General features: G+C 39.6%; 3 long non-coding RNA genes across 4 annotated transcripts; 1 reads left to right on the plus strand and 2 right to left on the minus strand.

The window, feature by feature from the left end:
- The first annotated feature begins 20,793 nt into the window (after positions 1–20,793).
- On the plus strand, positions 20,794–21,572 carry LOC131218276 (uncharacterized). Its single transcript, XR_009157599.1, has 3 exons — positions 20,794–20,899; positions 20,993–21,064; positions 21,145–21,572. It is a non-coding gene; the product is annotated as an uncharacterized LOC131218276 (long non-coding RNA).
- Positions 21,573–26,709: 5,137 nt separating this feature from the next.
- Positions 26,710–91,702, minus strand: LOC131218277 (uncharacterized). Of its 2 annotated transcripts, XR_009157600.1 has the most exons (6): positions 91,067–91,100; positions 86,521–86,547; positions 84,492–84,573; positions 31,832–31,882; positions 28,338–28,400; positions 26,710–26,767 (listed from the first exon to the last, which is right to left on the minus strand). It is a non-coding gene; the product is annotated as an uncharacterized LOC131218277 (long non-coding RNA). The 2 variants fall into 2 exon arrangements; XR_009157601.1 differs by lacking the exons at positions 26,710–26,767; positions 28,338–28,400; positions 31,832–31,882; positions 91,067–91,100 and adding exons at positions 70,066–70,106; positions 91,671–91,702.
- On the minus strand, positions 39,541–67,511 carry LOC131218884 (uncharacterized). The gene is made up of 3 exons (XR_009157891.1): positions 67,440–67,511; positions 63,097–63,147; positions 39,541–39,591 (listed from the first exon to the last, which is right to left on the minus strand). It is a non-coding gene; the product is annotated as an uncharacterized LOC131218884 (long non-coding RNA).
- Positions 91,703–144,179: the final 52,477 nt, after the last annotated feature.

A 144,179-nucleotide genomic window follows, 5' to 3' on the forward strand; every position in this document is an offset into this window, starting at 1 on the left:
GAGCAGTTGGAGAGGTAAAGGGAGGAGGAGCATAGGCGTAGGGAGGAGGAGCAGAAGCGTAGGGAGAAAGAGAAGCAGAGGCGGAGAGAGGAGTAGAGGCGACGGGAGAAGCAGGAGAGGAGGAGCGAGGAGATGCGGGTGGAGCATGAGTGACGGATGTAGGAGATGTTTCAGGCTCTTACTGTACGCTTTGCCACCTATGCCCCTCCACCTCCGCCTTCATCTTCATGAATTTTTTTTTATGATTTATTTTATATACGAATGTTAAACTTATATGTATTTGTGTGTGGATGAATGTGAGTTGTATATATGTGGATGTGGATAGGATTGTTTGTGTATGGATGGATCTGGTTTGTGTTTGGATGGATATAGTTTGTGTTTGGATGGATGTGAATGTAAATATGATAAAAATGTATTGTAACAGGTGTATTTACAGGTGTATATCAGGAATTATTTCCTGAATTTTGAAAATAAATGAAAGCAGGATGAAAGAGATTATTACCGATGAAAATTTCATTGGTAATAGTAAGTCAAAAACTTATACTGATGAAATATTTCATAGGTACATATTAATACTAAAATTTATATTAACGATCTATATATGAGATATACTGATGAATTATTTCGTCGGTAATAGCGGGCCTTTACTGACGCACGCAGTCATCGGTAATGTCGTTAATCCACTATTTTACTGATGAAGATATTCGTCGGTATAAGCTGTGTTTAACGACGAATATATTATTTTTTCCTACCAAAAGTAACATGTTTTGCCGACGATTTTAGTCGTCGATATTTGTTTTATCATTGTCGACGAAGTCATATTTCATCAATAAAGGCCTTTAGCCACGGTCTTATTGTGACGATCTTTCCGACGACAGATTTCGTCGATAATAATCATTACCGATGAAAAAAGATAAAATAATGACGAATTATGTTGTCGGTAAAAGAGAAATTTCCTATAGTGACTTCTACAAAGAACCCTCCGTGATGAAAGGTTTTCTTGATTACTGGTCCCCTACCACCAACTCTTTCCATCTTCCAGCAGGAGAGATGAGCGTCACGCTCTAGGACCTCCATTGAACTGCTGGTCTCCTGTTAATAGGAAAGTTCTATAATGAATTCGTTCCAACCAACGAGGAGTTGGCGTTCACTTCTTCGCTTGAACGAAGGGCTTCGATTTCGAAAACCACAATAAAGCTTTTCAAGGAAATGTCAAAATTTCCAACTATCCATAAGATCTCCCCTCTGCAGTGGCTTACACACTTCATCAGGGCTTTCAAGTAATTTTCAAGTTCATAAATCAACTGTTTTCTTACTTGTGCTTTTTCTTACCTATCACTTTTGTTCCTCTTGCAGATTTCGTGGCTGTCACTCTTCAAAGTTGATAAGCCTTCATACCAATATCAAAGAGCGAGCAGAATACAATCTTATGGGGAGCTCACGGCCTTCTTGGTTTACTGGTTAAGTGTGGTGGTGCTTCCCAGTTCGAAATGGGCAGACGCTATTCACCCTACGGTCTTCGTTGTTGTCGGCGCCATGACATAAGGCCACAAGCATTCTCTTGCACCCCCAGTCTTATGTTCTATTTATAGAGCTCTTTGAAAAATAGCCACTCATGTAAAAAGTCCTGCCGTTGGGGCTTCTTCGACATATACTCCATGGCATTATATCACTGGCTAGGTGGGAGTTTACTTTCCTTGGACTTTTGAAGCTCCAGAGAAGGCATACGTTCATCCCTCGCATCTTCCACTCTGATTTTTTCAGAAGAGACCTATGGTAAAAAGGTCGTACAATTGGGTAGTTAACAAGATTTTGCCTACTGACAAAATTTACTTCTTTCAGTTCCACCTCTATCACTATATAGAAGACACTGATATGGTAGATACTGGAGCACTCTCCCTAAGAGAAAGGGCATTTTTCATCTCCATTCGATCTTGTAGCTTGCCACTATGGGAAGGGACAAAGTTTTAGAGAGAGCCCTACTATCCTAGTCGCTTTGCTTGTCAGTTCGGCTTTGACCAGGCCATTTCAAAAGATTGCGGATTAGTCAACAGAAAAATGTGTTGCTATGGCACTGGCCCATATAATTGGGCCATGATACGGAAACAATTGCTAGGTGGCCATGTCGATTCTACCTTCATTATCCCTGGCTGTAATCGCATAGTCCAGACTTCATATGGCTAAACACGATGGTGGGTTCATCAGTCATATTTGGTCAATAAATGCTTGTTAGTAACTGAACCCATTTGGATTTGTGCACCCAAGCTGAAAGGTTGGAAGCTTGAATATGGAATTAGTTATATACTGGAGAAGAGTCGCCACCCTTTCACGGTCAGATTTGCAGACAAATATCCTTAGAAGAGCCAATCCATGAAAGGAAGGCTACCAATACCTTGGAAGGTTAGATCGCACATGGAGTTATTATGGAGTTCAAAAAAGTTCCTCGCAACTTCACTAACAGGGTTATTGATGATGTTGAAAGAACATCTTCCCCTATTCCAGCAGATATTGCTGCAGTTCGAGATGAACTAGCTCCTTCTACACAATCTACTCCTCCTAGCTCATCCTCTCCTATGACCAGGTCTCGGACGTGCTTACAAGCTTTGCCATCTACTCATCAAGAAAGGCCTGCCCCCTCAACTTCTCCAATGCCATCTAGCACAGGTAGCCGCTTAGAGAATGATACCGTTTCTCCTTCAAAAGGAAAACAGATAATACTTGAAGAGGTAGACGAAGAGTTGGAGGAAAAAACTTCGTCCTCATTATCTGGTAGCGATTATTTCTTGGAATCTGATATGAAAGGAGAGAATGAAGGGACTGATGAAGATGATGCTTATGAAGAGGGCGAGGTGAATATAGACGATGATGAGGATGAAACTGCTGTTGAAGGCACTTCTACTGGTAGAGAACTTCCTTCCTCAGCCCCTGAAGATATGAATACTAATTATCATGCCCCAAACTCGGAAATCGAGCTCACAAAATTCTTGATCACCGAATTCGGTGCCAACAGCCTCCGTAAAACCCCATTCTCGGCTCCCAGCGCCCATTCGCCAGGTCCTGATCCTGGGATGCTACGAGGAGGATTTTTCAACATCAGTTTAATTTGTAATAAGCATAGCCAAAGGCATAACCCACAAACAACAACCAAAAACTCCATCACATTTCCACTATGATCAAAAACTTTATAAGTACAATGAGCATAAAAGGAAATACAATGATAATGAACAAAAAACTCCAAGATGATCTGCAAAGCGCTCCTGCCTCAGCGCTGCTGTGCTCCAACGTCACCTGCATGCAACGGTCATGCATAAGCTTATGGAAAGCTTAGAGGGTGGTGTAAGTGTATGCACAAGGTAGTAGTTATGCGGTATCAGAGTAATGCGGAATATGCTGATGAATCCATGAATGTTAGTAGCCGTACCAAGGCTATACGGTGCAAGGCATGAATGATGTCGGTCATACCAAGGCCATGCGATGCGAGATGCAAGCTCAAGCATACGAATTCTCATCTAAGTCCACATTTCAATATAGCTTAACTCTGGAATATCACCGGGGTCTAGTACACTCCAATCCAGATTGCCACCCCATCGCGCGTAATAAGGTGAGTGGAAAAGACCTCACTATCCGCCTGCCAATATCGGGCTCGGCTCGTCGATAGCAGACCCATTCCTCCAGCTGGTCAGACTCAGCGTAGCTTTGCTCCCTCCTCTCGGGCGAGTAAGGCCGCACCCCCTTCTAACCGACCACGACACAGTGAAAAGCGCAACCGTCTGGTAATCGGCATTTGGTGCTCATGCACCCACTCGGTCTAGACGTTGGAGCAACCTCCTGATACAATAAGGGTTTAGGGACTTTCACCTAGGGATATCTATAGCTCTCCATGTAGAACAAGATTTTTGGTATCCAATCCTGCTAACCACGATACGCCTGTGGAGGCTACGGCCCTGATGTCACTAGGGCATACAGTACTATATCACACAATGCGAATGCATGAATCACACTATCCAGTTATGCAGCAGTCCTACGCGTATCATGCGTTCATGTAGGGCAGCATCGCCTATCCGGGAGCCCATAAACAATCTGCCTGAAGGCATATGTTATGATTAGTCACTTCTCATATCAAGCATACATATGATGCATATGATCATGAATTATGGAACTATACTAAACATGCTATAAAGTAATGCACTATCCTTATGACGCAGATGGCCTAGACGGCCTACACACAACAAGTACGTGCCAAACAATGGGCCCTAGGGAGAGTTGTAATGTGGATATTTAACCAACATTATACTTGCAATGTGGACGTCAAACCATCATTGCTCCCAAGGCATAGTCCGTCGTAAACATCATCACATAAACTATGTTGGGATCACACATTGCAATGGACCTTAGGTACACCCCATTGGGCCTTAAATCCATCAAATGGGCCATATCATATAGGCCTTATATTCATCAAGTGGGCCACATCAATGGGCCGCACCAGTGGGCCTTATGTACATTGCAATGGGCCATAACCCATGGGCCTTATATATATATATATATATATATATATATATATATATATATATATATATATATATATATATATATATATATCAAAGTAGGCCTCAACCACGGGCCACAAATATATTAGGATGGCCTCAACTAATGGCCTTATACAAATCTCCAAAATGGTTGGACGGTTTGGATGAAACTCATGCATCATGATAGGGGGGTCCGCATGAAGGCCCACTACCCAGAATATTATATATAATATAATATATAATTTATATATAGTATATATAATATTATATATAATATAATATTATATATATACACACACACACTCACACACACGCCCACACTCACACGCACACGCACACACCCATCGTCCTCTGGACGGTGGGGATAGAACACAAATCATAGTGGGCTCCACCGCCCACCTGGACGATGGGAGTAAAACACCTACATCACTGTGGGCTCCACTTGGGGCCCACCATAATGTTTACATACCATCTAATCCGTTGTTAAGGTCCCACGGACCCAAATGAATAGGAAGAACAAATCTCAGCTGGATCCAAAACTTCCATGGCCCAGTAAAGGGTTCCAAGGGTAGACGTTTAATCCTACTATTTTCTATGATGTGAGCCACCAGAGCACTAGACTAAGCTGATTTTTGGAGTGGGCCCACTTCAGGGAGTGGCCCACCCAATGAACGGTATGGATTTCCAATACACATCATGATGGGGCCCACGGCAGGGACCGTGGGTTGTTGCGGTCCGCCTGTTCGCCCGTCCGCTGTGTCCAGGCGGCATCTACTGCCTTCTAACATAGCAGCAGCGCCTGCTGCTACTAATTTTTTTTTAAATCGCGTTTTCTTGTGGTTTTTTGGGTGTGCGGCCCGCATCATGTAAATCCATCCCAGCCATCGGTCTTTACTGCTCAAGACAGATCCAACGAGTCCAATATTCAATATATTTTTGGCACATCAAAACTTCAGGGTAGATTTTAATGGTAGACACACTGTTTGCTATGCTATGGTCCGCCAAAACCTCGGATTGGCTCCATTTTTTGGCTCAACGCCTAAAATGGTCTGGGAAAAAGATTGGACAGCTTGGATTAACAACATTCATCAAGGTGGGGCCTGAACAAGTGGTCCACCCAAAAAGCTTGTGAATCAAGCTAATATTTTTATTTCCCTTACACGTCCAGCGTCCCTAGACGCTGGACAGTGTAGCATAGCACGTCCTTTAAGGTGGGCCCTATTTAGGTGGGCCACCAAATGATGGATGGTTGGGTCACAACATATATGAAAAGTGGGCCCCACCTACAAATGGCTTGGATCAAATACATGCTTCATGATGGGGTCTATTCAAGTGGGCCACACAACCATATCATGGTCTCATAAAAGAAAATGAAATAGAGAGGGAAAGAGAGGGATAGAGAGTGGGACACACGTGATGGAGGGACCCCGACACTATGGGCCCTCCCTTGCGCTAAATCATACATCAAGTGGGTCCCATTACACATGGGCCCATTAAATCAAAATCCAACTGTGGAATCCCTTCTCCACTAAAATAGACGGTCTAGATGACCCTAGGTATACAAGAAAATAAACATCATAATGGGGTCCATGGAGAATGGCCCCATCATGGAATGATCATAATGATCAAAGTGCATCATCGGCCATATCTTAAGGTCCCAAGTGAGATCCAAACCATTGGTCGATTGGCCTCACTTGGCCCATCTTTAAAAATATTAAAATTACTCTATCAAAGCACCCACTGCTTGATCTTCTTGCTCCCTTGGCTTCCTTAGTTCCTTAGCTTCGATTCCAACGGAGGAGCTGAGGTTTGGATGGTTAAGATGGGAGATGAGATGGTGGGAAGGTGGGCCACACTTGTTGCTTGGGAATGCTTGGAAAGGCTTAGACGTATGGTGTTTTCTCTCTTGCTTGGGAATGAGTTTGAAAATGAGAGATAGAGACTTGTAAAGGGAGAGAGAGTGATGGGTGATGGAGTGATTGATGTAGTGAGTGATGGGTGTGCAAGAGATTTTTGACTTTTGGAGGTTTTTGGTGTAAGAAAGGTATGAGCTTGTAAGAACTTTTTGACTCTTGTGGTTGCTTGGGAATAGGTGAAAGGTGATGTATACTTGACATGATGAGATTAATGGGTTGATTGATTGATGTGACATCTCGTAGAGATTCTCTCGAAATTCGCATGCGCGACGTTTTTCTCGCACCGAACGCTGGCCCACATCTCCTAACCAAGGTATCGCCTTGGCGCACGAGTCGCGGCATCGAACCGCGGCGACAGTGCGGTCGCTATGGTATAAATCCTGGGTCAAATCGACTCGGGTTGACGGCGTGCATCTCAGGGTCGCGCTCAAACATCGGATAAGGGTCGAAGGTTGCCGGAATTCGATCGGGAAGACCGCGAAAGTCTATGAAACGGTATGGTCTAGGATACGGGGCTTACACTAATATCCAACATGAAGCACATGTTCCTGCAATGACTCTAACAACAATGGAAGATGAAGCGGAACCATTAGACTATGGGGAATATGGATATTCTACAGGTAAGATATTTTCTGAAATCATTCAATCTTCATTTAGAATTATATTTATTATCGTTATCTTCTCATTGTTATTTTCTTTGTCATTATTTTAGTTATGGGTAACAAAGCAAGTGACATTCTTGCCAAAGATGTTCCTCCAGTAACACAGCCAGTTCCTTCAGAAACTCCTTTGGCTCCCTTAGTCATGCCAAGGGTAGTGGCTTGCGAGATCATTTTTCCAACAGAACTGACAAACTTAGCCACTCCTGCAACTATTGATTCTAGCACTGAGGCTAGATCACCCTCATTTGCTGATATGCTGGGAGCTGGCCCTTCTTCTGTTAAGGAAAGTCGACTCCCTGCTGTTCATGGTGTTGTAGAAAGTATGTCTATTATTTGTTCTGTTGGTATTTCCATATCCCTTACCCTTATTATCAATATTATAATTTCTCCTTTTTTTAAAAAAAAAAATCTTACCGGAACTCTTCCTCGCAGCTGTACCACTAACTCCAATTTTGTAGCCACTGTTTCTAACCTATTATCTTTCAAGAAGGTTCCTGCACATAAGTTGATTTTGTTGCGGAATTTTGTATCAGCAATTGTTCACATATTTAAGGATCCCGATCAATGGTTAGATTTAGATGTTGCTATTGAAATCTTAGACAACACTGCAAAGATGGCAAAGATTAATATTTCTATCCTATGTGGTTCTCTTCTCAAGTTTCGTGATTCAATAACTTCTTTGAAATCGACAGAAAATATCACCATAGCTCTGGAGATATTAGAATATGGAAGGCAGCTAGCTTCTTCCAAAGAAAAGGTTTCCCTTATCACTTCTATCATTTCTAAATTCAACCAAGAGCAGTCAACTCTTCAGGAACAGTTAAAAGCATGTACTGAAAACAGGCTAATCATTCAAAATCAAATTGCTCTCTTGAAGGAGCAAACCTTGCAATGGGAATTGAAAGATCATGGAGAAGAGTCAACTATGAAGGAGATCCAGGAGCAGGTGTGAATCAGTATTCAAGCTGCCGATTCTGAATGATCTGAATTAATCAAGAATGAAGAGATAGTTACATCTTTAGAGAAAGAGTTAGCCGACATTCCAGATCAAACAAAGATTATTCTTGAAGCAAGATCACAACATATCACAACTCAAGTTCGGTTGAAGGAAGATTTGCAGAAATGTTTGGGAGCATTGGGGGTTACAGATGAACTATGAAAAATTTATTTTGTTCATCCCCTTTTTTATCATATGTAACTTCTTTTTGACTTTCAGCACATATTAATGAAGGCATCGTGACATTTTGAGATAATTTGTATCCTCATATGTTTTCCAAATCATAATTTATTTCAAGTATGTTTATTTATGCGATTGTTTAACATGATATTTAATGGAGACCTGAGATAAAAACAACAGTCTATCATAATTGTCAGTGTGGGGTTTCCTATATGATTTTTGTTTTGGTAGGCGGAACTAAGTTTCAATTTAGTTAGATAGCCACACAGTTTAAGCTCTTGAGTAGAGGAGTAACACAGTGTTTTAGACTTATGCATAGTTGAAATTGGGTCTCACGTGAATGATCTCTGTAACTCTTATGAGTTCGATGAACTTATCACAGCCGGGGAGTTCACAAACTACGATCCATCAGAGGGGCCCAGTGAAGCTACCGGGGCCATGAACTCGGTGGGGTTTACGCACAGGGTTGGCTGCAGTAACTCTCTAGAGTTCACTAGGTGCACAAGGCTACCTTAGGGTACCAAATCCAAGGCTGTATCTCCATCAATGAGAGGGTATTTTTATAGAAGTCTTGTCCTCGTGAGTTACTATTGAAATCAAGCCAGGAATCTAGGGGGTCTTACGCATGGTTTGCCTATCTATGGACAATGGCCAAAGAGCGCACACTACAGCTCACTTTTTCTTTGTCTACAAGGTCAGACCCATTCACGAGAGGGCGGTTTCATCCTTCCCCATGACACTGTCGGAAAACTATACAGACAACATTGGTCTCACGCGTGACTAGCCGTTGATGACTTTTTAGCCTCTCAGGACTTTTAGTCACTGGCTCTGTCCGCTGCCCGCATGGGTATGCATGTGATGTGGCTTATATAGTCTTTTTAGGGCCACTGGCTCCACACTACTACCCAAATAAAATATAGATCTTATGCATAGTTGGCCGTATAGGGCTTGGCTAGGCTGCCTTAAATGATAAGCTGCCATCGCTGCCGATAATGTCTTGACGATATTCATGTCATGTTCATAATAATATATCGGCTTGTTGATGATAATAATTCCAGCAAGGCTTGTGTGATAACGACAATGATAGTTGCTTTCTAATTCATCATCAACACCTGGCAGTAATTTTGACAATAATCATTGTTATATAGTTTTGATATGCTTGAAATTCATCCTTTATTCATTTATACGAAGAAGAATACATGACTTCACTTATTCTTGCCCCTTTTTGATATAGAAGTATTATCCTGATAATCTTCTGGATCAAAACTGCAATTATCTTCAGGGACGATACTTTTTTGATGAAGCAAGCATTGACTAGTATATTGATACCCCGTCCATCTTGATCCACAATTCTGTACGCTCCATTGGAATATACTTCCGTTAGTATGTATGGCCCATCCCATTTGGACTCAAACTTGCCCCCTGTCTTGTGGGTAACCACTATCGGTCTTTTCAACATCTGTACCAAGTCACCTTTTTTGAAAGATCGATACTTGACCCTTTTATCAAAAGCGGCCGATATTCTTGCTTGGTATAACTGTAACTGTTGCTGAGTTGCCAGTCATTTTTCATCAAGTAGGTCCAGTTCTTCCACTTTTATTTTTACATTTTCATTATCTGTAATTGACTGATTCACTGCCACTCTGAGTGACGTAACTTGTGTTTTAATTGGGATGACAGCTTCTATGCCATAAACCAGTGAATATGGTGTTACTCTTGTTGCCATTCGGTGGGTAGTTCTGTAAGCCCACAATACTTCTTGTAAATTTTCATCCCAATCATGCTTATTTTCAGTCAATGTCTTCTTCAGTATCTTCACAATCGTCTTGTTAAATGCCTCTGTTAATCTATTGGCCAGTGGATAGTAAGGTGTTGAAAACGAGTAGTGAATACTGAACTTCTGACACAACTTTTCCATGCCTCTATTCTTAAAAGGGGTACCATTGTCGGTAACGATTTTCTTCGAGATGATGTGGCGATATATTATTGCATGCTGGATGAAATTGACGACATCCTTTTCTTTAACATTGCACAATGCGATCGCTTCTATCTACTTAGAGAAATAGTCTGTTGCCACCATGATGTATTGCTTTCCTTTGGATGAAGGTGGATTTATAGGACCGATAACATCGAGCCCCTAAGTAGAGAAAGGCCAAGAAGTAACTGTCTGATGGAGATCTTTAGGGGGCAAATGTATGACATCTCCATGAATTTGACACTCGTGGCATCACTTGACATAATCTATTGCACTTTGAACATTGTAGGCCAGTAATACCCTATTTGATGTACTCGGTGGAACAAATTTCGGCCAGCTTGATGTGCTCCGCACTCCCCAGAGTGAGCTTCTCGTAACATTTGATTTGCTTCTTATTTATCCAAACAATACAGCAGCATTTTATTATAAGATTTTTTGTACAACACTTCGTTACATATGATGAACCTGCTCGCTCTCTGCTTGATTTGCTGTCTTTGTGTTGGATCTTCTGGCAATATATCGTATTTGAGGTAATCTACGAAAGGCTGACGCTAATCATCAGATATCACTTCCAAACATGACATAAGGTGTGCTTCAACAACTTCATTGATAACTTCTGAAGAGGGTAAGAACCTTCTCTCCTTTATGGTTACCTGAAGGGGACAGGACAGGGCTGCTGCCAGGCTAGCTAAAGCATCTGCCCTCACATTTTTACATCGTGGTACATGTTTGATTTTGACATGACAGAATTGCTCCAGTAACTGCTATGCTCTTCGACAATACAGCAAGAGCTCTTGTTTTCTTATTTCAAACTCAGTCGTCAGTTGATTTATAATCAACTTAGAACCTCCAAAAATTTACAGTGTTTTTATCTTCATTTTCTAAGTTATTTCCATTCCAATGATGAGAGCTTTATATTCGACTTCATTATTTCTGCATGCAGTACCCAACGTGAAGGAATAAGGTAACAAGTCACCCTGAGGAGTAATGAATATTACTCCTGTGCCCGCTCTTGATACTCAAGAAGCGCTATCAAAATACATTTGCCACGGGTTTTACAACTCAATCAACATAACTTGCTCATCGAGAAAATCATCACAGATGGTTTCACTTTCTATTATGGGATGCACTACTAAGAAATCTGCCACTGCTTGACCCTTAACTACTTTTTCCGGCTCATAGGTTATCGTATACTCTGAAAGTAACAACATCCATTTGGCCAATCTTCCCGATAACATCGACCTTGTCATTAGGAACTTTATCGGATCTGCCCTTGAGATTAAAATTATTTTATGGGAGAGGCAATAATGTCTCAACTTCTGTACTGCAAATATCAGTGTCAAGCATTCTTTCTCGATCGGGGAATAATTGCGTTCTGCGCCTATCAGAGTTTTGCTCAGATAATAAAGTGTTGTTTCTTTCCCACATTCATTCACCTATGCTAATAAGGCTCCTAATGAATTCTCAGCTGCAGAGATGTATAAGATAAGCAGCTTACCCTTCATAAGGGGCTGCTAATACTGGAGGCTGTTTCAGCAATTCTTTTATTAAATCAAACACATTTTGACAGGCTTTGTCCCATACGAACTTTGTTCCTTTCTTTATCAAATGAGAAAATGACTGACATCTCCTTGCCAGATTTGAAATAAAATGGTGAAGATATGCCAGTTTTCCTTGCAGGCTTTTCAATTCTTTCAACATTCTTGAAGGCGACATATCTTGGATGTCTTTGACTTTCCCTAGATCGATCTCGATTCCCCTATGCCTAATGACAAAATCGAGGAATTTTCCTGATGATACTCCAAAAACACATTTAGCTGGATTCATCTTCAATTGTTTTTTTCTAAGTTGGTGGAAAACTGAAGTCAGATGCTCGTGATGTTCTTCATGATTACTTGATCTAACCACCAAATCATATATATAACATTCAACACGCTTATGCATCATGTCTTGAAAGATATTTTGCATTGTCCTCTGGTATGTTGCTCCAGCGTTCTTGAGACTGAATGACATGACCTTATAGCAATATATTCCTAACAAAGTTCTGCACGTTGTTGACTCTTCGTCTCTAGGAGCCATTCTAATTTGATTGTAGCTGGCATAGCCATCCATGAAGGACATGACAACATAGTGTGTTGTACTGTCAATTAACAAGTCGGTTATTGGCAAGGGAAAGTCATCTTTTGGGTAAGCTTCATTCAGATCTTTGAAGTTAACGCATACCCTGATATGTCCGTTTTTCTTCTTTACCGGGACGACGTTCGATATCCACCTAGGATACACTACCAAAAAATCGAGCAAAGGCTATGAAAGTTGAAAGCATTTAGTTATGGATTTAATCCGTAGTAAATTTAGCTATGGATTTAATCTGTAGCTAAATCCTAGCTGATCTGTAGCTAACACGTAACTCCTTTCCTAAACGGTATTAAACATAGATGGTGCTTATGGGGCTCCATGGGGTCATCTAAGCCGCCCATTAATTTTGATATATAATTTTAGTAGGTGAGCTCAAAAATTATATAAATTAAATGTCTAAGTGCACCACACCATAAGAAATAAAAAAAATTAAATATCTACTGTTAATATGTTGTGTGGTTTCCTTACAGATTCGATCTGACTCATTTTTTGCATCAGCATTTAAAATAATAATTTAAAATTAATGGACAGAGTGGATATATAAAATACATATCCAGTGGGCCCCACGGTCCTAAAACTCAACTCCAAAGGAGCCGTCCGTCACGCTAACCTTCAGAAATAGGGTAAACGGCATTGCGTACTGAGCAATTCACTCTTATCATACTGAGTAAACTCAATTGGGCCCACCATGAATGCAATTGTCTTATCCACTCCATCCATCCATTTTTTCAGATCATTTTAGTGGTTGATACCAAAATTGAGGTATATCTAAAACTTAAGTGGATACATACCATCGAAAACCGTGGGAATAATGATTTCCACCGTTGAAACATTTCTATGGGCCGCAGTGATGTTCATTTGTCATCCAACCTGTTCATAATATCACAAAGACATGGAAGAAGTGAAAGAACAAATATCATATTGATCTAAAACTTCTATGGCCCCCACGAAATTTTCAATGGTAGATGTTGAATTCACACTGTTTCCAGTGGTGTGGTCCATTTGAGCTTTGGATATGCTTCATTTTTAGGCTAAAGACCTAAAATTATCTTCTAAAATGTATGGACGGAGTGGATAAAATTCACGGATGACTGTGGGACCCACAGAGTTTAGTCAGTACGCTAAGTGTACTGAGTTACTCAGTACACAATCCGTTTACAAAACGCCCTCCCCAAACCAAAAGCTTTCCGTCTGCCATTTTCTCCCGCACGCAGGCAGATGAAAACCCATCTCTCCATCTCTCTCTCCATCTCTCTCTCACACTCAGCCTCTCTCTTTCCCTTGCCCTCTCTCGATCTCCCGCTCTCCCTCACCCTCTCTCCCTGTCTATTGGCCGCATTCCCCTATCTCTATTGTCAAAATCTCCTTTCATCGCAAGAAGTAGAAGAAGAAGGAGAAGGAGAAGAAAAAAAGGACGGTAAGTTTCTCTCTCTCTCTCTCTATTTTTGAAATCTGTGGTGATTTTTTTTACACACGCACACACACCCTCACACTCTCACGCCACACGCACACACACCCTACACACGCACGCCGTGGGATTTCACCACTGTGGTGATTGAATGCCCACCATTAAAGCTGAATACAGACCATTGCTGCAATGAGAGGGCTTGTATTGAGGGGATTTTTAGGTATGACCCGTCTGATGGGTTGATGGTTACTGTTGAGGGTCAATGCGAACTGTATTGGCCTGTCTAGTATGGTTCATATTGGCCAATGTGAAACCGTATAAACCTAATACAATGCCAGAAATGCATTGCAAATAGGATGCCCTGAAAACTAATTTTTAAACACTAGTGTAAATCTCAAGTGACCCATATGACATGAAACAATGTTAATTGAATGCCCACCATTATAATTAAACTTGGCTGCCTTGAAAGTTTTAGATCAAATTGATATTTGTTTTTTCCCTTCATCAAGTCCTTATGACCTAATCAACAAGTCGGATGTCAACCAAACATTACAGTGGGCTGGAGGTTTTTAATGGTGGACATTCAATTACTATTTCCCTATGGTGTGGTCCAAAACACCTACAAGATGGTCTACCTCACAGGGCACTAACCAGTAGCCGCCATGTGGCTATACCTGTGCCATCTAAAGCCTTGCCAGATATAAAATACATTATATAAAAAAATGATGAAGAGAGGGTTTTAGGGCATCCCTTTAGTGTAGCTGGAGAACTTATTGGCTGCTGCATCATCTTAACTCACTTTCTTGTAACTCAGGCTGAAAGTCCTGACATTAGGTTGGGCTCGGGCAAGATGTATTGGGTTTGGTCTCAAGCTTGGGTATATAAACACCAACCCGATAAAACTTGGGTCTGGCTCAGGTTGAGGTATCAGGTTGCCCAAACCTGATTGATATATAAATTATAATTGAGTGCAGATTGTCTTTCTTGAAGGCACATGAAATTCTGATGTCTCAATATTGATATTCTTAATAGGAAGAATTTTTATTTTTATTTTTTTGATAATTCTCAACTCTAAATATTTTTGCTATCTGGATTTCTTCCTTGTATCCCCAGCTATATAAAATGATCTGGCTTCAGGCGTGCTGTAATTATATTGAATCCCTCCGTCTCCCAATTACTTGTAATGGCGATCTATAAATATATGAGCCCTTCCTGACCTCATAGGGTCTCATTGGTCCATGCCATTTTAGATGACTTGAGCTAACAAAGTATGTCAGATTTCTCTCTCCCAAATAAATTGCATGCTACACAACATACTTCTAAAGGAGTAGTTGTCCTATATTTTTCCTTGTTTGTTTAGAAAAAATGAAGCTTTTTTACTGTAAATAAATGAATATAAAATTAATAAAATCATAAGTATAAAAAATAAGATGGGTATTGAAATATAACAGATTAATTTAATAACAATAATATTAGCATGTATCCACCTGACCAATCTTACCCAACTTTCAGCCCTACTTTGACTTTTTTACATTTTACAGAAGTAAAAGGCATCCAAACGGCCCCTACAGAGTTATAAACCTTTTAAATGAAAATCTTCAAAAGAAATCTCTCTTAGTGTCTATAACTGCAGATGATTTATTTTTTGTTCGCACTGGATGGTAAGACTATTGGCCTGTTATAATGAGTCTTGATAGAAAAAAGAAAAAGAAAATAAGGGTGTGATGATGCAAGAGAAAGGAAGAAGAGAGAAAATTGGAACATGCCTAGGTACCCCGCCTGGGTACCTTAGGTTTCTTTTACTAGCTTGGGGGTAAACATTTTTGGCTTTTATTCGAAAAATCAGGCTGTTTCAACTCCTAGTCTGGCCACTCATAAAATTATACCTAAAAATTCTAAATATACATCGTATGGTCTACTTTAGTCTCGGAATAATACAATTTTTGGGTAGTTTTTTTCATCATGATGAGTCAATACTATATGAATGGATTGGATGCATAGGAAAAAGTGGTAATTCACCATTAAAACTTAATGTGGGTTGAAGAAATTTTGGATAGAGCTGATATTTGTGTGTTTTCTTCATCCTAGGTTTTTGTAAGCATTCCATTGCCCTTGTGTGGTGAAGTCTTTAACTGGTACGATCCATCATTTAGCTTGATATATTAGAATTGCATGCGAGACTTTTCATCTATGCAAGTGGTTTAAGATTTTACTTATAAATTACATAATTAATTTATTATAAAAATACAATGATTGCAAACTCCTTAATACATTGTATTTGGTAGATAATATCTGTATGGGTCCAATCATCTGATAACACGTCCTTCATTTCCAACTTTTGAGGAGGATGGTGCATTAGGTTAATTTTCAACTTTAATTTTTGGTAAGGTGCAAGTTGAAAATGGACCTGTTGGTTAATCGAGATTTAACTGTAATGAATAGGGAGTGAATGACACTAAGTTTCCCAGACCCACGTTTTATTTCTGAAATTAGAAGTTTTTCAAAGTTTGCATAAGAAAACCTTCCTGGTAGAGAATTCATTCCTTGTCCATGCACCACTTGCAAATGTGCACGTTTTCCGGTTTCTTATGATGATATGGAAATACATCTAATGAAAAATGGATTCAACCCAAGCTATAGGGTTTGGAACATGCATGGGGAGCATGTATGACCTAAGTGTACTGTACGTGAATCAAGTTCCCTACAATACCATTGTGTCTCGAACTTAAATGAGGTTCATAACACGATCGTTCAAGAACTTGGTGGTAATAACCTAGATGAAGTTGTACAGGATGAGCCCAATGTGACCACTATAGTTGAAGGCGTCTTTAGAGAAAATGAAACTAATGAGTTTGAAGCAAATCTATGAGATGCAATGGCTGAGCTATACCCTGGGGCCTAAGATTTCACCGTGCTGACTTTCATTGTACAGCTTTTCAAATTAAAGGTGAATCATGGATGGAGTGAAAAAAGCTTTATAGATCTCCTTCAACTACTAAAGATGGTGTTACCTTCCGGTAACAAGGCCTCAACTAATACCTACCAAGCGAAGAAGATCATTATAAAGTTGGGTCTTAATTATGTGAAAATCCATACTTGTCTAAATGTCTGCATCTTATACTGGAGAGAGAACGAGATGAAAACCATTTGTCCAAATTGTAAAACTTCTAGGTACAAGACTGAAGTGGATTCTGAGAAAAAACAATCTACAATACCTAGGAAGGTGTTAAGGTATTTTTCATTAACACCAAGGCTACAAAGAATGTTCAGTGTGCCATGGTTGGCGAAAGGTCTTGGCACTCAACCAGGAAATTTTAACATGAAAATATGGAGCATCCGGCTCATTCTATTACATGGAAGAATCTTGATGACAAGTATACAGATTTTTCAACTGAGCCTCGCAATGTTCGATTGGGTTTGGCTACAAATGGGTTTAACTCATTCAACACTTTCAGTATGTCGCTAGTTCATGGCCCGTTATGTGTGCGACGTACAACCTTCCACCAAAGCTTTGCATGAAACCTCAGTTTACTATGTTGACTTGCTCATTGAGGGACCGCGACAATCGGGAAAGGATATTGACGTTTATTTGGAGCCATTGATTGATGAACTGCAAAAGTTATGGCGATAAGGGGTCATGACATTTGATGCATACCATGAAAATAAATTCAACATGCGTGCCATTCTACTTTGGACAATCCATGACTTTCCAGCATATGGTAACGTTTCTGGTTGTAGGACAAAGGGTAAGTATGGTTGTCCTGTATGTGGTCCTAACACAAATTCTTTGTGACTCCAATATGAAAAGAAACATGTTTATATGGGCCATAGACGATGGTTGCCAATGTCAGAACAGGCTAGGAAGGACACAAGTGCTGGCACGTTCAACAAGAAGGTAGAGATACGATGTCAACCGATCCATCTGGATGGGATTGAGGTCAAAAGATAAACCGCGAACTTGAATATGTAGTGGGGGAAGATTGGGAAGAGTAATATAAGGGGTATTGATAGAGGCCGACAAGAGCTAGAAGATGATGTTGAATCACCGTGGTTCTTCAAATGGTCTATATTATTTGATCTGGAGCATTGGAAAGCTATTCCTGTGCGTCACAACCTTGATGTCATGCATGTTGAGAAAAATATATGTGAAATCCTTGTTGCCTTGATGTTGAACACGCCTGGTAAAACCAAAGATGATGCTAATGCACACAGGAACCTGAAATAATTAGGAATTAAGAAGCGTCTATGGCTGAAAAAGAACAATGGCAAGGTGATTCAAAAATAAGGTCCTTTCTGTCTAAGAAAAGAAGAGAAAAAACGTTTCATCCAGACTTTGCATGAGCTGCGTATTCTGATCGGTTTTAGTGCGAATTGGAGGACCATTGTAAAGGAAGATTGCATGGATTTAAAGGGAATGAAGTCTCATCTTACCATGTATTGATGCAACATCTGCTCCCAATTCTCATCCAGCATGCATTCAGGGATAGAAAGGTCATTCATCCTATAATTACAAGCTTTTACACCTTCTTTAATGCCTTGTGCTCGACAACCGTAGACCTTCAAACACTCCTTAGTCTCTAGAGGGGCATGCCTAGGACGTTACGTCAGCTTGAGACTATATGCCCGCCATCGATATTTGTCATTATGATGCATTTGTCAATCCATTTGGCTTATGAGGCTCGCATATGTAGTCCTGTATACTATCGATGGATGTATCCATTCGAAAGGTATGCTGTGAGCTTAATAAGAATAAATTGGCTTAACATCTACATTTACATGTATATATAATGTATCATTAACTTTGTCAGGTTCATGAAGACATTCATGGCCTATGTCTGTAATAAGACATGACCTGAGGGTTGTATTGCAGAGCAGTACATCTAAGGGGAGATAGTTATAGTCTGCAACCAATATAAAGGAAAACAGAAAACAAGCTTATTGGAAAAGTTGGAAAAACAGTTTAACAGAGTCATTCTAGGACTACGTAAGTTGGAAGATATTGTTGATGATGACCCTAATGATGACGATGTTGGTACAGTAGGTTCGGGTCAAAGTGTTCTCCTAGCGGGTATCAAATACGAACAAGCTCGTAGATGGGTACTGAAGAGTCATCCCAGCTACGTCGAGTAGGAAGGGTATGTACAATAAGCTCATATATATATGTATATATATATATATATATATTCCTTACTTTATGTAATTTCAATATAACAATGTTATTGAATATCGTACAGGAAGCATAAAGATTTCTTGCAGCGATGCTATAAGAGGACCAACAGGGTGCCTAGCGAGGATGAATTCATATCTTGGTTGAGGAGACAACCAGAGTTCATTGAATCTGACGATATTGAATTTAAAGATATTGTGAGAGGACCTCTAGCTTTTTGTATGCAATACAATAAATATTGTATTAATGGTTTCCTCTTTGTCACTAAGGACTATGAGGAGAATAAAACGAACCAAAACAGTGGGGTTAGGATAGAGGGTATGATAACCTTTCGATCAAGTGCTAAGGATATCAATACAATGGATGAAAATCAACCTTACTACGGAGTCATTCGTAGAATTATCCAATTGGAGTACTGAACAGGGTACAAGCCCATCCTATTTAAGTGTGATAGGGTGAAAGTGAGACATCATGGTGTTTCTTTTAATGAAGCGAATTTGAGATTAGTAAATTTGTCTAGTCTTTACAGTTCAGACAAAGTCGGTGACGAGCCCTTCATTCTTGCAGAGCATTCCACGCAAATTTTCTACTATAGAGATCTAAAAAATCCTGACTGGCATGTGGTCTTGGAGGTTCCCAAAAATTTTTTTATCGAAGAAGAGACGTGCGTTCCATCGGAACGATTAAAGGCTGTAAGTAATACCGATGCAGGACCTGATCTCACCTCATTAGTAATGATTAATGAGTTGATAGTCAATGAATCTGAAGATGTTAGTGTTGTGGTCGAGAAAATAAAGAAAAGAAAACGATCGAAGAGAATCTACTGATTTGTTTGTATTTTCTAAGCATGTAATAGAATGATATTTATTGGAGAAAATCTAATCAAGGTTTGGATAATATAGTGACTTTTTTGTACTTTATCTGTGATCTAAATTATTTCTTAACCATTAACTTTTTTTTTCCTTATCTTTTCATATTAGGGAAGAAATAGGCACATCGATTCACAACCAGAGGTATTGGGTGCGCAGGTGCTTTGGAGTACAGATTCAAGCAACACCCAAGGTAATAAGATACTTCTCCTTAATTATATATGTAAATTTCCTTCTCCTTATATATTGGTAGTAATCAATGATGTGTATATATAACTGTTATTCTTTTTATGTAATTATGTCAGCTTCTTCTTCATCTAAAAAAGAGGCATTACTAGGGGGGTCTCTTTACTTGTGCCACCTGATAGGAAAAAAATTCTAAAGATGAATGAATTCGGCAATCGAATGAGGACTGTTCCGATTACAGAGACTTTGCATCGCATGTCTGTGTCCTCACCCATTCTCATATCCCGATCATATACCTGGACTTTCGCCAGGTGCCTCATGAACAAATTCATATAGTCACAGAAAGATTGTCACAATTTTATGAGTTTGAGGGTCAAAGTTGGGCTGCAAGTCTTGATTACATTACGAAACGCATCAATGAAGCGTGGAGGAATTACAAGAGAAGATTGACTGCAAAATATATTACAAACAAGGATCCTATTGCTGTGAGAGATGGTCCTACCCCCCCAAGTGTCCCTATGGAGGATTGGAGGGTCTTCGTGGATCAACACATCACCGAGGAATTCAAGAGGGTAAGCGTAAGGAATAAAGTCAATCGGGCTAAGCTAAAAGGACCTGCGTGTCTTGGGAGGCACAACATAGTTGTTACTCGCCATAAAATGGTATGTATTTAAAAATAGATATTATAGTTTAAAATTGAATTTAAATTTTAATTATCATTCATCTAAATCTATTAATGATGTGTATTTGAATGATATGTAATATGCCAAAGGCGATGGAGAAGAATCTTACCTCTGATGTCGAGATAGGTAGATGTGAAGTCTTCTTAAGAGCCCATACAAGAAAGGACAAAGTTGTCCAGTATCCTAACCTTGCTGTAAGTGCATCCCTCGTACCACTAACTAATACCCTTATGAAAAGCCTATGTATAACTTTAAATTATATTGTATTCATTTGTATTTTTTCACAGGAAAAACTAGATGAGCTCTATAGTAGCAATCCTGCTTCTAGGATGACCGGCATGGATGAAGCCCTTACAGAGGTACTAATAAAATTTAAAAATTACTTAAGTTTTATAGTAATTATGAATATCACAATAACTTGATTTACAATATTTTACAGTTGGTTGGTTCTGACAATAGAGGGTGAATGCGGGGTCTAGGTTGCTCAATAAGCAAGGTAGGACTGAAGAAGTCAGCCCCTGCTCGTTCAAAGGTAGAGAATGTGACAAAAGAAAAAGAGAGTGTAACTCAAGAGTTATCTCAGGTGAAGAAAAAATTGGATGGTATGACTCAAGATATATTTGAGATGAAGAAAACATTGGTGTATATGCAGAAAGAGAGACAGTATACTCAAAATCTCTCATTACCAATAGTCGCTAAATCTACTCAGGCATCGTCGGTATGCAAGTATAAATTTTTTACTGTATTGAGCTTACAATTATATTATAAACGTTAACAATACCAATGCCATTTTATGTGTAAATGTAGCTGGATATTATATATATCAGTAAGAGATGCGACTTGCTTGGTTTTGGAAAACGTGGTGTAGTTGCTCGTGGTGAAGTACACAAAGTTAATCCAAATGCAATTGTCCATTGCGAGCCATTGGAGGATGGAGCTTTTGTTGCTGTCCTGACTGAGGTTATACAACCTCATGCTCCTTTGTGGAAAGAAGATGAGTTCACATATACACTTGGAGAGGCCGGTCCAGGATCATTTGTGCAATGGGGGAAAGAGGCTTTGAGAATTCAATAATTTGAACAAATTTAGTACTGTATAATTGAACATGTGTTGTGTGCATTTTAAATTAATTTTGAACTTGTTGTGTGCATTTTGAACTAATTTTGAACTAATTTAGCACTTGTTTTTTTTTTTTTAAATATTGAATGAATTTTATACTTTATATTTGAACGTATTTATAGTCATAGGCTCCATTTGTTCATCACATTAGTATTTATGAAAACATTTTTTTAAAAAAAATCAAATGAAGCCTAAGCCCTTTTTTAACTCCACCAATGCAACTCCTTACATTGCCGGTCCCAAGCCCGAGTAAAGGAGGGAGAAGGGCTTTAGAATGAATCGTCAACTATGGAGGAGATCCTCTGGTTTTATGGTTTTACTTGTACATTCCTGTATTGATTACACAAGCATGATGGTATGCGCATTCTTTCAGGTGGATGTTGCATATGGGAGGGTTGGAGCCGCATATTTTAGATTCAAGCATCTGGTACGTCTCTTGTCAAGAATGCACATGTATAGTTCATCAAATAATACATTATGTGATATCGTGTACATGATATCTATGTTATAATTTTCCTCATGCATTTTTCTTAAAATTCATGTTTATGCATGATTCTCATGCATTGACATGGATTTGGGCCAAAAAAGATTGAAATAGAAAATTTGAGAAAACAGGAGAAATTTTCTTTTATAAGGTAAGTATTTGGGGCCAAGTAGTTATATATTTGCTGCATTAAATTTGCTCGAAATTAATGGAGTAGACACGGATGTGCGTCGGAGCTATCCGGATGAGTGGGGGTCCCTAGAAGGTGGGAACCGCTGTTATTACCATGATGAAGCTGTCCATTTCCTATTGACAGCATTGGAGGGGCCTGACCATTTAGACAAGCCGTGTTTATGTATTTGCTCAAAATTAATGGAGTAGACCTAGATGTGCGTCAGAGCAATTCGGATGAGCGGGGGTCCTTGGAAGGTGGGAACCACTGTTATGACCATGATGAAGCTGTCCATTTCCTATGGACAGCATTGGAAGGTCTTGGCCATTTGTGCCGGATGGCCGTGTTTATATCTGTATTTACAGGGACCATACCCTTAACCTAAACCATACCTTAAACCTATAACCTAAACCTATTCGCAATTACCTAAACTTATAACCTATAACCTAAACCTAAACCTATTCTCAATTCCCTAAACCTATAGCTTATAACCTAAACCTAAGCCTTAACCTAAACCAAAACCTAAACCTATAACCTTAACCTATAACCATAAACTAAACCAAAACCTATAACCTAAAACCTTAACCTATAACCTAAACCTCAACCTTAACCAAAACTTAAACCTTAACTTAAACCTATAACCTTAACCTAAAACCTAAAACCTAAAACCTAAACCTAAACCTAAAACCGAAATGTATTCTCAAAACCCTAAACCTAAACCTACATCTAATCCTAATCTCAACTCTCTAACCTAAACCTAAACCTAAACTTGAAAACCCAAACCTAAACCCGATCCCGAACCTAAACCCGATTTCCTAAACCTAAACCTTAACCTATTCTAAATTCCCTAAACTTATATCTTATAACCTAAACCTAAACCTAAACCTTAACCTAAACCTAAACCTAAACCTATAACCTTAACTTAAACCAAAACCTATGACCTAAAATCTAAACCTATAACCTAAACCTAAACCAAAACCTAAACCTAAATCTATAACCTTAACCTAAAACATAAAACCTAAGCCTAAACCAAAAACCTAAATGTATTCACAAATCCCTAAACTTAAACCTACATCTAATCCAAATCTCAACTCTCTAACCTAAACCTAAACCTAAAACTAAACTTGAAAACTAAAAACTAAACCCGAACCCGATTTCCTAAACCTAAAACTTAACCTATTCTCAATTCCCTGAACCTATTACTTATAACCTAAACCTAAACCTTAACCTTAACCTAAACCTAAACCTTAACCGATACCTATAACCTTAGCCTAAACTAAAACCTATGACCTAAAACCTTAACCTATAACCTAAACCTAAACATTAACCTATACCTATAACCTTAACCTAAACCAAAACCTATGACATAAAATCTTAACCTATAACCTAAACCTAAACCTAAACCTAAACCTTAACCTATACCTATAACCTTAACCTAAACCAAAACTTATGACCTAAAACCTTAACCAATAACCTAAACCTAAACCTAAACCTACACCTTAACCTATACTTATAACCTTAACCTAAACCAAAACCTATGACCTAAAACCGAAACCTAAACCTAAACCTTAACCTAAACCTATAACCTTAACATAAAACCTAAAACCTAAACCTAAGCCTAAAACCTAAATGTATTCTCAAATCCCTAAACATAAACCTACACCTAATCCTAATCTCAACTCCCTAACCTAAACCTAAACCTAAACTTGAAAACCCAAACATAAACCCGATCCCGAACTCAAACCTGATTTCCTAAACCTAAACCTTAACCTATTCACAATTCCCTAAACCTATAGCTTATAACCTAAACCTAAACCTTAAGCTAAACCTAAAACCTAACCTATACCTATAACCTTAACCTAAACCAAAACCTATGACCTAAAACCTTAACCTATAACCTAAACCAAAACCTAAACTTAAACCACAACCTTAACCTTAACCTAAACCAAAACCATAACTTAAAACCTAAAACCTAAACCTAAACATAAAACCTAAATGTATTCTCAAATCCTTAAACCTAAACCTACACCTAATCCTAATCTCAACTCCCCAACCTAAACCTAAACCTAAACTTGAAAACGCAAACATAAACCCGATCCTAAACCCGAACCCGATTTTCTAAACCTAAACCTTAACCTATTCTCAATTCCCTAAACCTATTGCTTACAACCTAAACCTAAACCTAAACCTATACCTATAACCTTAACTAAAACCAAAACCTATGACCTAAAACCTTAACATATAACCTAAACCTAAACCTAAACTTAAACCTAACCCTTAACCTAAACTTATAACCTCAACCTAAAACCTAAAACCTAAACCTAAACCTAAAACTTAAATGTATTCTCAAATCCTTAAACCTAAACCTACACCTAATCCTAATCTCAACTCCCTAACCTAAACCTATACCAAAACTTGAAAACCCAAACATAAACACGATCCCGAACCTGAACCTGATTTCCTAAACCTAAACCTTAACCTATTCTCAATTCCAGAAACCTATATCTTATACCCTAAACCAAAACCTTAACCTTAACCTAAACCTAAACCTAAACCTATAACCTTAACCTAAACCAAAACCTATGACCTAAAAGATTAACATATAACCTAAACCTTAACCTTAACCTAAACCTAAACCTAAACCTTAACGTAAATCTAAAACCTTAACTTAAAACCTAAAACCTAAACCTAAACCTAAAACCTAAATGTATTCTCAAATCCTTAAACCTAAACCTACATCTACTCCTAATCTCAACTCTCTAACCTAAACCTAAAACTAAAATTCAAAACCCAAACCTAAACCCGATCCTGAACCCGAACCCGATTTCCTAAACCTAAACCTTAACCTATTCTCAATTCCCTAAACCTATAGCTTATAACCTAAACATAAACCTTAACCTAGACCTAAACCTAAACCTAAACCTTAACCTATACTTATAACCTTAACCTAAAACAAAACCTATGACCTAAAACCTTAACCTATAACCTAAACCTAAAGCTCAACCTATACCAAAAACCTTAACCTATAATCTAAACCTAAACCTAAACTTAAACCTTAACCAATACCTATAACCTTAACCTAAACCAAAACCTATGCCCTAAAATCTTAACCTATGACCTAAACCTCAACCATAACCTAAACCTTAACCTTAACCTTAACCTAAACCCAAACCTATAACCTTAACTTAAAACCTAAAACATAAACCTAAGCCTAAAACCTAAATGTATTCTCAAATCCTTAAACCTAAACCTACATCTAATCCTAATCTCAACTCTCTAACCTAAACCTAAACCTAAACTTGAAAACTTAAACATAAACCCGATCCCGAACCCGAACCCGATTTCCAAAACCTAAACCTTAACCTATTCTTAATTCCCTAAACCTATAGCTTATAACCTAACCCTAAACCTTAACCTAAACCTAAACTTAAACCTAAACCTTAAACAATACCTATAACCTTAACCTAAACTAAAACCTATGACCTAAAACCTTAACCTATGACCTAAACCTCAACCTCAATCTTAACTTAAACCTAAACCTAAACCTAAACCTAAACCTTAACCTAAAACTATAACCTCAACTTAAAACCTAAAACCTAAACCTAACCCTAAAACCTAAATGTATTCTCAAACCCCTAAACATAAACCTACACCTAATCCTAATCTCAAATCCCTAACCTAAACCTAAACCTAAACATGAAAACCCAAACGTAAACCCGATTGTGAACCCGAATCCGATTTCCTAAACTTAAACTTTAACCTTTTCTCAATTCCCTAAACCTATATCTTATAACCTATACCTAAACCTAAACCTTAACCTAAACCTAAACCTAAACATATAACCTTAACCTAAACCAAAACCGATGACCTATAACCATAACCTATACCCTAAACCTAAACCTAAACCTTAACCTAAAATGTAAAACCTAAACCTAAACCTAAAACCTAAATGTATTCTCAAATCCCTAAGCCTAAACCTACATCTAATCCTAATCTCAACTCTCTAACCAAAACCTAAACCTAAAATTAAAAACCCAAACCTAAACCCGATCCCGAACCCGATTTTCTAAACTTAAACCTTAACCTATTCTCAATTCCCTAAACCTATAGCTTATAACCTAAACTAAAAGCTTAACCTAAACCTAAACGTAAACCTTAACCTATACCTATAACCTTAACCTAAACCAAAACCTATGACCTAAAACCTTAACCTAAAACCTAAACCTAAACCTTAACCTATACCAATAACCTTAACCTAAACAAAAACCTATAACCTAAAACCTTAACCTAAACCTAAACCTAAACCTAAACCTAAACCTTAACGTATACCTATAACCTTAAACTAAACCAAAGCCTATGACCTAAAACCTTAACCTATGACCTAAACCTAAACCTAAACCTAAACCTTAACCTATACCTATAACCTTAACCTAATAAAAAACCTATGACCTAAAACTTTAACCTATAACCTAAACCTCAACCTTAACCTAAACTTAAACCTATAACCTTAACTAAAAACCAAAAACCTAAATCTAAACCTAAAACTAAAATGTATTCTCAAATCCGTAAACATAAACCTACACCTAATCCTCATCTCAACTCCCAAACCTAAACCTAAACCTAAACTTGAAAACCCAAACATAAAGCCGATCCCGAACTCGAACCTGATTTCTTAAACCTAAACCTTAAACTATTCTCAATTCCCTAAACCTATAGCTTATAACCTAAACCTAAACCTTAACCTTTATAACCTTAACCTAAACAAAAACCTATGACCTAAAACCTTAACCTATAACCTAAACCTAAACCTAAACCTAAACCTCGACCTTAACCTTAACCTAAACCTAAATCTTAACCTACAACCTAAAACCTAAACCTTAACCTAAAACCTAAATGTACTCTCAAATCCTTAAACCTAAACCTACACCTAATCCTAATCTCAACTCCCCAACCTAAACCTAAACCTAAACTTGAAAACCCAAACATAAACCTGATCCCGACCCCGAACCCAATTTTCCAAACCTAAACCTTAACCTATTCTCAATTCCCTAAACCTATACCTTATACCCTAAACCTAAACCTAAACCTTAACTTAAACCTAAACCTAAACCTATAACCTTAACCTAAACCAAAGCCTATGACCTAAAACATTAACCCATAACCTAAACCTAAACTTAAACCTAAACCTAAACCTAAACCTTGACCTATACATATAACCTTAACCTAAACCAAAACCTATGACCTAAAACCTTAACCTATAGCCTAAACCTAAACTTAAACCTAAACCTTAACCTATAACCCAAAACCTAAACCTAAACTAAAACCTAAAAGTATTCTCAATTTTCTAAACCTAATCCTAATTTCATCTCCCTAACCTAAACCTATACCTAAACTTGAAAACCCAAACATAAACCCGATCCGGAAGCCGAACCTAATTTCCTAAACCTAAACCTCAACCTATTCTCAGTTCCCTAAACCCATATCTGATAACCTAAACCTTAACCTAAACCTAAACCTAAACATATAACCTTAACATAAACCAAAACCTATGACCTAAAACCTTAACCTATAACCTAAACCTAAACCTTAACCTAAACCTAAACCTAAACCTTAACCTAAATTTATAACCTTAACCTAAAACCTAAACCTAAACCTAAAACCTAAATATATGGTCAATTCCCTAAACCTAAACCCACATTTAATCGTAATGTCAACTCTCTAACCTAAACCTAAACCTAAACTTGAAAACCCAAACCTAAACCCGATCCCCAACCCGAACCCGATTTCCTAAACCTAAATCTTAACCAATTCTCAATTCCCAAAACCTATAGCTTATAACCTAAACCTTAACCTAAACCTAAACCTAAACCTTAACCTATACCTAAAACCTTAACCTAAACCTAAACCTATGACCTAAAACCTTAACCTATAACCTAAACCTACACCTAAGCCTAAACCTTAACCTATACCTATAACCTTAACCTAAACCAAAGCCTATGACCTAAAACCTTAACCTATAACCTAAACCTAAACCTAAACCTAAACCTAAACCTTAACCTATACCTATAACCTTGACCTAAACCAAAACCTATGACCTAAAACCATAACTTATAACCTAAACCTCAACCATAACCTAAACCTAAACCTAAACCTAAACCTAAACCTTAACCTAAACCTTAACCTAAACCTATAACCTTAACATAAAACCTATAACCTAAACCAAAACATAAAACCTAAATGTATTCTCAAATCCCTAAACATAAACCTACACCTAATCCTAAACCCACCTCCCTAACCCCCCCCCCCCCCCCCCCCCCCCCCCCAAAACCTAAACTTGAAATGCAAACATAAACCCGATCTCAAACCCGAACCTGATTTCTCAAACCAAAACCTTAAACTATTCTCAATTCCCTAAACCTATAGCTTATAACCTAAACCTAAACCTTAACCTAAACCTAAACCTTAACCTATACCTATAACCTTAACCTAAACCAAAACATATGACCTAAAACCTTAACCTATAACCTAAGCCTAAACCTAAACCTAAACCACGACCATAAACTTAACCTAAACCTAAACCTTAACCTTTAATCTAAAACCTAAAACTAACCCTAAAACCTAAATGTACTCTCAAATCCTTAAAATTAAACCTACACCTAATCCTAATCACAACTCCCCAACCTAAACCTAAACCTAAACTTGAAAACCCAAACATAAACCCGATCCCGAACACGAACCTGATTTCCTAAACCTAAACCTTAACCTATTCTCAATTCCCTAAACATATAGCTTCTAACCTAAACCTAAACCTTAACCTAAACCTAAACCTAATCCTATACCTTAACCTATACTTATAACCTTAACCTAAACCAAAACCTATGACCTAAAACCATAACCTATAACCTAAACCTAAACCTAAACCTAAACCTAAAACCTTAGCCTAAAACCTAAAACCTAAGGCTAAAACTAAAACCTAAATGTATTCTCAATTTCCTAAACCTATACCTACACCTAATCCTAATCTCAACTCCCAAACCTAAACCCATACCTAAACTTGAAAACCCAAACATAAACCGGATCCCGAACCCGAACCTGATTTCCTAAACCTAAACCTAAACCTATTCTCAATTCCCTAAACCTATATCTTATAACCTAAACCTATACCTAAACCTTAACCAAAACCTAAACCTAAACCTATAACCTTAACCAAAACCAAAACCTATGACCTAAAATCTTAACCTATAACCTAAACCTAAACCTTAACCTAAACCTAAACCTAAACCTTAACCTAAATCTATAACCTTAACCTATAACCTAAGCCTAAACCTAAAGCCTAAATGTATTCTCAAATCCCTAATCCTAAATCTACACCTAATCCTAATCTCAACTCCCTAACCCGAACCTATACCTTAACTTGAAAACCCAAACATAAACCCGATCCCGAACCAGAACCCGATTTCCTAAACCTAAACCGTAACCTATTCTCAATTTCCTAAACCTATATCTTATAACCTAAACCTAAGCCTTAACCTAAACCTAAACCTAAACCTTAACCTATAACCTTCACCTAAACCAAAACCTATGACCTAAAACCTTAACCTATAACCTAAACCTAAACATTAACCTTTACTTATAACCTTAACCTAAACCAAAACCTATGACCTAAAACCTTAACCTATAAACTAAACCTAAACCTAAACCTAAACCTTAACCTATACCTATAACCTTAACCTAAACCAAAACCTATGACCTCTGACCTTAACCTATAACATAATCCTAAACCTAAACCTAAACCTAAACCTAAACCGTAACCTAAACCTATAACCTTAACCTAAAACCTAAAACATAAACCTAAACCTAAAACCTAAATGTATCCTAAAATCCCTAAACCTAAACCTACACCTAATCCTAATCTCAACTCCCTAACCTAAACCTATACCTAAACTTGAAAATCCAAACATAAACACGACCCCGAACCCGAACCCGATTTCCTAAACCTAAACCGTAACCTATTCTCAATTCCCTAAACCTAAATCTTATAACCAAAACCTAAACCAAAACCTTAACCTAAACTTAAACCTAAACCTTAACCTTAACCTAAACCAAAACCAATGACCTAAAACGTTAACCTATAACATAAACCTCAACCATAACCTAAACCTAAACCTAAACCTAAACCTAAATCCATAACCTTAACCTAAAACCTAAAACCTAAACCTAAACCTAAAACCTAAATGTATTATTAAATCCTTAAACCAAAACCTACATCTAATCCTAATCTCAACTCTCTAACCAAAACTTAAACCTAAACTAGAAAACCCAAGCCTAAACCCGATCCCGAACCCCAACCCGATTTCCTAAACCTAAACCTTAACCTATTCTCAATTCCCTAACCCTCTATCTTATAACCTAAACCTAAACCTAAACCTTAACCTAAACCTAAACCTAAACCTATAACCTAAACCTAAACAAAAACCAATGACCTAAAACATTAACCTGTAACCTAAACCTCAACCTTAACCTAAACCTAAGCCTAAACCTGAACCTAAATCTATAACCTTAACCTAAAACCTAAAACCAAAACCAAAACCTAAAACGTTAATGTATTATGAAATCCTTAAACCTAAACCTACATCTAATCCTAATCTCAACTCTCTAACCTAAACCAAAACCTAAACTTGAAAACCCAAACCTAAACCCGATCCCGAACCCGAACCTGATTTCCTAAACCTAAACCTTAACCTATTCTCAATTTCCTAAACCAATAGCTTATAACCAAAACCTAAACCTTAACCTAAACCTAAACTTAAACCTTAACCTATACCTATAACCTTAACCTAAACCAAAACCTATGACCTAAAACCTTAAGCTATAACCTAAACCTAAAACTAAACCTAAACCTTAACCTATACCAAAAACCTTAACCTTTTTTCTAAACCTAAACCTAAACCTAAACCTTAACCTACACCTATAACCTTAACCTAAACCAAAACCTATGCCCTAAAACCTTAACCTATGACCTAAACCTCAACCTTCACCTAAACCTAAACCTAAACCTCAACATAAACCTTAACCTAAAAATAAACCTAAAACCTTAACCTAAAACCTAAAACCTAAACTGAAACCTAAAGCCTAAATGTATTCTAAAATCCTTAAACCTAACCTACATCTAACCCAAATCTTAACTCTCTAACCTAATCCTAAACCTAAACTTAAAAACCCAAACATAAACCCGATCTCGAACTCGAACCCAATTTCCAAAACCTAAACCTTAACGTTTTCTCAATTCCCTAAACCTATAGCTTATAACCTAAACCTAAACTTAATCTAAACCTAAACCTAAACCTAAACCTTAACCTATACCTATAACCTTAACTTAAACCAAAACCTATGACCTAAAACCTTAACCTATAACTTAAACCTCAGCCTCAATATTAACCTAAAGCTAAACCTTAACCTAAACTTATAACCTTAAAATAAAACCTAAAACCAAAACCAAAACCAAAAACCTAAATGTATTCTCAAATCCCTAAACATAAAACTACATCTAATCCTAATCTCAACTCCCTAACCTAAACTTAAACCTAAACTTGAAAACCCAAACATAAACCTGATCCCGAACCCGAACCCGATTTCCTAAACGTAAACCTTAACCTATTCTCAATTCCCTAAACCTATATCTTATAACCTAAACCTAAACCTAAACCTTTACCTAAACCTAAACCTATACCTATAACCAAAACCTATGACCTATAACCTTAACCTATACCCTCAACCAAAACCTAAACCTTAACCGAAATCTATAACCTTAACCTAAAACCTAAAACCTAAACTTAAATCTAAAACCAAAATGTATTCTCAAATCCCTAAACTTAAACCTACATCTAATCCTAATCTCAACTCTCTAACCTAAACCTAAACCTAAACTTGAAAAATAAAACCTAAACCCGATCCCGAACCCGAACCCGATTTCCTAAACCTAAACCTTAACCTATTCTCAATTCCGTAAACCAATAGCTTATAACCTAAACCTTAACCTAAACCTTAACCTATACCTGTAACCTTAACCTAAACCAAAACCTATGACCTAAAACCTTAACCTATAACCTAAACCTAAACCTAAACCCAAACCTTAACCTATACCTATAACCTTAACTAAAACCAAAACCTATGACCTAAAACCTTAACCTATAAACTAAACCTAAACCAAAACCTAAACCTTAACCTATACCAATAACTTTAGCCTAAACCAAAGCCTATGACCTAAAACCTTAACCTATAACCTAAACCTAAACCTAAACGTAAACCTTAATATATACATATAACCTTTACCTAAACCAAAACCTATGACCTAAAACCTTAACCTATAACCTAAATGTGAGACCTGTCCTGAGTTCGCATGTGTGCATTTGTGTGTGTGAGTATGCATCTCATGTATTTTGGTCCCGCCGTCCTACCGGTCAAATTTCAACGACCCGCGACCTTCGGATAGTGATTGTGGTCACCCTCGAGTTTGGTCATGTAGACCCAACTCGGATTGACCCAAGACCTATGCCATTCCGACCGCATCGTCGCCGCGATTCCAGTGCCGCGTCTCATGCGTAAATCCGGCATGTCCATCAAAAGTTATGGGCCGCGCATTATTTGGACCGTTGATTGCATTTTTGGTGGGACCCACCTGATTGCACATTTCCCCATGTGCACTATTCCCAATGTAAGCCACCTTTAGGCTAGCAATAATGGCTTCTTTTCTCAAGAAACCATGATGAGATTGGCTTCTCTAGGCAATGATGAGCCACCTTATCCCATGAGCAATGATTATTTCTCTTTTCAAAAATTCATCTTTTTCTAAGAAAGCAATCATTTCAACCTTAGAAACTCTCTCATCTCCCTCTCTCTTTCTTCATTTCTCTCTTCTCCTCTTTGCAAATGTCCTCCATTGCTGAATTTTTCCAGCCCTCTATCCTCTTCTTCTCCCCCTAGATCTAACCATCAAAGATCCATCATCACCATTGAACCCCCTTCCTTGAAGCTTAAGGAGCATGGTGGTTGAAGAATCTTGAAGATCCAACAAGTGGGTGAGCATGTAGGATAGATTGCATGATTCTTATTGTCATAGATCTTTTGTTGCTTCATATGGAGAGTGTAGGACTCACCACATCAATGGTGAAGGTCCACCACTCCTTGGATAAGGTCTTTTTAGCCATCACTTGCAAGCATGTGATCTTGATGGGGCCATTCTCCATGGACCCCATCTTGATGAGATTTCCTTTATTCCTCTCTTCTCCACTTTCTATGGTTTGGATGTAATGATTATGTGGCCCACCTGATGTGCCATGCAACCAGAATTTTTAAATTTTGGGACATCCAGGCCCAAGTTGTTGGACACCCAGGCCCAACTGTGCTGCCTAGTCTTGCTGCTTGATTTGGAAAGCCTTTGGGCCTGATTTTATGGATTTTCTTGGGGAGGTGCTGGGCCTAGGAGTTGTGTGACACATCAGGGTGGACCCCACCTTATGGAATCTATGATTTATTTCCCATTTATTAAATTTTTGGGCTGATCTAGACAGCAACATGTTGCTGTCCAGATTGCTGGAATTTTTATGCTGTAATGTATGTGTTGTAGGCCTTGTTTGTGGTCTCATTTTTCCTGATTTCTTAGACTTCTCTTTGAGGTATGGACCCCACCTAAAAGTATGCTAAACCTCAGCTTCAAATGTCCCTATTTGATCACCCAAAAGGGTGGGCCAAGGAGGGTGGACGGTCCAGATTTTTCTGGACTGTCCAGCTACACTGTTTGCTGGAAACTCATAAATATCAGCCTGATTTTGAAATGCTGGGCCACCTTGGTGGACCCCACCTTAATGTATACTTGTATAAGAAGGTTGGCCTTGTATTTTTCCAAACTTACATAGACCTGGGCCCACTCAAATGGGGTGCTAAAGTCAGGGACAGCAGCATTGCTGCAGCAGGAAAATAAAAATCTGGACCTTGCTGTCCATAAATTGCATGAGTTAAATAAAATATTTTTACTATCCCAAAAATCTTAAATTTTTGTAGGGAGGTGTCCCACCCATAGTAGGATCTATCCACAAAATTTCAGGGCCAAGGAATCCTATTTGGGCATCCAAAAGGGTGGGCCAACATACTGGACTGCCAGAAATTTCTGCTGTGCAATCCAGCAGCATAGTCCCATAAAAATAATATTAAAAAAATAATTTCTAAGAAGGTGGGCCATATTTATGGATGCCAACTTATTTTAGGCTTGATGAGGGACCTTGGGTCCAAATTTCAGGAATTTTGGAGGCCCAGAACCCACCCATTGGATGGCCCAAATTCAGGACAGTTATATTCCAGCAATATTTCACCCTGGATAGATTGTATTATTTAAATTAATTTAAATACTTCTGAGTATCCTAAAATCATGAAAATTTACAGAGAGGTGTTCCACCCATGGTGGGACTCACCTACTAATATTTGGGGCCAATGGAGCCCTATGTACACCGTGACAAGTGCTGGAATGGCTCACCACGTCCAGGTGTCCCGATTCACCAGATTTTCTTAATGGTCTGATTTATTTAAATTAATTAAAATACTTCTGATAGTCCAAAAATCACAAAATTTTGAGGATTCGTGGTCCACCTATGGGAGGACCATCTTGTAAATTTTTATGGCCATCGGGCCCCTGTACTGATCGTGGTGTGGCTGCAAACTTGGGTCAGTTTTGGGCCAGATACTCAGGCCCGTAGGACTACCCACCACGGGAAGCCCCTACCTTGGGCGGTTGCTGGGCCTGTATTCCAGCGGCATGGCCCACTTCTAATGTGTGTTGTGTATTCCCCTCTCATCTGGTGGGACCCACTGTGATATGTGTGGGTCACCATGGGCCAGTAACCCATCTGAATTAAATAAATTTCTGGATTCCAGCAGGCCCAGGAAGTGGGTGGGCTGGAATTCCAACAAGGGGCCCAAATTTGCCCCATAGTTGATTGTTTTAGAGCTGTTGTGGCCCACCAGATTTAAGGGAGTATTGCACACACTCCTTACCTTTTTTCCTTAGACACTTTTGGGCATAATTAGTTCCTCTTAAGGCCCACCTTTGTGGTGATGTTGGGGTTTAGCCTTAACCAGATTTTTGGTAGTTTGTAGGCCCAATGGGCTGGAAACCTATTTCTTGAGCCCAAGATTGTGTAGGGCCTGACCTTATTGTTTCACGGGCCCAACGAGCCGTCTACAGGCTGACCGTGTGTATTTATTAGCCGTGATGCCCTCATGAAATGCTTAATTATGGGCTGACTTGCGGGGCCCACATAAATGTATAGTGTGGAGGGCCTTGCTAAGTCTTTGGGCTGATGTGGCAAGGCCCACACTGTCAGTATAGGCCTTGCCTATGTGTATTCTTGGGTTTATGGGCTGCCCTCAAGCCCACCATAATGTATGAATTGGATGACTTTTGTTTTGGGCTATTTCTTTAGGGCCCATTATGTGATATAGTAAATGCATGTTTGTGTTAGCAAGTAGGCCTTGTGGACTCAGTTCTTTTGGATAGGCCCACTGATCTTGAGCCTATACTCTCCTATCTATTGTGATGGGCCTAGGGGCAATGATACACAAGAAGTCGGGCCCTTGGCTGCCCATTAAACTGACCCTGTACTTAGGCCAAAAGTGAGGCCCAACTCACTTGTGTTAAATGTGAAACTTGCCCATGTAAATGAATTACTGGGCTGCCCATGAAGCCCACCACAATATGTGGAATTATGACCTTTGTGGTTGGGCCCAAACCTTACTTGAGGGCCCACTATATGGCTTATGAGTTGGGCTTGGTGTATGGCCTACTAGTCCACGCATTGCTTAGGCCTTAGATCTTTCATTATATGGGTAGTGGTGAGCTACCTCTTGGAAACCAGTTGAGGTTGGATGTCCTCCTGGGTGATCCTAAGGTAAGCTCATAGGTTTCTCTATGGGTGGTTAAAGGCCCACCATAGACCTTAGGCTATTTATTTAAGGCTCAATATGCATGTATGTGGAACCTACCTTAATGCATGTTTGGTCCAGGCCGTCCAAGCCTTGGATCGTCCGATTGTGGAAGCACTCTCTGCCTTGGGTTGCTGCTGGACTCACAATCCAGTAACAGGCCCACTTGATCTTTTCATGATATATACACACTCTCCATCTGGTGCGGTTCCCCAGTGAGTATAGTTGGCCTTCATGAGATTATTTCCACATACTCAACTAATTTCTGGACCTTAGCAGGCCCAGGAAGTCAAACGGGCCAAAAGTTTATCAAAGGGTCTTCAATGTACAATTTTATGGTTACAACTTTATTTAACTGTGGGGCTCACCATATTGAGAACTTGTGTACGTGTTACATGCTTATGCTTTTTTTTAGTCTTTGGGCTTAATCAGTGCATTCTTTAGGTCACTTTTAGTGATCTTATGAGGACCCCATCTTAAGATCAGAATTTTGGGACATCTAGTGAGCCCAGATTGGGCAAGGACATCCCAGCTTGGCCCAACCATACATTGGGCCGACTTCCACCATTTTGATGGACTTGTGGGCTGAGGTAAGGATAGTATTGGGCCCTCGGTTGCCTACTTAAATTGCTAATTATTGGGCTGATATAGTGGGGCCCATTTCATCCAAACTTAAACCTTTTTTTTGGGTCATATATTGTATACGCGGGCTGCCCACCAAGTCCAACTTAATGCATGGATTCTATGGCCATTGGGAATTGGGCCTTGGGCCTTAATTCCCCTCTTAGAGCCATGTTGTTAAAAGTGGTATTATATCTTTTTATGGCCTATTATGAGGAATATATGTATGTAATTACTTTTATTTTTATCTTAAATGTAGGCCTTGGGCCTTTTATCCATATAGTTCATGGTAGATATGCCTTTTGGGGAATGGTGGTTAAATGTCCCCATTATGGACCCCTCTAGGTCTGGTTGTATTTAAAAGTGATTGGATACTTATCTTAGACAGTTGCTAGGCTCATTTCTATATTACTTAGACCCGTAGTTGTATGCTTAGTCTTGTGGGCTACCCCAGGTAAATGGGCCCCCACTAGAGGTGGGATTCCTTATGGATATTGTCTAAGTACCTAGTCTTGGTTCCTTCTTGGATAGGAGGAATGTAATTTACTTTGTATATCGCCGCATAATGCGCCTAGACCCATCTTCATGACCCATGTGCATCATTGTATGCTTGGATGACACTGTGTGTGTGGTTATGATTGTGCCATTGGGCATTGCATGCTGTCTTCCCGAGGGACGTAATATTACCTCTTGAGCATGTTGGATGCTTGGAATTGATGCATAGTTGATTGTGTGATTCATGCATCCAGCATTGCATAATATATGAGCATTATCACCCGTGCGTCATCAGGGTTGTAGCCTCCATAGATACATCAGGGATGGCCATGTCTGGACACCGAAAATATTACTTGAGCATACTGAGTGCATAGGATGCCCATAGGTGAAATTCCTAAAACTTCCATGGTACCAAGGATCTGCTCTAAAGCCGTGACCAAGTGAAAAACTATGAGCGCACGAGGGCCTTATACCGATAGGCTGTGACCACTATCGTGTAGTCGGTTGGATAGGAGTGTGGCCTTACTAGCCTTGATGTAAGAGGGCATTGCTAGGCCGAGTCTACACCTCGTGAATGGGTCCGCTACCGTCAGGCCTTGCTGGTGATTGGTTGTCCACAGCGGGTAGTGAGGTCTCTTACGCTCGTTTGATGGTACGGGTCTGGAGAGCGGCACCAGCAGTGTAATGGACCCGGTGATTTCCTTATGATTGGAAATATACTTGACATATGGTTTGGTTATGAGCACTGGCATTACTTGCATCGCATTAGTATTGGCTATGTAAGCCCCTTCATGCATTGCCTTGGTATGGCGTCCAGTACTCATTGCATCATATTCATGGTAAGCCTTGGTAAGGCTAGTGATATTCTCATTGAGCATGTCTCCTTCCTGTATGTCCTATTATTCTTCTGTGCACTATTATCACACACTTACACCACCCTCTAAGCTTCTATAAGCTTATGCACGATTGATGCGTGCAGGAGATCCTAGGCAGGCGCCAAAGTAGGATTAGAGCTGAGCTTGAGGACCCAGTGTTGCAGACTTCCTTCCTTTCTTTTATTATCTTATGTATGTCCTTTCGGACCTCATGTAAACTTGTAAAAGTTCAAATTCTTAGTGGATTTTGTGATAAGTGTCTTTTATATTCTCAGATTTACTTGTTGTGATCTTGGGTATGCTCGTATTGGAAATGGTTATATTGTTATGGAAATCCTCCTTGTAGGATCCCAGGATCGGAACCTGCTTCAGGAGCCGAGAATGGGGTACTACGGAGGCTGTTGCGGCCAGAACCGACCATCTGGTTCCTTGTGAATCCGGTTACCGAGTCTGGGGCGTGACACTAAACCTCAACCTTAACCTAAACCTAAACCTAAACCCTAACCTAAACCTATAACATTAACATAAAACCTAAAACCTGAACCTAAACCTAAAACCTAAATGTATTCTCAAATCCCTAAACAAAAACCTTCACCTAATCCTAATCTCAACTCCCTAACCTAAACCTAATCCTAAACTTGAAAATCCAAACATAAACCCTATCCCGAACCTGAACCTGATTTCTTAAACCTAAACCTTAACCTATTCTCAATTCCCAAAACCTATAGCTTATAACCTAAACCTAAACCTTAACCTAAACCTATAACCTTAACCCAAACCAAAACCTTTGACCTAAAACCTTACCTATAACCTAAACCTAAACCTAAACCTAAACCTCGACCTTAACCTTAACCTAAACTTAAACCCTAACCTATAACCTAAAACCTAAACCTAAACCTAACACCTAAATGTACTCCCAAATCCTTAAACCTAAACCTACACCTAATCTAAATCTCAACACCCTAACCTAAACCTAAACCTAAACTTGAAAACCCAAACATAAACCTGATCCCGAACCCGAACCCGATTTCCTAAACCTAAACCTTAACCTATTCTCAATTCCCAAAACCTATAGCTTATAACCTAAACCTAAACCTTAACCTAAACCTATAACCTTAACCCAAACCAAAACCTTTGACCTAAAACCTTACCTATAACCTAAACCTAAACCTAAACCTAAACCTCGACCTTAACCTTAACCTAAACTTAAACCCTAACCTATAACCTAAAACCTAAACCTAAACCTAACACCTAAATGTACTCCCAAATCCTTAAACCTAAACCTACACCTAATCTAAATCTCAACACCCTAACCTAAACCTAAACCTAAACCTAAACTTGAAAACCCAAACATAAACCTGATCCCGAACCCAAACCCGATTTCCTAAACCTAAACCTTAACCTATTCTCAATTCCCTAAACCTATAGCTTATAACCTAAACCTAAATCTAAACCTAAACCTTAACCTATACCTATAACCTTAACCTAAACCAAAACCTATGACCTAAAAACTTAACCTATAACCTAAACCTAAACCAAAACCTAAACCTAAACCTTAACCTAAAACCTAAAACTTAAACCTAAACCTAAAACCTAAATGTATTCTCAATTTCCTAAATCTAAACCTACACCTAATCGTAATCTCATCTCCCTAACCTAAACCTAAGCCTAAACTTGAAAACCAAAACATAAACCCGATCCCGAACCCGAACCCAATTTCCTAAACCTAAACCTTAACCTATACTCCATTCCCTAAACCTATAGCTCATAACCTAAACCTAAACCTTAACCTAAAACTAAACCAAAACCTAACCTTAACCTATACCTATAACCTTAACCTAAACCAAAACCTAAAACCTAAAACCTAATGTATTCTCAAATCCCTAAACCTAAACCTACACCCAATCCTAATCTCAACTCCCTAACCTAAACCTATACCTAAACTTGAAAATCCAAACATAAACCCGACCCCGAACCCGAACCCGATTTCCTAAACCTAAACCTTAACCTATTCTCAATTCCCTAAACCTATATCTTATAACCTAAACCTAAACCTAAACCTAAACCTATAACCTTAACCTAAACCAAAACCAATGACCTAAAACATTAACCTATAACCTAAACCTCTGTGAGACCCGACCCGAGTTCGCATGTGTGCATGTGTGTGTGTGAGTATGCATTCCGTCCATCTTGATCCCGCGGTCCTACCGGTCGAATCCCGGTGACCCGTGACCCTTGGATAGTGTTTGCGGTCATCCGTGAGCCCAGTCATGAAGACCCAACTCGGATCGAGTTGAGACCTATACCATTGTGACCGCATCGTCGTTGCGATTCCAACGACGCGTCTTGTGCATTCATCCGACTTATAGATCAAAAGTTGTGAGCATTTCATCATGTGGCCCACTTTTTGTACAAAAGCATATGGACCACTCTCAGGCACAAGTTCCCATGCACACCACCCACACACACTACAATTCCCATGGAATAAACACTACCCACACCTAACCTACCCTAGCAAGCATTGTTTGTATCACCATAGGTCATGATTTCTTTCTCTAACCAAGGAGGGAGAGTAATGATGACTCCCCTACAACCTTCCCTTCCTCTCTCTCCTCCTTCATTCTCTCATTTTCCTCTTTCATGGAAGAATTTCCAGCCCTCCCTCTCCCAATTTCCAGCAACTTTCCCTTCCTTTCTTCCTCCATCTAGCCATCACAAACTCATCTTGACCATTGAACCTTTAAGCTTGGAGCTTGGAGTACCTAGTGTTGGTGGTAGCTTGAAGATTCAAGGTGGGTGATTATAATTGTTGATCTTATTTTCTACCCTTTGATCTTTTTTCTTTCTAGATGGATCATATGGGACCCACCAATCCATGGTGGGGATCCCATTTGATCCCATGGATGTGGCCCTTTGGCCCATCCTACATGCATGTCATGATCCATGATGGGGCCATTCTCCATGGACCCCATCATGATGTATTTTATAATCCACTCCATCTTAAGGTCATCTAGACCCTAAGGATCATGTTGGGATGGCATCCCAACCATCCATAACAATTATATATCATGCATGTAGTGATTTTATGTTGCATGTAAAATCAATGTAGTTGTGTGGGTATGATTCACTCTTGGGAGGGCCCACTAGTGGCGGGGCCCTACCCCCATGGCCGGATTACTCTCTTTCCTTCTTCTCTTTTCTCTGATGTATGGATGATAGTGTGTGTGTGGCCCATTTATAGTGGGCCTTGGATGTCCCAAAATAAATAAAAATAAAAATCCAGCAAGGTGGGATGCTCTTATCACCTAACTCCATGATCATCGGACACCTTAATCAAATGCATGCAAGTGTCCTAGTTCTAGTATGTGATCTGGACTTATGTGGGGCCCACTGAGGAAGGCCACACACCCTTTTTATGGCTAGGATTATTGAGATATAGGCTGATGTGTCCAGCCATGTATTGCTGTCCAAAAACTTGGACTGTTGCATGGATTGTCATGTTCAATCTTTGGCATGGATTTTTGGATCATGATTGTCATTATTTTCTTTATAAGTATGGAGTGTAATGAGAAGGTGTGGACCCCACCATGAGGTGTGATGGGTCATACCTCAGATGGTCCATGATATGGTACCCAAAAGGAGGCCCATAGGGGTGGGCGGTCCACCTTGTTGGGCTGTCCAACCCACATGTATGGAGGGAAAACATACACTTCAGCTTGGTTTCTCTGAAGGATGGGCCACTTTTATGGACCCCACCTTACTTTATTTTATGAAGAAAATACTAAACCTCCATTTTTCCCCTCTTGGATGAAGGTTGGGCCCACCTTATTGGGTAAACAATGCATGGACAGCAACATCCCTTCCTGGACAGATTGAAATTCTTAATTTAATTAAAATATTTATGAGTATCCAAAAATCATAAAATTTTACAGAGAGGTGGTTCACTTATGGTAGGACCCACCTACAAAATTTGGGGCCAATGGACACCTTTACACACCATGGTGGTGGCTGGACTGGCCCATTACAATACGGTGTCCAGATCAGTCCGATTTTTAGGACAGATTGATTTCTTTAAATAAATTAAAATATTTATATATGTCTAAAAATTCTGAAATTTTGTAGAGATATGTTCCACCCATTCTAGGACCCACTTACCAAATTTCAGGGCCAATGGACCTCTGTGTACACCATGGAAAGGGCCGGACTGGCCCACCACGTTGGGACGTCCAGGTCAGTCCGATTTTCTGGACAGTCTATTTTATTTAAATAAATTAAAATATTTCTAAGTGTCCAAAAATCTTGAAATTTTGTGGGGGTGTATGTCACATATGGAAGTATCACTCTGTAAAATTTCAGATTCATAATACATTTGAGTTGAGCGTGGTGTGGGTGGAGGTGGTCTGGTAGGCAGGGACGCCCAGGCTGGGGCATCTAGCTGCTTCGTGGGCCCACCTCGATGTGTTGAATGTCCCACCACCCATCCATGTAGGGTCCTTAGGGATTGATCATACTTACCCCCTTTTTATTCAATTAGAACACATTAGGTGGATTTTTGGGCCATATACCCCAGGCCCATAGGACTGCCTACACATGGGACATCCCTGCCTTAGGCTACTGCTGGGCTTGCATTCTAACAGTCTGGCCCATTTCATATATGTATTGTATATCCTCTCTCATCTGGTGGGGCCCACAGTGATGTGTGTGAGCCATCCAGAATTAATTATACTAAGAAATACTTCTAATGCTGAACTCCAACCAACCCAGAAATTTGGGTGGGCTGGAATTTGGCATTGAGCCCAATAACTGTTGCCTATAGATGTTCTTTGGGGCAATATGGCCCACTAGATTTGAGGAGGATTTATGTCAGTATCTTATCATCTTAATTTTTATTTTTTTGGGCTTAATTAGTGTATGATTAAAGGCCCATCCCAAATAGGATTCTTCTTGGGCTAGTCTCTTAGTTAAGTAAGGGCCTTATAGCCTTGGTTGGGCTGGAACTTTTGATAGGCCCATTGAACCCTTGGGTCCTATATTTACCATGTCATTGTGACGGGCCTTATGGGCCAAATACTCAAGTAGTTGGGCCCTTGTTTGCCCACTATAATAAATCCATACTTGGGCCGAGATGTGAGGCCCAACTTACATGTGTTAAAAATTTAAGAATTTCCCATATGTTGGGATAATGGGCTGCCCATTAGGCCTACCACAATGAATGAACCTATTACCCTTATGGTTGGGCCCTAACCTTGCTTAAGGGCCCACCAGGTTGCCTTTGTTTTTGGGCTTAGTGTATGGCCCACTAGGCCATGGGTTGATTGTGCCTTGGACTTTTCTTTATATATATAGTAGGCTACCTTTTGGGACCTAGTTGAGGTTGGATGTCCTCCTTGGTGGCCCTAAGGTAGGCCCATAGAGGCCCTTATAGGTGGTTAAAGGCCCATCTTGGGCCTAGCTAGGACTGTTTCTCCTTAGGGTTTTGACTCTCTTTGTTTGTGGGTCATCCCAAAGTACTGGGCTCCCACTAGAGGACTTCTCTTCTTCTTAGAATACCTGTCGATGTGCCTAGATCTTGACCCTCCTTGGGACAGACGATTTCATATTCCTCAGGTAGCACACTTACATCATTGCGACCCATATGCATCATCTGTATGAATTGATTGCATTGTATAGTGGTCATTCAGGGATGGAGTTTCTCCCCTTTTGCACATTGAGTGCCTGAAACTTGTGCATGATCTGTGTGTGCGACTCATGCATTGGCATCGCATTTCATGAGGATACCGCCCTTGCTTCATCAGGGCCTTGCCTCCACAGGGACATTTGTGGATGGCCGCATGTGTGGACACCGGAAATATTACTTGAGCATACTGGGTGCGTAGGATGCCCATGGGTAAGATTCCCAAAACTTTCATGGTACCAAGGATCTGCTCCAACGCCGTGACCGGGTGGAATACATGAGCGCACGAGGGCCTTATACCGTTAGGCCGCGACTCCCACTGTCGTGTAGTCGGTTGGATAGGGGTGTGGCCTTACCTGCCTGGTGTGAGGAGGCATTGCTAGGCTGAGTCTGACCAGCTCGTAAATGGGTCCGCTACCTTCAGGCCTTGTTGGTGATTGGTTGTCCACAGGCGGGTAGTGAGGTCTCTTACGCTCGTTTGACTGTGCGGGGTCTGCAGAGCGGCAGTGTAATGGACCCCGGTGATTTCCTTATGATTGAAAATGTACTTGACTTATGGTTTGGATATGAGCATTGACATCACTTACATCGCATTAGCATTGGCTGTAAAAGCCCCCCTTTCATACATTGCCTTGGTATGGCACTCATTACTTATTGCATCGCATTCATGGTAAGCCTTGGTAAGACTAGTGATATGTTCATTGATTATGCTTCTCTCCTTATACCTCCTACTATTCTTCTGTGCACCATTGTCACACACTTACACCACCCTCTAAGCTTCTATAAGCTTATGCACGATTGATACGTGCAGGAGACTCTAGGTAGGCGCCGTAGTAGCAGAGCGTGGAGTAGAGTTGAGCAGTGAGGACTCCAGTGTTGCTGATTTCTCTCTCTTTTCCTTTTATTCTCATGTATGTCCTTTTGGACCTTTTGGATGATTGTAAAAGTTCAAATTTTTAGTGGATTTTGTGATGTGTGCCTTTGTTATTCTCAGATGTACTTGCTGTGATCTTGAGTATGCTCGCATTGGAAGTGATTATATTGTTATGAAAATCCTCCTTGTAGGATCCCAGGATCGGAACCTACCTCAGGAGCCGAGAATGGGGTACTACGGAGGCTGTTGCGGCCAGAACTGGCCATCGGGTTCCTTGTGAGTCCGGTTACCGAGTCTGGGGCGTGACAACCTCAACCTTAACCAAAACCTAAACCCAAACCTTAACCTAAATCTATAACCTTAACCTAAAAGCTAAAACATAAACCTAAACGTAAAACCTAAATGTATTCTCAAATCCTTAAACCTAAACCTACATCTAATCCTAATCTCAACTCTCTAACCAAAACCTAAACCTAAACTTGAAAACCCAAACCTAAACCCGATCCTGAACCCGAACCCAATTTCCTAAACCTAACCTGAACCTATTCTCAATTCCCTAAACCTATATCTTATATCCTAAACCTAAACCTTAACCTAAACCTAAACCTAAACCTTAACCTATACCTATAACCTTAACCTAAACCAAAACCTATGACCTAAAACCTTAAGCTATAACCTAAACCTAAACCTTAACCTTTACCAAAAACCTTAACCTATAATCTAATACTAAACCTAAACCTAAACCTTAACCAATAACTATAACCTTAACATAAACCAAAACCTATGCCCTAAAACCATAACCTATGACCTAAAACTCAACCTTAACCTAAACCTAAACCTAAACCTTAACCAAAACCTTAACCTAAACCTAACCTATAACCTTAAGCTAAAACCTAAAACCTAAATGTATTCTCAAATCCTTAAACCTAAACGTATATCTAATCCTAATCTCAACTCACTAACCTAATCCTAAACCTAAAATTGAAAACCCAAACCTAAACCCGATCCCGAACCCAAACCCGATTTCCTAAACCAAAACCTTGACCTATTCTCAATTCCCTAAACCTATAACTTATAAACTAAACCTAAACCTAAACCTTAACCTATACCTGTAACCTTAACCTAAACCAAAACCTATGACCTAAAAGCTTAACCTATAACCGAAACCTCAACCTCAATCTTAACCTAAACCTAAACCTAAACCTAAACCTAAACCTTAACCTAAACGTATAACCTTAACATAAAACCTAAAATCTAAATGTATTCTCAAATCCTTAAACATAAACCTACACCTAATCCTAATCTCAACTCCCTAACCTAAACCTAAACCTAAACTTAAAAACCCAAACATAAACCCGATCCCAAACTCGAACCCGATTTCCTAAACCTAAACCTTAACCTATTCTCAATTCCCTAGACCTATAGCTTATAACCTAAACCTAAACCTTAACTTAAACCTAAACCCTAACCTATACCTATAACCTTAACCTAATCCAAAACCTATGACCTAAAACCTTAACCTATAACCGAAACCTAAACCGTGACCTTAACCTTAACCTAAACCAAAACCTTAACCTATAACCTAAATCCTAAACCTAAACCTAAAACCAACATGTATTCTAAAATCCCTAAACCTAAACCTACACCTAATCCTAATCTCAACTCCCAAACCTAAACCTAAGCCTAAACTTGAAAACCCAAACATAAACCCGATCCCGAACCCGAACCTAATTTTCTAAACCTAAACCTTAACCTATTCTCAATTCCCTAAACTTATAGCTTATAACCTAAACCTAAACCTAAACCTAAAACTAAACCTAAACCTATACCTACAACCTTAACCAAAACCAAAACCTATGACCTAAAACCTTAACCTATAACCTAAACCTAAACCTAAACCTAAACCTAAACCTAAGCCTTAACCTAAACCCATAACCTTAACCTAAAACCTAAAACCTAAATCTAAACCTAAAACGTAAATGTATTCTCAAATCCCTAAACCTCAACCTACACCTAATCCTAATCTCAACTCCCTAACCTGAACCTATACCTTAACTTGAAAACCCAAACATAAACCCGATCCCGAACTTGAACTCGATTTCCTAAACCTAAACCTTAACCTATTCTCAATTTCCTAAACCTATAGCTTATAACCTAAACCTAAACCTTAACCAAAACCTAAACCTAAACCTTAACCTATAACCTTAACCTAAACCACAACCTATGACCTAAAACCTTAACCTATAACCTAAACCAAAACATTAACCTTTACCTATAACCTTAACCTAAACCAAAACCTATGACCTAAAACCTTAACGTATAAACTAAACCTAAACCTGAACTTAAACCTTAACTTATGCCTAAACCTAAACCTTAACGTAAATCTATAACCTTAACTTAAAACCTAAAACCTAAACCTAAACCTAAAACGTAAATGTATTCTCAAATCCTTAAACCCAAACCTCCATCTAATCCTAATCTCAACTCTCTAACCTAAACTTAAACCTAAACTTGAAAACCCAAACCTAAACCCAATCCCGAACCTGAGCCCGATTTCCTAAACCTCAACCTTAAACTATTCTCAATTCCCTAAACCTATAGCTTATAATGTCACGCCCCAAACCTAAAAAAAAAATGGATTCACATAAATCCCGATCGCCGAATCTGGTGCCAATAGCCTCCGTATTACCCCATTCTCGGCTTCAGCGTCCGTACGCCATATTCCGATCCTGGGATCCTACAAGGAGGATTTTTTTTTTAAAATCTTCGTTTAACTTGCAATAAGCATAACCACAAGATAATCCAATTCACAAAGGCAACATCATCATCACATATCCACTAATATAATCAGTTGAGTACAATGCTGGATGGAAATACATAAATAAAAAACCAAGCTCCAAAAGATCGCTGCATGCTCCAAGCTCAACTCTGCTGCAACTTAACATCACCTGCACACATCTATCGTGCATAAGCTTATAGAAAGCTTAGAGGGTGGTGTAAGTTTGTGCACAAGGTAAGTGCCAAGTATTCAATACAATGCCATTATCATACAAACTGGAAATATTGGTAATCCATAAATCGTATAATATCGGAATAAGCAAAGATACTAGCAAGATCATGAATTATCTGAGTAAGCAGAAATACTGACAAGAGCAGGAATTATCTGAGTAAACAGAAATACTCACAAGATCATAGATCATACGATAACAGAGTAAGCGAAAATACGAACAAGTCCATGAGCCAATCAATATTAGAATACGCAATATATAACAGCTATGCAAACGAGGAGTCATAAAGAGCCAAATATCAAATGTCGAGAATGCAATGGGGTATATAATTCCTTATGTGTTCACAAATACGTCAGTCATATCTAGACCATATAAATGCAGAAGTACAGTAACCCAAGATGTCGTATGCCGCGGATGTAATGCAATATGCGGTGCGAATGGAATGACCATGCTGGAGTGTGAAGTCGGGATGGTAGTACGTAGTATCGCAGGCTATGGGGTCCATCACAAGGGACTTCTATCCAAACCAGTCTCATACCTAAATTTGGATAGTCAGACTCAATGTGGTAAACTCCTGATCTCAGGTTAGTCGCGCGCCCCAACCGAAATCCTGGCCATTGCGAAGGCACACGTAAGAACTAGTTGCGTACCACCAACCCCAGTAGATAGTGAATGAATGAATGCATGAATGAGTATGCAACTCCTACTCACTAAATCCATATATCAGTACAGTTCATCTCTGGGATCATCACCGGGGTTTAGTACACTCTAAATGGCGGTGTCTCTCTCCCATCAGCACAGTTCAAGTGAGCGTAAGAAACCTCACTATCCGCCTGGCCAATAGTCTACCAATACCTATCCGGCACGTCGATAGCGGACCCATTCACGAGTTGGTCAAACTCAACCTAATAATACCCCCTACCCTCGGGCGGGTAAGGCCACACCCCCTCCCAACTGATCACGACACAGTGGGAGACGCGACCTCCTGGTATTCGGCACTCGGACGCTTATGTATCCACCCGGTCTTAACGTTGGGGCGTCTCCTGGCCTCGGAGGTTTAGAGATTTTCACCCAGGGACATCTATGGCGCCCGTATGTTAGAACCAAACATTTTCGGTGTCCCATCTGGCCATCCACGATATGCCTGTAGAGGCTACGACCCTAATGTCGCTAGGGCACATAATGCAAGATGCATGAGTCATACAATACAGTCATGCATCAATCCTGCGCATACCGTGCACTTATATGAGATAACCTTCGCCTATCAGGGAGTCTCATAACAATTTGCCCAACGACATATGCAATGGTCAACCACATCTCATAACAAACATGCAGATGATGCATATGGGAATGTATGATGATGTTATGCTATCATATACTCATAATCAGTATCAATAACCGGCCTCAACAATTGGCTTTAACAATGTGGACATTTAACCAACATTGCCCCCAAGGAATAGCTCATATAGAGCCAAACATATAATGGGCCCACGGCCCCACACAATGGCCCAATACACATCACTTATGGGCCTCACTCATGGGCGTCACATACATCACATCAAGCTCCATACAAGGGCCTCTCGAATGTATCACAATGGGCCACGCCCACGGAGCTCGAATACATTACAATGGGCCTTGCCCATATGCCATGAATACATCACGATGGGCCTTGCCCATGGGCCTCAAATACATCACAATGGGCCTCAACTACGAGTCGCATATGCATCATGTAGGCATCAGTAATAGGCCTTAGCAATCGAAATCGGCCTTAACAATTAGGTTCGACACTCGGAACCGGCCTCGATACTCGGCCTCGACAATCAGAATCGGCCTATACAATTAGCCTCGACAAATCGGAATCGATCGATAATCGGAATCGGCAAATCGGTCACGTCAATCGGCAATCGGTCACAACAATCGGGGTCGATCGATAATCAGAATCGGCAAATCGGTCATGTCAATCGGGATCGATCGATAATCAGAGTTGGTAAATCGGTCACAACAATCGAGATCGATCATTAATCAGAGTCGGCAAATCAGTCATGACAATCAGATCGATTTGTAATTAAAATCGGTAAATCGGTCACATCGATCGAAATCGGCAATCAGTCATGACAATCGGATCGGTAGTCAATAATCAGAATCGGCAAATCAGTCACGTTAATTGATCGAACATGGCCTATGGGAAGGTCACAATATGGACATTCAACCATCATCGCCCATTAAAGTGGACATTTAACCAACATTGCTCCCAAGTAGTGGCCCATGTAGAGTCAAACATAAGGTGGGCCCAAATATCCAATAGGTGGCCTCAAATAGTCATCACAGGTGGACCTTACACATGCAGTGCGTAGGCCTATGCATCACGGTGGGTCGATACATTGGGCCACACCATTAGCCTAATATGCACATCACGGGGGGTCGCACCATTGGGCCGCATCAATGGGTGTCAATCCAACAAGTGGGCTGCATCAATGAGCCGCACTAATGGGCCTTAAACACATCAAGTCGGGCCTCGATAACTGGGCTGGAAACATGTCATAATGGGACACGACATACGGGTCGAAAATACGTCTTAATGGGCCTCGACCCATGGGCCAAAAATACACCTCTGTGGGCCTTACCGAATGGGCCATAAACACATCCTAATGGGCCATAAACATATCCTAATGGGCCTCAACCATGGGCCTCAAATATATCATAACGGGCCTTGTATCAATGAGCTGCACTAATGGGGCTCATGCACATCAAGTGGGTTGCATCAATGGGCCGCACAAATGCACAATAGTTAGGCCCTACACATGCAGCAGATGGGCCCCACCAGATGGTTAGTGTGGATATAAAATGCATACATCTAGTGGGTCACACATCCCATGGATAGTGTGAGTAAAACATACATCGAGGCTGGCCCTATATGACCTGGACAGTTAAGGTGGAACATATGAGGTGGGCTGTGAGACCTGACCCGAGTTCGCATGTGTGCATGTGTGTGTGAGTATGCATCTCGTGTATTTTGGTCCCGCGGTCCTACAAGTCAAATTTCGGCGACCCTCGACCTTCGGATAGTGATTGCGGTCACCCTTGAGTTGGGTCACGTAGACCTGACTCGGATTGACCCAAGACCTATGCCATTGGGACCGCATCGTCGCCCGGTTCCAGCGCCGCGTCTCATGCGCAAATCTGGCGTGTCCATCAAAAGTTATGGGCCGTGGATTATTTGGACCGTTGATTGCATTTTGGTGGGACCCACCTGATTGCACATTTCCCCATGTGCACTATTCTCTATGTAAGCCACCTTTAGCCTAGCAATGATGGCTTCTTTTCTCAAGAAAACCATGATGAGATTGGCTTCTCTAGGCAATGATGAGCCACCCTATCCCATGAGCAATGATTATTTTCTCTTTTCAAAACTCATCTTTTTCTAAGAAAGCAATCATTTCAACTTTAGAAACTCTCTCATCTCCCTCTCTCTTTCTTCTCTCTTCTCCTCTTTGCAAATGCTCTCCAATGTCCTCCATTGCTGAACTTTTCCAGCCATCTTTTCTCTTCTTTCCCCCTAGATCTAACCATCAAAGATCCATCATCACCATTGAACCTCTTTCCTTGGAGCTTAAGGAGCATGGTGGTTGAAGAATCTTGAAGATCCAACAAGTGGGTGAGCATGTAGGATAGATTGCATGGTTCTTATTATTCATAGATCTTTTGTTGCTTCATATGGAGAGTGTAGGACTCACCACATCAATGGTGAAGATCCACCACTCCTTGGATAAGGTCTTTTAGGCCATCACTTGCATGCATGTGATCTTGATGGGGTCATTCTCCATGGACCCCATCTTGATGAGATTTCCTTTATTCTTCTCTTCTCCACTTTCTATGGTTTGGATGTAATGATTATGTGGCCCACCTGATGTGCCATGCAACCAGAATTTTTAAATTTTTTGGGACATCCAGGCCCAAGTTGTTGGACACCCAGGCCTAACTGTGCTGCCTAGTTTTGCTGCTTGATTTGGAAAGCCTTTGGGCCTGATTTTATGGATTTTCTTGGGGAGGGGCTGGGCCTGGGAGTTGTGTGACACATCAGGGTGGACCCCACCTTGTGAAATCTAAGATTTATTTCCCTTTTATGAATTTTTTTTGGGCTGATCTAAACAGCAACATGTTGCTGTCCAGATTGTTGGAATTTTTTTTTATGCTGTAATATATGGGTTGTAGGCCTTGTTTGTGGTCTCCTTTTTCCTGATTTCTTAGACTTCTCTTTGAGGTGTGGACCCCACCTAAAAGTATACTAAACCTCACCTTCAAATGTCCCTATTTGATCACCCAAAAGGGTGGGCCAAGGAGGGTGGACGGTCCAGATTTTTCTGGACTGTCCAGCTACACTGTTTGCTGGAAAATCATAAATATTAGCTTGATTTTGAAATGGTGGGCCACCTTTGTGAACCCCACCTTACTGTATACTTGTATAGGAAGGTTGATCTTGCATTTTTTCCAAATTTACATAGACCTGGGCCCACTCAAATGGGGTGCTAAAGTCAGGGACAGCAGCATTGCTGCAACAGGAAAATAAAAATCTGGACCTTGCTGTCCATGAATTTCATGAGTTAAATAAAATATTTCTACTATCCCAAAAATCCTAAATTTTTGTAGGGAGGTGTCCCACCTATGGTAGGACCTATTCACACAATTTCAGGGCCAAAGGATCCTATTTGTGCATCCAAAAGGGTGGGCCAACATACTGGACTGCCAGAAATTTATGCTGTGCAGTCCAGCAGCATAGTCCCATAAAAATAATATTAAAAAAATTAATTTCTAAGAAGGTGAGCCATATTTCTGGATTATAACTTGTTTTAGGCTTGATGAGGGACCTTAGGTCCAAATTTCAGGAATTTTGGAGGCCCAGAACCCACCCATTGGATGGCCCAAATTGAGGACAATTATATTCCAGCAATATTTCACCCCGGATAGATTGTATTATTTAAATTAATTTAAATACTTTTGAGTATCCTAAAATCATGAAAATTTACAGGGAGGTGGTCCACCTATGGTGGGACTCACCTACAAATTTTTGGGGCCAATGGAGCCCTGTGCACACCGTGGCAAGTGCTGGACTAGCTCACCACGTTCAGGTGTCCTGATTCACCAGATTTTCTTGATGGTCTGTCTTGTTTAAATTAATTAAAATACTTCTGACCGTCCAAAAATCACAAAATTTTGAGGATTCGTGGTCCACCTATGGGAGGACCATCTTGTAAATTTTCATGGCCATTGGGCCCCTGTACTGACCGTGGTGTGGCCTACAAACTTGGGTCAGTTTTTGGGCCAGATACTCAGGCCCGTAGGACTACCCACCACGGGACGCCCCTACCTTGGGCTGTTGCTGGGCCTGTATTCCAGCGGCATGGCCCACTTCTAATGTGTGTTGTGCATTCCCCTCTCATCCGGTGGGACCCACTGTGATATGTGTGGGTAACCGTGGGCCAGTAACCCATCTAAATTAAATAAATTTCTGGATTCCAGCAGGCCCAGGAAGTGGGTGGGCTGGAATTCCAACAAGGGGCCCAAATTTGCTCCATAGTGGATTGTTTTGGAGCTGTTGTGGCCCACCAGATTTAAGGGAGTATTGCACACACTCCTTGCCTTATTTCCTTAGATATTTTTGGCCATAATTAGTGGCTCTTAAGGCTCACCTTTGTGGTGATGTTGGGGGTTAGCATTAACCAGATTTTTAGAAGTTTACAGGCCCAATGGGCTGGAAACCTATTTCTTGAGCCCAAGATCGTGTAGGGCCTGACCTTATTGTTTCACGGGCCCAACAAGCCGTCTACAGGCTGATCGTGTGTATTTATTAGCCGTGATGCCCTCATGAAATGCTTAATTATGGGCTGACTTGCGGGGCCCACATAAATGTATAGTGTGGAGGGCCTTGCTAAGTCTTTGGGCTGATGTGGCAAGGCCCACACTGTCAGTATAGGCCTTGCCTATGTGTATTCTTGGGTTTATGGGCTGCCCTCAAGCCCACCATAATGTATGAATAGATGACTTTTGTTTTGGGCCATTTCTTTAGGGCCCATTATGTGATATAGTATATGCATGTTTGTGTTAGCAAGTAGGCCTTGTGGACTCAGTTCTTTTGGATAGGCCCATTGATCTTGGGCCTATACTCTCCTATCTATTGTGATGGGCTTAGGGGCAATGATACACAAGAAGTCGGGCCCTTGGTTGCCCACTAAACTGACCCTGTACTTAGGCCAAAAGTGAGGCCCAACTCACTTGTGTTAAATGTGAAACTTGCCCATGTAAATGAATTACTGGGTTGCCCATGAAGCCCACCACAATATGTGGAATTATGACCTTTGTGGTTGGGCCCAAACCTTACTTGAGGGCCCACTATATGGCCTATGAGTTGGGCTTAGTGTATGGCCTACTAGTCCACATATTGCTTAGGCCTTAGATCTTTTATTATATGGGTAGTGGTGAGCTACCTCTTGGAAACCAGTTGAGGTTGGATGTCCTCCTGGGTGATCCTAAGGTAAGCTCATAGGTTTCTCTATGGGTGGTTAAAGGCCCACCATAGACCTTAGGCCATTTATTTAAGGCTCAATGTGCATGTATGTGGAATCTACCTTAATGCATGTTTGGTCCAGGCCGTCCAAGCCTTGGATCGCCCGATTGTGGAAGCACTCTCTAGCTTGGGTTGCTGTTGGACTCACAATCTAGTAGCAGGCCCACTTGATCTTTTCATGATATATACACACTCTCCATCTGCTGGGGTTCCCCAGTGAGTATAGTTGGCCTTCATGAGATTATTTCCACATACTCAACTAATTTCTGGACCTTAGCAGGCCTAGGAAGTCAAATGGGCCAAAAGTTTATCAAAGGGCCTTCGATGTACAATTTTATGGTTACAACTTTATTTGGCTGTGGGGCTCACCATATTGAGAACTTGTGTACGTGTTACATGCTTATGCTTTCTTATAATCCTTGGGCTTAATCAGTGCATTCTTTTGGGTCACTTTTAGTGATCTTATGAGGACCACCATCTTAAGATCAGAATTTTAGGACATCCAGTGAGCCCAGATTGGGCAGGGACATCCCAGCTTGGCCCAACCATATATTGGGCTGACTTCCACCATTTTGATGGACTTGTGGGTTGAGGTAAGGATAGTATTGGGCCCTCGGTTACCTACTTAAATTGCTAATTATTGGGCTGATGTAGTGGGGCCCATTTCATCCAAACTTAAACCTATTTTTGGGCCGTATATTGTGAACGCGGGCTGCCCACCAAGTCCAACTTAATGCATGGATTCTATGGCCATTGGGAATTGGGCCTTGGGCCTTAATTCCCCTCTTAGAGTCATGTTGTTAAAAGTGGTATTATATCTTTTTATGGCCTATTATGAGGAATATATGTATGTGGTTACTTTTATTTCTATCTTAAATGTAGGCCTTGAGCCTTTTATCCATATAGTTCATGGTTGATATGCCTTTTTGGGGAATGGTGGTTAAATGTCCCCATTATGGACCCCTCTAGGTCCGGTTGTATTTAAGAGTGATTGGATACTTATCTTAGACAGTTGCTAGGCTCATTTCTATATTACTTAGACCCGTAGTTGTATGCTTAGTCTCGTGGGCTACCCCAGGTAAATGGGCCCCCACTAGAGGTGGGATTCCTTATGGATATTGTCTAAGTACCTAGTCTTGGTTCCTTCTTAGATAGGAGGAATATAATTTACTTTGTATATCACTGCATGATGTGCCTAGACCCATCTTCATGGCCCATGTGCATCATTGTATGCTTGGATGACACTGTGTGTGTGGTTATGATTGTGCCATTGGGCATTGCATGCTGTCTTCCCGAGGGACGTAATATTCCCTCTTGAGCATGTTGGATGCTTGGAATTGATGCATAGTTGATTGTGTGATTCATACATCTGTCATTGCATAATATATGAGCATTATCACCCTTTCTTCATCAGGGTTGTAGCCTCCACAGATACATCGAGGATGGCCATGTTTGGACACCGGAAATGTTACTTGAGCATACCGGGTGCATAGGATGCCCATGGGTGAAATTCTCAAAACTTCCATGGTACCAAGGATCTGCTCCAACGTCGTGACCGGGTGGAATATATGAGCGCACGAGGGCCTTATACCATTAGGCCGCGACTCCCACTGTCGTGTAGTCGGTTGGATAGGGGTGTGGCCTTACTCGCCTGATGTAAGAGGGCATTGCTAGGCTGAGTCTGACCAGCTCGTGAATGGGTCCGCTACCGTCAGGCCTTGCTGGTGATTGGTTGTCCACAGGCGGGTAGTGAGGTCTCTTACGCTCGTTTGACTGTGCGGGGTCTGTAGAGCGGCAGTCATCCAGCAGTGTAATGGACCCCGGTGATTTCCTTATGATTGGAAATATACTTGACATACGGTTTGGTTATGAGCACTGGCATTACTTGCATCGCATTTGTATTGGTTATGTAAGCCCCTTCATGCATTGCCTTGGTATGGCGTCCAGTACTCATTGCATCATATTCATGATAAGCCTTGGTAAGGCTAGTGATATTCTCATTGAGCATGTCTCCTTCCTGTATCTCCTATTATTCTTCTGTGCACTATTATCACACACTTACACCACCCTCTAAGCTTCTATAAGCTTATGCACGATTGATGCGTGCAGGAGATCCTAAGCAGGTGTCGCAGTGGCAGAGTTTGGATTAGAGCTGAGCTTGAGGACCCAGTATTGCATCCTTCCTTTCTTTCTTCTATTATCTTATGTATGTCCTTTTGGACCTTATGTAAGCTTGTAAAAGTTCAAATTCATAGTGGATTTTGTGATATGTGCTTTTTTTATTCTCAGATTTACTTGTTATGATCTTGGGTATGCTCGTATTGGAAATGATTATATTGTTATGGAAATCCTCCTTGTAGGATCCCAGGATCGGAACCTGCTTCAGGAGCCGAGAATGGGGTACTACGGAGGCTATTGCGGCCAGAACCGGCCATCGGGTTCCTTGTGAATCCTGTTACCGAGTCTGGGGCGTGACATGGGCTCTGCTCACGAGTTCCAAATACATTACAATGGGCCTTACCCATAGGCCTAATATGTATCATAATGGGCCTTGTGTATATACCAAGGTGGGCCTCATACATCCCCAAAAAAGATCATATTGAAGGATCTGGACCATTCCACAAATAGCAGTGGAGATAATGATTTTCACCGTTTACAATTCTAGGGCCCACCATCAAATTTATTTCCATCTAGCCTGTTAGTAAGGTTACAAAGACATAGTTGGGAGGAAAAATAAATATCAATTTAACCCAAGACTACTATGGTCCAAAAAGGACTTCAATGGTAAGTGTTCGTCTCTCCACTGCTTTCTATGGTGTGGTTCGCCTGATAAATCAACCTCATTCTTAGTCTTAAGCCTAAGATTGCTTGCCAATTAGATGGATGGTTTGGATGCAACACATGCTTCAAGGAGGGTCTCACACATGTGTTGCACGCGTCACCAAGGTGGGCTCCACATAACCTGCTATTTCAACAGCAGCTATAGGCTAGTGTGTGCTACACCTGCCAATCTAATCCCATCACAGGTGGGTCCCAAGTGGGGTCCTCTATATAACACCATATGATATTTATATAATATTATATACCACTATTATTTATATTAGGAATTATTATATATTATTATAATATAATCATTAATATTGTTAAATGGAGCTTCATCCAGCGTCCAAGAGGGGATGAACGGCTGGGAGAATGGGTCCCACTGATCTGGACGACGGGATAAAACCCGTACATCATGGCTGTCCACACGCCCCACGTGTGGATGGCCAGGATATACAGCACATACATCATCATGGGGGTCCACGTCCCACTAGAACGGTGTGGATCACATACATCATTGTGGACGATTGGATATAACACAAACATAGTGGGGCCTACTGGCCGTCCAGCGAATGCCTGGACGGCATTGATAAAACACTTACATGTGGTGTCCACCGTCCACGGCAGTGGACGGTGTGAATAAAACACGTACATTACTGTGGGTCCCATGTGGGGCCACCATAATGTTTACTTTCCATCCAATCCGTTAAAAAGGTCACACGGACCCATATGAATGGGAAAAACAAATTTCATAATGTTCCAAAACTTCAGTGAACCCAAAAATGGGTTTCAATGGCAGATGTTCAATCCAATGTTTCTTGTGATGTGGGCCACCTAAGCTTTGTATATGGATGATTCTTGGGGTGACCCACTGCCCAGAGGGGGCCTACAAAATGGACAGTGTGGATATACAACACACATCATAGTGTGGCCCACGGCTGGGACCGTGTGTCCCTGCCTTCACCGTCCACGGCAGTAGGACGCCGTGCGTCCTCACGTCAGGGCTGGCAGCCCATGCTGCCTAATGCAGGGTTTTTTCTTTTCTTTTTTTTAAAATCAACGATTCTGTGGTTTTTCATAGGTGGGGCTAACATCAAGGAAATCCGACCCGTCCATTTGATTCTACAGCCCCTGATCAACAAAATGAGACTAATATGTAATGTATTTTTGACGAATAGAAGGATCAATGTGGATTTTAACGATAATACCAATATTTCTTATGGTATGGCCCGCTCAATTATCGGATTGAACTCAGTTTTTTGGTTCAATGCCTAAAATGTGTTGAGAAACGGAGTGGACGACGTGGATTATCTACATACATCAGGGTGGGGCCTGCATGAGTGGCTCACCCCAAACTTTAAAAGATTTTTTTTTTTGTTAGCTGTTAGTACCCACCCCTGTCAGTACACGCACTCCGTGTTAGCCTTCCCTATCACGTCCAGCGTCTCTGGACACTGGACGGCATGGATGAACACAGACATCATGGTGGGTCCCACATGTACCGTGGCCCACATTTCATCAAGATAGGTCCCACATCAATGTGGCCCACCTGATTTGAATCCATCAGATACTTGTATTTTTCTGCCACCGTAAGGTAGAGTCCACATGACTTGGACGGTTTGGATAAGACATACATCAAGGTGGGGTCCATCCGAGTGGGCCATACATCACACAAAAAATGAGAAAGAGAGAGAGAGAAGCACCCACCTTAGATCTTGGACTCCTTCCACCAATGTGATCTAGAGCTCCAAAGGAACAAAATTCAATGGTTGAGATTGATTTTAGAGGGTTGGATTTAGGGGTGGAGAGCTTGTAAAAGGGTTGGAAATGGAGAGCTCTAATGGACGTTGGGAGCTCTCTCTCTTGCTAGGAAATAAGAAAGAAAGAGGGAGGGAGATAAGAGAAAGAGAGAGAGAGAGAGAGAGTAATAAATGCATGTCATAATGAATGTAAGGGAGGGGGTTAGGGGTATGGACTAGCTATAGGTGGCTAGGGGTCTACACTAGCCATAGGTGGGTAAGAAATTATGAGGATGATGATGTCATGCATGCATAGGGTGGCGTGTCATGCCATAGGTGGGTCCCACAAATGCGATCAAGGTTCAAATAAAGCGCGGCTGACATCTTTTGATGTACATCTCGGATTGTCATACGAGATGCGGCGTTGGAACCGCAGCGATGATGCGGTCGCAATGACATAGATCTTAGGTCAAGCCGACTCGAAATTATAGGATGACACTCCAAGTTGCATGCAAATGCTATCTACGCATCGCAGGTTGCCGGAATTCGACCGGGATGACCACAGGAGCCTATGGAATGGTACAGGCTAGGATACGAGTCTCACATATAATCGAAACCTAAACCTAAACCTAAACCTTAACCTATACCAAAAACCTTAACCTATAATCTAAACCTAAACCTAAACCTTAACCTAAACCAAAACCTATGCCCCAAAACCTTAAACTATGACCTAAACCTCAACCTTAACCTAAACCTAAACCTAAACCTAAACCTAAAACTTAACCTAAACCCAAACCTATAACCTTAACCTAAAACCTAAAACATAAACCTAAGCCTAAAACGTAAATGTAATCTTAAATCCTTAAACCTAAACCTACATCTAATCCTAATCTCAACTCTCTAACCTAAAACTAGACCTAAACTTGAAAACCCAAACCCGAACCCGAACCCGATTTCCTAAACCTAAACCTTAACCTATTCTCAATTCCCTAAACCTAAACCGTAACCTAAACCTAAACCTAAAGCTAAACCTTAACCTAAACTAAAGCCTATAACCTAAAAGCATAACCTACAACCTGAACCTGAACCTTAATCTTAACCTAAACCTAAACCTAAACCTAAACCTAAACCATAACCTAAAACTATAACCTCAACATAAAACCTAAAACCTAAACCTAAACCTAAAACCAAAATGTATTCCCAAATCCCTAAACATAAGCCTACACCTAAACCTAATCTCAACTCCATAACCTAAACCAAAACCTAAACTTGAAAACCCAAATGTAAACACGATCCCGAATCCGAATCCGATTTCAAAAACCTAAACCTTAACCTATTCTCAATTCCCTAAACCTATATCTTATAACCTAAACCTAAACGTAAACCTTAACCTAAACCAAAACCTAAACCTATAATCTTAACGTGAACCAAAACCAATGACCTATAACCTTAACCTATACCCTAAACCTAAACCTAAACCCTAACCTAAATCTATAACCTTAACCTAAAACATAAAACTTAAACCTAAACCTAAAACCTAAATGTATTCTCAAATCCCCAAACCTAAACCGACATCTAATCCTAATCTCAACTCTCTAACCAAAACCTAAACCTAAACTTGAAAACCCAAACCTAAACCCGATCCCAAACCCGAACCCGATTTCTTAAACCTAAACCTTAACCTATTCTCAATTCCCTAAACCTATGGCTTACAACCTAAACCTAAACCTAAACCTAAACCTTAACCTATACCTATAACATTAACCTAAACTAAAACCTCTGACTAAAAACCTTAACCTAAAACCTAAACCTAAACCTAAACCTAAAACTTAACTATACCTATAACCTTAACCTAAACAAAAATCAATGACCTAAAACCTTAACCTATAACCTAAACCTAAACCTAAACCTAAACCTTAACCTATACCGATAACCTTAACCTAAACCAAAGCCTATGACCTTAAACCTTATCTGATAACCTAAACCTAAACCTAAACCTAAACCTTAACCTATACCTATAACCTTAACCTAAACCAAAGCCTATGACCTTAAACCTTATCTGATAACCAAAACCTAAACCTAAACCTAAACCTTAACCTATACCTATAACCTTAACCTAAACCAAAGCATATGACCTTAAACCTTATCCGATAACCTAAACCTAAACCTTAACCTATACCTATAACCTTAACCTAAACCTCAACCTATAACCTAAACCTCAACCTTAACCAAAACCTAAACCTAAACCTAAACCTAAACCTATAACCTTAACTTAAAACCAAAAATCTAAACCTAAACCTAAAACCTAAATGTATTCTCAAATCCCTAAACATAAACCTACACCTAATCCTAATCTCAACTCCCAAACCTATACCTAAACCTGAACTTGAAAACCCAAACATAAAACCGATACCGAACTCGAACCTGATTTCTTAAACCTAAAACTTAAACTATTCTCAATTCCCTAAACCTATAGCTTATAACCTAAACCTAAACCTTAACCTTAACCTAAACCTTAACCTATACCTATAACCTTAACCTAAACGAAAAGCTATGACCTAAAACCTTAACCTATAACCTAAACCTAAACCTAAACCTAAACCTCGACCTTAACCTTAACCTAAACCTAAATCTTAACCTATAACGTAAAACCAAAACCTTAACTTAAAACCTAAATGCACTCTCAAATCCTTAAATGTAAACCTACACCTAATCCTAATCTCAACTCCCCAACCTAAACCTAAACTTAAACTTGAAAACCCAAACATAAATCCGATCCCGAACCTGAACCCGATTTCCTAAACCAAAACCTTAACCTATTCTCAATTCCCTAAACCTATATCTTATAACCTAAACCTAAACCTTAACCTAAACCTAAACCTAATCCAAAACCATAACCTCTACATATAACCTTAACCTAAACCAAAACCTATGAACTTAAACCTTAACCTATAACCTAAACCTAAACCTAAACCTTAACTTAAAACTTAAAACCTAAACCTAAACCTTAACTTAAAACTTAAAACCTAAACCTAAAACTAAAACCTAAAAGTATTCTCAATTTCCTAAACCGAAACCTACACCTAATCCTAATTTTATCTCCCTAACCTAAACATATACCCAAACTTGAAAACCCAAATATAAACCCGATCCCGAACCCGAACCTGATTTACTAAACCTAAACCTCAACCTATTCTCAATACCCTAAACCTATATTTTATAACCTAAACCTAAACCTAAACATAAACATAAAATCTTAACATAAACCAAAACCTTTGACCTAAAACCTTAACCTATAACCTAAACCTAAACCTTACCCTAAACCTAAACCTAAACCTTAATCTAAATCTATAACCTTAACCTAAAACCTAAACCTAAACCTAAAACCTAAATGTATTGTCAATTTCTAAAACCTAAACCTACATCTAATCCTAATCTCAACTCTCTAACCTAAACCTAAACCTAAACCTGAAAACCCAAACCTAAACCCGATCCCGAACCCAAACCCGATTTCCTAAACCTGAACCTTAACCTATTCTCAATTTCCAAAACCTATAGCTTATAACCTAAACCTAAACCTAAACCTTAACCTATACCTATAACCTTAATCTAAACCAAAACCTATGACCTAAAACCTTAACCTATAAACTAAACCTAAACCTTAACCTATACCTATAACCTTAACCTAAACCAAAACCTATGACCTAAAACCTTAACCTAAAACCCAAACCTAAACCTAAACCTAAATCTTAACCTATACCGATAACCTGAAACTAAACCAAAACCTATGACCTAAAACCTCAACCTATAACTTAAACCTAAACCTTAACCTCTACCAAAAACCTTAACCTATAATCTAAACCTAAACCTAAACCTAAACCTTAACCTATACCTACAACCCTAACCTAAACCAAAGCCTATGACCTAAAACCTTAACCTATAACCCAAACCTAAACCTAAACCTAAACGTAAACCTTAACCTATAACTATAACCTTAACTTAAACCAAAACCTATGACCTAAAACCTTAACGTATAACCTAAACCTCAACCTTAACCTAAAGCTAAACCTAAACCTAAACCTATACCTTAACCTAAACCTAAACTTGAAACCCAAACATAAACCCGATCCTGAACCCGAACCTGATTTCTTAAACCTAAACCTAAAACTATTCTCAATTCCCTAAACCTATAGCTTATAACCTAAATATAAACCTTAACCTAAACCTAAACCTTCACCTATACCTATAACCTTAACCTAAACCTAAACATATGACCTAAAACCTCAACCTATAACCTAAACCTAAACCTAAACCTAAACCTTGACCATAAACTTAACCTAAACCTAAACATTAACTTATAATCTAAAACCTAAACCTAACCCTAAAACCTAAATGTACTCTCAAATCCTTAAAACTAACCCTACACCTGATCCTAATCTCAACTCCCCATCCTAAACCTAAACCTAAACTTGAAAACCCATACATAAACCCGATCCCGAACCCGAACCGGATTTTCTAAACCTAAACCTTAACCTATTCTCAATTCCCTTAACCTATATCTTATATCCTAAACCTAAACCTAAACCTTAACCTAAACCGAAACCTAAAGATATAACCTTAACCTAAACCAAAACCTATGACCTACAACCTTAACCTATACCCAAAACCTATAGCTAAACCTTAACCTAAATCTATAACCTTAACCCAAAACCTAAAACCTAAACCTAAACCTAAAAGAAAAATGTATTCTCAAATCCCTTAACCTAAACCTACATCTAATCGTAATCTCAACTCTCTAACCTAAACCTAAACCTTAACTTGAAAACCAAAACCTAAACCCGATCCTGAACCCGAACCCAATTTTCTAAACCTAAACCTTAACCTATTCTCAATTCCCTAAACCTATAGCTTATAACCTAAACCTAAACCTTAACCTAAACCTAAACCTAAACTTAAACCTTAACCTATACCTATAACCTTAACCTAAACGAAAACCTATGACCTAAAACCTTAACCTATAACCTAAACCAAAACCTAAACCCAAACCTTAACCTATACCTATAACCTTAACCTAAACCAAAACCTATGACCTAAAACCTTAACCTATAAACTAAACCTAAACCTAAACCTATACCTTAACCTATACATATAACCATAACCTAAACCAAAGCATATGACCTAAAACCTTAACCTATAACCTAAACCTAAACCTAAACCTAAACATTAACCTATACCTATAACCTTAACCTAAACCAAAACCTATGACCTAAAACCTTAACCTATAACCTAAACCTAAACCTAAACCTTAACCTAAACCTAAACCTTAACCTATACCTATAACCTTAACCTAAACCAAAACCTGTGACCTAAAACATTAACCTATAGCCTAAACCTCAACCTTATCCTAAACCTGAACCTAAACCTAAACCGAAACCTTAACCTAAACCTATAACCTTAACATAAAACCTAAAACCTAAACTTAAACATAAAACCTAAATGTATTCTCAAATCCCTAAACAAAAACCTACACCTAATCCCAATCTCGACTCCTTGACCTAAACCTAATCCTAAACTTGAAAACCCAAACATAAACCCGATCCCGAACCCGAACCTGATTTCTCAAACCTAAACCTTAACCTATTCTCAATTCCCTAAACCTATAGCTTATAACCTAAACCTAAACCTTAACCTATACCTAAAACCTTAACCTCAACCAAAACCCATGACCTAAAACCTTAACCTATAACCTATACCAAAACCCAAACCTAAACCTCGACCTCAACCTTAACCAAAACCTAAACCATAACCTATAACCTAAAACCTAAACCTAAACCTAAAACTTAAACGTACTCTCAAATCCTTAACCTATTCTCAATTCCCAGAACCTATATCTTATAACCAAAACCTAAACCTAAACCTAAACCTAAACCTAAACCTAAAGCTATAACCTTAATTTAAACCAAAACCAATGACCTAAAACATTATCTATAACCTAAACCTTAACCTTAACCTAAACCTAAACCATAACCTAAATCTATAACCTTAACCTAAAAGCTAAATTTTAAACCTAAAACTAAAACCTAAATGTATTCTCAAATCCTTAAACCTAAACCAACATCTAATCCTAATCTCAACTCTCTAACCTAAACCTAAAACTAAAAATGAAAACCCAAACATAAACACAATCCCGAACCCGAACCTGATTTCCTAAACCTAAACCTTAACCTATTCTCAATTCCCTAAACCTATATTTTATAACCTAAACCTAAACCTAAACATATAACCTTAACCAATACCAAAACCTATGACCTATAACCTTAACCAATAGCCTAATCCTAAAATTAAACCTTAACCTATCTCTATAACCTTAACCTAAAACCTAGAACCTAAACGTAAACCTAAAACCAAAATGTATTCTCAAATCCCCAAGCCTAAACCTACATCTAATCATAATCTCAACTCTCTGAACTAAACCTAAACCTAAACCTGATCCCGAACCCGAACCCAATTTCCTAAACCTAAACAATAATCTATTCTCAATTCCCTAAACCTATAGCTTATAATCTAAACCTAAACCTTAACCTAAACCGAAACCTAAACCTTAACCTATACCTATAACCTTAACCTAAACTGAAACATATGACCTAAAACCTAAACCTAAAACCTAAACCTAAACCTAAACCCAAACCTTAACCTATACCTATAACCTTAACCTAAACCAAAACCTATGACCTAAAACCTTAACCTATAAACTAAACCTAAACCTAAACCTAAACCCTAACCTATACCTACAACAATAACCTAAACCAAAGCATATAATCTAAAACCTTAACCTATAACCTAAACCTAAACCTAAACCGTAACCTATACCTATAACCTTAACCTAAACCAAAACCTATGACCTAAAACCTTAACCTCTAAACTAAACCTAAATCTAAACCTAAACCTTAACTTATACCTATAACCATAACCTAAACTAAAGCATATGACCTAAAACCTTAACCTATAACCTAAACCTAAACCTAACCCTAAACATTAACCTATACCTATAACCTTAACCTAAACCAAAACCTATGACCTAAAACCTTAACCTATAACCTAAACCTCAACCATAACCTAAACCTAAACCAAAACCGAAACCTAACCCTTAACCTAAACCTATAACCTTAACATAAAACCTAAAACCTAAACCTAAATGTATTCTCAAATCCCAAAACAAAAACCTATACCTAATCCTAATCTCAACTTCCTAACCTAAACCTAATCCTAAACTTGTAAACCCAAACATAAACCCGATCCCGAACCCGAACCGGATTTCTTAAACCTAAACCTTAACCTATTCCCAGTTCCCTAAACCTATAGCTTATAACCTAAACCTAAACCTTTACCTATACCTATAACCTTAACTAAACCAAAACCTATGACCTAAAACCTTAACCTATAACCTAAACCTAAACCTAAACCTAAACCTTGACCTTAACCTTAACCTAAACCTAAACCTTAACCTATAACCTAAAACCTAAAGCTAAACCTAAAACCTAAACGTACTCTCAAATCCTTAAACCTAAACCTACACCAAATCCTAATCTTAACTCCCCAACCGAAACCTAAACCTAAACTGGAAAACCCAAACATTAACCCGATCCCGAACCCGAACCTGATTTACTAAACGTAAACCTTAACCTATTCTCAATTCCCTAAACCTATAGCTTATAACCTAAACCTAAACCTAAACCTAAACCTTAACCTATACCGACAACATTAACCTAAACCAAAACCTATGACCTAAAACCTTAACCTATAACCTACACCTAAACCTAAACTTAAACCTAAACCTAAACCTTAACCTAAAACCTAAAACCTAAACATAAACTTAAAACCTAAATGTATTCTCAATTTCCAAAATCTAAACATACACCTAATCCCAATCTCAACTCCCTACCCTAAACCTATACCTAAACTTGAAAACCTAAACATAAACCCGATTCCGAACCTGAACCTGTTTTCCTAAACCTAAACCATAACCTATTCTCAATTCCCTAAACCTATATCCTATAACCTAAACCTAGACCTAAACATTAACCTAAACCTCAAACCTAAATGTATTCTCAAATCCCTAAACCTAAACCTACACCTAATCCTAATCTCAACTCCCTAACCTAAACCTAAACCTAAACTTGAAAACCCAAACATAAACCCGATCCCGAACATGAACCCAATTTCCTAAACCTAAACCTTAACCTATTCTCAATTCCCTAAACCTATAGCTTATAACCTAAACCTAAACCTTAACCTAAACCTAAACCGAATCCTAAACCTTAACCTATACCGATAACCTTAACCTAAACCAAAACCTATGACTTAAAACCTTAACCTATAACCTAAACCTAAACATAAACCTAAACCTAAACCTTAACCTAAAAGTGTAACCTTAACCTAAACCAAAGCCTATGACAAAAAAAATTAACCTATAACCTAAACCTCAACCTTAACCTAAACCTGAACCTAAACCATAACCTAAATCTATAACCTTAACCTTAACCTTAACCTAAAACCTAAACCTAAACCTAAAACCTAAATGTATTCTCAAATCCTTAAACCTAAACCTACATCTAATCCTAATCTCAACTCTCTAACCTAAACCTAAAGCTAAACTTGAAAACCCAAACCTAAACCCGCTCCAAAACCCGAACTCGATTTCCTAAACCTAAACCTCAACCTATTCTCAATTCCCTAAACATATAACTTATAACCTAAACCTAAACCTTAACCTAAACCTAAACCTAAACCTTAAGCTATAACCTTAACCTTAACTTAAACCAAAACCTATGACCCAATACCTTAACCAATAACCTAAACCTTAACCTAAACCTAAACCTAAACCTTAACCCATACCAAAAACCTTAACCTATAATCTAATCCTAAACCAAAACCCAAACCTTAACCAATAGCTATAACCTTAACCTAAACCAAAACCTATGCCCTAAAACCTTAACCTATGACCTAAACCTCAAACTTAACCTAAACTTAAACCTAAACCTAAACCTAAACCTTAATCTAAACCTAAACCTATAACCTTAACCTAAAACCAAAAATGAAAACCGAAACCTAAAACTAAAATGTATTCTCAAATCCTTAAACCTAAACCAACATCTAATCCTAATCTCAACTCTCTAACCTAATCCTAAACCTAAACTTGAAAACCCAAACATAAACCCGATCCCGAACCCGAAGCCGATTTCCTAAACCTAAACCTTAACCTATTCTCAATTCCCTAAACCTATAGGTTATAACCTAAACCTAAACCTTAACCTAAACCTAAACCTAAAACTAAACCTTAACCTAGACCTATAACCTTAACCTAAACCAAAACCTATGACCTAAAACCTTAACCTATAACCTAAACCTCAACCTTAATCTTAACCTAAACCTAAACCTAAACCTTAACCTAAACCTATAACCTTAACATAAAACCTAAATCCTAAACCTAAACCTAAAACCTAAACATATTCTCAAATCCCTAAACAAAACCCTACACCTAATCCTAATCTCAACTCCCTAACCAAAACCTAAACCTAAACTTGAAACCCCATACATAAACCCGATCCCGAACCTGAACCCGATTTCCTAAACCTAAACCTTAACCTATACTCAATTCCCTAAACCTATATCTTATAACCTAAACCTAAACTTAAACCTAAAGATATAACCTTAACCTAAACCAATACCTATGACCTACAACCTTAACCTATACCCAAAACCTATAGCTAAACCTTAACCTAAATCTATAACCTTAAACTAAAACCTAAAACCTAAACCTAAACCTAAAACCAAAATGTACTCTCAAAACCCTAAACCTAAACCTACATCTAATCCAAATCTCAACTCTCAAACCAATACCTAAACCGAAAGTTGAAAAGCAAAACCCAAACCCGATCCTGAACTCGAACCCGATTTCCTAAACGTAAACCTTAACCTATTCTCTATTCTCTAAACTTATAACTTATAACATAAACCTTAACCTTAACCTAAACCTAAACCTAAACTGTAACCTATACCTATAACCTTAACCTAAACCAAAACCAATGACCTAAAACCTTAACCTATAACCCAAACCTAAACCTAAACCCAAACCTTAACCTATACCTATAACCTTAACCTAAACCAAAACCTACGACCTAAAACCTTAACCTATAAACTAAACCGAAACCTAAGCCTAAACCTTAACCTATACCTACAACCATAACCTAAACCAAAGCATATGACCTAAAACCTTAACCTATAACCTAAACCTAAACCTAAACCTAAACCTTAACCTATACCTATAACCTTAACCTAAACCAAAACCTATGACCTAAAACCTTAACCTATAACCTAAACCTCAACCATAACCTAAACCTAAACCTAAACCTAAACCTAACCCTTAACCTAAACTGATAACCTTAACATAAAACCTAAAACCTAAGTCTAAACCTTAAACCTAAATGTACTCTCAAATCCCTAAACAAAAACCTACACCTAATCCTAATCTCAACTCCCTAACCTAAACCTAATCCTAAACCTTAACCTGAACCTAAACCTAAACCTAAACCTTAACCTATACCTATAACCTTAACTTAAACCAAAACTTATGGCCTAAAACCTTAACCTATAACCTAAACCTCAACCATAACCTAAACATAAACCTAAACCTAAACCTAACCCTTAACCTAAGCCTATAACCTAAACCTAAAACCTAAAACCTAAATGTATTCTCAAATCCCAAAACAAAAACCTACACCAAATCCTAATTTCAACTCCCTAACCTAAACCTAACCCTAAACTTGAAAACCCAAACATAAACCCGATCCTGAGCTCGAACCTGATTTCTTAAACCTAAATCTTAACATTTTCCCAATTCCCTAAACCTATAGCTTATAACCTAAACCTAAACCTTAACCTATACCTATAACCTTAACCTAAACCAAAACCTATGACCTAAAACCTTAACCTATAACCTAAACCTAAACCTCGACCTTAACCTTAACCTAAGCCTAAACCTTAACCTATAACCTAAAACCTAAAGCTAAACCTAAAACCTAAATATACTCTCAAATCCTTAAACCTAAACCTACACCAAATCCTAATCTCAACTCCCCAACCTAAACCTAAAACTAAACTTGAAAACCCAAACATTAACCCGATCCCGAACCCAAACCCGATTTCCTAAACCTAAACCTTAACCTATTCTCAATTCCCTAAACCTATAGCTTATAACCTAAACCTAAATCTAAACCTAAACCTTAACCTATACCGATAACATTAACCTAAACCAAAACCTATGACCTAAAACCTAAACCTAAACCTAAACCTAAACCTAAACCTTAACCTGAAACCTAAAACCTAAACCTAAACCTAAAACCTAAATGAATTCTCAATTTCCTAAATCTAAATGTCACGCCCCAGACTCGATAACCGGACTCACAAGGAACCCGATGGCCGGTTCTGGCCGCAACAGCCTCCGTAGTACCCCATTCTCGGCTCCTGTGGTAGGTTCTGATCCTTGGATCCTACAAGGAGGATTTTCATAACAGTATAATCACTTCCAATGCGAGCATACCCAAGATCATAGCAAGTACATCTGAGAATAACAAAGGCACACATCACAAAATCCACTAAAAATTTAAACTTTTACAATCATCCAAAAGGTCCAAAAGGACATACATGAGAATAAAAGGAAAAGAGAGAGAAATCAGCAACACTGGAGTCCTCACTGCTCAACTCTACTCCACGCTCTGCTGCTACGGCGCCTACCTAGAGTCTCCTGCACGCATCAATCGTGCATAAGCTTATAGAAGCTTAGAGGGTGGTGTAAGTGTGTGACAATGGTGCACAGAAGAATAGTGGGAGATATATGGAGAGAAGCATGATTAATGAACATATCACTAGTCTTACTAAGGCTTACCATGAATGCGATGCAATAAGTAATGGGTGCCATACCAAGGCAATGTATGAAAGGGGGCTTGTACAGCCAATGCTAATGCGATGCAAGTAATGTCTGTGCGCATATCCAAACCATAAGTCAAGTACATTTTCAATCATAAGGAAATCACCGGGGTCCATTACACTGCTGAATGACTGCCGCTCTGCAGACCCCGCACAGTCAAACGAGCATAAGAGACCTCACTACCCGCCTGTGGACAACAAATCACCAATAAGGCCTGAAGTTAGCGGACCCATTTACGAGCTGGTCAGACTTAGCCCAGCAATGCCTCCTCACACCAGGCAGGTAAGGCCACACTCCTATCCAATCGACTACATGACAGTGGGAGTCGCGGCCTAACGGTATAAGGCCCTCGTGCGCTCATGTATTCCACCCGGTCACGACGTTGGAGTAGATCCTTGGTACCATGAAAGTTTTGAGAATTTCACCCATGGGCATCCTATGCACCTGGTATGCTCAACTAATATTTTCGGTGTCTACACATACGGCCATCCACGAATAACCCTGTGGAGGCAAGGCGCTGATGAAGTAAGGGCGGATATCCACAAGCTATGCAATGCCAGATGCATGAATCACACAATCACCCATGCATCAATTCCAGGCATCCATCTCTTGGGGAGATAGCAACATGTCGTACATAATAACACAGCCATGGCCAATCATACCTCAACCAAGCATGCATATGATGCGTGTGGGAGTGGCCCATAAAGATGAATAGGGGTGCTGATGAGTTGAAGATGAACTCTCTACCTAACTATGAAGGGTCTAGGTACTTAACCAATTCTTCATAAGGAATACAACCTCTAGTGGGGGCCTATATACCTGGGGTAGCCCACGAGACTAAGGACTTAGACTAAGGACCACGAGACTAATGGTATAGGCCTAAATAGATGAAATAGGCCTAGCAAGGGTCTATGATGGGCCTTTAACCACCTATAGAAGCCCATGAGCCTACCTTAGGGCCACCAATGTGGACATCTAACCACAATTGGTCACCAAGAGTTAGCCCATCTCTAATTGATCATGGATCAAGGCCCAAGGCCCACGCAACATCAGAAATAAGAAACGAGCAGCCATAATCATATCAGAAATACTCATGTTGGGCTTCAGAAAGGCGGCTCAAGGCCTATCTACAACATGGGTCCAAGGGAAACACACATAACCCAACCCATATATACCGCTATAGGCCCATAGGGGAAAGGTTAGGGCCCAACATAAAGGCCACTAATCCCATATATTGTGGTGGCCTAGTGGGCAGCCCATTGCTCAAACCACATGGGCAAATGTCATGCTCTTAATCAAGTAAGTTGGGCTTACAACCCGGCCCAAGTATTAAAGTTGATTTGGTTGGCAACCAAGGGCCCATTTACTTGTGTAATCTAGCCCACTAACCCAACACAATAGTATGGTAAAAGTGGCCTAAGAGTTCAATGGGCCTATCTGGAAAGTTCTAGCCCAATTGGGCCTAAAGGGTTCAACAACCAGCTGCATTCATGGACCCAATTAAATTCAACTGTGGTGGGCCTCAAAAGTGCATTTATCAAGCCCAACATTTAAGGAACCAAAGGTATAAATTATTCTCTCTGAGGTATGAACCATCACACCTCACGGTGGGGTCCACACCTTCTCATTATACCCCATAATTATAAAGAAAATAATGACAATCATGATCCAAAAATCCATGCCAAAGATTGAACATGACAGTCCATGCAACAGTTCAGGTTTTTGGACAGCAATACATGGCTGGACACATCAGCCTATATCTCAATAATCTTAGCCATAAAAAGGGTGTGTGGCCTTCCTCAGTGGGCCCCATATAAGTCCAGATCACATACTAGGACTAGGACACTTGCATGCATTGATTAAGGTGTCCAATGATCATGGAGTTAGGTGGTAAGAGCATCCCACCTTGCTGGATTTTTATTTTTATTTATTTTGGGACATCCAAGGCCCACTATAAATGGGCCACACACACATTATCATCCATACATCAGAGAAAAGAGAAGAAGGAAAGAGAGCAATCCGGCCATGGGGGTAGGGCCCCGCCACTAGTGGGCCCTCCTAAGAGTGAATCATACCCATACAACTACATTGATTGTACATGCAACATAAAATCACTACATGCATGATCTATAATTGCTATGGATGGTTGGGATGCCATCCTAATATGATCCTTAGGGTCTAGATGACCTTAAGATGGAGTGGATCATTAAATACATCATGATAGGGTCCATGGAGAATGGCCCCATCATGGATCATGACATGCATATAGGACGGGCCAAAGGGCCACATCCATGGGATCAAATGGGATCCCCACCATGGATTGGTGGGTCCCATATGATCCATCTAAAAAGAAAAATAAGATCAAAGGGTAGAAAAGAAGATCATCAATTATAATCACCCACCTTAATGGATCCCACTCCAAAGTTACATCAATCTTCTCTTTACGCTCCAAGGGACATGTTTCAATGGGTGAGATGGATTATTGAAGGTTAGATGAGAGGGGCTAGAGAAGAGGAAAAATGGGGCTGGATTTTTTTCTAAGAGAGAAAGAAAGAGAGAAGAGAGTAGAGAGAAAATGAGAGGGAGAGTATGGAAATTGCTAGAAAAGAGAGAGAGGAAAAGTAATCATCACTTTCTCTCCTAGATAAGAGAAAAATCATCATAACCTATGGTGATATAAACTATGTTGCTAGGCTAGAGTAGGGATGGGTAGTGTGTGGGTGGTGGGTGGTGTAGGATTTGGGGGTTTAGGTAGTGTATGGGTAGTGTGTGTTGGAAATTGCACAAAAGAGGGTGGCCACCTTGAAAAATGTGCCCTCCACACTAGGTGGGCCACATGATCATGCTCAAAGGCTACAAATGAGAAGCACATAACTTATGATCCACACATCGGATGGACACACAAGACGCATCGTTGGAACCGCGGTGATGATGCGGTCACAATGGCATAGGTCTCAACTCGATCCGAGTCGGGTCTTCACGACTGGGCTCACGGATGACCGCAAACACTATCCAAGGGTTATGGGTCACCGAGATTCGTCCGGTAGGATCGCAGAATCAAGATGGACGGAATGCATACTCACACACACATATGCACACCTACGAACTCGGGTCAGGTCTCACAACCCTCCCCACCAAACAAGAAATTTTATCCTCAAAATTGAACAATCTAAGACAAAACACCACCATCATATAGCAATCATCATATAAGGAAGGCAATACAAACAATCATATATAAATCAATCATCAAACAAATGGGGATAACGTTCTCTAATCTCGGCCTCGCGTTCCCAAGACGCCTCGGCCTCTGAATGATGACCCCATTGCACCTTCATTAAGGGAATGACCTTGGTCCTGAGGACCTGCTCCTTCCGATCAAGGATACGAATTGGCTGCTCAATATAAGAAGCATCCTCACGGACCTCAAGTGGCTGCCAATCAATCACAGGAATAGTGTCCGACCCACATCTCCGCAACATAGAAACATGAAACACGTCGTGGATTGTAGACAACTCAGGAGGTAAGGCAAGCCTATAGGCCACAGCGCCCACGCGCTTGGTAATCTCAAAAGGTCCGATGAATCTCGGGGCAAGCTTGCCCTTCACACCAAAGCTAACCACGCCTTTCATAGGCGAGACCTTGAGATACACCATGTCCCCGGCTGCAAACTTGAGGGGTCGACGCCGACGATCAGCAAAACTCTTCTGCAGGCTCTGGGCTGTGCACATCCTCTGCCCGATAACATCAATAACCTCTGACGTCTGCAGCACAAGCTCGGGACCTAAGAGACGATACTCTCCAACCTCGGTCCAACAACTAGGAGATCTATATGGTCTGCCATAAAGTGCCTCAAAAGGAGCCATGCCGATAGTTACCTGATAGCTATTGTTGTACGCGAACTCGGCGAGGTGCATATGATCATCCCAACTGCCCGCAAAGTCGATCACACAAGCCCTGAGCATATCCTCAAGGATCTGGTTGACCCTTTCGGTCTGCCCATCTGTCTGCGGATGATATGGGGTGTTGAGATGCAAAGTGACCCCCAATGCCTGCTGAAAACTCCTCCAAAACTGAGTCGTAAATTTAGAGTCTCGATCTGAAACGATCGAAACTGGGATGCCGTGCAGTCTTACTATCTCCTCAATGAATATCCTCGCTAACTGATCCATAGACCAGGAAGCACGTACTGGAATGAAATGTGCCGACTTTGTCAGACTATCGACGATAACCTAGATGGTATCGTGACCGCGCTGAGTCCTTGGCAAACCTGCGATGAAGTCCATCGATACATGCTCCCACTTCCACTCTAGAACGCTCAACGGCTGCAAAGAACCGGGGAGTCTCTGATGATCGGCCTTAACACGCTGGCATGTGTCACACTCGACCACAAAACTCGTAATCTGGCACTTCATCCCCTGCCAGAAGTACTGCCTCCTCATATCACGATACATCTTCGTGGAGCCCGGGTGGATAGTAAGTCTCGATCGGTGTGTCTTGGTCATCAGATCCCGATGCAACTCTGGAATGTCCGGGACACAATCGGCCTCTGAAGCATAATCCACCATCGGAACCAATCTGCCAGTCTGACTGCTCCACGGATGCGGCCTCTGCTCGGTACTCCTGAAGTGACTCATCTGTCTGCTGAGCCTCGATCACCCTGGCCACTAAGGAGGGTTGAATCGACAAGCTCAAATGCTGAACAATAGAAGACTGCAGACCGAACTCAAAGTCAAACTCTGATACATCCTCAAGCATCTACCGCTCACGCACCATCATCTATGCCACTAGGCCTCATGGCTGGCAGCTGAGTGCGTCCGCCACCACGTTTGCCTTTCCCGAGTGGTACTGAAGGTCAAATCATAGTCTTTCAGCAACTCCATCCATCGCCTCTGTCGCAGGTTCAACTCGGACTGCGAAAATAGATACTTCAAGCTCTTATGATCCGAGAAGAGCTCGAACCTGGCCCCATATAGATAATGCCTCCACACCTTCAGTGCGAAGACGACTGCTGTGAGCTCCAAATCATGAGTGGGGTAGTTCAGCTCATGGACCTTGAGCTGGCGCGAGGCATACGTCACTGGCTTCCCATGTTGCATCAGTACAGCACCCAAGCCAACTCTGGAGGCATCAGTAGAAACAACAAAACCCTCACTCCCATCAGGAATAGTGAGAACAAGAGCGGACGTGAGGCGGTCCTTCAACTCTGTAAATGCCTTCTCGCAAGCATCACTCCAGACGATTTCGACACCCTTTCGCGTCAACCGGGTCAGCGGTGTTGTAATACGGGAGAAACTCTCGATAAACCGTCGGTAATATCCCACTAGACTAAGGAAACTGCGAATCTCGGACGCATTCGTGGGCTAGCCCCACCGACGCACTGCATCAACCTTCGAGGGGTCCATAGCGAGACCCTCCCTCGTCACCACATGACCAAGAAACTTCATCTCCTCCTGCCAAAACTCACACTTCTCCAGCTTTGCATACAGCTGGTGGGCACGGAGGGTCTCAAGCACAATCCGCAGGTGCTCAGTATGGTCCTCTCGAGTCCTCGAATATACAAGAATATCATCAATGAACACCATCACGAACTGATCAAGGAACGGCTAAAAAACCTCATTCATTAGCTACATGAATATAGCGGGCGCGTTGGTCAGTCCAAATGACATGACCAAGAACTCGAAGTGACCATAACGTGTCCGAAAAGCTATCTTCAGAATGTCCTCCTCTTGGACCCAAATCTGATGGTAACTAGAATGCAAGTCTATGTTGGAAAAATACTATGCACCCTGCAACTGATCGAACAAGTCATCAATACGGAAAAGCGGGTATCAGTTCTTGATGGTGACTCTATTGAGCTCACGATAATCTACACAGAGTCGCAATGAACCATCCTTCTTCTTCACAAACAATACCGGGGCTCCCCAAGGTGAACTACTGGGAAGAATGAAACCTAACTCACGAAGCTCATCCAACTGCTCCTGTAGTTCCCTCAACTCCAACAGTGCCATCCGGTAGGGGGCCTTCGAGATAGGCGCAATACCGGGCACCAAATCAATCTGGAACTCCACTTGCCGACGTGGAGGCAAACCCGGGATCTCCTGAAACACATCCGATTACTCACAAACAACTGGCAGCAGCTCAATATTCTCTACCATAGAATCCTCAATAACTAAAGCCAAGAAACTAGATAACGGCTCTCCTCTGGGCTCAGCAACGAACTGGAACACTGGCAAGCCTGGAATGTGAAACGTAACCGTCCGCGCGGCACTGTCTAAGATGGCACCATACTCTGCAAGCCAGTCCATACCCAGAATCACATCAAAACCTGACATCGGCATCATGAACAGATCGGCGAGAAGGAACATCTCGCCCATTAACACCGGGCAAGAAGGACAGCGACGGGTCAACATCATAGACTTCCCCATAGGAGTCAAAACAGTTAAAGCCTCAGACATGGACTCCGATGGAATACCGGTTAATCAGCAAAACTGCTCGACCACAAAAGAATGGGAGGCACCAGAATCAAATAAAACATGAGCAATGCAGGAAGAAATAAGAAGAATACCCTCGACTACTCCACCGGTCGATGACTGCGGGTCCTGGCCTGACGCCTGCTGTGCAGAATAGAAGCGGCCTTGAGCTGGTAAGGAAAGCAACCCGGAAGACTGAGGGTCCTGAGTTTGTGCCTGCTAGGCTGCGATACATACTGTACCCAGGGACCAGACATGCGGATATCCCCTCTGCTGGTGCTGCAGTTGCTGCTGGCTCTGCTGCTGTTGTCGCTGCTGAGGAGGTCTGCCTGGTTGCCTCTGCTGCTGAGGAGCCCTAGGAACGACAGGTGGAAGTTGAGCTCTCTGCTGCTGCTGAGGAGGACGAGGAGGAGGCAACTGCGGTGGCCTCTGCTGCTGAATGGGGAGAGGGCACTCACGCCTCCGATGCCCGGCCTGTCCACAGCCGAAGAATACACCAGAAAAGGGGCCAGAGGATGGTGCTGACGATGATGATAAAGCTACTATTTGAATCGTAGGCTACTGAAATCCTGACCTGCTCCTCCATCTCTGCTGATGGTGCTGCTTGGAACTGCCGGCTTGTGCCCTCCTTTCCGATCTCCACCGGAACTCTGCTCTCTCGACCTCTGAGTCATAGCCCAGTCCTCCTCATAAACCAGTGCCCGATGAATGACCTGGTCAAACGTCTCCAAACAATGCCCTACCACACGACTGCGAAGGGCAGGACGCAAACCAGCCACAAAACGACGAGCCCTCATCTTCTCATCGCTGGTGAGATGAGGAGCAAATCTAGACAAGGCCAAGAAACGGGCCTCATACTGAGATACGGTCATATCACCCTGCACTAGGGTCTCAAACTCGATCGCCTGCTGGATCTGAACATGCTCAAGGAAGAACTTCTAGTCGAAATGGACTACGAACTCCTCCCATGACCAAACAAACTGAGGTCCGACTATCCTAGATACAGATGACCACCAATGACGGGCCTCACCCTGAAGAAGATAGGTCGCAAGGTATACTCTCTGACTCGTAGGACACTGAATAGTGTCAAAAATCCTCTTAACCTCAGTGCGTCAAGCCTCGGTGGCAGAAGGGTCAGGGTCACCACTGAACCTCGGGGGATCATGCTGTTGGAACTCTCGAGCTATCGCACTAGCTTGTGGTAAGTCAGACTGCCCAGAAACCTCAACGGTAGCTGGCTGACGGGTCTGCAATGTGGTGGCAACAAGCTGCATCAACTGCTGAAAATGCTCGGCTCCTATAGGTACTGTCAGAATGGCAGGGGCGGCACTCGCCTCAGGCGGAGGCACGGGTGCAGCCGGAGGAGCAGGAGCCTCAGTAACTAGAACAGCAGGCTGAGTAGGGGGAATAGGTGGGGGAATCGGAGCAACTAGAGGTATGGGCGCTACGGGCTCAGCTGGAGGAACAGGCCGGATCGGGACCTAAGGAATCAGATCCTCAACAACGGGAGCAGGATGTGCTCGAGTAGAAGGGATAACTCGGGCGCCTCGTCCACGGGCACCACGACCACGGGTGCCACGACCACGGGAGCCATGTCCACACGGCATCGTTTACAAAATAATGATGATGCAAGGAATCAAGACAATTACAGGCTCAATACGGAGCGAAAGGAAGGATCTCGAGACGCTACTTGTCCCATGCTCTTAGCAGACATGTGATGTTATCCTTAGTCATTCTAGAATTACTTACTATGCTCTGATACCAACTCCTATCACACCCCAGACTCGGTAACCGAACTCACAAGGAACCCGATGGCCGGTTCTGGCCGCAACAGCCTCCGTAGTACCCCATTCTCAGCTCCTAAGGTAGGTTTCGATCCTCGGATCCTACAAGGAGGATTTTCATAATAGTATAATCACTTCCAATGCGAGCGTACCCAAGATCACAGCAAGTACATCTGAGAAAAACAAAGGCACATATCATAAAATCCACTAAAAATTTAAACTTTTACAATCATCCAAAAGGTCCAAAAGGACATACATGAGAATAAAAGGAAAAGAGAGAGAAATCAACAACACTGGAGTCCTCACTACTCAACTCTACTCCACGCTCTGCTGCTACGGCGCCTACCTAGAGTCTCCTGTACGCATCAATCCTGCATAAGCTTATAGAAGCTTAGAGGGTGGTGTAAGTGTGTGACAATGGTGCACAGAAGAATAGTTGGAGGTATAAGGAGAGAAGCATGATCAATGAACATATCACTAGTCTTACCAAGGCTTACCATGAATGCGATGTAATAAGTAATGGGTACCATACCAAGGCAATGTATGAAAGGGGGCTTGTACAGCCAATGCTAATGCGATGCAAGTAATGTCAGTGCTCATATCCAAACCATAAGTCAAGTACATTTTCAATCATAAGAAAATCACCGGGGTCCATTACACTGCTGAATGACTTCCGCTCTGCAGACCCCGCACAGTCAAACGAGTGTAAGAGACCTCACTACCCACCTATGGACAACCAATCACCAACAAGGCCTGAAGGTAGCGGACCCATTTACGAGCTGGTCAGACTCAGCCTAGCAATGCCTCCTCACACCATGCAGGTAAGGCCACACTCCTATCCAACCGACTACATGACAGTGGGAGTCGCAGCCTAATGGTATAAGGCCCTCGTGCGCTCATGTATTCCACCCGGTCACGGCGTTGGAGCAGATCCTTGGTACCATGAAAGTTTTGAGAATTTCACCCATGGGCATCCTATGCACCCGGTATGCTCAACTAATATTTTCGGTGTCCACACATACAGCCATCCACGAATAACCCTGTGGAGGCAAGGCGCTGATGAAGTAAGGGCGGATATCCACAAGCTATGCAATGTCAGATGCATGAATCACACAATCACCCATGCATCAATTCCAAGCATCCATCTCTTGGGAAGATAGCAATATGTCTTACATAATAACACAGCCATGGCCAATCATACCTCAACCAAGCATACACATGATGTGTATAGGAGTGGCCCATGAAGATGAATAGGGGTGCCGATGAGGTGAAGATGAACTCTCTACCTAACTATGAAGGGTCTAGGTACTTAACCAATTCTTCATAAGGAATGCAACCTCTAGTGGGGGCCCATATACCCGGGGTAGCCCACGAGACTAAGGACCTAGACTAAGGACCACGAGACTAATGGTATAGGCCTAAATAGATAAAACAGGCCTAGCAAGGGTCTATGGTGGGCCTTTAACCACCTATAGAAGCCCATGAGCCTACCTTAGGGCCACCAATGTGGACATCCAACCACAATTGGTCCCCAGGAGTTAGCCCATCTCTAATTGATCATGGATCAAGGCCCAAGGCCCACGCAACATCAGAAATAAGAAACGGGCAGCCATAATCATATCAGAAATACTCATGTTGGGCTTCAGAAAGGCGGCCCAAGGCCTATCTACAACATGGGTCCAAGGGAAACACACATAACCCAACCCATATATACCTCTATAGGCCCATAGGGGAAAGGTTAGGGCCCAACATAAAGGCCACTAATCCCATATATTGTGGTGGCCTAGTGGGCAGCCCATTGCTCAAACCACATGGGCAAATGTCATACTCTTAATCAAGTAAGTTGGGCTTACAACCCGGCCCAAGTATTAAAGTTGATTTGGTGGGCAACCAAGGGCCCATCTACTTGTGTAATCTGGCCCACTAACCCAACACAATAGTATGGTAAAAATGGCCTAAGAGTTCAATGGGCCTATCTGGAAAGTTCTAGCCCAATTGGGCCTAAAGGGTTCAACAACCAGCTGCATTCATGGACCCAATTAAATTCAACTGTGGTGGGCCTCAAAAGTGCATTTATCAAGCCCAACATTTAAGGAACCAAAGGTATAAATTATTCTCTCTGAGGTATGAACCATCACATAATTATACCCTCTCATTATACCTTCTCATTATACCCCATAATTATAAAGAAAATAATGACAATCATGATCCAAAAATCCATGCCAAAGATTGAACATGACAGTCCATGCAACAGTTTAGGTTTTTGGACAGCAATACATGGCTGGACACATCAGCCTATATCTCAATAATCTTAGCCATAAAAAGGGTGTGTGGCCTTCCTCAGTGGGCCCCATATAAGTCCAGATCACATACTAGGACTAGGACACTTGCATGCATTGATTAAGGTGTCCAATGATTATGGAGTTAGGTGGTAAGAGCATCCCACCTTGCTGGATTTTTATTTTTATTTATTTTGGGACATCCAAGGCCCACTATAAATGGACCACACACACATTATCATCCATACATCAGAGAAAAGAGAAGAAGGAAAGAGATCAATCTGGCCATGGGGGTAGGGCCCCGCCACTAGTGGGCCCTCCTAAGAGTGAATCATACCCATACAACTACATTGATTGTACATGCAACATAAAATCACTACATGCATGATCTATAATTGTTATAGATGGTTGGGATGTCATCCCAATATGATCCTTAGGGTCTAGATGACCTTAAGATGGAGTGGATCATTAAATACATCATGATGGGGTCCATGGAGAATGGCCCCATCATGGATCATGACATGCATATAGGACGGGCCAAAGGGCCACATCCATGGGATCAAATGGGATCCCCACCATGGATTGGTGGGTCCCATATGATCCATCTAAAAAGAAAAATAAGATCAAAGGGTAGAAAAGAAGATAATCAATTATAATCACCCACCTTAATGGATCCCACTCCAAAGTTACATCAATCTTCTCTTTACGCTCCAAGGGACATGTTTCAATGGGTGAGATGGATTATTGAAGGTTAGATGAGAGGGGCTGGAGAAGAGGGAAAATGGGGCTGGATTTTTTTCTAAGAGAGAAAGAAAGAGAGAAGAGAGTAGAGAGAAAATGAGAGGGAGAGTATGGAAATTGCTAGAAAAGAGAGAGAGGAAAAGTAATCATCACTCTCTCTCCTAGATAAGAGAAAAATCATCATAGCCTATGGTGATATAAACTATAATGCTAGGCTAGAGTAGGGATGGGTAGTGTGTGGGTGGTGGGTGGTGTAGGATTTGGGGGTTTAGGTAGTGTATGGGTAGTGTGTGTTTGAAATTGCACAAAAGAGGGTGGCCACCTTGAAAAATGTGCCCTCCACATTAGGTGGGCCACATGATCATGCTCAAAGGCTACAAATGAGATGAACATAACTTATGATCCACACATCGGATGGACACACAAGAGGCATTGTTGGAACCGCGGCAATGATGCGGTCACAATGACATAGGTCTTAACTCGATCTGAGTCGGGTCTTCACGACTGGGCTCACGGATGACCGCAAACACTATCTAAGGGTTACGGGTCGCTAGGATTTGACCGGTAGGATCGCGGAATCAAGATGGACGGAATGCATACTCACACACACATATGCACACCTGCGAACTCGGGTCGGGTCTCACACTAAACCTACACCTAATCCTAATCTCACCTCCCAAACCTAAACCTATACCTAAACTTGAAAACCCAAACATAAACCCGATCCCGAGCCTGAACCTGTTTTCCTAAACCTAAAGCATAACCTATCCTCAATTTCCTAAACCTATATCTTATAACCTAAACCTAGACTTAAACATTAACCTAAACCTCAAACCTAAATACATTCTCAAATCCCTAAACCTAAACCTACACCTAATCCTAATCTCAACTCCCTAACCTAAACCTAAACCTAAACTTGAAAACCCAAACATAAACTCGATCCCGAACATGAACCCAATTTCCTAAACCTAAACCTTAACTTATTCTCAATTCCCTAAACCTATAGCTTATAACTTAAACCTAAACCTTAACCTACAACTAAACCTAAACCTAAACCTTAACCTATACTTATAACCTTAACCTAAACCAAAACCTATGACCTAAGACCTTAACCTATAACCTAATCCTAAACCTAAACCTAAACCTTAACCTAAACCTATAACCAAAACCTAAAACCTAAACCTAAACCTAAAACCTAAATATATTCTCAAATCCCTAAACCTAAACCTACACCCAATCCTAATCTCAACTCCCTAACCTAAACCTATACCTAAACTTGAAAATCCAAACATAAACCCGACCCCGAACCCAAACCCGATTTCCTAAACCTAAACCTTAACCTATTCTCAATTCCCTAAACCAATATCTTATAACCTAAACCTAAACCTAAACCTTAACCTTGACCTAAACCTAAACCTATAACCTTAACGTAAACCAAAACCTATAACCTTAACATAAAACATAAAACCTAAACCTAAGCCTAAAACCTAAATGTATTCTCAAATCCCTAAACATAAACCTTCACCTAATCCTAGTCTCAACTCCTTAACCTAAACCTAAACCTAAACATGAAAACCCAAACATAAACCGGATCCCGAACCCGAAACCGATTTCCTAAACCTAAACCTTTACCTATTCTCAATTCCCTAAACCTATATCTTATAACATAAAGTTTAAACTAAATCTAAACCTATAACCTTAACCTAAAAGAAAACTTATGACCTATAACCTTAACCTATACCCTAAACATAAACCTAAACCTTAACCTAAATCTATGACCTTAACCTAAAACCTAAAACCTAAACCTAAACCTAAAACCTAAATGTATTCGCATATCCCCAAACCTAAACCTACATCTAATACTAATCTCAACTCTCTAACCTAAACCTAAATCTAAACTTGAAAACAAAAACCTAAACCCGATCCCGAACCCGAACCTGATTTCCTAAACCTAAACCTTAACCTATTCTCAATTCCCTAAACCTGTAGCATATAACGTAAACCTTAACCTAAACCTAAACCTAAACCTAAACCGTAACCAATACATATAACCTTAACCTAAACCAAAACCTATGACCTAAAACATTAACCTATAACATAAACCTAAACCTTAACCTATACCTATAACCTTAACCTAAACCAAAACCTATGACTTAAAACCTAAACCTACAACCTAAACATAAACCTAAACCTAAACATTAACCTATACCTATAACCTTAACCTAAACCAAAACCTTTGACCTAAAACCTTAACTTATAACCTAAACCTCAACCTTAACCTAAACCAAAACCTAAACCAATAACCTTAACATAAAACCTAAAACCTAAACCTAAACATAAAACCTAAATGAATTCTTAAATCCCTAAACATAAACCTACACCTAATCCTAATCTCAACTCCCTAACGTAAATCTAAACCTAAACTTGAAAACCCAAACATAAACCCGAGCCCGAACCCAAACCCGATTTCCTAAACCTAAACCTTAACCTATTCTCAATTCCCTAAACCTATATCTTATACCCTAAACCTAAACCTAAACCTTAACCTAAACCTAAACCTAAACCAATAACCTTAACCTAAACCATAACCTATGACCTAAAACTTTAACTTGTAACCTAAACCTCAACCTTAACCGAAACCTAAACCTAAACCTTAACGTAAATCTATAACGTTAACTTAAAACCTAAAACCTAAACCTAAACCTAAAACCTAAATGTATTCTCAAATCCTTAAACCAAAACCTACATCTAATCCTAATCTTAACTCTCTAACCTAAACCTAAAACTAAACATGAAAACCCAAACCTAAACCCGATCCCGAACCCGAACTCGATTTCCTAAACCTATACCTTAACCTATTGTCAATTCCCTAAACCTATAGCTTATAACCTAAACCTAAACCTTAACCTAAACCTAAACCTTAACCTATACTTATAACCTTAACCTAAAACAAAACCTATGACCAAAAACCTTAACCTATAACCTAAACCTAAACCTTAACCTCTACCAAAAACCTTAACCTATAATCTAAACCTAAACCTAAACCTAAACCTTAACCTATACCTACAACCTTAACCTAAACCAAAACCTATGCCCCAAAACCTTAACCTATAACCTAAACCCAAACCTATAACCTTAACCTAAAACCAAAATCATAAACCAAAGCCAAAACCTAAATGTATTCTCAAATCCTTAAACCCAAACCTACATCTAATCCTAATCTCAACTCTCTAACCGAAACCAAAAATTAAACTTGAGAACCCAAACATAAACCCGATCCCAAACCCGAACCTGATTTCCTAAACCTAAATCTTAACCTATTCTCAATTCCTTAAACCAATAGCTTATAACCTAAACCTAAACCTTAACCTAAACCTAAACCTAAACCTAAACCTTAAACTATACCTTTAACCTTAACATAAACTAAAACCTAAGACCTAAAACCTTAACCTATAACCTAAACCTCAACCTCAATCTTAACCTAAACCTATACCTAAACCTAAACCTAAACCTTAACTTAAAACTATAACCTAAACATAAAACCTAAAACCTAAACCTAAACCTAAAACCTAAATGTAATCTCAAATCCCTAAACATAAACCTACACCTAATCCTAATCTCAACTCTGTAACCTAAACCTAAACCAAACTTGAAAACCCAAACGTAAACCCGATCTCGAACCTAAACCTGTTTTCAAAAACCAAAACCTTAACCTATTCTCAATTCCCTAAACCGATATCTTATAACCTAAACCTAAACGTAAACCTTAACCTGAACCTAAACCTAAACCTATAACCTTAACCAAAACCAAAACCGATGACCTATAACCTTAACCTATACCCTAAACCTAAACCTAAACCTTAACCTAAATCTATAACCTTAACCTAAAACATAAAACCTAAGCCTAAACCTAAAACCTAAATGTATTCTTAAATCCCTAAACCTAAACCTACATCTAATTCTAAACTTGAAAACCCAACCCTAAACCCGATCCCGAACCCGAACCCGATTTCCTAAACCTAAACCTTAACCTATTCTCAATTCCCTAAACCTATAGCTTATAACCTAAACCAAAACCATAACCTAAACCTAAACCTAAACCTTAACCTATACTTATAACCTTAACCTAAGCCAAAACCTATGACCTAAAACCTTAGCCTAAAACCTAAACCTAAACCTAGACCTAAACCTTAACCTATACCTATAACCATAACCTAAACCAAAACCAATGACCTAAAACCTTAACCTATAACCTAAACCTAAACCTAAACCTAAACCTTAACCTATACCTATAACCTTAACCTAAACCAAAGCCTACGACCTTAAACCTAAACCGAAAACCTAAAGCTAAACCTAAACCTAAACCTTAACCTTAACCTATAACCTTAACCTAAACCAAAACCAATGACCTAAAACTTTAACCTATAACCTAAACCTCAACCTTAACCTAAACTTAAACCTAAACCTAAACCTAAACCTATAACCTTAACTTAAAATAAAAAACCTAAACCTAAACCTAAAACCTAAATTTATTCTCAAATCACTAAACATAAACCTACACCTAATCATAATCTCAACTCCCTAACCTAAACCTAAACCTAAACTTAAAAACCCAAACATAAAACCGATCCCGAACCCGAACCTGATTTCTTAAACCTAAACCTTAAACTATTCTCAATTACCTAAACCAATAGCTTATAACCTAAACCTAAACCATAACCTTAACCTAAACCTTAACCTATACCTATAAACTTAACCTAAACCAAAACCTATGACCTAAAACTTTAACCTATAACCTAAACCTCAACCTTAACCTAAACTTAAACCTAAACCTAAACCTAAACCTATAACCTAAACTTAAAACCAAAAACCTAAACCTAAACCTAAAACATAAATGTATTCTCAAATCCCTAAACATAAACCTACACCTAATTATAATCTCAACTCCCTAACCTAAACCTAAACTTAAACTTGAAAACCCAAACATAAAACCGATCCCGAACCCGAACCTGATTTCTTAAACCTAAACCTTAAACTATTCTCAATTCCCTAAACCAATAGCTTATAACCTAAACCTAAACCATAACCTTAACCTAAACCTTAACCTATACCTATAAACTTAACATAAACCAAAACCTATGACCTAAAACCTTAACCTCTAACCTAAACCTAAACCTAAACCTGAACCTTAACCTTAACCTTAACCTAAACCTAAACCTAAATCTTAATCTATAACCTAAAACCTAAACCTTAACCTAAAACCTAAATGTACTCTCAAATCCTTAAACGTAAACCTACACCTAATCCTAATCTCAACTCCCCAACCTAAACCTAAACCAAAACTTGAAAACCCAAGCATAAACCTGATCCCAAACCCGAACCCGATTTCCTAAAGCAAAACCTTAACCTATTCTTAATTCCCTAAACCTATAACATATAAGCTAAACCTAAACCTTAATCTAAACCTAAACTTAATCCAAAACCTTAACCTATACATATAACCTTAACCTAAACCAAAACCTACGACCTAAAACCTAAGCCTAAACCTAAACCTAAACCTAAACCATAACCTAAAACCTAAAGCCTAAACCTAAAACTAAAACCTAAAAGTATTCCCAATTTCATAAACCGAAACCTACACCTAATCCTAATTTCATCTCTCTAACCTAAACCTATACTTAAACTTGAAAACCCAAACATAAATCCGATCCCGAACCCCAACCTGATTTCCTAAACCTAAACCTCAACCTATTCTCAATTCCCTAAACCTATACCTTATAACCTAAACTTAAACCTAAACCTTAACCTAAACCTAAACCTAAACATATAACCTTAACATCAACGAAAACCTATGACCTAAAACCTTAACTTATAACCTAAATCTAAACCTTAACATAAACCTAAACCTAAACCTTAACCTAAATCGATAACCTTAACCTAAAACCTAAACCTAAACCTAAAACCTAAATGTATTGTCGATTCCCTAAACCTAAACCTACATCTAATCCTAATCTCAACTCTCTAACCTAAACCTAAACCTAAACGTGAAAACCCAAACCTAAACCTGATCCTGAACCTGACCCCGATTTCCTAAAGCTAAACCTTAACCTATTCTCAATTTTTGAAATCTATAGCTTATAACCTAAACCTAAACCTAATCCTAAGCCTTAACCTATACCTATAACCTTAACCTAAACCAAAACCTATGACCTAAAACCTTAACCAATAAACTAAACCAAAACCTTAACCTATACCGATAACCTTAACCTAAACCAAAACCTATGACCTAAAACCTTAACCTATAACCCAAACCTAAACTTAAACCTAAACCTTAACCTATACCTATAACCTTAAACCAAACCAAAACCTATGACCTAAAACCTTAAACCTAAACCTAAACCTTAACCTATACCTATAACCTTAACCTAAACCAAAGCCTATGACCTAAAACCTTAACCTATAACCTAAACCTAAACCTAAACCTTAACCTATACCTAGAACTTTAACCTAAACCAAAACCTATGACCTAAAATCTTTACCAATAACTTAAACCTCAACCTTAACCTAAAGCTAAACCTAAACCTAAACCTAAACCTTAACCTAAACCTATAACCTTAACTTAAAACCTAAAACCTAAACCTAAACCTAAAACCTAAATGTATTCTCAAATCCCTAAACATAAACCTACACCTAATCCTAATCTCAACTCCCTAACCACACCCAAAGCCTAAACTTGAAACCCAAACATAAACCCGATCCTGAACCCGAACCTGATTACTTAAACCTAAACCTTAAACTATTATCAATTCCCTAAACCTATAGCTTATAACTTAAACCTAAACCTTAACCTAAACCTAAACCTTAACCTATACCTATAACCTTAACCTAGACCAAAACCTATGACATAAAACCTTAACCTATAACCCAAACCTAAAACTAAACCTAAACCACGACCTTAAACTTAACCTAAACCTAAACCTTAACCTATAATCTAAAACCTAAACCTAACCCTAAAACCTAAATGTACTCTCAAATCCTTAAAACTAAACCTACACCTAATCCTAATCTCAACTCCCCAACCTAAACCTAAATTTGAAAACCCAAACATAAACCCAATCACGAACCCGAACCCGATTTCCTAAACCTAAACCTTAACCTATTCTTAATTCCCTAAACCTATAGCTTATAACCTAAACCATAAGCTATACCTACGACCTTAACCTAAACTAAAATCTATGACCTAAAACCTTAACATATAACTTAAACCTAAACTAAAACCTAAACCTAAACTTAAACCAAAACCTTAACCTAAAACCTAAAACCTAAACTTAAACTAAAACCTAAATGTATTCTCAATTTCCTAAACCTAAACGTACACCTAATCCTTATCTCAACTCCCTAACCTAAACCTATACCTAAACTTGAAAACCCAAACATAAACCCGATCCCGAATCCAAACCTAATTTCCTAAACCTAGACCTAAACCTATTCTCAATTCCCTAAACCTATATCTTATAACCTAAACCTAAACCTAAACCTTAACCTAACCTAAACCTAAACCTATAACCATAACCTAAACCAAATCCTATAACCTAAAAGCTTAACCTATAACCTAAAGCTAAACCATAACCTAAACCGAAACCTAATCCTTAACCTAAATCTATAACCTTAACCTAAAACCTAAATGTATTCTCAAATCCCTAAACCTACACCTACATCTAATCATAATCTCAACTTTCTAACATAAACCTAAACCTAAACTTGAAAACCCAAACCTAAACCCGATCCCGAACCCTAACCCGATTTCCTAAACCTAAACCTTAACCTATTCTCAATTCCCTATACCTATAGCTTATAACCTAAACCTAAACCTAAACATTAACCTATACCTATAACCTTAACCTAAACCAAAACCTATGACCTAAAAACTTAACTTATAACCTAAACCTAAACCAAAACCTAAACCTTAACCTATACCTAAAACCTTAACCTATAACCTAAACCTAAACCTTAACCTATACCTATAACCTTTACCTAAACCAAAAACTACGACCTAAAACCTAAACCTAAACCTTAACTTATACCTATAACCTTAACCTAAAGCAAAACCTATGACCTAAAACCGTAACCTATAACCAAAACCTCAACCTTAACCTAAACCTAAACCTAAACCTAAACCTAAACCTTAGCCTAAACCTAAACCTATAACCTTAACCTAAAACGTAAAACCTAATCCTAAACCTAAACCCTAAATGTATTCTCAAATCCCTAAACCAAAACCAACACCTAATTCAAATCTCAACTCCCTAACCTAAACCTATACTTTAACTTGAAAACCCAAACATAAACCCGATCCCGAACCAGAACCCGATTTCCTAAACCCAAACCTTAACCAATTCTCAATTTCCTAAACTTATAGCTTATAACCTAAACCTAAACCTTAACCTAAACCAAAACCTATGACCAAAAACCTTAACATATAACCTAAACCTAAACATTAACCTTTACCTAAAACCTTAACCTAAACCAAAACCTATGACCTAAAACCTTAACCTATAAACTAAACCTAAACCTAAACCTAAACCTTAACCTATACCTATAACCTTAACATAAACCAAAACCTATGACCCAAGACCTTAACCTATAACTTAATCCTAAACCTAAACCTAAACCTAAACCTAAACCTTAACCTAAACCTATAACCTTAACCTAAAACCTAAAACCTAATCCTAAACCTAAAACCTAAATGTATTCTCAAATCCGTAAACCTAAACCTACACCCAATCCTAATCTCATCCCCCGAACCTTAACCTATACCTAAACTTTAAAATATAATATAAACATGACCCCGAACCCGAACCCAATTTCCTAAACCTAATCCTTAACCAATTCTCAATTCCCTAAACCTATAGCGTATAAACTAAACCTAAACCTTAACCTAAACCTAAACCTAAGCCTAAACCTTAACCTATACCTATAACCTTAACCTAAACCAAAACATACGACCCAAAACCTTAACCTATAACCCAAACCTAAACCTAAACCAAAACCTAAACCTAAACCTAAACCTAAAACAAAAACCTAAATGTATTCGCAATTTCCTAAACCAAAACCTACACCTAATCCTAATCTCAACTCCCTAACCTAAACATATACCTAAACTAGAAACCCCAAACATAAACCCAATCCCGAACCCGAACCAGATTTCCTAGACCGAAACCTAAACCTATTCTCAATTCCCTAAACATATCTTATAACCTAAACCTAAACCTAAACCTTAACCTAAACCTAAACCTAAACCTATAACCTTAACCTAAACCAAAACCTATGACCTAAAACCTTAACCTATAACCCATAGCTAAACCTTAACCTAAACCTAAACCAAAACCTTAACCCAAATCTTTAACCTTAACCTAAAACCTAAACCTAAACCTACAACCTAAATGTATTCTCAAATCCCTAAACCTAAACCTACATCTAATCCTAATCTCAACTCTCTAACCTAAACCTAAACCTAAACTTGAAAACCCAAACCTAAACCCGATCCCAAACCCAAACCCGATTTCCTAAACCTAAACGTTAACCAATTCTCAATTCCCTAAACCTATAACTTTTAACCTAAACCGAAACCTTAACCTAAACCTACACCTAAACCTTAACCAATACCTATAACCTTAACCTAAACCAAAACCTATGACCTAAAACCTTAACCTATAACCTAAACTTAAACCTAAACCTAAACCTTAACCTATACCTTAAACCTTAACCTATAACCTAAACCTAAAACTAAACCTAAACCTTAACCTATACCTATAACCTTAACCTAAGCCAAAACCTATGACCTAAAACCTAAACCTAAACCTTAACTTATACCTATAACCTTAACCTAAACCAAAACCTATGACCTAAAACCTTAACCTATAACCAAAACCTCAACCTAAACCTAAACCTAAACCTAAACCTAAACTTTAGCCTAAACCTAAATCTATAACCTTAACATAAAACCTAAAACCTAAACCTAAACCTAAAACCTAAATGTATTCTCAAATCCCTAAACCTAAACCTACACCTAATCCTAATCTCAACTCCCTATCCTGAACCTATACCTTAACTTGAAAACCCAAACATACACCCGATCCCAAACCAGAACCCGATTTTCAAAACCTAAACATTAACCTATTCTCAATTTGCTAAACCTATAGCTCATAACCTAAACCTAAACCTAAACTGAAACCTAAACCTAAACCTTAACCTATAACCTTAACCTAAACCAAAACCTATGACCTAAAACCTTAACCTATAACCTAAACCTAAACATTAACTTTACCTATAACCTAAACCAAAACCAAAACCTATGACCTAAAACCTTAACCTATAAACTAAACCTAAACCTAGACCTAAACCTTAACCTATACCTATAACCTTAACCTAAATCAAAACCTATGACCAAAGACCTTAACCTATAACTTAATCCTAAACCTAAACCTAAACCTAAGCCTAAACCTTAACCTAAACCAATAACCTTAACCTAAAACCTAAAACCTAAACCTAAACCTAAAACCTAAATGTATTCTCAAATCCCTAAACCAAAACCTACACACAATCCTAATCTCAACTCCCTAACCTAAACCTATACCTAAACTTGAAAATCTAACATAAACACAACCCCGAACCCGAACCCAATTTCCTAAACCTAAACCCTAACCAATTCTCAATTCCCTAAACCCATAGCGTATAACCTTAACCTTAACCTAAACTTAAACCTAATCCTAAACCTAAACCTTAACCTAAACTTAAACCTAATCCTAAACCTTAACCTATACCTATAACCTTAACCTAATCCAAAACCTATGACCTAAAACCTTAACCTATAACCAAAACCTAAACCTAAACCTAAACCTAAACCTTAACCTTAACCTAAAACCTAAAACCTAAACTTAAACCTAAAACCAAAATGTATTCTCAATTTCCTAAAGCTAAACATACACCTAATCCTAATCTCAACTCCCTAACCTAAACCTATACCTAAACTTGAAAACCCAAACATAAACCCGATCCCAAACCCGAAGCTAATTTCCTAAACCTAAACCTAAACCTATTCTCAATTCCCTAAACCTATATCTTATAACCTAAACCTAAACCTTAACCTAAACCTAAACCTTAACCTATACCTAAAACCTTAAACTATAACCTAAACCTAAACCTAAACCTAAACCTTAACCTATACCTATAACCATAACCTAAACCAAAACCTATGACCTAAAACCTAAACCTAAACTTAGACCTAAACCTTAACTTATACCTATAAACTTAACCTAAACCGAAACCTATAACCTAAAACCTTAACCTATAACCAAAACCTCAACCTTAACCTAAACCAAAACCTTAACCTAAAACCTAAAACCTAAACTTAAACCTAAAACCTAAATGTATTCTCAAATCCCTAAACCTAAACCTACACCTAATCTTAATCTCAACTCCCTAACCTAAACCTATACCTTAACTTGAGAACCCAAACATAAACCCGATCCCGAACTAGAACCCGATTTTCTAAGCCTAAACCATAACCTATTCTCAATTTCCTAAACCTATATCTTATAACCTAAACCTAAACTTTAACCTAAACCTAAACCTAAACCTTAACCTATGACCTTAACCTAAACCAAAACCTATGACCTAAAACCTTAACCTATAGCCTAAACCTAAACATTAACCTTTATCTATAACCTTAACCTAAACCAAAACCTATGACCTAAAACCTTAACCTATAAGCTAAACTTAAACCTAAACCTAAACCTTAACCTATACCTATAACCTTAACCTAAATCAAAACCTATGACCAAAGACCTTAACCTATAACTTAATCCTAAACCTAAACCTAAACCTAAGCCTAAACCTTAACCTAAACCAATAACCTTAACCTAAAACCTAAAACCTAAACCTAAACCTAAAACCTAAATGTATTCTCAAATCCCTAAACCTAAACCTACACACAATCCTAATCTCAACTCCCTAACCTAAACCTATACCTAAACTTGAAAATCTAACATAAACACAACCCCGAACCCGAACCCAATTTCCTAAACCTAAACCCTAACCAATTCTCAATTCCCTAAACCCATAACGTATAACCTTAACCTTAACCTAAACTTAAACCTAATCCTAAACCTAAACCTTAACCTAAACTTAAACCTAATCCTAAACCTTAACCTATACCTATAACCTTAACCTAATCCAAAACCTATGACCTAAAACCTTAACCTATAACCAAAACCTAAACCTAAACCTAAACCTAAACCTTAACCTTAACCTAAAACCTAAAACCTAAACTTAAACCTAAAACCAAAATGTATTCTCAATTTCCTAAAGCTAAACATACACCTAATCCTAATCTCAACTCCCTAACCTAAACCTATACCTAAACTTGAAAACCCAAACATAAACCCGATCCCAAACCCGAAGCTAATTTCCTAAACCTAAACCTAAACCTATTCTCAATTCCCTAAACCTATATCTTATAACCTAAACCTAAACCTTAACCTAAACCTAAACCTTAACCTATACCTAAAACCTTAAACTATAACCTAAACCTAAACCTAAACCTAAACCTTAACCTATACCTATAACCATAACCTAAACCAAAACCTATGACCTAAAACCTAAACCTAAACTTAGACCTAAACCTTAACTTATACCTATAAACTTAACCTAAACCGAAACCTATAACCTAAAACCTTAACCTATAACCAAAACCTCAACCTTAACCTAAACCAAAACCTTAACCTAAAACCTAAAACCTAAACTTAAACCTAAAACCTAAATGTATTCTCAAATCCCTAAACCTAAACCTACACCTAATCTTAATCTCAACTCCCTAACCTAAACCTATACCTTAACTTGAGAACCCAAACATAAACCCGATCCCGAACTAGAACCCGATTTTCTAAGCCTAAACCATAACCTATTCTCAATTTCCTAAACCTATATCTTATAACCTAAACCTAAACTTTAACCTAAACCTAAACCTAAACCTTAACCTATGACCTTAACCTAAACCAAAACCTATGACCTAAAACCTTAACCTATAGCCTAAACCTAAACATTAACCTTTATCTATAACCTTAACCTAAACCAAAACCTATGACCTAAAACCTTAACCTATAAGCTAAACTTAAACCTAAACCTAAACCTTAACCTATACCTATAACCTTAACCTAAACCAAAACCTATGACCTAAGACCTTAACCTATAACCTAATCCTAAGCATAAACCTAAACCTAAACCTAAACCTTAACCTAAACCTATAACCTTAACCTAAAACCTAAAACCTAAACCTAAATGTATTCACAAATATCTAAACCTAAACCTACACCCAATCCTAATCTCAACTCCCTAACCTAAACCTATAACTAAACTTGAAAATCTAACATAAACACGACCCCGAACCCGAACCCAATTTCCTAAACCTAAACCTTAACCTATTGTCAATTCCCTAAACCTATAGCTTATAACCTAAACCTAAACCTTAACCTAAACCGAAACCTAATCCTAAATGTATTCTCAATTTCCTAAACCTAAACCTATACCTAATCCTAATCTCAACTCCCTAACCTAAACCTAAACCTAAACCTAAACCTAAACCTAAACCTAAACCTTAACCTAAATCCTAAAACCTAAACCTAAAACTAAAACCTAAATGTATTCTCAATTTCCTAAACCTAAACCTATACCTAATCCTAATCTCAACTCCCTAACCTAAACCTACACCTAAACTTGAAAACCCAAACATAAACCCGATCCCGAACCCGAACCTGATTTCCTAAACCTAAACCTAAACCTATTCTCAATTCCCTAAACCTCTATCTTATAACCTAAACTTAAACCTAAACCATAACCATAACCTAAACCTAAACCTATAACCTTAACCTAAACCAAAACCTATGACCTAAAAGCTTAACCTATAACCTAAACCTAAACCTAAACCTAAACCTAAACCTAAACCTTAACCCAAATCTTTAACCTTAACATAAAACCTAAACCTAAACCTAAACCTAAACCTTAACCCAAATCTTTAACCTTAACATAAAACCTAAACCTAAACCTAAAACCTAAATGTATTCTCAAATCCCTAAACCTAAACCTACATTTAATCCTAATCTCAACTCTCTAACCTAAACATAAACCTAAACTTGAAAACCCAAACCTAAACCCGATCCCGAACCCTAACCCGATTTCCTAAACCTAAACCTTAACCTATTCTCAATTCCCTAAACCTATAGCTTATAACCTAAACCTAAACGTTAACCTAAAGCTAAACCTAAACCTTAACCTATACCTATAACCTTAACCTAAACCAAAACCTATGACCTAAAACCTTAACCTATAACTAAAACCTAAACCTAAACCTATAACCTAAACCTAAACCTAAACCTAAACCTTAACCTATACCTATAACCTTAAGCTAAACCAAAACCTATGACCTAAAACCTAAACCTAAACCTAAACCTAAACCTTAACCTATACCTATAACCTTAACCTAAACCAAAACCTATGACCTAAAACCTTAACCTATAACGTAAACCTCAACCTTAACCTAAACCTAAACCTTAGCCTAAACCTAAACCTATAACCTTAGCCTAAAACCTAAAACCTAAACCTAAGCCTACACCTAATCCTAATCTCATCTCCCTAACCTGAACCTATACCTTAACTTGAAAACCTAAACATAAACCCGATCCAGAACCAGAACCCGATTTCCTAAACATAAACCTTAACCTATTCTCAATTTCCTAAACCTATAGCTTATAACCTAACCCTAAACCTTAACCTAAACCTAACCCCCTAAACCTTAACCTATAACCTTAACCTAAACCAAAACCTATGACCTAAAACCTTAACCTATAACCTAAACCTAAACATTAACCTTTACCTATAACCTTAACCTAAACCAAAACCTATGACCTAAAACCTTAACCTATAAACTAAACCTAAACCTAAACCTAAACCTTAATCTATCCCTATAACCTTAACCTAAACCAAAACCTATGACCTAAGACCTTAACTTATAACCTAATCCTAAACCTAAACCTAAACCTAAACCTAAACCTATAACCTTAACTTAAAACCTAAAACCTAAAACCTAAACCTAAATCTAAAACCTAAATGTATTCTCAAATCCCTAAACCTAAACCTACACCCAATCCTAATCTCAACTCTCTAGCCTAAACCTAAACCTAAACTTGAAAACCCAAACCTAAACCCTATCTCGAACCCGAACCCGATTTCCTAAACCTAAACCTAAACCTATTCTTAATTTGCTAAACCTATAGCTTATAACCTAAACATAAACCTTAATCTAAACCTAAACATAAACCTTAACTTATACTTATAACCTTAACCTAAACCAAAACCTATGTGTAACGCCCTGAAATTCAGGGGTCGAGCGTAACTCAGCTCCCGAGTTTCAAAACATCACTTATGCAACATATTTAATGATGGATGTATGTTGTCTGTATGAGTACATAAAACATGGAATAGATTAAGCCAAACTGCAAACATAATTCAGGGATAAGTGAAAGACGTAAGCAGAAGACTTAAAGAAACATATGTGTACATGTGCAAGTCCCTGAAGTACGTATACATGTCAGGTCATACTTACAAGTATTGCTGTCAAAATACAAGCATCAAATGACATTATCTATTCCAAAAGAAAATTCAGAATTCCCACATATCAGGACATGACTCACATGAACCCGCTTGAGAACTGTATAAAAGAAAACGCGGCCTTATCATCCTTGAACTCCTGCTCTACCTCAGGGATCGCATCAACATCTGCATCTAAGACAGTCTGGTTGGTGTTTAAACATCACCCCAGAATGTGGGAGTGAGTGATCAACTCAGTGGAACAATACCATAAAAGTTAACATGATATCAAATCAATCAAGTAGTAATGGTAAAGCAGTATAACCAAACATGTCCTAATTATTCTTGTTAATGCAAGAATGTATGTAGAATTATGCATGCCCTCACCTTACTCCCTCAGCGTCTTCATCTCACGTTACGCATGACAACCTCCCACAGTGCCAACGACTTCCACGCACATGCAAATGCGGTACATGAACATGATTACCAAGTTGTTATTAGTCCTTTTCATACAGCAGGATTGGAAAGCTAAGGTACCTTCCTCATATCAATTTCCACACAGTGATCCATTTTAGGGTCGTCAGTCCTAGGCTATCTCATACGATCATATGGTTTTAGGTAGCTGCAAAGGGCTCGTCACCAATCAATGCACGCCTATCATACCTTCGTTACTACTCTAAGGCTTGTCGCCTTAATGCAGTATCCAGGTATGCTCGAGGTCACTACAAAGGGCTCGTCACCAATCAATGTAGGCCGACAGCACGAATATAGTGTCCCATACCACCATAATCGGCTCATGAGTCTGGTGTGCTCACTAGTCACTACGGGGAGGCTTGTCACCCCAGCGTAGGCCGACAGCTCGACCATGGTGTCCCATACCACCATGTCTAGCTCATGAATCTTAGCAGATCAAGGTACAGCGGTTAACGGGATTTCATCAGTAAGTTTGGTACCCTAGATTCAAAAAATAGCGTCCATACATGGTGAACATACATCGGACAATCAGGTTACTTGACGAACTCGACTAGCACGAGCACACATTGGGTTAAACGACATAGAGTGCGTAAACACTCCATATGGCTAAACCACTGCTGACAACTCTAATATGACTCGGGTTCGTCAAATCACATCCTTCGTGGTGAAAGCAACCTCAGCCACGAACTCAAGGCCGATTACCGATTTTCTGGACTATTTCATAGTCCCAAACACATTTTATTATAACAGATATGCATATACAATTTAGAACAATAATGGAACAACAATTCAAATCATGTAGTATGTGAGCATTTGAAGAATATCAACTTAACATGGATTTACACATAAGTAATACTTGAAGTTAAACAACAAAGAATGTGACTTGCATGTAGAAAATCATACACCAATAGGAGAGTTGAGAATCGCTTCTCAACGCCCGCAAATAGGATAATATATTACACTTTAGACCATTCAGACATTTCTACAAATACTTAGACTACATAGTTCAACATACATGACGTACGTTGGAATACACGCATTTGGACAATTCCTTTTGCCAAGGAGTTAACACACATACAACTAGCACAAGTACACGACAAATAATCATGGCAAGCACATGTTCATATTTTATACGTATATGATACGTCCTACATATACATAGAATACACAAATCTCATTATAACACATACATATCAGAAACGCAAAATAAACATAGCATTTGGCTTGTGAAATTACACCCACAACAAGAATAAACCATTAACTGACATTGAAAGCCTTGAAAATCATAACCTATACGAATATAGTCCACACCTTAAACCAGAAAAAGTACACCGAATTGATTCAGACGATATGTCTTCGTCAACGGTGACTAGATAACCTAAGGCAAGAATAGAAATAGGCTACATCAACACATAGACTATTCTAAGCTCTAAACAGATTAGGGTTAGATTAACTTACCCAAGGATGAACTTAGAATCGTCGGAATAATGATTCAAAAGTGATGGTTTAAGGATGTAGAGTAACAGGAAAGAATCTTAAGATAATTCACCAACTTCTCTCTCACTTTTTCTCTCTTTTTCTCTCTCTTTCTTAGCTAGAGTTAGAAAATTCGTATGGAAAAGAGGTTGAGGGTTTTTAGGTCTTTATATAGGCCTAACATTGATGAAAATAGCCCCAGGGCCAAGGTATACTTAGGTTATAACCAAATCGGGCTTTTCTCGATCCAATGGAGCACTTTCGGTGGTCCTTTTTTCACGTGCGGTCGGACTTAAGCTCACTGACCATGGATCTAGGTCAGGCTGAGTTTTCATACCGATCGGATTTACAGATCAGCCGTGGCAGACCACTCTCAATTCAATGGTCACCGAAACTCGATTAGGTCCACAAGCACTATGACATGCCTGGGCCATCTTCCCTGATCCGAGGGTGAAATTGGGTCAGAATCCAATGGTTAGATTGCTTAAAATCGTCGCGCAAGCGACACGACTCAGATTTCTTAAATTCATATTTAATTTCCCACCGTTCTCACACTCTTCACTCCGGACTCAATCAAATCGACCCAGGACATCATCTGGACTTGATTTTTGAGGTGATGGTTAAGTCCAGCATGGTGACCATAACTATCTAAAATCATCGCTATCGGACTTTCGACGCACGGTCCAGGTCCGATCCAAAGCTTCTAAAAATTTCTAAGAGCAACTGGATTTAGCGTTGAATCCCAGATTTCAGAGTAATATAGCGCTAATGATTCTACAGGTTTTGAGTCCTGCAGATCAAATTTAAAGTGATTGATGCTAATTTCACAAGCAATCGAGTTTAATGCTAATTAACCCATAAATAACTTCTAAGGAAAATAGAGGTACTGCACGGGTCTTAGCACGAAAATTTTCGGGTAATTACAATCTACCCCCCTTAAAGAAAAATTTCATCCTCAAAATTTGTACCTTCTCATATTCCTCAAGGATCTGAGGGTAGCTCTTTCTGACCTCAGCTTTGGTCTCCCAAGTAGCCTCTTCTTCACTATGATGTGTCTATAGTACTTTCATAAGAGGGATGACCATGCTACACAATACTTGCTCCTTCCTGTCTAGGATACGCGTCGGTCGCAGTACATATGTGGCATCCTCGCCCAACTGATAATATGCAAAGGATCAGGAACGTACTTCTTCAGCATAAAAACATGAAATACGTTATGCATGCCCACAAGTAGTGTGGGTAAAGCAAGGCGGTATGACACCTGTGAGACCTGACCCGAGTTTGCATGTGTGCATGTGTGTGTGTATGCATCTCGTGTATTTTGGTCCCATGATCCTACCAGTCAAATTTCGGTGACCCACAACCTTCGGATAGTGATTGCGGTCACCCTTGAGTTTGGTCACGTAGACCCGACTCGGATTGACCCAAGACCTATGCCATTGTGACCGCATTGTCGCCGCGGTTCCAGCGCCGCGTCTCATGCGTAAATCCGGCGTGTCTATCAAAAGTTATGGGCCGCGCATTATTTGGACCGTTGATTGCATTTTTGCTGGGACCCACCTGATTGCACATTTCCCCATGTGCACTATTCCCCATGTAAGCCACCTTTAGCCTAGTAATGATGGCTTCTTTTCTCAAGAAAACCATGATGAGATTAACTTCTCTAGGCAATGATGAGCCACCCTATCCCATGAGCAATGATTATTTTCTCTTTTTAAAAACTCATCTTTTTCTAAGAAAGTAATCATTTCAACTTTAGAAACTCTCTCATCTCCCTCTCTCTTTCTTCATTTCTCTCTTCTCCCCTTTGCAAATGCCCTCCAATGTCCTCCATTCCTGAACTTTTTCAGCCCTCTTTCCTCTTCTTTCCCCCTAGATCTAGCCATCAAAGATCCATCATCACCATTGAACCTCCTTCCTTGAAGCTTAAGGAGCATGGTAGTTGAAGAATCCTGAAGATCCAATAGGTGGGTGAGCATGTAGGATAGATTGCATGGTTCTTATTTTCATAAATCTTTTGTTGCTTCATATGGAGAGTGTAGGACTCACCACATCAATGGTAAAGGTCCACCACTCCTTGGATAAGGTTTTTTTTTAGCCATCACTTGTATGCATGTGATCTTGATGGGGTCATTCTCCATGGACCCCATCTTGCTGAGATTTTATTTTCTCTTCTCTTCTCCCCTTTCTGTGGCTTGGATGTAATGATTATGTGGCCCACCTGATATGCCATGCAACTAGAATTTTTAAATTTTTAGGACATCCAGGCCCAAGTTGTTGGACACCCAGGCCCAACTGTGCTGCCTAGTTTTGCTGCTTGATTTGGAAAGCCTTTAGTCCTGATTTTATGGATTTTCTTGGGGAGGGGCTGGGCCTGGGAGTTGTGTGACACATCATGGTGGACCCCACCTTGTTGAATCTATGATTTATTTTCCATTTATTAATTTTTTTGGGCTGATTTAGACAACAACATGTTGCTGATTGCTGGATTTTTTTTTTATGCTATAATATATGGGTTGTAGGCCTTGTTTGTGATCTCCTTTTTCTTGATTTCTTAGACTTCTATTTGAGATGTGGATCCCACCTAAAAGTATGCTAAACCTCACCTTCAAATATCCTTATTTGATCACCCAAAAGGGTGGGCCAAGGAGGGTGGACGGTCCAGATTTTTCTGGACTGTCCAGCCACACTGTTTGCTGGAAAATCATAAATATCAGTCTGATTTTAAAATGGTGGGCCACCTTTGTGGACCCCACCTTACTATATACTTGTATAAGAAGGTTGGCCTTGCATTTTTCCAAATTTACATAGACCTAGGCCCACTCAAATGGGGTGCTAAAGTCAGGGACAGCAGCAATACTGCAGCAGGAAAAATAAAAATCTGGACCTTGCTGTCCATAAATTGCATGAGTTAAATAAAATATTTTTACTATCCCAAAAATCCTAAAATTTTGTATGGAGGTGTCACACCCATGGTAGGACCTATCCACACAATTTCAGGGCCAAGGAATCCTATTTGGGCATCCAAAATGGTGGGCCAACATACTGAACTGCCAGAAATTTCTGTTGTGCAGTCTAGTAGCATAGTCCCATAAAAATAATATTAAAAAAATAATTTCTAAGAAGGTGGGCCATATTTATGAATCCCACCTTATTTTAGGCTTGATGATGGACCTTAGGTCCAAATTTCAGGAATTTTGGATGCCCAGAACCCACCCATTGGATGGCCCAAATTCAGGACAGTTATATTCCAGCAATATTTCACCCTGGATAGATTGTATTCTTTAAATTAATTTAAATACTTTTGAGTATCTTAAAATTATGAAAATTTATAGAGAGGTGGTCCACCCATGTTGGGACTCACCTAAAAATTTTTGGGGCCAATGGAACCCCGTGCACACCGTGGAAAGTGCTGGACTGGCTCTCCACGTTCAGGTGTCCCGATTCACCAGATTTTCTTGATGGTCTATTTTATTTAAATTAATTAAAATATTTCTGACTGTCCAAAAATTACAAAATTTTTAGGATTCGTGGTCCACCTATGGGAGGACCATCTTGTAAATTTTCATGGCCATCGGGCCCCTGTACTGACCATGGTGTGGCCTGTAAACTTGGGTCAGATTTGGGCCAGATACTTAGGCCCGTAGGACTATCCACCACGGGACGCCCCTACCTTGGGCTGTTGCTGGGCCTGTATTCCAGGGGCATGGCCCACTTCTAATGTGTGTTGTGCATTCCCCTCTCATCCGGTGGGACTCACTGTGATATGTGTGGGTCACCATGGGCTAGTAACCCATCTGAATTACATAAATTTTTGGATTCCAGCAGGCCCAGGAAGTGGGTGGGCTGGAATTCCAGTAAGTGGCCCAAATTTGCTCCATAGTTGATTGTTCCGGAGCTGTTGTGGCCCACCATATTTAAGGGAGTATTGCACACACTCCTTGCCTTATTTCCTTAGACATTTTTGGGCATAATTAGTTCCTCTTAAGGCCCACCTTTGTGGTGATGTTGGGGGTTAGCCTTAACCAGATTTTTGGTAGTTTATAGGCCCAATGGGCTGGAAACCTATTTCTTGAGCCCAAGATCATGTAGGGCCTGACCTTATTGTTTCATGGGCCTAACGAGCCGTCTACAGGCTGACCGTGTGTATTTATTAGCCGTGATGCCCTCATGAAATACTTAATTATGGGCTGACTTGCAGGGCCCACATAAATGTATAGTGTGGAGGGCCTTGCTACGTCTTTGGGCTGATGTGGCAAGGCCCACACTGTCAGTATAGGCCTTACCTATGTGTATTCTTGGGTTTATGGGCTACCCTCAAGCCCCCCATAATGTATGAATTGGATGACTTTTGTTTTAGGCCATTTCTTTAGGGCCCATTATGTGATATAGCATATGCATATTTGTGTTAGCAAGTAGGCCTTGTGGACTCAGTTCTTTTGGATATGCCCATTGATCTTGGGCTTATACTCTATCTATTGTGATGGGCTTAGGGGCAATGATACACAAGAAGTCAGGCCCTTGGCTGCCCTTTAAACTGACCCTGTACTTAGGCCAAAAGTGAAGCCCAACTCACTTGTGTTAAATGTGAAACTTGTCCATGTAAATGAATTACTAGGCTGCCCATGAAGCCCACCACAATATGTGGAATTATGACCTTTGTGGTTGGGCCCAAACCTTACTTGAGGGCCCACTATATGGCCTATGAGTTGGACTTGGTGTATGGCTCACTAGTCCACACATTGCTTAGGCCTTAGATCTTTCATTATATGGGTAGTGGCGAGCTACCTCTTGGAAACCAGTTGAGGTTGGATGTGCTCCTGGGTGATCCTAAGGTAAGCCCATAGGTTTCCCTATGGGTGGTTAAAGGCCCACCATAGACCTTAGGCCATTTATTTAAGGCTCAATATGCATGTATGTGGAACCTACCTTAATGCATGTTTGGTCCAGGCCGTCCAAGCCTTAGATCGCCCGATTGTGGAAGCACTCTCTGCCTTGGGTTGCTTCTAGACTCATAATCCAGTAGCAGGCCCACTTGATCTTTTCATGATATATACACACTCTCCATCTGGTGGGGTCCCCCAGTGAGTATAGCTGGCCTTCATGAGATTATTTCCACATACTCAACTAATTTTTGGACCTTAGCAGGCCTAGGAAGTCAAACAGGCCAAAAGTTTATCAAAGGGCCTTCGATGTACAATTTTATGGTTACAACTTTATTTGGCTGAGGGGCTCACCATATTGAGAACTTGTGTACGTGTTACATGCTTATGCTTTCTTATAATCTTTGGGCTTAATCAGTGCATTCTTTTGGGTCACTTTTAGTGATCTTATGAGGACCCCATCTTAAGATCAGAATTTTGGGACATCCAGCGAGCCCAGATTGGGCAGGGACATCCTAGCTTGGCCCAACCATACATTGGGCTGACTTCCACCATTTTGATGGACTTGTGGGCTGAGGTAAGGATAGTATTGGGCCCTCGGTTGCCTACTTAAATTGCTAGTTATTGGGCTGATGTAGTGGGGCCCATTTCATCTAAACTTAAAGCTATTTTTTGGGCCGTATATTGTGTACGCAGGCTGCCCACCAAGTCCAACTTAATGCATGGATTCTATGGCCATTGGGAATTGGGCCTTGGGCCTTAATTCCCCTCTTAGAGCCCATGTTGTTAAAACTAGTATTATATCTTTTTATGACCTATCATGAGGAATATATGTATATGGTTACTTTTATTTTTATCTTAAATATAGGCCTTGGGCCTTTTATCTATATAGTTCATGGTTGATATGCCTTTTTGGGGAATGGTGGTTAAATGTCCCCATTATAGACCCCTCTAGGTCCGGTTGTATTTAAGGGTGATTGGATACTTATCTTAGACAGTTGCTAGGCTCATTTCTACATTACTTAGACCCGTAGTTGTATGTTTAGTCTCGTGGGCTACCCCAGGTAAATGGGCCCCCACTAGAGGTGAGATTCCTTATGGATATTGTCTAAGTACCTAGTCTTGGTTCCTTCTTGGATAGGAGGAATGTAATTTACTTTGTATACTGCTGCATGATGCGCCTAGACCCATCTTCATGGCCCATGTGCATCATTGTATGCTTGGATGACACTGTGTGTGTGGTTATGATTGTGCCATTGGACATTGCATGCTGTCTTCCCGAGGGATGTAATATTCCCTCTTGAGCATGTTGGATGCTTGGAATTGATGCATAGTTGATTGTGTGATTCATGCATCTGGCATTGCATAATATATGAAATTATCACCCTTGCTTCATCAGGGTTGTAGCCTCCACAGATACATCGTGGATGGCCATGTTTGGACACCGAAAATGTTACTTGAGCATACCGGGTGCATAGGATGCCCATGGGTGAAATTTTCAAAACTTCCATGGTACCAAGGATCTACTTCAACGCCGTGACCGGGTGAGCGCACGAGTGCCTTATACCATTTGGCCGCAACTCCCACTATCGTGTACTCGGTTGGATAGAGGTGTGGCCTTACTCGCCTGATGTAAGAGGGCATTGATAGGCTAAGTTTGACTAGCTCGTAAATGGGTCCGCTACCGTCAGGCCTTGCTGGTGATTGGTTGTCCACCGGCTGGTAGTGAGGTCTCTTACACTCGTTTGACTGTGCGGGGTCTGTAGAGCGGCAGTCATCCAGCAGTGTAATAGTCCTCGGTGATTTCCTTATGATTGGAAATATACTTGACATATGGTTTGGTTATGAGCACTGTCATTACTTACATCGCATTAGTATTGATTATGTAAGCCCGTTCATGCATTGCCTTGGTATGGCGTCCAGTACTCATTGCATTATATTCATGATAAGCCTTGGTAAGACTAGTGATATTCTCATTGAGCATATCTCTTTCCTGTATCTCCTATTATTCTTCTGTGCAATATTATCACACACTTACACCACCCTCTAAGCTTCTATAAGCTTATGTATGATTGATGCGTGCAAGAGATCCTAGGCAGATGTCGCAGTGGCAGAGTTTGGATTAGAGCTGAGCTTGAGGACCCAGTATTGCATCCTTCCTTTCTTTCTTCTATTATCTTATGTATGTCCTTTTGGACCTTATGTAAACTTGTAAAAGTTCAAATTCATAGTGAATTTTGTTATATGTGCCTTTTTTTATTCTCAGATTTACATGTTATGATCTTGGGTAAGCTCGTATTGGAAATGATTATATTGTTATGGAAATCCTCCTTGTAGGATCCCAGGATTGGAACCTGCTTCAGGAACCGAGAATGGGGTACAACGGAGGCTATTGCGGCCAGAACCGGCCATCAGGTTCCATGTGAATCCGGTTACCGAGTCTGGGGCGTGACAATACCGCTCCCACTCGATTCAGAATTTAAAATGGACCAATAAATCTCGGCGTGAGCTTTCCCTTCTTACCGAACCGCAGAACTCCCTTCATAGGGGAAACCTTAAGAAATACATGGTCTTCAACCTCAAACTCAAGCGGTCGCCGCCTCGTATCAGCGTAACTCTTCTGCCTGCTCTGGGCTGTCAGAAGTCGATGTCGAATAATGTCAAGTTTCTCTGAAGTCGCCTGCACCAACGTCGGGCCAATCAAACTACGCTCGCCAACTTCTGCCCAGCAATGCGGTGCTCTGCACGGGCGACCATACAATGCCTCATAGGGAGCCATGCCGATACTCCCTTGGAAACTATTATTATACAAGAACTCTGCATAAGGGAGACAATCATCCCAACTGTCCTTGAAATCTAAAACACAAGCTCGCAATATGTCTTCCAGAATCTGATTCACATGTTCCGTCTGCCCATCTGTCTGCAGATGAAACGTGGTGCTAAACTTCAATTTCACACCCATCGCTTCCTGGATATGAGTCCAGAAGATAGATGTGAAACGCGTGTCTCTGTCAGACATGATCTCCAAGGGAACTCCATGCAGACGTACAATCTCCTTGATGTACAACCTAGCCAACTCGCCTGCAGAGCTTGTGGCTCTGATCGATAAGAAGTGAGCCGACATCATCAATCGGTCGACGATCACCTAAATAGAGTCATGTCCCTTCCTCGTTCTCGGTAGCCCTGAAATAAAATCCATAGAGATGAAGTCCCACTTCCATTTTGCTATAGGCATGGGCTGAAGCAGCCCAGGAGGTCGGCGATGCTCTGCCTTGACCTGCTGGCACGTGAGACAACGAGATACAAACTCAGCAATGTGAACTTTAATATTGTCCCACCAATAAGATCTTCTCATATCTTAATACATCTTTGTGCTACCTGGATTCATCGCAAGCTTAGAATTATGGGCTGACTCGAGAACCTCCCGTCTCAAGTCAGGAATGTATGGGACACATAACCGGCCACAAAATCGTAGGCCCCCATCTGAACTAACACTCCACTTGGAGTCCTCATCTGTACCAACCCGCTCTCTCATCTTCGCCAAAAGCTCATCATCTGCCTGAGCTGCAACAATTCTCTTGTCAATGAAGGGCTATACACGAATGTGTGCGATAACCTCATACGTCTCTTCCACCGTAAGTTTCTGCTCAAAGTCTCGCACAAACTCCAACATGTCCCACTCTGCTATCATTAGCGGAGCCGCAAACTCTATAGTCTTCTTGCGACTCAACGCGTCTGCCACAAGGTTTGCCTTACCCTGGTGGTATGAAATATCGAACTTAAAGTCTTTCAATATTTCCATCCATCGGCGTTGCCTTATATTCAAGTCACGCTACGTGAAGATGTACATCGAACTCTTCTCCGTAGAGGTAATGTCTCCAGAGCTTTAATGTAAAAATGACAGCTGCCAACTCCAGGTCGTGTGTAGGGTAATTTCTTCATGTTTCCTCAACTGTCTCGAAGCATATGCAATCACCCTATCCTTCTGCATAAGGACACAACCCAGACCAATGCGAGAGGCATCGGTATATATTGTATACTTAACCCCTTGCTCTGGCAATACTAGTACAGGGGCGGACGTCAACTTGTCCTTCAGCTCTTAAAAAGCTATTTCCGCCCTCTCATTCCAAGCAAACTTCAAATCTTTCCGTGTCAACTGAGACAACGGTCTGCCTATCTTCGAGAAATCTCGTATGAAGCGTCGATAATAGCTTACTAGACCGAGAAAGCTTCTCACCTCAGTAACTGAACCAGGTTGCTTCCAGTCCTGAACTGCAGCTACCTTAGCAAGATCGACAGTTATCCCTTCCTTGGACACCACATGTCCTAGGAACTTGACTTCCTCTTTCCAGAAATCGCATTTCTTAAACTGCACAAAAAGATGATTCTTCCTGAGAGTATCCAAGACCGCTCTTAAGCGCTCCTTGTGCTCTTCCCGACTCGCAGAATATATCAAAATGTCATCGATAAAGACAATGATGAATCGGAACAAGAATGACTGAAACACCCTGTCATCAGATCCATGAACACGGCCGGTGCGTTCGTAAGACCGAACGACATCACAAGGACCTCATAATGGCCAATGCTAGTCCTGAAGGCAGTCTTCTGCACGTCCTCATTCTTGACGCGCAACTGGTGATACCCTAACTGCAGATCAACCTTCAAAAAGTACCGTGCCCCCTTCAACTAATCAAATAAATCATCGATCCTGGGCAAGGGGTACTTGTTCTTCACAGTCACCTGATTCAACCTGCGATAATCAATACATAATCACAAGGAACCATCCTTCTTCTTAACAAACAGGACAGGTGCTCCCCAAGGAGACACACTAGGCCGAATAAAACCTAAATTTAACAAGTCATCTATCTGCTTCCTCAATTCCTCCATTTCACTCGGAGGCATACGATAGGTGGGCAAAGAAATTGGTGCCGCACCAGGCATGAGATCGATAGTAAAATCAATCTCGCGCTGAGGGGGTAATCCAGGAATCGATTCGAACACATCTTCAAACTCCCGAACTACAGGCGTGCTTTCAAACGCCGATCCAACAATACTCTTGAACAGAGAAGTATAATAACCAAGATGAAAAGGGTAACTGACCTGAACTAAGAAAGTAACTGTTTCGCCCTCATGTCCATGGATTGTCACCGACCTAGCTTCACAATCAATCTCTGCCCGCATCTTCGTGAGCCAATCCATACCCATAATGACATCGTAATGGTAAAGAGGTGCGACAAAAAGGTCAACAAGAATTGATCCACTCCCTAGATCAATCAAACAATCCATACAACACTTGTTCATGGCAAAGGAGATCTCTGTAGCGGTAGTGAGCGTCACTCCCTTCATAGTAACAGTACCCAAACTCAGGCGCCTAACTGTCGCATACGATATAAGAGAGGTAGTGGACCCTATATCCACCAACATAGAAAAGGGAATACCTTAGATGTGAGCAGTAACCTTGAATGATCTCGGTACCAAGTCAGCCACAGGTACTTCAGCTGAGAGCGCGTGAACTCGAGCCTACTGCTGGCGATTCAGTGGAGGAACCATGGGCTGCTGAGGTGGCCTGAAGCTAAGTACAAAAGTTCTGAAGGATGGATGAGCTGGCGCTGAACGAAGAGGTGGAGGTGATATAACCTGAGGCATTGGACAGCTGATCCTCTGTGGTGGAGTAAATCCACTATCCCGCATACGCGAAAAGCAAGTATGATCCGAATGCCCTAACTTTCCACAGTACGAACAGCGAAAATCAGCTCGCACCTGCTGAACACCTCGGATGAGAATCTGCCCGCGGCCTCTTGCCGAGAAATGGTGCACTCTAAAAGTCAGGTCATGGTCTGGGAACCATAGGTGCTCGCATACGGGACGACCTGTCCCCGTCCTTCTCAGCTCGCAGAGACATGCTCACCAACTCCACATAGAAAGATATGCTAGCACAACACATCTTTAATCGGATCTCAGGCTCAATCCCTCAGAAAAACGCAGCATCTGCATCGGCTGATCACCCAGAATCAAAGGAGCATAGCGACCCAGCTCAGTAAACCGATTCTCATACTCCATCACTGACATCCCTCCCTGACGGAGGTGAAGGAACTCACTCTCCTTCTCGTGTCAGTACGTAACCGAAAAATACTTCTCGTGGAAGTGTGCCTCAAACGCCTGCCACGACCACTCATACCCTTCCGCAACAGTGCGAAGAATACTGTCCCACCATAACAAACATCAAGGAGGTAAGCTCGACCTACTCAACCTCAGAACAGTGCAGCGGTCTCAGCATCTTAGAGATGCGATTAATCCAGTACTCGGCCTCCTCGGGTCTATGAGAACCCGTAAATGTGGGAGGTCGTAAGCCCTGAAATAGCTCAAATGTGCCGCTCACACTAGCGCTCCCAGATGGGTGCATAGGTGAAGTAGGTGGAGTCGCCCCCATCGACTGAGTAAAGATGCGAACCATGGACGACAGAAACTGCTGCTACTGAATCTGCTGCTGCTGCATCAACAGCATCATCTGCTCAAACCTATAAGGAGGCGGAGCAGACGAAGATGCATACGGCATCGACGCAGATGCACGGTTTGACTCAGGAACCGAAGGCGTGACTAGAGGAGACATAGGTGGAATCACAGGTGTCGGCCTAGCACTAGTATGAGACGGGCCCGACTGTGGATCCGTCTGGCTATCGCTTAGGGGAGAAACCCTGACAAGCGACTCGACCAAAGAGAGACAGGCCAAAGTCTTCGAACCCTTAGGGAGCATATCCTACATTCAACAGAGGATGCAACCTGTAAGATTCAACATCCACATAATCCACCCACATAGCATTTGCATTACAACTCAAAGATGACAACATGCATTCCATTTAACAAAATTGTCGCAATACAAGAAGTGCAGCATTACATGAATCGCGACAGAGAAAGCATGTGACCTAGACATCTAAGACTTCAAACAACAAATAACTTCCAACTACTATGCCAACAACAGCTACACACAAAAAGAAATAACAAACAGAGCAAAGGATGACTACAACTGCAACTACTCGTCAGAATCAGGAGATGGAGGCGGGGCACCCTTATCCTGCAAACAACACAGGATAGACTTTAGAGTTCGAGTCACCTTCGTAAACTTATGCTTCACGAGGCCTTGAAGATCCATAATATTCTGGCGTAGAATAGCCTGACCTTTCTCAAGCTGAGTGATACGGGCATCCCTGGTAGCCTGATCTGCGATCTGCTCTAGTGCCACTGGAGGAGAACTCTCACTCGTATCCTGGGCCTCAACCTCTTCCTCGTCCTGCTCTGTTTCTTCTTCAATCTCAGCTCCACCCTCACCATAACTCTCTTCCTCATCGCTCTCTATCTCATCCTCACTTTCTGAGGCTTGTCGACGAGGCCCAATGTCCATCTGATTTAGGGTCATCTCATTAATGTAGCGAACAGGTACCGGCTTTTTCACCCCAAGCCTGAAGCCAAACTCATGTGTAAGCTTACAAATGAGTCGGCCAAATGGGAGTGATTCGGTCCTCTTATTCGAACGAGCAATAAGGATAATCTGACGCAAGATGTACATTGGCACACATAGCTTCTCTCCTTACCCCACCTGATACAGAAAATCTATCATCAGGTGCGTACACTCACTGCGGTTGCTCCACCTTGGATATACATTGAATGTGCACATGTGGTGAAGCAAGCGGAAGTCGTCCGTCATATTGGTAGCTAGAATGCTTCTATTAGGCTACCATTCGACTAGACGACCACACAGGAGCCGCGTGTGGCGATCCCTCTCGCGCGCACTGCTCAAATTCTTCTCATTGGCATGCACCTCACCAAGCAGCACACTTATGAGTCGGGATATCAAAGCGACATTGACCGTGGCCTCCCGACCGCTTCCACAAGGGATCTTGAACTACAGAGGCTCCAACGAAGGATCACGAATGATGGCATAAAAGCTTGAATAGTGCTCGTATTAGCGCGATATTCACCCTCAAACAAGGGACACCAACTGACCCCTTCCAAGCGCTCCAACAAGAGAAACTCACCAAATAGCCACGGATCTACATGAGCCTAAAAAAGGACCCTAAAGCCTTCATAGACTCCATAAGATAGCTCCGCCAACAAGGTTCTTCCAATGGGAGCTTGAGGATCAAGGTCCCGCTTGGTTTGAAACTCACGGGTGGTAGTCGTGCTCGCGGCGGCACCTCTCGGCCTCCGTGCATGGGTTGGGCGGCTAGGCCCGGCTTCATCCACGGGCGCTCTCTTCTTCCCCATCAAAGAGAGAAAGGTGGAGATGAAAAATATGGCCATGACAAACTCAAATAGGGCCATGAAAAATGAGAGAAAAGGGAAAAATGGGAAGAATGGTGAGGCTTCCACACACTTGAGATCCTAAAGAAGGATTTGAGAGCTCAAATGAGAGGGAAAAGGAGTGAAGACAGCAATGGGGATGGTTTTTTTAAGATGGGTTGGATGGGTGTGCACGAAAATGGAAGAAGGAGATTGAGGATGGATTTTGGTGGAGTTTTGAGAGAGACTTGAAGAAAAGGAGAGCTTGGGAGGGTATTTTATGAAGGAGAGAGGGTTTGGGAGGTGCTTTAATCGACCAACCAAGGAGGAATGGGCCACACTAGGCCCCAATGGTGTCGGCCCGAGCCGTCCCCCTTGGCCTGGCCCGCTAGGCGGCGAGGGCTCGTCGAACCGGCGAGGTCATCGCCAGTCTCTGGACAGTCCGGCAATAACTCGCTATTTAGGCGAGGTCCTCCTGGCCCCCTAAGTCTAAAATGATGTGGGCCCCCTCCTGGGTTCCCCTGAAATTGCCCCGATCGGGCCCTTAGTCTGATTCGACACATATCGGGCCACTTGGGTTAAAATCTGATACAAATATAGGTTTACTGACATTTTAAGGGCTGAGATGGGAAGATAAAACATCTAAACTCGTCAATGGATGGTCTAGAAGAGATTTTGGGTCGCGGTGTGTGATCAGGAGTGCGCACAGACTCGAACTCGGCGATCGTTTTCAGTAAACTTTCGCCAATAGAAGCAATGGAAACATATACACAAATTTTACAATAAACTGTAAGTGCTATAGTTTATATCCCTGTTTGTTGTCAAATTTGTGGTGCCAAAATCACTGTTATGTTATATATAACTTGCTTAAGTGAAGCTCTCTCAAGGATCAACATTCATGAACAAGCTAAGCTCACAACAAGCAAAGCTCATAAGTACAAGGATCAATCGTGAATGAAAGAATTGCTCACAAGACAAGACTCAAGCTACAAGACTTCAAGAAGAGTTCAAGACAGTTTGTACACTTTCAAGATTGAGCTGCATCAAGGTTTAATCTACATCAAGACTACAAGGCTCATACTTCAAGGTCTCAAGTTCCGAATGTTTCAATGTCCATACTCCATTGTTGAGGTTTGATTGACCATAGGTTGACCTTAGAAGTAGGTCATTTCGGATACATAAACCGAATGTTTATTTTACATGTGATTGGTCTGTTCTTCGACTAGTCTTAGGCCTTCTTCGACTAATTCTAGACTTGCTTCGACCAGTCTAAGATATTCCTCGACCAGTCGTGAGTTTGTTACATATTCCGAATAAAATCTGTTAGCCTTCGACTAGTCCAGGAATTTGTTCGACCAATCGTAGGAACAGTGTCGACTGATCTTCGACCAGTCGTACAACCTTCGACTCGAAGTCCAGCGAAGGTTTACAGGACCTACGACTAGTCGAAGGAAACCTACGACCAGTCGTAGGAAAGCTTCGACCAGTCGTAGAATGGTTAAAGCAAATCCCGTCGGATTTTTCAAATATCTGTTATGGCTTCGACTAGTCGAAGAGCACTCTAGACCAGTCGAAGACCCGATCTTCTCACCTATAAATAGTGCACGAATCTCAGAAGAAATTATCGATTTAATTAAAGTATTCAAGCCAATCTTCGTCGAACTTCTAAGAGATAATTCTGTGCTCCATCTAAGCTAAGTGTGCTTATTTAATATTCTTCTTTCCTTAGCTTTATTTTAATTAATTTTGTTTCTGCTATTCCAATCTTATTTGAAAAGAGGAATTGTTATTCCCTTTCTTTGGAATCAAAATCAATTAAGGCAAGCCCTATTTGGTTTAATTTAAAATCTATTAGAACTAGAACCATTGTAATCGAATACTGGACATTGAACTTGGACATTCAATCATCTACTTTGATTTGGTTTTACCGAGCTGCTACAACGAAGAAGATATTCAAGTATTTTACATATTATAAATTCCTTTCTATTATTTTGGTTTCTTTCAAGATTACCCAGAAAAATCTTGTTATATTGGTTATCTGAGGAGAGCCAGGAAAACTCAGAAGTGGGGTTTTTTTAATTGTGTAAGCCCACATACAAAGACACAATTGTAAGGGTTTTGGGTGAACCTGGGAAAACCTATTTTTAGTGAACGCTAATATCCCCTGTGTGAGGATATTAAGAGTGGAGTAGCTTTTTGTGTGGCTGTTGTTTAACAGTTGGTGAACACACAGGCGAACCACTATAAACCCTTGTGTTGTGGTTGATTGTTTTATACTTCTTATTTTTAATTATTCTTTTGTGGGATGTATGTATGGTGGTGAATGTTGTAATCATTTAATTCAAGCTTTGTGAGAATGTTGTAATAGTTTAGAATTTATTTTCTGTTATTCCTTTATCAGCTTGATTTTCAATTTCATTTGAAAGTTGTTCCAGCAAGGTTGCCCTGCCATTTTTATGGTGTATGGCTGTCCCTAGAACAATACATTTTTTATTACAAGTTATTTCAATTCAGTTTATATTTATTTTTGTATTCCTCTTCGATTTGAGACTTGATACAAAGATCTTTCTAGAAATAAGGTTGTCCTACCATAAACTCTGTTTTTGGTGTAAGGTTGTCCTTAGAACAACGTTTGTATCAACCTCTCAAGATCTGAATTTTGAGGTTATTTTAATTTACTGCATTGTGATTTACTTTGGCTATCATATTCTTTATTATTCCACTTTTATAAGTTTTTATTTGGCATTATCCTATTCACCCCCCCTCTAGGACATATAGCTTGGCCTTTTCAAGTGTTATCAAAGCCTAATAGCTCCTTTTTTATTCTTAGATTTAATTCCTGAGCTAACGATTTAAGCTATTTAAGATGTCAAATTTTGATAGCCTTTCAGTCACTAGGCCTCCACCCTTTGATGGCTCCAACTATGCCTATTGGAAAGCCAGAATGAGGATCTTCCTCAAATCAATGGATGAAAATGTGTGGCAAGCCACAGTGACTGAATGGAATCCCCCTATCATGGAAGTTACTGGGTTGACGGTTCAAAATCAATGAAAGTCACACCATATTACCAATGGACCACTCTTCAGAAAAGTGAGAGTAGTGCAAATGCTAAAGCACTAAATGCAATTACTTGCGCACTATCACCGGATGAGTTCAAAAGAATCATTTCCTGTGATACTGCAAAGCAAGCTTGGGATATATTAGAAATGACACACGAGGGTACTACAATTGTCAAAAAATCTAAAGTCCAACTCCTCACAACCAGATTTGAAGAAATTCATATGGAGGAAAATGAAATGTTTATGGACTTTTACACTAGATCGAATGACATTGTAAACTCAATGTGGGGTCTTGGCGATAGAATCCCAGAAAGTAAAGTGTGTGCAAAAATATTACGCTCACTTCCTGAACGGTTCAATTCTAAAGTAACCGCGATTCAGGAACTTCGTGATACGGATAATATGAGGGTAAAGAACTAGTTGGTTCACTACAAACCTACGAGTTAAACTTTAAAGCTCCTAAAGGAAAATCTATCGCACTAAAATCTTCTAAATGTAATTCAGAAGAAAATTTTGACTCAGAAGATGATATGGCTCTTTTAGCTAAAAAATTTTACAAGATTTTCAAAAGCAAGAAAAAGGTTGATTTTCAAAAATCAAATGACAAAAAGAAGTTTAGACCGAAATTTCAAAAATCTTTGAAAGATAGTCAATGTTACAACTGTCTAGAATATGGGCACTTAGCAAATAGATGTCCTAAAAGGGACAAACCCAAGAAGAAGGGTATGTTGGCTACATGGGATGAATCATCTGATTCTGAAGGTTCTTCTGAATCAAAAGATTCTACCGAGTCGGGCAATGAGATTAAAGCTCTTATGACTCTAGCCAAATTCACATTTTCAGATAATGACTCTACAAGTGAAGAAAATCTGAATAGTGAATGTGAAAATGAAGATGATCTTCAAGACGCTTACAATGCCCTATATAAGGAAAGTTGTAAAATTGCTGTCAAACTTAAACTTCAAAAAGAAAAGTTTTCTAAACTCAAAAATTGTTTTGAATTACTTGTCTTAGAAAAATCACAAATTTCAGATTGTTTTGAAAAATCAAAATGCGATTTGGAATTCAAAAACTCACTAATTGTTGATTTAAAATCTGAAATTGAGAATCTTAAAACAGAAGTATCTTCTCTTCTGAGTTTAAAGGACACATGGAAATATGCCCAAGGTGATCTAAAGTTAGAGAAACTTTTATCCGGATCAAGAAAATGTGGCGATCGATCCGGGTTGGGCTATGATAAAAATTTATCTCCTAAACAAATGTATACTCCTCCTATGTTTGTTAAAGGAGAGTCCTCAAACTCAAAAGGGAAAAATACTTATTAAGATTTTTCTAAAAATTCAAAAACTTTTCAAAAACCTAGAAACAGCCATGTCAACTTTAATCAGAAACGAAATCCACTAGCTGAAAAGATAGTTGATTTACTCAAGGAGCTCTTAAAATCTAACTCTATAGGTCATTCCTACAAATATACACAAAAGAAGACCAACTATGTTCCTAAACCCAAAATAGTTATGAAATGGGTTCCTAAAGTTACCTGCTTGGTTGCTCACACTGCTTTCAAAGCAACAAGTCATTCAAAGTGGTACCTAGACAGTGGATGCTCCAGGCATATGACAGGTGACAAAGCTTTATTCACCGATCTGAAAGATATGACTGATGGTTCAGTCACATTTGGTGATGGAAGCAATTGCAAGATTATAGGCCAAGGTACGGTTCAACTTTTTAATCTTCCTGTGTTTAAAAATGTTTTATACGTTGAAGGCCTAAAACATAACTTGCTTAGTATATCACAAATATGTGATAATAACCATAATGTTCGATTTTCTAATCAAAGCTGTGAAATACTAAACAATAAGGGTTTTGTAATATTAACTGGACGTAGAACGTCTAAAAATTGCTATATTATTAGCGAATCCAGCTCATTTAATCAAACATGTTACATGGTCCATACAGACGAGACTGATTTATGGCACAAACGTCTTGGACATGTACATTATCAAAATTTATATCGATTGAGCAAACGAGAACTTGTAAGAGGTTTACCCAAACTTCAGAAATTAGATAAAATATGTGGTGAGTGCCAGATAGGCAAACAAACAAAGAACTCACACAAAAAGGTGAATTCAAATACCACATCAAGACCACTCGAACTTCTCCACATGGATCTGATAGGACCTACCAGAACGGAAAGTCGTGGTGGTAAAAAGTATATCTTGGTAATAGTTGATGACTTTACCAGATTCACTTGGGTAGTCTTCTTAAGGGATAAATCTGAAACCCTTGAAGAAGTAAGAAAAGTTCTCAAAAGGATTCAAACTAAAAAATCTTCTCAAATCAGTAAAATTTGTAGTGATCATGGATCTGAATTTGAGAATAGAAATTTTGAGAAGTTCTGTACCGACCAAGGAATATTACATGAATTCTCTGCTCCCAAAACTCCACAATAAAATGGAATTGTAGAAAGGAAGAATAGGGTGCTTCAAGAAATGGCTAATGTCATGTTGAATAGCATGAAGCTCTCTAAAACTCTTTGGGCTTAAGCAGTCAACACAACTTGCTATATTATTAACCGAGTCTACACTAGAAAAGATAATAATAAAATGGCTTACGAATTGTGGTTCAATAAAAAGCCTACTGTTAAATACTTTCGAGTTTTTGGCAGTAAGTGCTATATTTTATGTGATCGTGAAAATTTGAAAAAGTTCGATACGAAGAGTGATGAAGGTATTTTTCTAGGATATTCTTTAAACAGTCGAGCTTATAGGGTCCTGAACAAAAGGACTGGTGTGATTCAAGAATCCATTAATGTTGTCATTGATGATCATTTAAACACACCAACTTCTAATTCAGATAATGATGAAGTACTAATCATTGATAAACCCGATACTTCATCGAATCAGACTGATTCTGAGTTGAGGACTGTTAAAGATCATCCAACCACACAAATTCTTGGAAACCCTCTCACCGGTGTTCGCACCCGTAGACAACTTGAGGATATATGTAATTATGTATATTTTACATCCCAAATTGAACCATCTAACGTAAAAGAAGCTCTAGCTGATGAGAACTGGATTGTTACGATGCAAGATGAACTCAACCAATTCATAAGAAATGATGTTTGGTATCTCGTACCAAGACCTAAAGATAAACACATCATTGGAACAAAATGGATATTAAAAAATAAGTCTGAAGAATGTGGAAATATAATTAGAAACAAGGCTAGACTAGTGGTACAAGGTTATACTCAAATTGAAGGAATTGATTTCGATGAAACCTTTGCACCAGTAGCACGTCTTGAATCTATCAGACTATTTATATCCATTGCATGTTTTAAAAAGATAAAGATCTATCAGATGGATGTGAAAAGTGCTTTTCTAAATGGCGATTTACATGAAGAAGTCTATGTTGAACAGCCAATGGGATTTGAAGATTCCAAAAATACTGATCATGTATATCGACTTAAAAAGGCACTTTATGGATTAAAACAAGCACCTAGGGCATGGTATGAGAAACTAACGAAATTTCTTTTAAGTCATAATTTTCAAATGGGATCTGTTGATAAAACTCTGTTTGTTAAAAAACATAATGATCATATCTTAATGGTACAGATTTATGTTGATGATATCATTTATGGATCAACTTGTACTGACTTGACTACTGAGTTTGCAGATTTGATGAAATCATAGTTTGAAATGAGCATGGTTGGGGAATTGACTTATTTCCTTGGATTGCAAGTAAAGCAACAACCTGAAGGAATATTCATTTCTCAATCTAAGTATGCCTTGAATCTAATCAAGAGATTTGGATTTGAGAATGGCAAGAATTTCGATACTCCTATGAGTACTACCCTGAAACTATCAAAAGACTCTAATGGTAAAAATGTTGACTCAAAACTTTATGGGAGTATGATTGGTAGTTTATTATATTTAACTGCTAGTAGACCTGATATTTCTCTAAGTGTTGGTATTTGCGCAAGATATCAATCTGATCCAAAAGAATCTCACTTGATTACTGTCAAGTGAATTATTAGATATGTCGCAAGTACTGTAAATCTTGGTCTCTGGTATCCTCATGAAACCAATGTTCAATTAGCTGGGTACTCGAATGCTGACTGGGCTGGTAATCTAGATGATAGAAAATCAACCAGTGGTGGTTGTTTTTACATTGGAAATTGTCTAGTTTCCTAGTTTAGTAAGAAACAAAATTCTATATCACTTTCAACAGCTGAAGCTGAGTATATCGCAGCTGGTAATGCATGTACACAGCTTGTTTGGATGCAACGAATGCTAAGTGATTATGGAATTAAACAGGATTCTATGTTATTATACTGTGATAATTCCAGTGCGATAAATATTTCAAAAAATCCTATTCAGCATTCTCGTACTAAGCACATTGACATTAGATTTCATTATATAAGGGAATTAGTAGAAGAAAAAGTTATATCTCTAGAATATATTCCTACTGAAGATCAACGTGCTGATATTTTCACAAAACCTCTTGATAAAAGCAGGTTCAAAAAGATAAAATTTGATCTTGGCATGTGCACTTTAAATTGATAATTTATGCCTTCTTGTATATTATTGTATATATTTGCTAGATTGAATTCCAATTTTTTGTTTAAATTGCAAGAAATTTGAATTTTTGGGGTTTGTACGACCAGTCGTGAGTATACACGACCAGTCGTACTACGACCGGTCGTAGATACCCACGACCAGTCGTGGAACTCGGGTTTCACTTATATTGGGGATTTTTCACTTTCTTCCTCATTTCTTCTTTCTTCTCCTTGGAGCCGAACTTCGACTCGTCGAACCCATCCTTCAAATCCTTTAAGGTTAGTGTTCCAAATTCCATTTTTCTTGTAGATTTGTGTCAAGATTGCTTCCTTTTCTCTCTTGAAGCTTTCTATTTTGAAATTCATTGAGATTTGGGGTTTAGATTTTGAAAAATCTGTTTTGAGCAAACTTACTTCTCAATCCTTTGCAACTTCTTTATTCCTTGAAATCCTTGTTGCAAATGGCTTCTAGAGGTAGAAAAACTACTTCACGTGGTCCATCTTCTTCCTCCAGATCAACCGCTATCTCTAAACGTCATCTTCTTGTTCCTAATGATGATCCATCATATGTTAGGGACATTAGATCTCGTAATGTTATCGTTGAACATCCTGTTGATGTCAATCACATTGCACCTTTTGATATCCTTCCTATGCTTGAAGCTGTAGGTTGGGTTAACTTATTGCATTAGGGTGGGCCTGCATACCGGTCCATTGCCCAATCCATGTTTACATGTATTAGTGCATTTTCACAGGATAATTTAACTTTTCAAATTTCTACAAGAGAAGGGCCTTTTGACGTTGATCGTCACTTAATTTCAGCCCTTATGGAAATTCCTGTGAATGATGAGGGTATTCCTATCCATAATTTAACCGATAAACCCTCAATGGCTGAAAAATGCATGCTAACTAGAGACTTGTGCAACATGCATGTTCAATGGACTCAAAAAGGGAATGCGCTCCCTGCAAGGTATTTGTTACCCAAGTACAGAATTCTCCACAGAATCTTTGTGTCTAATCTGTATCCTCGTTCGGGTAATAAATTTGATTTGACTTCGTTTATGGTTCGTGTTATCCATGCTATCTCCAATGGTACTCAGATTTGTTTGCCATCCTTAATCTGTCATTTCATTATTCAGTTTCGACTCCATCCTGGTCATAGTGACATTCCTTTTGGCTATTTTATGACTGTATTGGCTACTCATATGTTAGTCAATATGCCTGTTGATGAGGCACATATCCATCATATGATCTTCAACAATACTAATATCAATAAGATGAAGTTGGATCTGCTTCCTGAACAAGGTGGTGGTGGTGGTGGTGGTCATGAAGAAGATGGTGATGACATTAATATGGATGACATTTTTGAGGAACTGGATTCTGACTTAGCAAATGATCCAGATTTTGTACCATCTGATGTTGATGCACGTCTAAGTGCATTAGAGGGTAAAGTTGAGGATATAAATGTAAAGTTGAAAAACATGTCTGTGGCTCATGATTTGCAATTCAAGTACATGCCAAATATCTTAGGCGCTTGAACAAGGGCATGCACCAACTTGATCCTTCTATTCCTGCTCCTTCATCAAGTTCTAATTCTGATTAGTTTTTATGAGACTTTTGGTCTGTAATAACTTGATGTCTTAGCACTTGGCTGATTTTGAGTTGGATTCTATTTATGTTTTATGCTGGATATTTGTTCTTGATGTAATATTTATACTGGATATATGTGATGCTATCTTGAGTATCTCTATGACTCTTTTGCTATACTCTATTCTCTCCTCATGTTTACTCTCATGAATTCCTTTATTTAGTTCTCCTTTGTCATATTGTGACAAAAAGGGAGAGAATGGTTTGTTCTTAATGTGATTATGAGAGGAGTAGCATTGGTTATGTTACTCAGGGGGAGTATATGTTTGATCTTGTTGAATGAAAATGGTTAAATGTTGAAACTGGTTGAGTGATTGAATATTGAATATTGATTTGCATGTATTAACCAGTTGTTTTACTTTTGTTTATCTTGCTTATGTGTTTTGTCACTAATTCGACAAAGGGGGAGATTGTAAGTGCTATAGTTTATATCCCTGTTTGTTGTCAAATTTGTGGTGCCAAAATCACTGTTATGTTATATATAACTTGCTTAAGTGAAGCTCTCTCAAGGATCAACATTCATGAACAAGCTAAGCTCACAAGTACAAGGATCAATTGTGAATGAAAGAACTGCTCACAAGATAAGACTCAAGCTGCAAGACTTCAAGAAGAGTTCAAGACAGTTTGTACACTTTTAAGATTGGGCTGCATCAAGGTTTGATCTACATCAAGACTACAAGGCTCATACTTCATGGTCTCAAGTTCCGAATGTTTCAATGTCCATACTCCATGGTTGAGGTTTGATTGACCATAGGTTGACCTTAGAAGTAGGTCATTTCGGATACATAAACCGAATGTTTGTTCTACATGTGATTGGTCTGTTCTTCGACTAGTCCTAGGCCTTCTTCGACTAGTCCTAAACTTGCTTCGACCAGTCTAAGATATTCCTCGACCAGTCGTGAGTTTGTTACATATTCTGGATAAAATCTGTTAGCCTTCGACTAGTCCAGGAATCTGTTTGACCAGTTGTAGGAACATTGTCAACTGATCTTCGACCAGTCGTACAACCTTCGACTCTAAGTCCAGCGAAGGTTTACAGGACCTACAACCAGTCGAAGGAAACCTACGACCAGTCGTAGGAAAGCTTCGACCAGTCGTAGAACGGTCAAAGAAAATCCCGCCGGATTTTTCAAATATCTGTTATGGCTTCGACTAGTCGAAGAGCACTCTAGACCAGTCGAAGACCCGATCTTCTCACCTATAAATAGTGCACGAATCTCAGAAGAAATTATCGATTTAATTAAATTATTCAAGCCAATCTTCGTCGAACTTCTGAGAGATAATTCTGTGCTCCATCTAAGCTAAGTGTGCTTATTTAATATTCTTCTTTCCTTAGCTTTATTTTAATTGATTTTGTTTCTGCTATTCCAATTTGGATTTGAAAAGAGGAATTGTTATTCCCTTTCTTTGGAATCAAAATCAATTAAGGCAAGTCCTATTTGGTTTAATTTAAAATCTATTAGAACTAAAACCATTGTAATCGAGTACTGGACATTGAACTTGGACATTCAATCATCTACTTTGATTTGGTTCTACCGGGCTGCTACAACGAAGAAGATATTCAGGTATTTTACATATTGTAAATTCCTTTCTATTATTTTGGTTTCTTTCAAGATTTGTCAGAAAAATCTTGTTATATTGGTTATCTGAGGAGAGCCAGGAAAACTCAGAAGTGGGGTTTTTTTAATTGTGTAAGCCCACATACAAAGACACAATTGTAAGGGTTTTGGGTGAACCTGGGAAAACCTATTTTTAGTGAACGCTAATATCCCCTGTGTGAGGATATTAGGAGTGGAGTAGCTTTTTGTGTGGCTGTTGTTTAACAGTTGGTGAACACACAGGCGAACCACTATAAACCCTTGTGTTGTGGTTGATTGTTTTATACTTCTTATTTTTAATTATTCTTTTGTGGGATGTATGTATGGTGGTGAATGTTGTAATCATTTAATTCAAGCTTTGTGAGAATGTTGTAATAGTTTAGAATTTATTTTCTATTATTCCTTTATCAGCTTGATTTTCAATTTCATTTGAAAGTTGTTCCAGCAAGGTTACTCTGCCATTTTTATGGTGTATGGCTGTCCCTAGAACAATACATTTTTTATTACAAGTTATTTCAATTTAGTTTATATTTATTTTTGTATTCCTCTTCGATTTGAGACTTGATACAAAGATCTTTCTAGAAATAAGGTTGTCCTACCATAAACTCTGTTTTTGGTGTAAGGTTGTCCTTAGAACAACGTTTGTATCAACCTCTCAAGATCTGAATTTTGAGGTTATTTTAATTTACTGCATTGTGATTCACTTTGGCTATCATATTCTTTATTATTCCGCTGTTATAAGTTTTTATTTGGCACTGTCCTATTCACCCCCCCCCCCCCCCCTCTAGGACATATAACTTGGCCTGGTATCAAAGCCTAATAGCTCCTTTTTTATTCTTGGATTTAATTCCTGAGCTAACGATTTAAGCTATTTAAGATGTCAAATTTTGATAGCCTTTCAGTCACTAGGCCTCCACCATTTGATGGCCCTAACTATGTCTATTGGAAAGCCAGAATGAGGATCTTCCTCAAATCAATGGATGAAAATGTGTGGCAAGCCACAGTGACTGAATGGAATCCTCCTATCATGGAAGTTACTGGGGTTGACAGTTCAAAATCAATGAAAGTCACACCATATTACCAATGGACCACTCTTCAGAAAAGTGAGAGTAGTGCAAATGCTAAAGCACTAAATGCAATTACTTGCGCACTATCACCGGATGAGTTCAAAAGAATCATTTCCTGTGATACTGCAAAGCAAGCTTGGGATATATTAGAAATGACACACGAGGGTACTACAATTGTCAAAAAATCTAAAGTCCAACTCCTCACAACCAGATTTGAAGAAATTCATATGGAGGAAAATGAAATGTTTATGGACTTTTACACTAGATCGAATGACATTGTAAACTCAATGTGGGGTCTTGGCGATAGAATCCCAGAAAGTAAAGTGTGTGCAAAAATATTACGCTCACTTCCTGAATGGTTCAATTCTAAAGTAACCGCGATTCAGGAACTTCGTGATACGGATAATATGAGGGTAGAAGAACTAGTTGGTTCACTACAAACCTACGAGTTAAACTTTAAAGCTCCTAAAGGAAAATCTATCGCACTAAAATCTTCTAAATGTAATTCAGAAGAAAATTCTAATTCAGAAGATGATATGGCTCTTTTAGCTAAAAAATTTTACAAGATTTTCAAAAGCAAGAAAAGGGTTGATTTTCAAAAATCAAATGACAAAAAGAAGTTTAGACCGAAATTTTGAAAATCTTTGAAAGATAGTCAATGTTACAACTGTCTAGAATATGGGCACTTAGCAAATAGATGTCCTAAAAGGGACAAACCCAAGAAGAAGGGTATGTTGGCTACATGGGATGAATCATCTGATTCTGAAGGTTCTTCTTAATCAGAAGATTCTGAAACTGAGTCGGGCAATGAGATTAAAGCTCTTATGACTCTAGCCAAATTCACATTTTCAGATAATGACTCTACAAGTGAAGAAAATCTGAATAGTGAATGTGAAAATGAAGATGATCTTCAAGACGCTTACAATGCCCTATATAAGGAAAGTTGTAAAATTGCTGTCAAACTTAAACTTCAAAAAGAAAAGTTTTCTAAACTCAAAAATTGTTTTGAATTACTTGTCTTAGAAAAATCACAAATTTCAGATTGTTTTGAAAAATCAAAATACGATTTGGAATTCAAAAACTCACTAATTGTTAATTTAAAATCTGAAATTGAGAATCTTAAAACAGAAGTATCTTCTCTTCTGAGTTTAAAGGACACATGGAAATATGCCCAAGGTGATCTAAAGTTAGAGAAACTTTTATCCGGATCAAGAAAATGTGGCGATCGATCCGGGTTGGGCTATGATAAAAATTTATCTCCTAAACAAATGTATACTCCTCCTATGTTTGTTAAAGGAGAGTCCTCAAACTCAAAAGGGAAAAATACTTATCAAGATTTTTCTAAAAATTCAAAAACTTTTCAAAAACCTAGAAACAACCATGTCAACTTTAATCAGAAACGAAATCCACTAGCTGAAAAGATAGTTGATTTACTCAAGGAGCTCTTAAAATCTAACTCTATAGGTCATTCCTACAAATATACACAAAAGAAGACCAACTATGTTCCTAAACCCAAAACAGTTATGAAATGGGTTCCTAAAGTTACCTACTTGGTTGCTCACACTGCTTTCAAAGCAACAAGTCATTCAAAGTGGTACCTACACAGTGGATGCTCCAGGCATATGACAGGTGACAAAGCTTTATTCACCGATCTGAAAGATATAACTGATGGTTCAGTCACATTTGGTGATGGAAACAATTGCAAGATTATAGGCCAAGGTACGGTTCAACTTTTTAATCTTCCTGTGTTTAAAAATGTTTTATACGTTGAAGGCCTAAAACATAACTTGCTTAGTATATCACAAATATGTGATAATAACCATAATGTTCGATTTTCTAATCAAAGCTGTGAAATACTAAACAATAAGGGTTCTGTAATATTAACTGGACGTAGAACGTCTGAAAATTGCTATATTATTAGCGAATCCAGCTCATTTAATCAAACATGTTACATGGTCCATACAGACGAGACTGATTTATGGCACAAACGTCTTGGACATGTACATTATCAAAATTTATATCGATTGAGCAAACGAGAACTTGTAAGAGGTTTACCCAAACTTCAGAAATTAGATAAAATATGTGGTGAGTGCCAGATAGGCAAACAAACAAAGAACTCACACAAAAAGGTGAATTCAAATACCACATCAAGACCACTCGAACTTCTCCACATGGATCTGATAGGACCTACCAGAACGGAAAGTCGTGGTGGTAAAAAGTATATCTTGGTAATAGTTGATGACTTTACCAGATTCACTTGGGTAGTCTTCTTAAGGGATAAATCTGAAACCCTTGAAGAAGTAAGAAAAGTTCTCAAAAGGATTCAAACTAAAAAATCTTCTCAAATCAGTAAAATTTGTAGTGATCATGGATCTGAATTTGAGAATAGAAATTTTGAGAAGTTCTGTACCGACCAAGGAATATTACATGAATTCTCTGCTCCCAAAACTCCACAACAAAATGGAATTGTAGAAAGGAAGAATAGGGTGCTTCAAGAAATGGCTAATGTCATGTTGAATAGTATGAAGCTCTCTAAAAATCTTTGGGCTTAAGCAGTCAACACAACTTGCTATATTATTAACCGAGTCTACACTAGAAAAGATAATAATAAAACGGCTTACGAATTGTGGTTCAATAAAAAGCCTAGTGTTAAATACTTTCGAGTTTTTGGCACTAAGTGCTATATTTTATGTGATCGTGAAAATTTGGGAAAGTTCGATCCAAGAGTGATGAAGGTATTTTTCTAGGATATTCTTTAAACAGTCGAGCTTATAGGGTCCTGAACAAAAGGACTGGTGTGATTCAAGAATCCATTAATGTTGTCATTGATGATCATTTAAACACACCAACTTCTAATTTAGATAATGATGAAGTACTAATCATTGATAAACCCGATACTTCATCGAATCAGACTGATTCTGAGTTGAGGACTGTTAAAGATCATCCAACCACACAAATTCTTGGAAACCCTCTCACCGGTGTTCGCACCCGTAGACAACTTGAGGATATATGTAATTATGTATATTTTACATCCCAAATTGAACCATCTAACGTAAAAGAAGCTCTAGCTGATGAGAACTGGATTGTTACGATGCAAGATGAACTCAACCAATTCATAAGAAATGATGTTTGGTATCTCGTACCAAGACCTAAAGATAAACACATCATTGGAACAAAATGGATATTCAAAAATAAGTCTGACGAATGTGGAAATATAATTAGAAACAAGGCTAGACTAGTGGTACAAGGTTATACTCAAATTGAAGGAATTGATTTCGATGAAACCTTTGCACCAGTAGCACGTCTTGAATCTATCAGACTATTTATATCCATTGCATGTTTTAAAAAGATAAAGATCTATCAGATGGATGTGAAAAGTGCTTTTCTAAATGGCGATTTACATGAAGAAGTCTATGTTGAACAGCCAATGGGATTTGAAGATTTCAAAAATACTGATCATGTATATCGGCTTAAAAAGGCACTTTATGGATTAAAACAAGCACCTAGGGCATGGTATGAGAAATTAACGAAATTTCTTTTAAGTCATAATTTTCAAATGAGATCTGTTGATAAAACTCTGTTTGTTAAAAAACATAATGATCATATCTTAATGGTACAGATTTATGTTGATGATATCATTTATGGATCAACTTGTACTGACTTGACTACTGAGTTTGCAGATTTGATGAAATCACAGTTTGAAATGAGCATGGTTGGGGAATTGACTTATTTCCTTGGATTGCAAGTAAAGCAACAACCTGAAGGAATATTCATTTCTCAATCTAAGTATGCCTTGAATCTAATCAAGAGATTTGGATTTGAGAATGGCAAGAATTTCGATACTCCTATGAGTACTACCCTGAAACTATCAAAAGAATCTAATGGTAAAAATGTTGACTCAAAACTTTATCGGAGTATGATTGGTAGTTTATTATATTTAACTACTAGTAGACTTGATATTTCTCTAAGTGTTGGTATTTGCGCAAGATATCAATCTGATCCAAAAGAATCTCACTTGATTACTGTCAAGCGAATTATTAGATATGTCGCATGTACTGTAAATCTTGGTCTCTGGTATCCTCATGAAACCAATGTTCAATTAGCTGGGTACTCGGATGCTGACTGGGCTGGTAATCTAGATGATAAAAAATCAACCAGTGGTGGTTGTTTTTACATTGGAAATTGTCTAGTTTCCTAGTTTAGTAGGAAACAAAATTCTATATCACTTTCAACAGCTGAAGCTGAGTATATCGCAGCTGGTAATGCATGTACATAGCTTGTTTGGATGCAACGAATGCTAAGTGATTATGGAATTAAACAGGATTCTATGTTATTACACTGTGATAATTCCAGTGCGATAAATATTTCAAAAAATCCTATTCAGCATTCTCGTACTAAGCACATTGACATTAGATTTCATTATATAAGGGAATTAGTAGAAGAAAAAGTTATATCTCTAGAATATATTCCTACTGAAGATCAACGTGCTGATATTTTCACAAAACCTCTTGATAAAAGCAGGTTCAAAAAGATGAAATTTGATCTTGGCATGTGCATTTTATATTGATAATTTATGCCTTCTTGTATTTTATTGTATATATTTGCTAGATTGAATTCCAATTTTTTGTTTAAATTACAAGAAATTTGAATATTTGGGGTTTGTACGACCAGTCGTGAGTATACACGACCAGTCATACTACGACCGGTCGTAGATACCCACGACCAGTCATGGAACTCGGGTTTCACTTATATTGGGGATTTTTCACTTTCTTCCTCATTTCTTCTTTCTTCTCCTTGGAGCCGAACTTCGACTCGTCGAACCCATCCTTCAAATCCTTCAAGGTTAGTGTTCCAAATTCCATTTTTCTTGTAGATTTGTGTCAAGATTGCTTCCTTTTCTCTCTTGAAGCTTTCTATTTTGAAATTCATTGAGATTTGGGGTTTAGATTTTGAAAAATCTGTTTTGAGTAAACCCACTTCTCAATCCTTTGCAACTTCTTTATTCCTTGAAATCCTTGTTGCAAATGGCTTCTAGAGGTAGAAAAACTACTTCACGTGGTCCATCTTCTTCCTCCAGATCAACCGCTATCTCTAAACATCATCTTCTTGTTCCTAATGATGATCCATCATATGTTAGGGACATTAGATCTCGTAATGTTATCGTTGAACATCCTGTTGATGTCAATCACATTGCACCTTTTGATATCCTTCCTATGCTTGAAGCTGTAGGTTAGGTTAACTTATTGCATTGGGGTGGGCCTGCATACCGGTCCATTGCCCAATCCATGTTTACATGTATTAGTGCATTTTCACAAGATAATTTAACTTTTCAAATTTCTACAAGAGAAGGGCCTTTTGACGTTGATCGTCACTTAATTTCAGCCCTTATGAAAATTCCTGTGAATGATGAGGGTATTCCTATCCATAATTTAACTGATAAACCCTCAATGGCTGAAAAACGCATGCTAACTAGAGACTTGTGCAACATGGATGTTCAATGGACTCAAAAAGGGAATGCGCTCCCTGCAAGGTATTTGTTACCCAAGTACAGAATTCTCCACAGAATCTTTGTGTCTAATCTGTATCCTTGTTCGGGTAATAAATCTGATTTGACTTCATTTATGGTTCGTGTTATCCATGCTATCTCCAATGGTACTCAGATTTGTTTGCCATCCTTAATCTGTCATTTCATTATTCAATTTCGACTCTATCCTGGCATAGTGACATTCCTTTTGGCTATTTTATGACTGTATTGGCTACTCATATGTTAGTCAATATGCCTGTTGATGAGGCACCTATCCATCATCTGATCTTCAACAATACTAATATCAATAAGATGAAGTTGGATCTGCTTCCTGAACAAGGTGGTGGTGGTGGTGGTGGTCATGAAGAAGCTGGTGATGACATTAATATGGATGATATTTTTGAGGAACTGGAATCTGACTCAGCAAATGATTTAGATTTTGTACCATCTGATGTTGATGCACGTCTGAGTGCATTAGAGGGTAAAGTTGAGGATATAAATGTAAAGTTGGAAAACATGTCTGTGGCTCATGATTTGCAATTCAAGTACATGCGCAAATATCTTAGGCGCTTGAACAAAGGCATGCACCAACTTGATCCTTCTATTCCTGCTCCTTCATCAAGTTCTAATTCTGATTAGTTTTTATGAGACTTTTGGTCTGTAATAACTTGATGTCTTAGCACTTGGCTGATTTTGAGTTGGATTCTATTTATGTTTTATGCTGGATATTTGTTCTTGATGTAATATTTATACTGGATATATGTGATGCTATCTTGAGTATCTCTATGACTCTTTTACTATACTCTATTCTCTCCTCATGTTTACTCTCATGAATTCCTTTATTTAGTTCTCCTTTGTCATATTGTGACAAAAAGGGGGAGAATGGTTTGTTCTTAATGTGATTATGAGAGGAGTAGCATTGGTTATGTTACTCAGGGGGAGTGGGGAGTCAGGGGGAGTATATGTTTGATCTTGTTGAATGAAAATGGTTGAATGTTGAAACTGGTTGAGTGATTGAATATTGAATATTGATTTGCATGTATTAACCAGTTGTTTTACTTTTGTTTATCTTGCTTATGTGTTTTGTCACTAATTTGACAAAGGGGGAGATTGTAAGTGCTATAGTTTATATCCCTGTTTGTTGTCAAATTTGTGGTGCCAAAATCACTGTTATGTTATATATAACTTGCTTAAGTGAAGCTCTCTCAAGGATCAACATTCATGAACAAGCTAAGCTCACAAGTACAAGGATCAATTGTGAATGAAAGAACTGCTCACAAGACAAGACTCAAGCTGCAAGACTTCAAGAAGAGTTCAAGACAGTTTGTACACTTTTAAGATTGAGCTGCATCAAGGTTTGATCTACATCAAGACTACAAGGCTCATACTTCAAGGTCTCAAGTTCCGAATGTTTCAATGTCCATACTCCATGGTTGAGGTTTGATTGACCATAGGTTGACCTTAGAAGTAGGTCATTTCGGATACATAAACCAAATGTTTATTTTACATGTGATTGGTCTGTTCTTCGACTAGTCTTAGGCCTTCTTCGACTAGTCCTAGACTTGCTTCGACCAGTCTAAGATATTCCTCGACCAGTCGTGAGTTGGTTACATATTCCGGATAAAATCTGTTAGCCTTCGACTAGTCCAGGAATCTGTTCGACCAGTCGTAGGAACAGTGTCGACTGATCTTCGACCAGTCATACAACCTTCGACTCGAAGTCCAGCGAAGGTTTACAGGACCTACAACCAGTCGAAGGAAACCTACGACCAGTCGTAGGAAAGCTTCGACCAGTCGTAGAACGGTCAAAGCAAATCCCGCCGGATTTTTCAAATATCTGTTATGGCTTCGACTAGTCGAAGAGCACTCTAGACCAGTCGAAGACCCAATCTTCTCACCTATAAATAGTGCACAAATCTCAGAAGAAATTATCGATTTAATTAAATTATTCAAGCCAATCTTAGTCGAACTTCTGAGAGATAATTCTGTGCTCCATCTAAGCTAAGTGTGCTTATTTAATATTCTTCTTTCCTTAGCTTTATTTTAATTAATTTTGTTTCTGCTATTCCAATTTGGATTTGGAAAGAGGAATTGTTATTCCCTTTCTTTGGAATCAAAATCAATTAAGGCAAGCCCTATTTGGTTTAATTTAAAATATATTAGAACTAGATCCATTGTAATCGAGTACTGGACATTGAACTTGGACATTCAATCATCTACTTTGATTTGGTTCTACCGGGCTGCTACAATGAAGAAGATATTCAGGTATTTTACATATTGTAAATTCCTTTCTATTATTTTGGTTTCTTTCAAGATTTGCCAGAAAAATCTTGTTATATTGGTTATCTGAGGAGAGCCAGGAAAACTCAGAAGTGGGGTTTTTTTAATTGTGTAAGCCCACATACAAAGACACAATTGTAAGGGTTTTGGGTGAACCTGGGAAAACCTATTTTTAGTGAACGCTAATATCCCCTGTGTGAGGATATTAGGAGTGGAGTAGCTTTTTGTGTGGCTGTTGTTTAACAGTTGGTGAACACATAGGTGAACCACCATACTTCTTATTTTTAATTATTCTTTTGTGGGATGTATGTATGGTGGTGAATGTTGTAATCATTTAATTCAAGCTTTGTGAGAATGTTGTAATAGTTTAGAATTTATTTTCTACTATTCCTTTATCAGCTTGATTTTTAATTTTATTTGAAAGTTGTTCCAGCAAGGTTGCCCTGCCATTTTTATGGTGTATGGCTGTCCCTAGAACAATACATTTTTTATTACAAGTTATTTCAATTCAGTTTATATTTATTTTTGTATTCCTCTTCGATTTGAGACTTGATACAAAGATCTTTCTAGAAATAAGGTTGTCCTACCATAAACTCTGTTTTTAGTGTAAGGTTGTCCTTAGAACAATGTTTGTATCAACCTCTCAAGATCTGAATTTTGAGGTTATTTTAATTTACTGCATTGTGATTTACTTTGGCTATCATATTCTTTATTATTCCGCTGTTATAAGTTTTTATTTGGCACTGTCCTATTCACCCCCCCCCCCCCTCTAGGACATATAGATTGGCCTTTTCATAAACTCACACCCTCCTACACTAAGGTGGAGACAGTGTATGGTGAGTGACCATAACCCAGGTCCGGTTTAATCCAATTCATGCTCTGATACCAACTTGTAATGCCTTAAAATTTGGGGGTCGAGCATAACTCAGCTCCCGAGTTTCAAAACATCACTTATGCAATATATTTAATGATGGATGTATGTTGTCTGTATGAGTACGTTAAACATGGAATAGATTAAGCCAAACTGTAAACATAATTCAGGGATAAGTGAAAGTCGCAAGCGGAAGACTTAAAGAAACATATGTGTACATGTGCAAGTCCCTGAAGTACGTATACATGCCAGGTCATACTTACAAGTGTTGCTATCAAAATACAAGCATCAAATGACATTATCTATTCCAAAAGAAAACCCAGAATTCCCGCATATCAGGACATGGCTCACATGAACCAGCCTGAGAACTGTATAAAAGAAAACGTAGCCTCATCATCCTCGAACTCCTGCTCTGCCTCAGGGGTCGCATCAACATCTGCATCTAAGACAGAGTCTGGTTGGTGTTTAAACATCACCCCAAAACGTGGGAGTGAGTGATCAACTCAATGGAACAATACCATAAAAGTTAACATGATATCAAATCAATCAAGCAGTAATGGTAAAGCAGTATAATCAAACATGTCCTAATTACTCTTGTTAATGCAAGGATGTATGTAGAATGATGCATGCCCTCGCCTTACTCCCTCAGTGTCTTCATCTCACGTTACGCATGACAACCTCCCGCAGTGCTAATGACTTCTACGCACATGCAAAAGCAGTGCATGAACATGATTACCAAGTTGTTATTAGTCCTTTTCATACAACAGGATTGGGAAGCTAAGGTACCTTCCTCATATCAATTTCCACACAGTGATCCATTCTAGGGTCGTCAGTCCTAGGCTATCTCATACGATCATATGGTTTTCGGTCGCTGCAAAGGGCTCGTCACCAATCAATGCACGCCTATCATACCTTCATTACTACTCTAAGGCTCGTTGCCTTAATGCAGTATCCAGGTATGCTCGAGGTCACTATAAAGGGCTCGTCACCAATCATTGTAGGCCGACAGCACGAATATAGTGTCCCATACCACCATAATCGGCTCACGAGTCTGGTGTGCTCACTGGTCACTACGGGGAGGCTCGTCACCCAAGCGTAGGCCGACGCTCGACCATGGTGTCCCATACCACCATGTTTGGCTCATGAGTCTTAGCAGATCAAGGTACATTGGTTAACGGGATTTCATCGGTAAGTTTGGTACCCTAGATTCAAAAAATAGCATCTATACATGGTGAACATACATCGAATAATCGGGTTAGTTGATGAACTCGACTAGCACGAGCGCACGTTGGATTGAACGATATAGAGTGTGCAAACACTCCGTGTGACCAAACCATTGCTGACAACTCTAATACGACTCGGGTTCATCAAATCACGTCCTTCGTGGTGAAAGCAACCTCAGCCATGAACTCAAGGCCGATTACCGATTTTCTGGACTATTTCATAGTCCCAAACACATTCCATTATAACAGATATGCATATACAATTTAGAACAGTAATGGAACAATAATTCAAATCATGTAGTATGTGAGCATTTGAAGAATATCAACTTAACATGGATTTACACATAAGTAATACTTGAAGTTAAACAACAAAGAATGTGACTTGTATGTAAGAAATCATACACCAATAGGAGAGTTGGGAATCGCTTCTCAACGCCCGCAAATAGGATAATATATTACACTTTAGACCATTCAGACATTTCTACAAACACTTAGACTACATAGTTCAACATACATGACGTATATTGGAATACACGCATTTGGACAATTCCTTTTGCCAAGGAGTTGACACACATACAACTAGCACAAGTACACGACAAATAATCATGGCAAGCACATGTTCATATTTTATATGTATACGATACTTCCTACATATACATAGAATACACAAATCTCAATATAACACATACATATCAGAAACGCAAAATAAACATAGCATTTGGCATGTAAAATTGCACCCACAACAAGAATAAACCATTAACTGACATTGAAAGCCTTGAAAACCATAACCTATACGAATATAGTCTGCACCTTAAACCAGAAAAAGCACACCGAACTGATTCAGACGATATGTCTTCGTCAACGGCGACTAGATAATCTAAGGCAAGAATAGAAATGAGCTACATCAACACAGACTATTTTAAGCTCTAAACAGATTAGGGTTAGATTAACTTACCCAAGGATGAACTTAGAATCGCCGGAATAACGATTCAAAAGTGATAGTTTAAGGATGTAGAGTAACAGGAAAGAATCTTAAGATGATTCGCCAACTTCTCTCTCACTTTCTCTCTCTTTTCCTCTCTTTCTTAGTTAGGGTTAGGAAATTCGTATGGAAAAGAGAGTGAGGGTTTTAAGGTCTTTATATAGGCCTAACATTGATGAAAATAGCCCCAGGGCCAAGGTATACTTAGGTTATAACCAAATCTAGCTTCTCTCGATCCAACGGAGCACTTTCAGTGGTCCTTTTTCTAGATGTGGTTGGACTTAAGCTCACTGACCATAGATCTAGGTCAGGCTGAGTTTTCGTAATGATCGCATTTACAGATCAGCTGTGGCGGACCACTCTCAATTCAACGATCACCGAAACTCGATCAGGTCCACAAGCACTATGACATGCCTGGGCCATCTTCCCTGATCCGAGGGTGAAATTGGGTCAGAATCCAACGGTCGATTGCTTAAAATTGTCGCGCAAGCGACACAACTCAGATTTCATAAAATCATATTTAATTTCCCATCGTTCTCACACTCTTCACTCCGGACTCAATCAAATCGACCCAGGACATCATCTGGATTTGATTTTTGATGTGATGGTCAAGTCCAGCATGGTGACTGTAACTGTCTAAAATCATCGCTATCGGACTTTCGATGCGCGACCCAGTTCCGATCCAAAGCTTCTAAAAATTTCCAAGAGCAACTGGATTTAGCATTGAATCACAGATTTCAGAGTCACATAGCGCAAACGATTCTATAGGTTTTAAGTCCTGTAGATCAAATTTAAAGTGATTGATGCTAATTTCACAAAGAATCGAGTTTAACGCTAATTAACCCATAAATAACTTCTAAGGAAACTAGAGGTAGTACTCGGGTCATAGCACGAAATTTTTCGGGTCATTACACTATGACCTAAAACCTTAAGCTCTAACCTAAACCTAAACCTAAACCTTAACCTATACCGATGTAGGTTTAGGTTTAAGGATTTGAGATTAGGTTTAGGTTTAGGTTTAGGAATTCGGGTTCGGGTGCGGGATTAGGTTTAGGTTTAGGTTTTCGAGTTCAGGTTTAGGTTTAGGTTATAGGTTTAAGTTTAGGTTTAGGTGTAGGTTTAGGTTTAGAGATTTGAGAATAGGTTTAGGTTCAGGTTTAGGCTTAGGGTTTAGGGATTCAGATTCGGGTTTGGGTTCTGGATCGGGTTTAGGTTAGGGAGTTGAGATTAGGATTAGGTGTAGGTTTAGGTTTAGGGATTTGAGTTTTGGTTTAGGTTTAGGAATTCGGGTTCGGGTTCGGGTTCGGGATCGGGTTTATGTTAGGTTTTCGAGTTAAGTTTAGGTTTAGGTTAGGGTTATAGGTTTAAGTTTAGGTGTAGGTTTAAGTTTAGGGATTTGAGTTTTGGTTTTGGTTTAGGTTTAGGAATTCGGGTTCAGGTTCGCGTTCGGGATCTGGTTTAAGTTTAGGTTTAGGTTTAGGTTAGGGATCTGTTTGACCTTATCAACATGTTTGCTGCCAAATAAACATTATAGTGGGCCCGGCGAAGTTTTTATCACTAGGCATTCAATCACCATTATTTTCCTGTGGTGTGATCCACACTTAATCTTTAGATGTGCCTCAATTTGGGACATTCTCTAAAATGAGCTGCTACAAATGCAGATGGACAACGTAGATGTACAACACGTAGATCGAGCTGGGTCCCACAGTCAAGGCTTAACCCACTAAGCTAGTTACGCCTGAAATCGGATTGCATCCTGAGTTACTCAGTATGTTTAGTTGGGCCCACTGTAAATATATGTAGTTTATCTACACCGTCCATATGCTTTTCCAGATCATTTAAGGGGTTAAAACCAAAATTGAATCATATCTAAAACTCAGGTGGACCATACCACAAGAAACAGTGGGTATAATGATTTCCATCAATGAAACCTTTCTAGGGCCTATAGTGATGTTTATTTATCATCCAACCTGTTCACAAGATCACACAGACATTGATGAAGGGAAAAAATAAATATTAGCAGTTCCCACCTTCTAGGGACCCCCACTCAACATGCGGATAGCTTCGACGCACATTCAGGTCTACTCTATCAATTTCGAGCTAATATATAAACACGGGCCTATCCAAATGGCCATGCCACCTATATTACTATCCATAGAAAATGGATAGCTTCATCATGGTCATAACAGAGGTTCCTACCTTCCAGGGACCCCCACTCAACATCCGGATAGCTCCGATGCACATCCGAGGATGCTTCATCAGGTGGGTCATGCTCTTTCAAAACTTAGGTGGGATAAAGCATATAGAACAAATGGATGGATAGAAAGCATCCATTTGATTGTCAGTTTACTTTGCATATTGTGGCCCACCGAGGAGTAAAACTACTTAACTTTTGAGAAAAAACCGCCTCACAAGTCACAACTATAAACTAACAAGTCACAATAATAATTTAAGAAAAAAAAATGTAATACATATTAAGCTAACTATATACAATGCACAATATTGAGAAAAGCAAAGAAGCAATGTAATACAATTAGTTAATTATAGAATTGTTGGGATTTGGATGTCTAATTTATGGGCTTAGGGTTGACTTCTTCATGGATTTTGAATTATTTGAGCTGGGCCTGATGGACCATTCCTTTTCAAAATTTTGATTTTTGCGGGCTCAAACACGGCCTATTGACAGTAACTTTATCCCTAAAGAATTTGTTAAATAGATTATTGGGAGATGCTTCAGTGCTTTTAGATCACTATAAGTTTCAGTACTCTGAGTTGCAGTGGTACACTTCAACAATCTATCTGTTTAGATTTTCAAGTAAGTCCAACACACATTTCAGGTACTTAGAAATTACTTAGAATTTGCATTGGCTACATATAAGTAGTTCAAATCAAACAGTCCAGTTTAGATGGATCATTCAATCTAGGGAATTGATGTTTAATATTGAAAAATTACTTACAAATTGCATATATAAAATACAAGTAGTTCAAATCAAACAATCTAGTTTAGATGGATCATTCTATCTAGGGAATTAGTGTTTAATACTGAGAAATTACTATGAAATTGCATATGCAGCATACAAGTAGTTCAAATGAAATAGTGCAGTTTAGATGGATCGTTCTAACTAGGGAATTGATGTTTATGCCCTCTCTCATTGATTTACATACACCCATTTTAAATTTACAGATTGTTACATCTGACGTAAAAAAATAAAAATAAAAATTGGTGCATGCAAATGGATGGCATTAATTCCCTTATAGAAGGATACATTTAAACTAGACTATTTAATTCAATAGCCTCTTCAATCATGTTGGTGATGGGCATGCTAAAATTGAAAGAAGAATTCAGGAATGGCAAACAAAAGAGACATGATGCAGTAAATGCCAGGGGTTAGGTTTAGGTTTTTGAGTTTAGGTTTAGGCTTAGGTTAGGGTTATAGGTTTAGGTTTAGGTTTAGGGATTTGAGAATAGGTTTATGTCACGCCCTAAACTTAGAAATCAGGCTCACAAAATTTTCGATCATCGAATCTGGTGCTGACAGCCTCCGTAGTACCCCATTCTCGGCTCCCAGCGTCTATACACTAGATTCCGATCTTGGGATCTTATAAGGAGAATTTTTAATATGAATTTGTCTCGTAAGAAGCATAACCACAAGTATACCCAAATCACAAGAACAACATCATCACCACATATCCACTAATATAATCATTCAAGTACAATGCTGAAGGGAAATACATGTATATAATAAAATCTTCACAAGGCTCGGCCACACGCTCCTGCTCCTACTCAACTATGACTGCGTCCTAACGTCACTTGCATACATCAATCGTGCTTAAGCTTATAGAAAGCTTAGAGGGTAGTAAAAGTGTGTGAGCAGTATATGCGTGTCAAAATGTAATATCAAAGTAAACAGAAATACTGGTATGTCCACGAACCATACAATATTAGAATAAGTAGAAATACTGACAAGTCCATAAAAATATCATCAACCTCATTCAATATATGTGATGAAAAGATATAGCAAGTCAATGTCATATACTGAGAATGTAATGTAAGTTGGTAATGCAATGTGGAGACATAGTGAGCCAAATATTAAATACCGAGGATACATGCAATTCTGAAGAGCCACTAATACCATCAACCTCATCTAGGCCATATAAATGCAGAAACATAGTAATCCAAAATGCCATATGTCGCGGATGTAATGCAATATGCAGTGCGAATGAAATGGTCAAGCTACAGTGTGAAGTCAGGATGATGGTATGTAATATTGCAAGCTACGGGGTCTACCACAAGGGACTTCTATCCAAACCAGTCCCATACCTAAATTTAGATAGTCAGACTCAATGTGGTAGACTCCTAATCTCATGTTAGTCACGCGACCCAACTGAAATCCTGGCTAATATGAAGGTACACACGATGACTTGATTGCGCACCTCCAACCTAAACGGATAGTGAATGAATGAATGAGTATAATGCTGAGTATGCAACTCCTGCTCCACAAATCAGTCCAAAAATAAATACTGTACATTTTTGGGATTATTACCGTGGTCTAGTACACTCTAAGCTGGTTACCACCCCAGCCGGCAGCATAGCCCAACGAGTGGAAAAGACCTCACTACCCGCCTTGTAACACCCCGTCCAAAAAGGGAACAATGTCATATGACGCTCATGTGTGAACTGACCCAGGACCGAATGAATCGATCGCACATGTGGGTCTAATATGGATTAATTGATTCCAAATTAAGCCATTGACATGAATAAATCAAATTGTGTCCAGGCAGAGCACGAGCCATAGAGTCAAATGACCCCACCATGCTCGACGATTGTCCATACAAGCCGTATATTGCTTAAGGTAGGACCAAAAATTTTGAAACTTAGTCAGGCCCTGGGTCTCACTGGGCTTGCAGTCCTACGTGGATGCTAGGCCTAGAGGATGCCCAGAAATGGATGAACCATGCTATACCGGCACTTGTCAAGTGAGACTCGCCCCAACCTTAGCCTAAAATCAACGGTTTAGTGTAATCATGACCAAATCTCCACTTTCACTAGTTATAAATAGGCCATACTATAAATATAATTAATTCAAACCCTAATCATTGCCCATAAGAAATCTAACTACCTAATTCATTCTAATAATGCCTCGATTTTCTGAATGAGCTCTAGACCGCTCGTTAGGGAGCCACTAGTTCCAAAACTATAGAATAATGTCCGTCTTACTATGCTTGACGTCCATTGCGGGAGTTAGACATAGGTAGTTTTCAGAACCACTTAACTTGAGTTGAAGGACGAGTGCATGAGAAATGCAAATACCCTAGAAGAAGAAGCTGAAACTTAAGTGAATTGGGTTGTCCACTCTTATGTGAAGTTGTGGCTTTCGAACCGTCAATCCACAACTAAAATTGGAGTACCAATTAATGATATTTCCCTGCTCATATCTTTATAGCCGCGGCCCCAATCGACCATCAGTGACCATTAAACAGACTTCTAATCATATATGTTAATTGACACATCTAAATGGTGGGCCGATATATCCATATGTAGATCATCATTAGGGCTAACTATCCTACGGTATATATCGACATGTATGCCCCATAGTGGGCCCTAGAGGTTAGAAAAACCCTCCCATATGGCTAGTATAATAAAAACCTAACCCTTAGGGTCATTTACACCAAATTTGGCATTATAAAAGGGCCTCATTTGGGCACCCCGTTCTCCCATACGAATTTCATGCCCTACCTTAGTGAAGGAGAAGAGAAACAAAAAGAAAGAAGGAGAGAAAGAAGAAGGGAGAGAAAGGTGGGCCCAAGGGAGGTAGAATATTGTAACCTCTCTTCCCTCTTCCTCAAGACACCCTTTATCCACAACTACAAACACGATTTTCAATCGATTGGATAAGTAACCACTCTTCTCCTTTAGAAACCTATTATGTTAAGATAGGCCTTGCATGTATTCTAACATGCAAGTATGTTTGACTCAGGATCTTTACAAATCGACCCGCGAGTTTGGCAACCTTAGGTCGATTCCACAAGCTCTCAACGATCCGTAAGTGCGGACCATTATCCTTAGGTGACCAAGTACCAATTTTAGGATAAATTTAATGATTTTAGATGTTAGATTGATGTGCATACATAATTTAGAGTAAAACCTAGATAGGAATCTATATGATAAGTATACCCATTATGCATGAAATCATAAATTGATGTTTAATTTATTTTCAAATTGTTTGGATATGAGATTTGTGTTACATGTACATTCTTGCATCTAACTTTTACATATTCTTCCTTGTTGTATGCATGATTAAATCTTCCTACACTATGTATGATACGTGATCTTTTGATGTTTTTGGTAGTTTGGCTCCACACACACACATGTCTGATTTATGTTGTTAGGAGTAGTGGCATTCATTTTAATATCCTGAAATCTCATGCTTTGATGTATTGTATATTTTATTCTTTTTGTACTTGAAGATGAACTCTTAGCTACATAGAATACTATTAAACATATCACATTCCCTGGGTTGGTCAGGAATATGAGATTAGTAAGGGTGGTCCCGTTGGTTGGGCCATCCTGTGACTAGATCGACTTATTCGGGCGGATGTGAATGAGTGATAGTAATATGACTACATGGGTTGCTTGCACCCGATGTCGTGCATTTTGTACTTGCCTAAATTTGGGCGACCTAGTGCACCGAGTGACCGACCGTGTTTGTTAACTATGTTTGCTCACACCTGTTGGAACCTAGAACACCCCTCACCCACTGATGCCCATTGATAACGGTTAGTAAACTCATCCACTACCTCGTGAGTCGGACATGGTGGAATGGGACACTATGTCCGTCTTGTTGGCTTATGATGGGGTGATGAGCCTACCCATAATGATCCGTGAGCGATCCCGCTTCCTAGTACTCCTCACGTGCTTGCAAATCAGGGGTAAGAAATTTGATGGGTTCAAGGATCTTGGGGACCTGGCCTCACGCGTTGAGGGGTTATGGCCTCACAAACGGATGAGGGCATTAATATTGTCATGTACTAGTTTCCCTAACCTGCTGGATGAATGGACTTAACTAAAAACTTAGCCAACACGTTCATGGTCGCATTGCATTAGTTAGGTTGGCGACTCGGCAGTCGAGGTGTCAATGAGGGAGTGTTGGTCATGCACGATCAGAAGACGAAGTCGCTCGAGGGAGTGTTGTTGCGAGGACATGCATCATACCATAATTCATGAATATGCATTAATAGGTTTAGTCAGAGCTGTGTGAATGTATGCTTTTCATTAAATTCATCATAGAATTGATATTTGAGGTAATTTACGGCTAATGAATCCCACTGAGTTGATCACTCACTCCCACTCTGGGATGGTATTTTAAAACACCAACCAGATTCTTTAGTAGTTGCAAGTGATGCTGAGTTTGATGAGCCGTGCAGCGCAAGCATTGATAAGGAGGATGAGTTGTCTTACTTTCAGCTGATGGGTGGTTCACCATAGATTTAGTGGACGGATTTTAGATCGTTGAGTAGTGGACTCATCGCACCATTCTTTTAGACTCATATTTTTTGTATCTTGTCGGGCGACGCCTTGTGCGACCCATTGATATATTTTGTAGACTTATATACGTTAGCCGCTTTCATTTCAGTAGACTTGTTGTGATTGTGATTCATGTTCCAAACAAATCTGTATTACTCATTAAACTGGATTGAGCACAAAATAGTAGAAAATGGTTATAAGTGACACCCGAGAACTTGGGAGTCGAGTGTATGCACGACCCCCAATTTTCAGGGTGTTACATGCCTGCCAGCAGTATACCAATGCCTACCCGGCTCGTCTATAGCGGACCCATTTGGGAGCTAGTCAAAATCAGCCTAGCTTACAGCCCTCTCACTCAGGCGGATAAGGCCACACTCCTTCCCAACCGACCACGACACAGTGGGAGACGCGACCTACTGGTATTTGGTACTCGGGCGCTCATGTATCTACTCGGTCTAGACATTGGGGCATCTCTTGGCCTCGGAGGTTTAGGGACTTTCACCCACGGACATCCAAAGTGCCCAGATGCTCGAACCAAACATTTTCGGTATCCCATCTAGCTATCCATGACATGCTTGTGGAGGTCAGCCCTGATGTCGATAGAGCGTAAAGTAATCTCAATCACACAATGTAAGATACACGAGTCATATGGTTCAATCATGCGTCAATCCTATGCATACTGTGCGGTCATGTGGGATAACTACACCTATCAGAGA

Source organism: Magnolia sinica, chromosome 11 (genome assembly GCF_029962835.1).
Source record: "Magnolia sinica isolate HGM2019 chromosome 11, MsV1, whole genome shotgun sequence".
Lineage (NCBI taxonomy): Eukaryota > Viridiplantae > Streptophyta > Magnoliopsida > Magnoliales > Magnoliaceae > Magnolia > Magnolia sinica.